Source organism: Passer domesticus, chromosome 13 (assembly GCF_036417665.1).
Source record: "Passer domesticus isolate bPasDom1 chromosome 13, bPasDom1.hap1, whole genome shotgun sequence".
NCBI classification, from domain to species: Eukaryota; Metazoa; Chordata; class Aves; order Passeriformes; family Passeridae; genus Passer; species Passer domesticus.
Genome location: NC_087486.1, coordinates 1,912,046 through 2,022,712, shown reverse-complemented (window position 1 = coordinate 2,022,712; position 110,667 = coordinate 1,912,046). Strand labels below are relative to the sequence as shown.

General features: G+C 53.6%; 2 protein-coding genes across 6 annotated transcripts; one reads left to right on the top strand and one right to left on the bottom strand.

Annotated features, from left to right (window-relative positions):
* The first annotated feature begins 6,854 nt into the window (after positions 1–6,854).
* On the top strand, positions 6,855–41,095 carry NEURL1B (neuralized E3 ubiquitin protein ligase 1B). The gene is made up of 5 exons (XM_064388264.1): positions 6,855–6,987; positions 31,779–32,342; positions 35,038–35,745; positions 36,659–36,784; positions 37,521–41,095. The coding sequence occupies exons 1-5, from the start codon at positions 6,957–6,959 to the stop codon at positions 37,763–37,765; spliced, it is 1,674 nt and encodes a 557-aa protein (XP_064244334.1). The 5' UTR covers positions 6,855–6,956; the 3' UTR covers positions 37,766–41,095.
* A 573-nt stretch (positions 41,096–41,668) lies between these two features.
* On the bottom strand, positions 41,669–107,015 carry SH3PXD2B (SH3 and PX domains 2B). 5 transcript variants are annotated; one of them, XM_064388258.1, is made up of 15 exons: positions 106,849–107,015; positions 96,744–96,824; positions 79,647–79,722; positions 72,579–72,655; positions 68,819–68,910; positions 61,372–61,397; positions 61,091–61,126; positions 53,626–53,760; positions 52,208–52,312; positions 51,484–51,567; positions 50,226–50,343; positions 48,798–49,024; positions 47,687–47,736; positions 47,399–47,524; positions 41,669–46,581 (listed from the first exon to the last, which is right to left on the bottom strand). In XM_064388258.1, the coding sequence occupies exons 1-15, from the start codon at positions 106,918–106,920 to the stop codon at positions 45,097–45,099; spliced, it is 2,790 nt and encodes a 929-aa protein (XP_064244328.1). In that variant the 5' UTR covers positions 106,921–107,015; the 3' UTR covers positions 41,669–45,096. The 5 variants fall into 5 exon arrangements, with proteins under 5 accessions (XP_064244328.1, XP_064244333.1, XP_064244331.1 ...); XM_064388261.1 differs by lacking the exon at positions 51,484–51,567 and having other exon boundaries at positions 41,670–46,581; positions 106,849–107,014; XM_064388260.1 differs by lacking the exon at positions 61,091–61,126 and having other exon boundaries at positions 41,670–46,581; positions 106,849–107,014.
* Between the last annotated feature and the right edge of the window lie 3,652 nt (positions 107,016–110,667).

The window sequence follows — 110,667 nt, the reverse complement described above, 5'->3', positions numbered from 1 at the left end:
GATTTGGGAATGGTGCAAAGGCAGATCAGGGATTCAGGGATGGATTTGGGAATGGTGCAGAGGCAGATCAGGGATTCAGGGATGGATTTGGGAATGGTGCAAGGCAGATCAGGGATTCAGGGATGGGTTTGGGAATGGTGCAAGGCAGATGTCAGGGATTCAGGGATGGGTTTGGGAATGGTGCAAAGGCAGATCAGGGATTCAGAGATGGGTTTGGGAGTGGTACAAAGGCAGATCAAGGATTCAGGGATGGATTTGGGAATGGTGCAAGGCAGATGTCAGGGATTCAGGGATTCAGGAATGGGATGGATTTGGGAATGGGCACCATCTCTCCTGCCTGCCCCGTGCCCCTTGGCTAACTGTGGGTCAGTTTGTGTTTCCCAGAGCACAGGCAATGGAAGGCCTGGGGGGTCAGGGGTAACCCTGGCAGATGTTGCACTCTGGGTTGGTTGGTTTGGATCCCCAGAGCACGCTCTGATCCCAAGCTTTTCCACTCTGGGTGAGCTGATTCCAGAATTTCAGTGCAGCCTGAAGGGGACAAGTGTCCCCAGCTCCCGGTTCACACACACTTCCACTCCCCCTGTGCTGGCTGCTCATCACCTCGTGGACACTGGGAGCCTCCCGAGGAGAAGGGGAAGGGGAGAGGAGTTTCCCCAGGCATTTCATTTATTTATTTTATCACTATTTGTCAGAAACAATGCTCGTTTTCCAAAGAGTCCCAGTTTGCAAATCTCCGGGTTTCCTGTTAGGAATTCCCACTCACCATCTGAAAATCCTTTTCCCCAGTGAGTTTGGGATTGGTATCCAGAGGCTGCATCCAGCCCTTCCCAAGATCAGCCTGTTGCACTGCAAAGCCCTTCTGCTTTCCTTGCCTTACTGAAACAACAATTTGCTTTTACATAATGTTCTCTAAAACCTCCTGGGTGAGCATTAGCTGACCCTGCTGAGGGCACAGGCGTGTTCCTGCTCTGCAGATGGAGGAAGGGAGCAGGAGGAGGGTACCAAATTTGTGAAGGTCACCCAGCAAAGCAGGAGCAGAGCTCGGCCTGCAATTCCCTCCTGCTCCTTCCCTCCCGCTCCAGGCTCTGGCACACAGCACTGGGAGTCCAAATTAAGAGATTATAATGCATAATCCACACTGGTGTGCCAAGAATTCTCTAAATCATATTACACTGTCACATAAAATGATGACTCATTTGGTAACACAGCCCACAACCAGTTCCTTTATGTTAAAATTACGTGGACAAGACTGGATTTAAAAAGAAGAAGGAGAGCTTGTTGTGTGTGTAGTGAATGCTGAGTTATAGATGCTTTCATGGATGTTATTTTGGCTGATGCTGAAGGAGCATTTGTGAGCCTGTTTGTTGACACTGGTGCTGGGGACCAGAGATGCTGACATCCCACTAACAATAATAGGAACTGCCTCTGTTTGTTTCTAAATTGGAATTTCTTCCTTCCATGGGCCCAGCCCACCCTCCGCCCCCACGGGAGGAAAGGGCACTGCTCTGGGGCTGGCAAGGGAGCATCTCCCAGCAGGGCTGGAGCTCTGGGCTGCAGGGATGTCGTGGCCAGGAGCCCCTCTCCTCCCCACACCCACGGGAAGGTGGAGAGAAAGCACCTTTGTTTATCTAAAGCATGGGGAGTGTGGAATTAGCCCAGTTACGCTTTTCCCAGGAGAAGATGCTGTCACCAAGTCTCCCCCCTTGCTCTCCTCACTCCTCCCTGCATCATCATCATCCTCGCTGCCACCCCAGCTCCTGCCCTTCCTGGCAGCCTCTGTTGCTCTTTGGGGACTGTCATTGTCCTTCCCAAAGCCACCTGGGACGTGGCTGCTGCGAGTGGCACTGAGCTGTGCTGCGCTGTGGTTTCACCATTTCCTTTTCCTCCCTCTGCCTGGGCTTGAATTCCTGCAGCGTGGCAAAATCCCTTTCTGCCAGGAATGCCCACATGCTGCTCAGCTCAGAGCTGCTCTGGCATCTCGTCAGAGGTGGTTTCTGCATCCCCTGCGTGGCTGGCACTCGTCACAGCCTGCACCCTGAGCAGAGGGCCCTGTCAGGGCAGGTGCTCCCTGCTCCTTTGTTTGACCACAAAATCCATCCATCCCTGCAGGCTTCCCTTCCCTGTCTGCAGCACATCCTGTGGGGCAGCTCTGGCCCAGCAGCACTCTGCCCTATATAGCAGAAAGTGTGGTTTAGTGTCCCATTTTGGGGTAAATAAGCCAAATCTCCAGGAGGCTCTGAGGGCAAGGATCAGGAAACAGCTTCAGCCGCTGCGTAGTCAAGGCCAGTTCAAGAAGCTCTGTGCAAGATTTTCCTACTGTTGTGCTGGAAGCTCCTGCTTCCCTTCATTTCTTAGAGGGGAAAAAAACCCTCAGAGGCAGTTTGTGAGTGTGACCTGTGGAGACCCTGAGCATCCTGTGCTGGTGCTGGGAGCAGGGAGGGAAGGAATTGCTGTCAGCAGTCGGGAGGCGTGGGTGGCAGGAGGGCTTTGTGTGGTGCTGGAGGATGCTCTGTACACGCATCCCTCCTAAACAAATACCTCTTTAAATGTGTGTGATGGGAATTCAGCTTTTTTTTTTGCCTTTTTTTTTTTTTTCCACTCGTCTCCAAGTAGGAGAGAGGCTTATTAGTACTCTCCTTCCATAGGCAAGATGCGGAGGCTGGGAAGTTGTGAGACGAGTTACATTTGCTTTTATCAGGCAAATCTGCTCTCTCCTGGACAGTCCCTTCAGCCAGAAGGAGGTGGAAAGAAAGCACAAGGTGCTGGCAGGAGCTCCAGGGGAAGCTCATGAAACCACCCAGCACAGCCAGGGAAATGAACTCGTGTCAGGAGGAAGGAATTGTTTCCATGCTGGATAAGCACCTGTTGAAGAAAATGTGTTGAATGTCACTGATGTGCATTCAGAGGAGCTGCTCTCTCTTGGACATGGTGGTGTTTGCAAGCTGGAAGGGCATTTTAGGCTGGGACAGTCCCCTCATGTCTTTTTAGGGCATTTTCCATCTGCAGCCTCTGAGAATTCCCAGGGAGCTCCTGCTGAGCAGGGGAGGTTTCAAGGTGAGGTGTGATGGAAGGGAAGGCGGTTTGGGCAGCCTCAGAACTCCAGGCAGATGGAGCTGGAAGAGAAATGGATGCTCTGAGCATCTCCTCAGATTTAGTCACAGAGGAAGGGGAGGATCCAGGGCTGAGGGTGCAGGGTGTGAAACGGGAGCGAGAGCTGGCAGCGCCCGGGCTGGGCACAGCTCTGCACGCAGGAATCTGCTCTTTGGGAAGGACACAGAACTCTGGGAGCTCCCCAGGATTTCTCTGTGAACGAGACCGACCTGGCCAGTTTGAGAGTGGAGGAGCAGAGCTGGTGTTGGTGGGAGGCAGCCGGGAGCAGGGGCTCTGCTGGCCAGGCAAGATGATGCCCTGAACTGGGATTTGGGATGGGAGGAGACTCCCCTGGAGGGCAGGAGGGCTCCCTGCCCCGCAGACAGACAGATTTCTCAGGGTTTATCTCGCTGTTGCTGAAGAGCCGAGCCTGTCATTATTTCTGCCATCTGTTAGAGACACGAATGGCAGCTGCTCCCAGTGATACCTTACAGCTCACAGGCTTCCAGCCCCCAAAACTCGAGCCCCCGGGGGATTTACAAAGACAATGAAACCCATCTGATGCTGTCGGGCTGGTAACAATCAGTGGAAATTTAGCTGTCCCTTGCAAGCTATTTGCATCTCTGGGAACATTACATTTATACAAACGTGTTTATGTGATTGCTAATATTTCCCTCTCTGAGAGGCCTGGCCTGTGTGGGTGCTTAGAGGAGGGTTTGTGTCAGATTCCTGTCTGCGACAAACCTCAAGTGGAATTCATCACATTTTTGATTCAGGAAGAAATTTCTCTCTCTTTTCCTTTTTTTTTTTGGTCCATTTTGAAAGGCCTGGGTACACACCCCTGCACAGTGAGATTTAGAAGTGATTACAGCGAGCTGGGAAGCAGCTGTCTGACATCAGTGGGATACAGAAAGCCTCCCAAAGACTTTTTCCTTTGCATAATATTATCCTGATCATACTCCACTGATCCCACTAAGATGAATTTGTTATGGGGAGCAGCAGAAAATGCAGAGGGAGAAGCAACTAAAATGTGTGCAGCTAAAAGTGTCCAAGCTGGTTTTGTGGCTGCTCCAGAGCTCTGCTCCCCAGTTTGCCCACGGCCAACCTGTGACCTTGCACAAATCTCCTGGCTTCTTTGTGGCTTGGTTTCATCCCTGATGAAATAAGGATAATGTCACTCACCTTGTCTGCAAAACGGTTTGAGGTCTAGTGGTAAAAATTGCTGGGAAGGAGCTTAGGGGGATTACAGTTTGATATTTATGGGAGAGCAGATAGCAGAGCAGGTCAGGCTGTGCCTGGTCAGCCAGGGGGACAGGCAAGGGGATTTTTTCAGGGGCACACTGAGGAAATTGCTCAAGTGTGTGTTGATCAGGAGTTATCAAAACTTGCTGGAGCAGAAGGAATCTTAAAATGCTCATGAGGTTTTGTCTGTGGAGCCTTGGTTGGGGCAGTTTCTGCTTTTCCCCAGGCTGGCTTTGCCGTGCTGCTCAGGCCCTGCTCGGGGTCCAGTCCTGCCTCTCTTTTACTCTTTCTGGGGAGGGTGAAAATCCTCCTGCTGAACCCTTTCCCAGAGTGTTGTTTTGCATTGTGAGAAGAAGGTTATTGCAACAAACTCTCCATTTCCACAACAGCAAGAGCAGGAGCTCCGGTTTGGTTCCTGCGGGCAGCTCCGCGCCCCGAGGATGTGCATTTCCATTTCATTGTCCTCTATTTTTACCTCGTTTGGGGCAGGAGGAAGGGCTGGGACACCCTTGGGACGGGCAGTGCGTGGGCTGGCGTGGCCGGGGTGTGGCAGGAGGGACAGGGACAGGCCGGGAGGTGGCACCCAGCCCGCCCTGGCACACGCACCAGCAGCCCCCGGCTGCTGCCGCCGGCTTCTGAGAGCGAATTTAAACCCTAAAATAACAACTGCCACTCCCTGCTGAGGGAAAGCGGCCGCGATTAGCGCAGCCTCCCATTCCCCCGCTATCTGGTGACTCAAGGATTTTCCCTTCTGTGTCAAGAGGGTGACATTGCCACCCTGCCCTTGTCCCCCACGAGGAGCACTGGGCTCCGCTGCCCTCTGACAGCTCCTGCAGCAAAGGGATGGGAGACATGTGCTAACCTAAGGAGACAGCAGATGGGTGCAGGCGCTTTTAAGAACAGCTGCTGGTGTCTCACTCAATAATCCCATTTTTAACAAATCCCTATGATAGCGAAAAAAATGCTGGAAATTAGGTTTTTCTGTCCTCTCTCATCTCTCGAGCCACACTTGACCTGTTCAACATGATCTATGGATTAAAGGCTTGTTATTTTAGCTTCTCTATAATAGATCAGAGGCTGATCTCTGTCAGGCTATTGAGCTACTCTTCCTTGGCTCTCCCCCTCTTCCCACTCTTCCTTTTGCATCCCAGGCTATGTGATAGTCCAGAGATGTGACTCCTGCTGGGGGACACTTCCCCCAGCACTGTGCACCGTGTCACCAGCCCAAGGAGCTGGCTGCAGAACATTTTGGGAGCTCTGAGGCTCCCAGTTCTAATCTGGAAGCTGCCCCAGGGAGGGAAGCTCGGTACCCTCAGCATCCTCGGGCAGCAGGAGTGCGGCCGGGAGGAGGGAGGGGAGGGAGCCTTGCTGTTCTCCGTGGGGCTCCAAAGGTGTTTTTCTGTCTGAGATCCGAAGGAGGGAAGCTGCGGGGCCGATGTTGTCGGTGCTGAGCTGTCGGCGGAGGGCTGAGGTGTCCTTCGTCGTCACCGTGCTCCAAACTAATCACGCCTTTGCCGACACAACACTCCTGCTAATTCCCTCGCTTCCCAGGTGGGGAAGCCGTGTCACCGAGACGCAAAGTGGCTTATCCAAGGTCACCCGCAAGGAAACGGCACCGGGAGGGAGAGAGCTGAGGTTTCTCGGCTCCCAGCGCTCCCCAGTGCAGCTGGTGCCCTTCGGGGAGGTGTTGCTGATGGACAGATGTGCTTGTGCTACGGGAGAAAGAGGATTCTTTATTTTTCCCTTAGGAGGGAGAGGCAAAAGGTCTGTCGGGGGTCTCTGGGGGAGAGCCGGGCCCATGTTTGCCCAGATCCCCGGCTGGCAGCTGCTCCGACAGGTGCCAGTGGGTGCTCCCCGGAGAGCACATCCCCGGAGTGGCACCGGGACAGGGACAGGGAGCAGAGCGGCACGGCCCGGACAGGGACACAGGGACAGGGATGGGGGCAGAGCAGCACATCCCGAGGGACACAGGGACAGGGATGGGGGCAGAGCAGCACATCCTGGAGAGGCACAGGGACAGGAAGAGGGATGGGAAGGAGAGCGGCACATCCCGGGGTGGCACCAGGGCAGGGACAGGGAGCAGAGCAGCACATCCCGGACAGACACCGGGACACCGATGGGGGCAGAGTGGCACATCCCGGACAGACACCGAGCGGGAACAGGGATGAGGGCAGAGCAGCACATCCCGCAGAAGCACAGGGACAGGGACAGGGACAGGCACAGGGACAGGGACAGGGGCAGAGCAGCCCATCCCGGAGGGACACCGGGATGGGGACAGGGACAGGGACAGGGACAGGTTCGGGGGCAGCGCAGCCCATCCCGGACAGACACCGGCACACGTTCGGGGGCAGCGCAGCCCATCCCGGACAGACACCGGCACACGTTCGGGGGCAGCGCAGCCCATCCCGGACAGACACCGGCACACGTTCGGGGGCAGCGCAGCCCATCCCGGACAGACACCGGCACACGTCCGGGGGCAGCGCAGCCCAGCCGTGGCCGGGCGGGGCGCTCGGCGGGGCGGGCCGGGGGCGGGCGCGGAGCGGCGGCGGGAGGCGGGCGCTGTCCATGGCCCTGCGGAGCTCCGGGCGGCCCCGGGCTCCGCCGCGCCGCCGAGCGAGCGAGCGATGGGCAACACGGTGCACAAGACGCTGGCAGGTAGCGGCGGGGCCGCGGGGCTGCGGGCGGGGGGCGCGTCCTGCCCCGGGGATGCTGCGGGCGAGCGGCGGCTCTGCCGCCCCACCCGCGGTGCGGGGCTCCCCGGGAGAAGCCGAGCGTGCCGGCAGTCCGGGAGAAGCCGAGCGTGCCGGCGATGGCCGGAGGAGCCGGGCGTTTCGGGAATTCTTGCGGCGATGCGCGGATGCTGCGCGGCGCGGTGAAGCGGGGCTGATCCCGCAGCTGGAGCGGCGCTGCCCAGCCCTCGCACCCGCTCCTTGCAGGGGCTTTCTGCCCCATTTCGCCTCCTCGGGGTGTTATTTTAATGTAACTTTTTAATGGGAGGAGACGTTAATTGTTCCGAGTGGCCGGAGGAAAATTGCGGCGAGGTCTGAAATGTTGGGTGGGCTGCCCTGGCTTTAAAACTGCCTTTTTAGCCAATTCTGCACTCAGACGGGAGGTGTGCAGATTCTTTTCCTTTGCGAGTTCGTAACTGTGGGGTTCTCTCCCCCCTCGGAGAATCTGTGCATAATAAAAGCAGTTGGTCGCTATAGAATCAACAGTGTTGAATTACTGAGCCCTTGCCAGGCTGTATCTTCAGCTACTTTGCTTTTCTTCTCTTTTCTGCTCTTGCAGAGCTCCTGCATTGCATCCTTTGTACTTCAGGCTCCCATAAATAAAAAGGGTATTATTAAACTTATTTAAAGAAGCAGGAGGACCTATTGAACACATACACGTCTGCCTGTAATCAGCCAGGGAGCTGAATATAGAAATAAAGAGAGGAATAGATTAGCATTTGGATGTGCCATATATTGTCTTTGCAAAGAGAGGGTGCCTGGGACCTTCAGGGCACAAAAGAAAGCTGCTAAGCTCGTGGTTTAGCTATGAAGCAGTGATTAGATTTCTAGTTGCATCTCCTCTCGTTCTCTATTACATTTAAATGGGACATTAGCTCCTCTCACAATAAGGAAGTTTTCATTTTTTTTCAATACTTCACCAACTGGCAAATAAAGGCATCGTGAGGAGTGCATGACCTTGGAGGAAATTTATTTTGCGGGTTGGCTTTTCAGCTGGGGGCACATGCAAAAAACCTGGGAGGGAGAAAAAAAAAAAAAAAAAAAAAAGCCAGGGAAACATCTTTGGGTCAGCAGAGGTTACCCCGGTCAGGCTGGAACTTCCCGAAGAGAAAATATCTGTACCTGCTGGGCCGTGGGATCCTGTGCTCCAGAAGGCTGGGAGTTGTACCAGCCCTTCTGCCTGCTGCTAGAACAGTCTCTCCTGAGCAGCCTCCACATGCTCAGCCCTCCACACGTGAATTTAAAAAAAGGGATGACATCAGCTGCACCGCAGTGATTCAGGACTTCCTCGCGGTGCTTTCGAAAGGAGTTGTTAAAGAGGAAAAGTTTGATGGGGGGAAAAACCGAAGGCTTGATTTATGGAGACCTCCCAGCTCAAGCGTTTGTTCTGGTGGCCTAAAAAAATCTCGGTCGTGTCCCTCCAGGTGGAGGCTGTCTGGGAGGGTCGGGTCCATTTGCAAACATTTGTCAAATTGCGCAAGGCAGGGCTATGCAGGACGCTTGAATGCCTCTGCTGAGGGCTGGATGATGCTGGAAATGTGTCTTTCCCCCAAATTCAGCTCGCTTTTTACAAGAGTGATGACAGCCCCGAGGAGCTGTTAACCTGCGGCTGCGGAGGAGCTTTTGGATGTTTGCAGTTTGGAAGTTTATGAATGTCTTTTGTCGGGTTGGACCCCATTCAGCAATTTTTCACATGAAATTGAATTTTGGATGGATTGTTTGTCTTTCATTATCCAAATGGCATTGCGGAGGGAAGCAGGTTTAGAACTGTTCCTGGAACAGTCCTTTTGAAAATTAGAAAGTTTTTCCGGAAGGCTGAATGGTTGGATGAAGTCCTATTTATAAATGTGAGGGCTGTTTAGAATTACTCAAAGATAATCAGTCAGAATTAAGCCTTTCCTTTTCTTGGTCCAAAATGCACCTCCTTCTTCACCCTGCAGGCTGAGCAAGGCACTTTCACTCTCATTTTGACAACCAGAGGAATTGTTCTCTGTCCCATGGACTGAAGAAACTTCTTAATAAAACCCAAACAATCAAACAGGACGTCTTCAAACTGAAATTTGCTTACTTGTGTTAAATCACTTTGGTCGTTTTGTTCACCGTAAATAGCTTAAGGTAGAAAAAGCCTTTTCAATGCAATCAAATGTAGAGGGAATGTGGAGGGACCTGGCTCCTGGAAAAGCCAAACAAGCAGCAATTCAGGTTTTATACAGAAATGTCAATGCTTTCCTCCAACAGCGGAATTCAATTTTAAATCCTGTTGAAGACAACTCATTTTTATACCCGACTTTGTCCCAATGGGCTTGAACAATCCGTTCTTGCATCTTTAAACCCTCGCCCAGCCCCATCCGCTTCTCGGCACGTTTCCGTGGAGCGATGCGAGAGCACACGGTGCCGGGGGGATCCGTGCGGGGGCTCGGGAAGCTCGTGTTTGCCAAGTACCCCGTGGTTAGCACACGATGTCACATTAACAGCGAGGCTCCGAGCGCAGCGCACCCAAACCACTAATGAGGCTGTGGCTAATGAGAGGCGCTGGGAGGGAAAGGAGCTGGGATGTGTCAGATGCGCTCAGCGACGGGCCTGAGGTGCTGCTGGAAGTCGCTGTTATCTGGGTGACAGCTAAATGACACACGACACACGCGGCTGCTGCCTGCGGGCTGCCCCTGGGATGCTCCCGGAGCCCTGGGGATGCTCCGGAGCAGCTCCCGCATCTCCTGCCCGAGCAGCTCCGGCACAGCCTGGGAAGGGATGCTTCTCTTTCCCTGCTCCCCTGTCCCTGTTCCCTGCTCCCCTGTCCCTGTTCCCTGCTCTCCTGTCCCTCTTCCCCTGCTCCCCTGTCGCTGTTTCCCTGTTTCCCTGTTTTCCTGCTCCCCCATCCCTGTTTCCCTGCTCCCCAGTCCCTGTTTCCCTGTTTCCCTGTTTCCCTGTCCCTGTTCCCCTCCTCCCCTGTCCCTGTTTTCCTGCTCCCCTGTCCCTGTTTCCCTGCTCCCCATCCCTGTTTCCCTTCTCCCCTGTCCCTGTTTCCCTGTTTCCCTGTTTCCCTGCTCCCCTGTCCCTGTTTCCCTGTTTCTCTACTCTCCTGTCCCTGTTTCCCTGCTCCCCATCCCTGTTTCCCTGTTTCCCTGCTCCCCATCCCTGTTCCCTGCTCCCCATCCCTGTTCCCCTGCTCCCCTGCTCCCCTGTCCCCGTTTCCCTGTTTCCCTGTTTCCCTGTTTCCCTATTTCCCTGCTCCCCTGTCCCCGTTTCCCTGTTTCCCTGCTCCCCTGTCCCTGTTTCCCTGCTCCCCTGTCCCTGTTTCCCTGCTTCCCTGTCCCTGCCCAGGGTGATTTGCGGGCAGCTGGGTGAGGCAGGAGGGAATGGTTGGTTCTGGAGCACGGTGCTCTCCTGGCTCCTGCAGGTGATGGGCAGCGCCTGCCTGGCCTGCAGAGCGCCTGGGAGCTGCTGGTTCTGTGGGATCTGTGGCTCTGTGCCTGGTTTTCTGCAGGGAATCGCTTTGGAGAGAGGCGGGGAGCAGCGCAAAGCACCCCGGTGTCACGGATGGGGCTCCTTGCTCCGTGGGGCTCCTTTCTGCAGGCACACACAGGGCTCAGGAAAGGGTTAACAACCAGAGGGAGCAGGAAGATGCCGGGACCTCAGCAGGGCAGGCTTGGGAGAGGGGAAAATTCCTCTGATCCAGGGAAACCCTGGTGAGGAGCAGTGTCTGTGACAGCAGCATGTGCCCGTGGTGACAGGGGAAGGTGGACAGCTGCTGGGACACTGCAGGCACTCACGAGTGAAGGGCTTTCCACTTGGGATCCAGCTGTTGGTCCTGACCCAAATAGGGGCATTGGTATTTAACAAAGGAGCCAAATTCCCTTTTTAGAATCTGGCTGGGATCTGATTGCTGTGCTTCTCCCACAGCCTTCCTCACAACTGCGAGGAATACCAAGTATGAGTGGCATTTGTGTCTGGTAAACACGAGGGAGAATGGGGCTTGTTCTGGCACAAGTGACTTCGGTGCAAGAAATTATTTTGTATTCTTAAGGAAAAGGCTTCTAATCATTAACCCGCCCTCAACAAGGCAGAAATCCCCAGTTTAGACCTTCACCAGGCTGGTGCTCCCAGCTGCCAGGCCAAACAGGGCGGGTTGGAGGGTGCTGGTTAGGGCAGAGCAGCAGGAATTTACAGCATGTTAAAAAAGACATTTCTGTGTATGCTTTTTCAAAATACTCAGTCAGGTCTCCTCTAAGAAATGAGGAGAAAAGTCCATGCAGCAAGAAAAGATCTCTCTGCCTTTTCCAGGGGCTAAAATCTCACTTGAAGGAGCACTTTTGTTTAGATTTGTTTTCTGGTCCCTCCTCCTTCAGCTGCTAGTGATGCACTGTGGGAGGAGTTCTTGTTATTGTCAGGAGTTCAGTAAATTGTTTGATTTGGCTCCAGTCTGACTTCAAGAAAACTACGAAAAAACCACTTCAGGTTGTTCTGGTTTGAGTGAAAAAGGTACAAAGGTTTCTGTCCAGACCAGTTTTTGGTTTGGGTTTGGTTCAGTGCTGATCAACACGGGCTGCAGGTGTTAGTCCAGCCCAATTTTGCCTGTTTTTCTGCATCTTTTAGGCTGGGAGTTGAGGTTCTGAGAGTCTGTCAGTGATTTTGATGACTCCCTGCGTGACCTTTGAGCAAGTGGCTTTATCACAGGATTGCTTTGAATGTCAGGGAGGTGGGAAACCTGGCTCACATGGGGGTACAAGAGTTAATTAATTATGAAGCATCTCCTGGAAGAAGGTCACGGAAGTGAAAAAAAAAAAAAAACGAAGAAGAAAAAAGATTAATTCACTGCTTTCTTAGCAGCCTTCTGCTTTTCCACTCTTCAAAAGGAAACCTGTGAAGCTGCTCAGCCTTCTCTGGGATTTGGGTTGATTGTGCACCGAGGGCTCTCTTTAACCACTGTGCGTGCCCCAAACTGTGCTGCAGCCAGCTGGCACGGTTCATTCAGCCTTTGGCACCTCGGCTCTGGAGGCTGGAGGAACAACTGTGCTCCAGTCCAGGCAGGCATCGCCTCCCGGGCTGGTGTTAAATGGAGCTGTGTCGTGCCCCGTGGCCCACGGGCTGTCACACACACTCAGCCCTGTGCCAAGTGTGTCATTAAAGCCAGAGCTTTCCCTGCTCTCCCCTGGGTAGCGCTGGGCAGGTGCCCTCTCTTTTATTTTATTTTTAATTTAATTCTTTATGCTCCAGAGGGGAATTGCTTTGCTCGGAACTCTGGCAAGCAGCACTCTCCCCGCTTTTATTTCTTTCTATTTCTTCGGATCGTTGCTGCAGGCCAGGAGGACCTGTGTGTGAGCACCCCAGCCTCCTGCAGACGCTGAGAATCCCACCCCAGGGTCTGTCTGTGTAGGCAGAACACTCACAGAGCCCTCCCTGCCGGCAGAGGAAATCGTGGCTTCCATCATCTGACAACCTATGGAAGCGCTTAGGGATGTTTAAGGTGTTTAACAGGTCTGCAGGTGGGGCATTAATGTTTTTTTGGCAGGAGGAGGATGAGTCACTGCCAGGCTCATGCCGGGCTCCTCTCCCGGTCCTGCTGAGCATCCTCACATTGCCTGGCTTTTCAATCAGGATGCAAACCAGCACCTCTGAGCTCCTCGGGGGGATTCTCCTCCCTGAGCTGCGGAGTCGCTCTTGGGGCAGCCGTGTCCTGCAGGGTTTGCCTTGAAAGGAAACATTTTCCTGCTGCCCAGCATCCCGCTGTTTACAGAGCCTATCTGTGCCTTGGCAGCTGAATCAGGAGCAGGCTCTCCTGGCCGTGATGGGTGTGGGGGGCTCGGGAGAGGAGCAGGGAGCAGGGTGGCACAAGCAGAGCCCGTGCTCATCCTCCTGCAAAGTAAAATCAGAACAAAAGTTCACTCCTCTCCCAGCCCAGAGGGGCTCAGGGCTGTGGGTGCTGAGCTGGGTTCCCTCTGGAGCCCCGGGTTTTTGGGGCTGGGCTGGGTGGGTGGCACTGCCTGGGGGCTGGGGTGCCATCCAGGTGGCAGTCTGGGTGACCCCACCAGCAAGGGCTGTCCCCATGGGCCAGGCTGGGTGAGATTCCCTGGAATACGTGTCAGATCCCACCTGGATTTCCCCAGGGGGAAGGTGTGTGAGATCCTCCATCCCTTCTCTCTGCGTTTCTGTGGGGAATGGGTTTGTGCAATGGTGTGAGGTAGAACATCTGTATTGTCTCAGCCTGCTCGTGAGGCTGAAAATAGAACAAAAGTTTTTAAAACGCCTCTCAGTTACCCCATCTCTGAGTCAAAAAAGGGTATAATCCAACACATTTCCACACATTATTATCTCCTGTGCCTGTCTCCCCCTGCCCGGGGCAGTTTTTGGGAGCAGTTTGGAGCCCTGTGCCCTGCACAGCAGCCACTGTTTGTGACTCACGACCTGCACCTTCCCCCTCCTCAGGAGCTCCTGGGCCACTTCTGGGACTCCCTGGCACCTAAATTCTCCAGGTTTATCCAGAGGGCAGGGGTGTGCTCAGCTGCCAGGGGTGGGGAAGGGCTTTGGGAAGGGCCTGGCTCCGTGGCACAGCTCAGGGGAGTTCCTGTGGCTGCAGCAGCTGGAGGAGGATTTCCATACTTTGTTCTGTCCTCTCACTCGGGCAGCTTCTCCACCCTTGTTTGGTGTCCCTGATCTGTGTCCTGGAGGGGACAGAGCCTGGCCCAGTGGATTTTTGGTGTCTTTAGTGAGGTTCTACCACTTCTCCTTCCCATCCCAGCTCTTTGCCCAGAGGCAGCAGCAGGGCCAGACCCTCCCAGGCTCCCTCAGATAACATCTGTGCCCATGGGAGGACTTTTTTGGTGGGAAGGAGATGCTGTTTACTCTGTGTTCTTCCCTGTCTTGGTGATGGCTGTGTTTATTTTCCCTGTGTATGATCAAAAGAATGAATCACTGAGAAAGCTTTATTTCACCTTACCCGTGCCAGCTTTTCCCTTCAGACCTGGATGCCCTGTTGTCTCAATTACTGAGTGCTGGAACATGAATTCCTGGTGTCTGAGCAGTTGCAGTGGGGGCTTTGGAGAGGAGGGAGGGAGGAGAAAGTGATTTCTTGCTTGTTAATTTGTTTTCCCCTCTGTGTCCAGGGAGATCTCCTCCTCTGCTTTGTGTAAGCAGGGCTTGCTTTCCACCCTGGAGGTTTTTTTCTCCCTGGGTTCTTTCAGACCTCTGGCAGTGGAGCAGCTCAGGAATCTCCTGCTGAGAGGATCTGACCCCAATCCTTCCCCCTTTCCAGCAAAACCATGTCTTTTTTCCTTTCTGCACCCTTCTGCTGTGAGGAAACCAAATCAGAAGATAAAAAATGATTTATTGCTTCAATTGCACAGGAAGATTCCTTAAAGACAAAACCATTTAACTGCACTTCAAAGCCTTCCCAGTGCAGCTGGGAAATCACATTTAGGATTTTTTTAAGAGCTGCTGATGCTTTGAGGGGAGAAGGATGGATGGAGTTGTGTTTGTGGTTGTTGGCTGGGTAGTTACATGTAACTGGTTTCATTTTTGAACTTTGCTGGTTTTACTGTGGATTTTTACATAATAATGATAATGCTGTACTTTAGGAATTCTCCTATTTTAACCATTTTCCTGTGATTGCACTCCTGACAGGAAAATGCATAATGGTAATGTGGGAGAAATAAATAGACACATAAAAGCAAAGCTCTGGGTTTTGTTGTCTGTGTGGCAACACCGGGAAAACAACCAGTCAAGAAAAAATTCCCTTGAACAAAAGTTTTCCACCAGGTTTCCAAATGCCAGGGAATAAAGATTTTTGATTTTTGCCCTCCTCCACAACTCAAACACGGAATCCTCCAGGCCCTGCCTGGAGAAGCCAAAGATAAAAGATAGAACATCCCATTTGGCAGCACAAATGAAATCATTTCATTCAAGTTTATCTTGCTCTGCTCAGAGATAACTGGCACTGTGGCACAGCTTTGCTGAGCCTGTTATCTCCTCTGGTCCCACCGGGACACCAGCTGCTCTGCTTGATGTCTGCTGGAATTTATGGAGTGCAGTTCAAAAGTTATCTCCTCAGCTTGAAAGCATAATTCCTAATGAGGGAAAATTGCTGTTTCTTGGGGTCTTAAACTTGACATGCTTGGATGGAGCTTTATTTTTCCTGGGAACACAAAACTCTACTCCAGATCTGCCTGGTGTAGTGTCCTGGGGGTGGTTAAAATTCTGTTAAGGGGAGCAGCTCAGAGGCTGCAGTGAATTTTGGGGAGAAAACAGGACCAGAAATTTTGAACATGTACTCTCAAGCAGGTTAGCACCCGTGCCAAGCCTTGGTGGAATAGTTCTATCACTGGAGAATAAGAATAATAAAAATAAGAACAATAATAAGAATAAGAATAAGAATAAGAATAAGAATAAGAATAAGAATAAGAATTAGAACAATAAGAATAGTTCTATCACTGGAGATCTTAAAAACCAAGTTATTTTTATTTGTTATTCATCAGCTAGGAATGGAATGAGTAGAGCTGGACCACCAAGGCTAAAGGTGGGTTTGGTAATCCTGGCAAAAAGCTGTGTCCCCTTGTGACCCCTTTAGGGGCTGTTCTGTGGTGCTCCTCTCCTCAGGACACCTGCAAAACCTCTTGATTATTTTGTCCTGCCAAGTGAAAGGGTTTCCAAGAATGAAAACTGAAATGATTTTCTAAGTGGCTGTTGCTCGTGGAGATAAAGAACATCTTCCTCTGGCAGGTATTTCAGAATTCCAGGTGTTTTGGTGCTCTCTCCTGGAGGGTGCAAGGCAGATCCTGATTTGTGAGGTTTGAACAGCAATTACCGGGTGATTTGGCAGCAGCTCAAGCTGCCGATGCCATCAAAGGCACAGGGTGAGAAGGACAGGAGCTCCACGAGGCTCAATTTCACGGAAATCCATCTGGGGTCAAGTTTATACAAAGTGATCTCAGCCCCTGTAGCTCTGTGGCTGTGAACACCCCAGCCTGGAGCAGGGATTGTGCCTGGGGATTGTGATCCTGGGGATTGTAATCCTGGGGATTGTGATCCCTGTTATCCAGGGGATTGTAATCCTGGGGATTGTAATCCTGGGGATTGTAATTCCTGTTACCCCTGGGGATTGTACTCCCAGTTATCCTGGGGATTGTAATCCCTGTTATCCTGGGAATTGTGATCCTTGTTATCCTGGGGATTGTAATCCTGGAGATTGTAATCTCTCTTATCCAGGGGATTGTAATCCCTGTTATCCAGGGAATTTTGATCCCTGTTATCCTGGGAATTGTGATCCCTGTTATCCAGGGGTTTGTGATCCCTGTTATCCTGGGTTTGGAAGGGGTGGGAAGAGACACCACAAACCCAAACGCTGTCCAGCGACCAAAATCAACCTCCTGAGCCCCAGTGCTGCTGCCAGGGATGTCAGAGTGGCTCAGGGCAGGCTCTGTCTGACTCCAGGATGCTTTTCCCACCCTTGTGCTGGGCTGGGGGCCTCGGATGGACGCAGGAAAACTTCTCCCTGTTTTCCTCAGAGGTTGGGCTCAATAACCTTAAGGGATCTTCTCCAGCCTGAACTCTGCCTCGTGCCTTCAGACATCTGACAAGTGCTTTATGTAAGACCTCTCAGATCCGTGGAATTGTGCAGGAAGGGGGATTTCATTTTATTTCATTTTTTTCTGGAATAAGAATTGCTTTCTTCCAAATTAGCTTAGTCTGCTGCTGACGTCACCCGCTGTGCCAAGGCCTGGGAGTTTGCCAAATTCCAGGCTCTGCTCTGGGATGTGGCAAGCAGGGATCTGCTGGCCTGGGCACCCTGCCTGCTGCCAGAACTTCCATGTCTAGACAAAGGATGCAGCTCACCTGCAGGGCTCAGCCATCCCCTCTGTTTGTTTTGCTAGAGCACAGTCATTAAGAGATGAATTTATATTAAAGGCTTCCAAGAAATGCCTCTGCAACCCCAATGTTTATGTAAGAGAGACCGAGAAATTCATAATTTATTGAATTTGTGTGTGTTCTGCTTGGGATTATTCATTGGAGGAACATACTAAGTGATTTTTTGTATCCTAGTAACCAACTGCGGTTGCTTTTCCATGAATAATCTTTCTAGTTTAACTTGACCAGTCAAATCTAGAAGGGAAAACTCAAATTAAATTTTCAAGGCTCAGATAGCTTTTGCAGGTGAGAGAGAACACATTTTTTTCTCCCTCATTTAACCACATAATGATCAGATTGACAGATGCTGTCTGGAGAGTTGGATTTTCCCCAGCAGAACAAGAGTGGAAGTTTGACTCGTTATGAACTGAGCTTCAAAGCTTGATTTCTTTAATATTCATAATTAATGAATTGGTTAAAATAGTCCTTTCCTCCCTCAACCTGATGGTTTCCAGGGCAGATTTTTAATAGCAATGCAGATTATTTCCCTTTTGTGGGGAGCACAGCGTGGGGGGTCTCCCATCAGCTCACGAGGACACTCTGATGGTTAATTAATAAAATGATTTGTGAATTATTTCTCCCTGCCTTGCCAGCCCTGTGTGGAACAGCTGCAGTATCACTTAATAGGAGTGTGTTCACATTCTTCTTCAAAATTTATTTTGATTTAAAAGACCCCCTTTTCAAAGTTATGTTTCGAGGGGTTGTGTTTCTTTCAAAATGCCTCTTGCTCTTGGAAATATTAAAAGCTACTTTGAGAAGCCAAACAAAAATAAGAATTTCCTTCCCAGCTCCCTGGGCGAGCTCCTCGTTTCTCCCACCCTCGTGGAGCACTCGGCTGACCATCTCCACAGCAGAGGGCAGGGGACGTTCCTCCCTCAGAGGTCAACACCACTTCTCATCTTGAACCAAACTCTTTGCAAAGCATCTTTTTGTATGCATTCCTATTTAGTCAATGTTTACAGCCCCGTGCAAATCGACTGCCCTCCTGTAAATACCAGAGTCTGTGGGCACGCTGCAGGAATCCTCTCCAAACCACGTCAAGCAGCCCTTAACCACTGGCTCAGATTTTCCTTTGAGCTGAGATTAATGGTGTGACCTCGTTGCACAACCCCAGAAGGAAGGAGAAGCTTTCCCTGTGTACCTCTGACCATGTTTTCCCCTCCCTGATTTTCACCCTACCTCCTTTTTTTAGGCACGTGGAGCAGTCCTGCCTTCCTCCTTTGCAGGGGGCTAAAGGTGGTGGGCACAAATGTTGGATAGGGCAGTGCTGAGGATGTTTCTGTGTCCATATTCCTGCATTTCCCCTTTCTGTGCCCAATCCTGCATTTCTCCTTTCTGTGCCCATATTCCTGCATTTCCCTTTCTGTTCCCATATTCCTGCATTTCCCTTTTCTGTGCCCATTCCTGCATTTCCCTTTCTGTTCCCACATTCCTGCATTTCCCTTTTCTGTGCCAAATCCTGCGTTTCTCCTTTCTGTGTCCATACTACTGCATTTCCCTTTCTGTTCCCATATTCCTGCATTTCCCTTTTCTGTGCCCATTCCTGCATTTCCCCTTTCTGTGCCCATATTCCTGCATTTCCCTTTCTGTGCCCATTCCTGCATTTCCCCTTTCTGTGCCCATTCCTGCATTTCCCTTTGGATTTGTTGCTGTTGGGCATCTCCAGCTGTCACTCCTCACCACACACTCAACATCTCAGATCTTTGTCCTACCCAGCCAAGGCTCTTCCAAGCTCTCCCTGTCTTTTGGATAATCCTGGGGTTTACAGTGGTGCTGGGAGCACTGTTAAGAATCCTCCAATTCTGGAGGGGAAAATGCTGCTTGAACCTGAATCACCAGCAGAAATGTCCTTCAGACTGGGAACAAATCCTGGCTCTCAGCTCCTCGTAGATCTCAGATCTCATTTTGAGTTCCATGAGGAGCTGCTGAGGGAGCTGGGGAAGGGTCTGGAGTATCCCTGAGGGAGCTGGGAAGGGGCTCAGCCTGGAGCAAAGGAGGCTCAGGGGGCCCTTGTGGCTCTGCACAGCTCCTGCCAGGAGGGGACAGCCGGGGGGTCTGGCTGTGCTCCAGGAACAGGGACAGGAGCAGAGGGAACGGCCTCAGGCTGGGCCAGGGCAGCTCAGGGTGGGCACAGCAGGAATTTCCCCTTGGAAAGGGTGCTCAGGCACTGGAACTGCCCAGGGAGGTTTGGATCCCCATCCTGGAGTGTCCCAGGAAGGGCTGGAGGTGGCACTCGGGGCTCTGGGCTGGGGACAAGGTGGGGATGGGGCACAGCCTGGATTTAATGATTTTTTGATGATCTTTTGCAACCAAAATGATGCTGGGATTCTTTGCTGGTTTTCCTGCAGCTCTGTTCTGATCTGGCATGTCAGAATGCTCCATGAGCAGTGAAAGCCACAACACTGAGTGTCTGATGGGTTTGGGACCAGGGAAATCCCTGCTGTGGCTCTGTTTTGGTCACTTCAGGCTCCCTGAACCTTTGGAATCCCTTTTGCAGCTCAGAATCCCAGGAAGATGATGCAAATGGGAGCTTCTGGGTGTCCTGAATTTCGAAGAACTGGAGGGACAGTGTGGAGTTGTGTTTTATTGTAGCCAGAACCACAGAGGCTGTGAGCTGTCAACACATAATTGTGCATTTTGTGTTTGGTAGTAAAAGTTTGTTCTACCAAAAAAAGAACAAAAAGAACTGCCCAAAGAGGAACAAATTCTTTCTCTCTTTGCAGCTTTTCAGATGTGATTTATAGGTGTGTTTTTCCAAGTAAGTCCAAACAAGGCCAATGAACGGCTCTGAATTAGTTTGATTCTGTTAATTGAAACAAGAAACATATGGGTGGAAATGGGAGGGTTTAGGCAGCTGCTTTTTTTTTGTTTCATGTAGGATTTCTAATATTCCCAATTCCACAGTTACCAAAGAGTGCTCTTGGACTGTGCACTGGGGTTTAGAGGTGGAAATGATCAATGAAAAACACAAAAAACCCCCCAAAATACAGCTGTAAAAATGACAACAACTGGCAGCTCTGCAGTGAACTGCTTGGAAGGTATTGACCAAAGGAGTTCTGCTGAACAACAGCCCAAGGTCCACATTAAAAAAGTGAGAAAACAAGGTTTAAATTAGGGCTTGGTAGTGCCTGGACCTGGCCATTGCAGTGCTGTTTGCTCCATAATTCACACCTTCACCCCAAGGATTCTTTCCTCTGGGGCAGGGAGCAAAAAAAAATTGTTTTCGTAATTTTCTGGCTTTTCAACAACGCAAGGAATTGTTCTCATCTCCAGATTGTTTTTGCTTCACCTGTCTCTATCATACTTTGGCTGTGATACCACAAAGACAGAAAGAATAAAGGGAGAAAAATGCTGATGTTGATTTAGGTGTGCTGGGTTCAAACCCCACTGGAATTAAGGTTGACACAGAGGCTTAAAAATAAACCTCTCTTGCTCAAATCCCTCTTGTGTTGAAATAATTGAAGACATTTGAGATGAAGGAAGGGGGCTGAGGTCATGGTGTGTCCAGTAATGGTATGACTGTATTTGTTTGGGTTTTTTTTGTTTGGACAGTTTAATGTCTTGAAGTGGGTCTTGTTTCCTCCTATTAATTCCTGCAAATATCATGGAAAAGGATCTCAGAGCTGAGCCATGCAGCAGCCAAGTGTTGCACAACCACCTGCCTCTCAGAATGCCTTCACAGCTTAGCAGAGAAATCTGCATTTTTAAAAACCTCAGCTAAGGAAAAGAGGGATGCATCTTTTTTTTAGTGGGATGTTTTCCTGTCTTTCTGGACCAGAATGTTACTCTTTTATTTTTTCTCCCTTGCTTTTTTCTTTTTCCCTTTAATTTTTTTTTACTTGTTTCTGAAGTATTTAGAAGAAAAAAACACCCTAGCTTGTTTGTCTGAATATTTACTAAAACAGCCAACGAAATATGTGATGTTATTGTACAGGTTGGACTCCACACGAGTTGAGTGAGGTCATCAGAAAGAGAGTTTGGCCAGATGAAATTTCCTTGAAATCTCCCTGCTGGGACAGTGCTGGCTTGAGGCAGCAGCCCACCAGTGCAGCCCCAGGAGAGCCCCCAGCCCCACCAGCCCCACCAGTGCCACCAGTCCCTCTGTCCCTCAGCCATTCCTCCAGGGAAACGAGCCTGGCAGAGGAGCAGAGCTGTGCTGTGCCCCTGATTTAATTATAACCAGTTATTACCGTTGTTTTGCCCGTTGTTTTGGATTCTTTACATATTGTTTTGGAAAAGCTTAGTGGAATCGCAGCCTTTGTATATATAAAATATAGGGTGATTGAAGAGCTGGCCACTGCTTTATTTAGCTTCCTCAGCCATGCGTTCCTCCCCAGGCATTTTCCCCTCCTGCTGCCAGATCACTGTTTAAATTGTGTGTAAATAGAAAAGGAACTGTGGACACAGTTAAAACATGCTGGAAGTGGGGTTTATTGGGAAGAACACCCTCCTAGAGGCCTTTCCCCCCTTTTCCTGGGATTTTTGGCTCTTTGGGCAGATCTAAAGCCCTTGATGGGTGGCACTGTTAAATCTGATGGCTCTCTGGTTATCCATCCCTGTTTGGACTGGAATAGCTCCACTGTTTTTTTTCTTTTCATCTGAATTCTTTGGAGTTTAGAGAAGTTGTAATTAGGAGGGGAAAAAAAAAAGGACTCTTAGAACCACTGTGAAGAGAGATAAAGACAAAAGAGGCTCCTGTAAAATTAAGAAAGCAAAGAAAAAGAGCAGGTTTGTTCCCGTTATCTTGAGGGGTTTTTAGGAAAAGTTGAAGGTGGAATGAATGGCCAGGATCTCCTTGCTGCACCTGCAGCATCGCTCCAAGTGCTGATCTCACCCTTCATAGAATCCCAGAGTGGTTTGGGTTGGAAGAGACTTAAAGATCATTCCACCCCCCTGGCATGGAAGGGACACCTCCACTAGCCCAGGTGCTCATCCTCTGCAGCTTTTCTTCCTCCCCAGCCCTGGAGCTGGAGGATTCCTGTGCTCAGGGGGAAGTTTTCTGGTGTTTTCAGGGAGTGTGGAAATCACACTCCTGGCTGGAGCCTCGCACGCCCCACCTGAGTCATCCACCGAGGCTCCCAGCACAGCTCACGGCCTGGCCTGGCTCCAAACATGCTTTTGGGAGGTGGGGAAGGCGTGTGGACTGTGTACAGCCCAACTCCAGAGGGATGGAGATAAGGTAAACACAGCTTTTCGGGGCTTTTCAGAGAACAATGCATGGAAAGTGAAGCTCAATTGCCGCTATCGCTCTTCAAATCTTAGTTTTTTAAAATTTTCCCTGTGTCACAAGCTGCCCTCGTGGTGCAGTGCCTGTCTGTAGGGGATGGGTGGGTTTCCTGCATCAGGGAGACAACAAAATGATTTCCCTCTCTGTGTTCCTGTCCAAAGCACCACATGGATGGGCTGTGGGAAGGATGTGCTGAGTCCCAGCGCTGCACTGAAACCATGGCATGGAGTGGAGCTGCAGCTCCGAGGCTGGTCAAAGGGAATGCATGCCATCCTTCCATTTCTTTAAAAGCCATTAACATTGGAATGACATGGTCACTATTTATAAATCCCCGGCGCAGAGGACTTGGTGCAGCTGGCCAGGAGAAAAGGCTCAATGGAAACAGGGAGTTTATTTGCATTAATGGTCCTTACGTGCTGCTCTGGCAGTAGGAGGAGGCTGAGGGCATGGACCGTTTCAATGTCAGTGATTGTGGCAGGCACAAGTTTTTGTAACTCTTCAACAAATCCTAATCCTGACTGGAGAACACCAGAATGAAGCTTTTGAACCAATGTGTTGCTCTGAAAACCTGAGCTGTTTATCCTTTGTGGGGCAAGAGCTGCCTTGGAAGTGAGAAATGAATGGGGAGGAACTTGGGGGCAAGGAGACCAAGCCAGGTTTTTTAAGCTGTGAGGAATTCTCTGTGATCTTTGCTGTGCAGAGGGGTCACCAGGAGCAGGGGATGGTCTCACACAGAGGGAGCCATGGGGTGGTCTCCAGGGGCCAGCAGCACTCCCTGACACTGGAGGTTTTTGGGGTCTCTTGGGTTGCTCTTAGGCTGGGTCTGTGCTCTCACCTTGGACCCTATTTCTGTATGAATTTGGTAAATCTAAGCAGAGCCCAGCCACCCCAGAGAACATGAGGGTTTTGTTCACATCTCTGCTCCTCTCTTCCCATCCTGGGGTCTCCAGCTGTGATCATTCCTCCCAGACCAGTCTTTCCAGCCTCGAGTGTTGCATATTTTAACTCCCTCTCTGCTTTCTGCTGCACACTGCCTGCTTCTGGAAAACAACAAAAACAATCAATCACAGAAATAAATGTTTTAATCCCTGACTGACAATCACCAAGCATTTAGATTCGGAAAATATTCAGTCTTCCAACCTAGTGATGATCATTTCCAACCCGGCATTCCTCAGAAACCATTTGTGGAGTTGCTTTAAGAGCTGTCAGCTGCTCACTTCTCGCTGCTTTTGGTCACCTCCCAAAACTCCGTGATGGACTCGGAGAAGACAAAGTGAGCTCTCCTCAAGCCAAGCTCCACTTTCTAAAGAAGGTAACAATTTCGCAGACCCATCATACATCAAGTCAGGGGCAGGGGTTTGCTTGGCTGCTGCAGGAACTCCTGTGTGTTGCACATGCAGCTGATTAGCGAGATCACAACGCAAAAAAACCCAGAGCTACAGTGAGAGTGGCTGACTGATCGTTTCTGACGTGATGTTTTTATCTTTAGCCAGTAGCCAAAAGTTGCAGCGAGTTTTGCACAATGGCTCTCAAATCCCTGCCATCCCTCAGCCCAGTCTGGCTTTGGGAGAGCCAGGAGCTGGGTGTGGAGCCCGTGGAGCAGCTCGGGAGGAGCTGTGCCACTTCCAGGGCTCCTCATCCATCACGCTGCTTCTTTCATCGCTTGCACTGAAGGAATTAAGCAGGGATTATGGCATGAACCCTGCCTTTCCTCCATCCTGCTCGCTCTGTCTCTCATTAACCAGCTCGAAGAGTTTCTTACTCCAGTTGCAGACTCATTGACCCAGATTCCCTAATAATACAGGGAAGAGGAGATTTTTTTTTCCCGTGCTTAATCGCTGGCTTCTGTGTATACTTAGTGCTATTTATATGCAGCAGGACTAAAAGCCTGTAATAAAGATGGGGCCAACTTCGCAGCAAAATTCCTGCGTGCCCAGAGCAGGAAGCACAACAGGAGAGAGGCAGAGGTGAGTGTGGGCGGATGCTGCCATCCTTGCAGACCCAGCAGGAGGTTTTTTTGGGGAGCAGCTCCTGCTTTTACAGCCTGATCCACCAATATTGGTTTAGCTCAGGGCTCCCCACTTTGCTCTGGAAATGCCTCTCCATTGAAGTCATGCACTGGCTTTCCTTGTGGCATATTTGATTTCTTGGACCACCAAAAGCAAAGCCAAGCAGAAGAATATTATATTAAATATATTTTATTATATATTATATTACATTACATTACATTATATTATATTATATTATATTATATTATATTATATTATATTATATTATATTATATTATATTATATTATATTATATTATATTATATTATATTATATTATATATAGCATTATATATTTATATAATTTCTATATATAGTATAATATATATAATATACTATATATTATAATATTATATATACTATTATACAATATATTATTAAAGTAATATATAGTGTTATATTATATATAGTATAATATTATATATAATATGATATATAATATGTATTTTATATATAATATAATAGGATATATAATATTATACTATAATATACTATAATATAATTAATAGAATAGAATAGAATAGAATAGATATAATAGAATGAATATAATAGAATATATTATAATATAATAAATATAATATAAATTTTTATATGTATTTATATATATAATCCCATGTAGATATTTTTATATATATATATCAGAATGAAAGGATTTTGCCTAATGCTGTTGGCAAATACCTCTCTGTTTTCATGAAGGTACACCCAGAAGTCCAGAATAAATACATCATTAGCTCCTGCCTCTATAAAAAAAATGGATTTTAGCATTTTAGAAAAAAATCCCCCATAAAATGTTTGATTTGAAGCATTAGAGGGTTTTCTTGTGGAGACAGGCACAGCTTGATTTTGTGAGCTAAAGTCAATCCCCGTTCTCTGCCAGAGATTTTTCTGACCTGTTCTGCCATGAGAAATGATGTATGTCTATGAGATATCTGCATTGAGAGTTACCACAGTGCCACAACACAGCTTCTTTTAGTGAAAAAGTGACTTTTATCTGTCTTTTCTCCTCCCCTCCTTCACAAGTGTTTCTTCAAGAGTTTCACATTTCCTGTAATTCATCACAGGCTCTTCAGTGACATCTTACCACCTCAATTTCTGTCACTCTCTTGCAAGTGAACCTTTTCTGAATTCTCTGGAAGTTGGTTTCAGGTTAGAAGACCAGGCAAGGAGACATTACATCAGAACAGGCCTCCAGACTGGTCGTGCAAACCATAGGAATTGACACAGGGGGGGTTTATTAATTGAATTTTCCAGTGTTTGAGGCAGCAGGACATTCAGAAATGAGGCAGATTCTTTTTTTTTTTGTTGGATTTGGTAGCCCAGCTTTCCAAATCCACAGCATTGGATAGGCCACCCCAGTGCTTCCCACAGAGCTCCCTGACACATTTTCTGTATTCAAAAAAAAAAAAAGAGAAAGAAATGTCTAGACAGCTCACTAAATTTATATGTGAGCAGATTTGTATCTCTTGTCCTCAGAAGATAAGATCGTGTCGGAGCAGAATCCTGCTTCGTGCTGCTGGGGATGTTTGGTGTCTGCAGTAACAGCCTCCCCTGCCTCTTCCAGCCTCCCAGGGGCTCCAGCAGCAGGGATGCTGTGGTGATGCCTCAGGTTTTAGCTTTTATATTTTCAGATTCTGTGCTGCTTTAATGTGTGAGTCTGAGCTTTGTATCAGGGGATGGTGAGCTCTCTGCACAGAGCAGGGAGACAAAACAATTCCTGCTCCAGCTGGACACCAAGGACAAATGATCCCAATCCCAGCCCAGGAGCACAAACCCCGTGGGCTGGAGAGAGAAAAACAAGGATGGGACTGCAGGGGCTGCAGCTGGGATTGGACACTGAACTGCAATGTGCACATGGAGCAGAGCTGAGCCCAGGGAGAGACCCCGGCAGCGCTCGTGCATTTTGGGGCCATTTGGGTTCATCCTGGGTGCATTTTGGGGCCATTTGGGTTCATCCTGGGTGCATTTTGAGACCATTTGGGTTCATCTTGGGTTCATTTTGGGACCATTTGGGTTCATCTTGGGTTCATTTTGGGACCATTTGGGTTCATCCTGGGTGCATTTTGAGACCATTTGGGTTCATCTTGGGTTCATTTTGGGACCATTTGGGTTCATCCTGGGTGCATTTTGAGACCATTTGGGTTCATCTTGGGTGTATTTTGGGACCATTTGGGTTCATCTTGGGTGCATTTTGGGACCATTTGGGTTCATCTTGGGTGCAGCCCTGGCAGGGCTCTGCTGCTGCCCAAGGTGGGTTCATTGAGGAGATCCTTTGAATAAATCCCTGCTTTATTCTTTAGCTCTGTCCAGCCTCTGTTCTAGCACAGCCTTCGTCACTGGGATGAGGACTCTGAGGATGTGCTTTGACTGGAGCACACTGGGACTGACTGGGATTTTTTCCACAAGCTCGCTGTCAGACCCTTCTTGTCCCCACTGTTGGGGTTTTCCTGTCACAAAGCAAACTCCACCTGCCCCTGTACACCTTGTTCAGTGTGCAGCAGCAGCAGCAGCAGCCACCTGAGGATCTGCTGGGATAGGAAGAGGTTCAGTGCTGCAGATAAAGCAGAGCCCATAAAGATAAGCCGTGGGTGTGTTTGGTGGATTCCCTTTCACTGGGCACGAGGCCGCAGAGGTGGATTTCAGGCTGCATGCTGCTGCCTCTCAGGAGGTTTTCTGCCTCTCCTTGAACCTTTCAGCCTTTCTCTGAATCCTTCAGTCTGTATCTGACCATTTCAGCCTTTCTCTGACCCTTTCAGCCTTTCTCTGACCAGGGGCAGACCATGCTCCTGCAGCATGAGCCATGCCTGCTGCCAGCCATGGATGGTCCCCGTCATTTTCCCTCTCTGTGTCCACTGCACAGCCCTGTTTGGTACCAAGCTGCTCCTTGGGATCCTGTGGGTCTTTTGTCATGGATTTACTTGGGAGAGGCCCTCAGGAGCAGGCTGTGGGAGCCAGGGAATGTCTCTGGTGCAGACCATGGATTTACCGGTGACGCATGAGGACGCAGCGCTCTCCTCCTCCTCCTCTCCTCCTGTCAGGCTGCTCTCGCTGTAGCTCAGCTCTCCTTCAACATGATTCCTTTCTCCCCCATTTTAGGGGTATTATTCCTGCCTGGCTTGTCAGGGCAAGTGAAGGCAGGATGGATCTGGCTCGAGGTCACTCCCCAGCTGAGCAGCCTCCTCCATCCCACGCCCCAGGGAGAGCAGCAGCCTCAGACAGGGCTCTGGAGCTGAATTTTGTCTGCTGCTGTCAGTGGGATTACAGTGCCACTGCAAACAAATGGGTGAAAAAAAAAATGTTTATTTTTAGAACTGGAACCATGATAAATATGTGGAATTTGTCCAGGGTCTGCCTGCTGTACCTTTTTGAAATGCAAAGTGCATGTCTGTTAAAATACCTCTCCAAAGGTCAGCATAACCTCCAGAATGAGCGTGCTGGCCTTTTGGAAAGCAGGTGAAGCTTCAGATGAGAGCATGGCCCCAGAACCCAAATCTGCCTCAGTGTCATCTGACACCACAAGGATGGAAATGCTGCCTTGCCAAAAGGGTTCATCCTTCAGGTTTCAGTGAGGAGCCTCAGACCATTCCTCACCCTTCAGCTTTTTATATTTGCTGGTGCGTTTGAGGGACGTGCTGTGAGTGTCATGTTTGAAACTGGTGAGAATGGGGATGAAAAATGGAAAACTGGAATAAAAAGAGGGATGGAAGCTCAAGGCATCCCTCAGTGGGTTTGTGTCCCCCGTGGTGATGCAGCCAGGCTCGCAGGGCTCAGGGGTTGAAGTCTTTGAGAACCTTATGTTTTTCCATCCTTCCAGCTGCCCATGATGTGGAGGAATGGTGTCACTGTCTTTTAGACAGGGAAGTGAGGCAGAAAGAGAAGAAATGACTTGCTCCCAAGAGTTGTAGGAATCTCACAGCTGAAAAAAAAAACAAAAAAAAACCAAAAAAAGAGTTGGCGTAGCTCTTCACTGCCTGTCAGGCACCCTGGGTAGGGTGGCACTTGTGCCACGAGCTTGGCTGTCGTCATCCCACTTTTTGGGTGGGAATGCACAGCCGGGAGAGGAGAGGCTCTGGAGCAATAGCAGAGGGAATAAACTCGAGGAGCCAAAGTGTGGAAGCCGAGCTGCAAATCAGGGCAATTCAAAGGCACAATTGAAAGGCACAAACATCCTGTTGAGCTTGGAGTCCCAGTCAGCACCTAATGAGCAAAGAACATGGCCCAGCTCAACCCCAGGCGTGTTTCAGTGGGAAAACTCTGCCTCTCTGCCTCGGGTTGTGACAGGCTTTATTCCACAGGTGTTTATGTGAAGGGGGGAACAGCGTTATAAATAAATTATCCGTTCATTTCCGTCCCAACGTTTCCTATTGTTTAGCCACAATATGCTTTCCTGTTTTTTTAAACAAAACAAAAAACAAAACAAAACAAAAAGCGCCCGACCCCGAGTCCTCCTCTGTCAGGGTGGACCCAGAGCTGTGTTTGAAGTGGGTGCCAGTGTCACTCGTGCTGGTGGCACTGGCACTGCCACCTCGTTCTTCTGTGCCTTCTGAGAGTGCGCAGTGCCAGGGGCATCGCATCCCTGGCAGGAGCCTTTTCTCCATCAGGGGGCTGTGGGAGGAAGGCTGGTGCTGCACTGGCATTGGGAACGAGGGCATTTTGGGGATAGCAGTGAGGAGAACAAAATCTGTTTTCCTTCCTTTCTCCTCTGGGCCAATGTGGGCATTGAGGCCACGGCACTTGCAACAACAGGGGGGTTGGTTTTAGTCATTTTACAAACAAAAAGCAGCTCAGTTGGTTATAAAATGAGGGTTTCTCTGCCTGGGGAGGCGGCTGCCCAGCCAGGCAGGGTGTGAGGTGGCACCGAGTCCCTCAGGAGCCCCTTGGGATCCATCCCAGCTCTGCTGGACCCAGGTCCCACCTGGAGGGCACAGAGGCTGTGTGAATGCACATGGAAAAAGGGGTGCTGCGTGGGGAGACAAGGCCAGGAGAGGCTTCACCCTGCCCTGTGCTGGCTGGGTCCCTGCCTGGAGCCCCCAGACCCTGCTCCCTTTGCAGCAGCTCCTTTGTCAGGAGCTCTGGCAGACACACACAGAGCAGCACCCACATGAGCACGGGTGGGCTGTGCTGGGAGCAGCCATTTCTGCATTTTAGCTCTTCAGCTGACAAGGAGTGAGATTTCTCCTGGAAATGCTCAAAGAAATGTCCCTTCCTGGGGAGCCCTCCTGTGCTGGGGCCTGGCGTGCAGTGCTGCTGGGAGCAGAGGTGCTGTGCTGGGCAGGAGGATTGAGCATCTGGGGAGGATTTTCCCTTCCTCATCTGCTCCAGAGCTCTTTTCCACAGCCCTAGCATGGAACTGGCACCCTCCCCTCACTGGCTGAGAGCAAGGATGTATGAATTTCCACTGGTGTTTGACAGGATTAACCATTGCACAGCGACTGTCATGTGCAGGACAAACCAAGAGACAGAACACCTTTTGATTGTTATTTATATCTTGCTGCAAACAGCAGCTTTTTGCCTTCATAGGCCTTTGACTCCCATTCCAGATGCCTGATTTGAAGGGCTAATCCTGTGCTCAGATCTTGCTGCAACCTCTCTTCTCTTTGCTCAGTGCCTTAGTGCAGGTCCCAGCCTCTCTCTGCCCTGTCTGCTCTGGTTTTGCTTCCAAAAAAAAGCTGCCACCACTGCAGCCCTCCTGCCAGCTCACCAGCTGAGCTCCCAGGATCTTCTGGTGGGTTTTTTCCAACAGAGAGAAATGACAGAAAATCCTTCCCTTGTCACGAAGCAAAGCCTGGGGTTACACACAGGGAGGGAGCAGCTTGAAGGAAGGGCCTGGCAGGTGGCTGCTAAAGCTCCAAGCATGGCAAAAGTGCTCAGAATAATTGTGAGCATGTGATGGGGTTTTATATTTAACAGGATGGCTTTGGGCATTCAGGATGTGTTCCATTTTTGCTTTAAACATCTACAAAGGCAGGTGCAGAGACAGGAGGAGAGGCGGAGTGGGTGGGGAACGGGGAGACCAAATTCCCTGGAACACCGTGGTGGTGGTGGGAGCCCAGGACCTGGAGCAAGTCCCCATGTGCTCAGGGATATGCAAAAGATATCATCTCCACCTCAGGGAGCTTCTAGCTAAGGTTTAAGATTCAAAGTTGAGCTTTTTTCATTTCTGTTTCATGCCTGTGTGAAGCTCGCTTTAGGTCCCAGATCTGCTTTTCTTGAAATCAGTCTCAGAATTGCTATTGACTTTAAATGCTGCAAGATCTCACCCATCAATTCTCCTTCTCCCATCTGTAAAACGAGGATGGCAGGATTTCTGTGCCATCTGCGGTGCTGTGAAGCTGAAAACAATCATCATTTATAAAGTGCTTTGAGCTCAAATGGGAGGTTCTGGGTAAAGGCAAGGATGAAACGTTCCTGAATGTGCCAGTTGCATCTGATATCTGAGCCAAGGGCTGGGTTGAAGGTTTAGGAGGAACAGTCTGGTGCTGCAGAGGTGCTCCAGCTGCTGAATGTCTTGTAGTATTTGTGTTGGTCAAAAGTTCCTGTTCATAATTACAAAATCAGGGCACGGAGGAGCTGGTGGTGCATGTCCCACAAAAATCTTCTGAAACCCATGCTCACCTCGAGCATCTGTGGTTTTTAACAGCCACAATCCTCAGAGCTCCTGTCTCTGGCCACCATGTGAGTTAACAGCACGTGCACTGCAAGGAGGAAACTTGGAGCTGCAGATGTTGAGTTTTTCCGAGGGCAATAGGAAGCATCTGATGGGAACAAAGGACGTTCCTTCCTCTCTAGCTTTGCAGGGAAACTGCCTAACCTTGCTTGACACGTTTTTGCAGAAAACTGAGGCCAAACTGGGACAGCAAAGAGCAGGTTGTGGCTAAGCATGCTGTGTTAAGGTGAAATATTGAGGGGTTGGGAATGCAAGCCCTATGAGGAATGACTGAGGGAGCTGGGGGTGTTTAGCCTGGAGAAAAGGAGAATCACTGGTGACCTTATCACTCTGCACAGCTCCTGAAAGGTGGCTGTGCCCAGGTGGGGGTTGTCTCTTTCTTCAGGCAGCACTGACACAACCAGAGGACACAGTCTCAAGCTGTGCCAAGGGAAATACACGTTGGATATTAAAAAAAAGTGTTTTACAGAAAGGGTGATAAAGTTCTGGAATGGCTGCCCGGGGAGGTGGTGCAGTCACCATCCCTGGGTGTGTTTAACAAAGCCTGGATGTGGCACTGGGTGCCAGGGTTGAGTTGAGGGTGTTGGGGCTGGGTTGGAGTCGATGACCTTGAAGGTCTCATCCAGCTTGGTGATTCTGTGAATTCTGTGTGATTCTGGGTGTGATTCTATGAATTCTGTGATTCTGTGTGATTCTGTGTGTGATTCTGTATGATTCTGCATGATTCTGTGATGCTATGCAATTCTGTGTGATTCTGTGATTGCGTGTGATTGCATGAGATTCTGTGAGATTCTGTGACATTTCAGGTCTCGGCAGAGCGGTGCAAATCACACCCAGCTGAGCGCCAAGCCCTGCTGACAGATGTGCTTTGTCCTTCTGCAGACACGAGCCACCAGACGCGCTCCGTGTCCAGCCGGCCCTACTACAGCTTGCCCAACAGCAGCAGCCATGAGCGCCGCTCGGTGCTGGCCATCACGGAGCCGCCGCGCTTCCACTCGCAGGCCAAGGGCAAGAACGTGCGGCTGGACGCGCACTCGCGCAAGGCCACGCGCAGGAACAGCTTCTGCAACGGCGTCACCTTCACCAACAGGCCCATCCACCTCTACGAGAAGGTGCGCCTCAAGCTGGTGGCCGTGCACCACGGCTGGAGCGGCGCCCTGCGCTTCGGCTTCACCATCCACGACCCCTCGCAGATGAGCTCCGAGGAGATACCAAAGTACGCCTGCCCCGACCTCGTCACCCGCCCCGGCTACTGGGCCAAGGCTCTGCCGGAGAGGTTTGCGGTCAGGGACAATATTTTGGCCTTCTGGGTGGACCGGCACGGCAGAGTCTTCTACAGTATTAATGATGAGGAGCCAATCTTGTTTCACTGTGGTATTAAAGTTTCCGGGCCTCTTTGGGCGCTCATAGACGTCTATGGAATTACCCACGAAGTGCAAATTCTAGGTAAGTGTGTGTCTTTGTGGCCTTTGTGGGCTGCTCTTCTGCTTGCTCTTTGTGAAGCTGTAGGGAAAATTCATGATCTTTGTGAGTGTTTCTATGGGACACTTAAGAAAATTAATTCGCTGTTGGTTTTCTACCTCTAATTAATCATTTTTCTTCTGCCAGCAGTAGGGATGCAGAAAGCAATATATTCCAGAGATGGCAGTGATGGAAAGTCCTAAGGCTGCACATTATGGGAGGGGATAAATGGAAATCTTTATCTGTAATTCCACTCAGCTTTCTCTGAGCTGGATGTGCTGCTTTGGCAGGGAAAAACATGGAGCAAGGTCCCAGGACTGAGGAGACAAAAAGGACCAGTTGTGACTTTGTTTTTTCCCAGCTACCAGTTACTGCCAGTCCATTGTGAAACTACCAGTAATTGCCCAAGAGTTCCCCGGAGCCCTTCCCCAGCCCCTCTCTCAGCTCTTGGCCGTGGTCCCACCCAGGCTGGCAGTCTGAGGGGCTGTGTTGGCACTGTGACCCTTCCCTGGCACAGGGACAACGCTCAGACCTGGGATCAGGTGGAGCCTGGCTGGTTTACAGCCTCTTCCATAGGGAGGGCTGCAGAAGGGGATCAATCTGTTCCCATTAGCAAGCCCAGCTGATGGCCATGGAATGATTTTCCTTTAGTGGCTTTTACAGCATTGAAGTTTCTAATTAATTCAGCGTTAGATGGAGTGTTTGAACTGGGCTGCACCACAGGGAACACTTTTAAAATCCAAGAGAGTTGCCCTTTCCCGGAGGCTCCTTGGAGCTGATGGAGTTTTAACAGCCAGAGCCAGCTGCACCTGCCCCAGGGGATGGTGCTGCCAGCCTGGCATGGAGCAGGCACCAGGGATAAGCTGTGGAATGGTGAGTCCAGAGGGCAGGCAGCTCCATCACACATCCTTCTGAACAGCGCCAATTATTTTACAGGCGAGAAGGCCACACATAAACAACGCTTTTCCCTGTCTGCTGTGCCTCAAATGTGTAATTAAACCTCACCAGCAGCTTGTTCTGTAATTGCAGTTGTGACACACTCCAGCCTCTGGTGCTCGTCACAGAGGAGAAGGAGTGTTTGCTGAATTGGCCGAGGCAGCTGCTTCACCAGACCTCTCCTTTCTCCTCATTAAATTGGAGTTTGAAAAATAAAATGCAGCTTCTTTCTGCTCCTCACCTCCAGTCCTGCCTGCAGCATCCAAGAGCTCCCAGTGAAAGACTCAGGCTGAGAGCACCTGTACTCTTCTGGGAGGTTTTTTAATTAAAATACCAAACCCCTCACACTGCCCCAGGAATCAGGGCCATGCTCAGCCACATGGGGCACCAGGGGACCTGAATTCCTTGCTTGAGGATGTGCTTGTCTCTGTCTCGTCCCTCCAAAATGTTTTTAGTTGAGAAAATGGTGAAATACAGCTCCGGTTCTGAGGCACAAAATGCATCTTTCAGGATCATGAATCACAGAATAGTTTGGGCTGCAAGGGATCTTAGAGATTCCATCCCCCTACCATGGTCAGGGACACTTTCCACTATCCCAGGCTGCTCCAAGCCCTGTCCAGCCTGGCCTTGGACACTTCCAGGGGTGGGACATCCATCACGAAGCTGGGATGTGTCTGACCCCTCTGTGGGAGCATTTCCTGCCACACAAGCTGTGCTGGCTGAGAAGGAGCTGCTCCAGCCATCAGCCCACCCCAGTGGCCTCTCCTTCCTGGGCTTCTGAGTGAGGCAGGTTCTGCTTTGCAGCTGCTGGGTGGATTTGGGTGTTTTTCCTTCTTTGCCAAGAGCCTGGAGGTTCTCTCCTCCAAGGAGCAGGCAGTGTTGGTGCTGGGCTCTTTCACCCTTCTCCATCTCTGGGAAGACCAGGAGTCATTGACACAGACTCTTAAATTCCACGTGCTCTGACTTTGCTCAGTGTGTTAAACCTTTCAGAGTAAAGTGTCCAGGCTGCCCCAGGCAGGGCTGGAGGTAGAAGGAGAACACTCCCAAACTTTCCCACACCTTTACATCACCCCCAAGCCTGGCATGGCTCAAGTGTAAACCTGGGAAATTAATTAAGGATCAACATCCTGACTTTCCCTTTGCTGTGAAAAGGGAAAACAACCTTCTGCTGTAAAAGCTTTCTAACACCTGCAGGAAGTAGCTTTTGTGACAAGATCTCCATTCAAAACCTCTGCTCTGCAGGGCTGTGAACACCCCTGAGATATGAGGCTTGAATGACCTCTCTGGGACACACCTGTGCCTGGACACAGGTGTAAGGCACAAGGAGTGTGGAAAGAATATCCATTCATCCTTGAGTTCATCACTTGTGGACCTGTCTTGCACAAGACCTTGGGACAAAAAAATATTGAGATTTTTTTTTTTTTAATAGTGTAACCTCAGAGCTATGAGATCCTTCTCCTCAGAAAGCTGTAGGACCACACTGGTTTGCAGCTTTTCCCCATTTCCCAGTGCAGGGAGCTCCCAGATCACATGAGTACTTTGGAACAGTTGTGTTTCCTTGGCTGGTGCCATGCAGCCGCTCTCTGCCTGCTCCACGCGTGACTCCGCACCAGGAGCTGTTCATTAGTGGTTGACCCATGGCTGATTTTTCCTTATGGAGTCTGTAGGCTGCAATAACAACTGTAGGCATAAAAGCAGGCAGTTTTCTCCTGACTAAAGCCTCTGTCCTGGGTTTCTCTCACAGACAGCATGTTTGCAGAGACCATGACCACTGCCCGGCTCAGCACCGCCCGGCTCAGCACCTGCCTTCCCCAGAGCAACCACGACTCGGCCAACTTCAACAACAACGAGCTCGAGAACAACCAAGTGGTGGCCAAAATTGCAAACCTAAACCTAAGCCGGGTACCAGGACTTGGGACTGACAACCACATCATCCCCTGCTGCCCCGGCCGGCGGCAGCACGCCCAGGGAGTGCCGGCGTTCCTGGACACCGACCTGCGGTTCCACCCCACGCGCGGCCCCGACGTCACCTTCTCCCAGGACAGGATGGTGGCCTGCACCAACTGGCAGGAGAGCAATAGGACTTTGGTGTTTTCTGACCGGCCTTTGCACATCGGGGAGAGCCTCTTTGTGGAAGTAGGACACCTGGGGCTGCCCTACTACGGGGCCCTCTCGTTCGGCATCACCTCTTGTGATCCGAGCACTTTGCGGACAAACGAGCTCCCGGCGGATCCGGATTTCCTCCTGGACCGTAAGGAGTACTGGGTGGTTTACCGGGCCTTCCCAGTGCTCAACAGCGGCGACATCCTCAGCTTCATGGTCCTGCCCAATGGAGAGGTGCACCACGGGGTCAACGGGGCCAGCCGGGGGATGCTCATGTGCGTGGACACCTCGCAGTCCCTCTGGGTGTTTTTTACCATCCACGGCGTGATCAACCAGCTCAAAATCCTGGGTAAGTGCAGCCAACGGAGCACCTGGCTGGAGAAGGTTCCTGGGTCAAAGCAGAGCTCTGGGTTTGCGCTCACAGTGGTCACTGATGTGAGGATGCAGCTCCTCGTGTTTGCAAACAGGAGTGACAAAGCATGGTGCCTGTCACAGAGATGTGTGCAGCCTCTATGGTTCCCCCAGGAAAGGATGAGAGATAAAACAAGCAGCAGGCAGGGAGGCAGGGATGGCTGTGGGGGGCAGCTTCTTTTTCGGTGGGTTTGTTTTTAGAAGCTATTCTTTATAAAGAGGGATGGTTGTGGGGGGCAGCCATTTTTCAGTGGGTTTGTTTTAGAAGGGATTCTTTATAAACTCCCTGTTCCAGCCCACAGGTATTAAACTTCTACCTTGGTAAGGATGGTAATTTTTATGGGCACAGCTCTGGTTTAAGCATGGGCAGTAATTGCTTCTGAAGCACTGCCACAGCTCGGGCATCAGCTGGCACTTCTAATCCATTGCTGGTGACCAGTTCCAGCCTTTCTCCTTTCCTCCTGTTAAGGATTCCATCAGAAAAGTAGATGTTAATGACTTTGTAAAGCAGGTTTTCCTCATCCAAAGCAGTGGCTTTTCCCAGCTGACAGTGGGAAAACAGCCACAGCTGGAGCCCAGTGCTGCTGGGTAGAGTGGGACCGTGGGGAAGTGGAAAGGCAGATATTGCATAAGCTGGTGCTTGCTTCTCTGAAGCTGAACAGGCATCACACAAAGGCATAACGAGGTCCAGACCCTGGGCTCACATCCAGAATCTTGCCCTGTGTCATTACCAAGGGGCAGCGTTAACTGCACAGTCTGTGCAGGTGGGGTGGGAGCAGCTCAGCAGGCTGAGGGGTTTGGCCAGGCTTGGGGTGTCCCTCTGCGAGCTCAGCTCTCTCCTGTGTTCCCAGGCACGGTGCAGTCCAGCCCAGGGACGGTGTCTCCCTCAGGATCCCCCGGTGGCTCCCAGTATGACAGCGACTCGGACATGGCCTTCAGCGTCAACAGGTCCTCATCAGCCTCCGAGTCCTCGCTGGGTAAGGACAGCCTCAGCCCCGGGGGTCACCTCTCCTGCCAGGCCAGCAGAAGGAATGGGAAGAAAACACAGTGCTGGGAAGGTTTCCATGGCCTGGAGAAGGGGTGTGCATTGGTTGTATCAGCCCCAGTGTGGCCAGGAGGAGCAGGGCAGGGACTGTCCCCTGTGCTGAGCACTGCTGGGGCTGCACCTTGAATTGTGTCCAGTTCTGAGAAAGAATATGGAGGGGCTGGAGCATGCCCAGGGAAGGGAATAGAGCTGGGAAGGGGCTCTGCCTGGAGAAAAGGAGGCTCAGGGGGGATCTTGTGGCTTTGCACAGCTCCCTGACAGGAGGGGACAGCCAGGGGGTCGGGGTCTGATTCCAGGGAACAGGGACACAATGGGAGGAAACAGCATCTAGTTGCACCAGGAGTGGTTTAATTAGAATATAAGGAATTATTTCTTTATGGAAAGGGTGGTCAGGTACCGAACAAGCAGCCCAGGGAAGTGGTGGAATCAGCATCCCTAGAAGTGTTCAGAAAATGTGTGGATGTGGCACCTGCCCCTTGTGTAGAAAAGGGATAACAGGCTCTGCCCAGAGCTGTGACTGCTGCAGGTCAGAATACACTGGGATCCATTTGGCCAAAGAACCAGGCAACAACTAAGACAGCCTTAAAAACTCCCTTAAATGTTTATAGTGTCAGCTTTGCCCCATCCCAGTTGACTAAAGGCCCTGCTTTCCCCCTTTTCTTTCGCAGTGACTGCCCCCAGCTCCCCTTTGAGCCCCCCCATCTCTCCTGTCTTCTCCCCTCCGGAGCCATCGAGCAGCAAGAACGGGGAGTGCACCGTGTGCTTTGACAGCGAGGTGGACACGGTCATCTACACCTGCGGACACATGTGCCTCTGCAACACCTGTGGTCTTAAGCTGAAGAAGCAGCTCAACGCCTGCTGCCCCATTTGCCGACGGGTCATCAAAGATGTGATTAAAATCTACCGCCCGTAGTGCCCGTGGGGGGCTGCAGGAAGGGGGAACGCCGCTAGCAAACCACGCCTTTCCGTCCCTGCTTATGGGTTATCGTGCTGGTCAGTCGTTATCCAGTGGCTCGTTATCTGTGTTTCCTTATTTGACTGCTAGGGCACAATTCAGGGAGCAAAGCTGAGGATCGTGCGGGGCCCGCAGGCCTCGCCGGGACACCCGAGCCAGCTGCAAATGAGAAATTTCCCGTGCAAAGGCTCCTTTTTCCCTCCTCCTGCTGCGGGGGAGGCTTGCCGTGCTGCGGGTCTGGATGGGAGGTTGCCACTTGGGCAGTGCCAGGTGCCACTGGGCTTCCCGAGCCTAAAACCCGACAGCTCTGCGCTGCTGCCAGGGGCTTGTGCTGTGGTGGAGCAAAGCTGGGACGAGGCCCAGCAGGAGGGTTCAAAGTGGACAGAAGTGATCTGGAAATGTCATGTAAGGAGAAGCAGCTCAGGCCAAATAGTGGCACAGCCAGGTTGTCACTTACTGGGGTTCCGTCCCCATGAACAGGCTCACGGGGACACGGAGGAGCTGGTCTGGGTTAGATAATGCAGATTTTTCTTTCTGTGGCAGAACAGGGACTTGTGGCCATGGAGGCTGAGAGCCAGGGAGCTGCCCTGGGGTAGCAGTGAGGAGCACGAGCCCACGCAGAGCCCCTGCAGTGGTGGAGCTGCAGGGAGCTGTGAGGGGCAGCTCGGGCACTGCCCTGCTGCCTTCTGAAGCCATAAACTGCAGCCCGTGGGTGACAGGGGTGTGTGGATGGGCACGCTGCAATCCTGGCTCGGGACACTGCAGTGGTGGGGTTTGTCACCTGCAGGCACACACCCCTGCGCTTTGCCCTGCCCTCCTGGCAGGTGGCACAGCTGCATGCCACCCTGTCCTGACTGTCACCTGTGCTAGACCTTCCCCTGCTGGTGCCATGGCAGGGCTCAGCCTTCCTCCCGCCCCACCACGGGGATTTTTTGGAGGCTCTGGTGAGAACTTAATTTCTGACCCAGTCCCATCAGGCTCACCTTTATTTCTGGGGACTGTATATGCTGATTTTACCTGCTCTTTGTCCAGCCTTTGCAGATTTCCCAGCACAGCTCCCAGCTGCCTGCACGCTGGGTCTCAACTCTACCTGAGACCTTGTTGAGAAAAACAGGGACAATCTCACTTGGCTTTACTGAGGAGGAAAGGAAAAGCTCTGAGGCTGAATTAGATGGTGGGAATGAAAAGGTAAATGGGTTTTGGGTGTAATGTCAGCTGCAGGCAGCACCTGATTGTTCAGCATTGGGGCTGGTGTGAGGAGCTCAGCATCCTCCTCTCCTCCCTGCTGCTCCAGCAGGAGCTGCTCTCCAGTCTCCATCCTTTGCCGTTGCACAGCTCCTGTCCTGTCCTTCAGCCCCAGCCTGGCCAGTTTCCAGCTGCTTCAGGCTCATAAAGAGGGAAAAAAAGATGGAAATGGGAGGATGAGAGGAGCTGTGTCCCTGCAGCTCGGTGAAAATGTGCTACCAAGTGCATAACAACAGCTTTTCAGAAAGGTGCAATTACCACATTTTAGTCTGGAAAAGGGGAAAAATTGAATAATAACTGTACATTTTTAAAGCTTCTGGGCACAGAGGGAGCCTGAGGGATGTCTGGCTATTCCCTCTCTCCTCCAAGGATGTGGGTGCTTGGTGCTGCTGCCCAGGTGGGGGTTTGGCTGTGCCAGGAGAGCTGGGTTTGTCCACTGGCCTGTGCCAGACCTGTGCCACACTGCCACTGGTGAGGGCACACCCAAGGAGCTCATCCTCCTCCTGCAGCGGGCTGTGCTCACAGGGCACCCAGAAACCTTTTGTTTTTTTCCTTGGAGAGCCGATGAACATTTTTATTGAGTGTATCAGTGCTGTGACCTCTCAGCCATGGCCCTGCACGAGGGCCCAACAGCTTTGCAGAGCCCTTTTTGGAGACCTTTTTGGTGCCACTGGCTGTGCCACCGCCCTCAGCAGAGCCACTGCACCTTTCCACCTTTCCCCACGGAGGAGCCAGGGCACATTCCCTGCCTCTGGAGCTTTTCTGGAGCTCCCAGCTGTCCTCCACCCCAGGGACCAGAGGCTTTGCACTCCCAGGGATGTCCCAGCCTCACATTGGCAGATCCAGGTCCAGCAGTGGGCACAGCACCAAGGGCACAGCAGTGCCAAGGTGTGCCAGTGCCTGCCTGGGCACTGCCAGCCGTGGGAAGCCTTTCCCTGGGGAGGAATTCAAGGAAAGCTGTGGGAATGCCCGGCCTGGATCAGGTCTGGGCCACCCCAGGGTGCTCCAGGGGTGCCCTTGGGTCGCTGCTCGGTGCCACCTCAGGGCCTCCATCAGCAGGGTGGGTGCAGCCTGGGGGGGGATTTTTTGGTGTAGCTCTGTTTTGTATTTTTAAGCCAGCAAGGAGAAACACCGAATCCACCCCAGGAGCCGTTCAGGACACTTTGCAGAGGCTGAATTTTTGCTGTAGCAGCCAAAACCAGTTTTGCAAGAAGGGGCAGCACCCAGTGAGGCCAGCAAGGATCCAAGTGGGATGGGAGAGCAGTGGACCTGTGGCCCTGCCTATCCAAAAGCAACAGGAATTTTCCAAAATAGGCCTCAAAAAAAAAAAAAGAATAAAAAAATATTTCCAGGAAAAGGTAGCCTCTTACAGATTTCATTGTTAGTATTCGTATTGCTATTTTTTTTAAACAGTCCAATGATATATGATTTGTACAGAAGATCTGTTTGTGCCTTATAAGGGTGTCTGTGCACTTTTTATCCTTTTTAAAGCAACTTTTAAAAAGAAAAAAAAAAGATGGGGGGAGAAAACCAACACAGATCAATGGTAGTTTTATAGAATTTTGTGTTCACTGAGAATCCTGCTTTATATATATATATATATATATGTATGTATATACATATATATATATGTATAAAAGAGTGAAAAAGTGTTTATTTCCATGGGTTTTCCCCTCCTCTCCTCCTTAACCTTTGTTTGAAAATTTAAGGAAAAAAGGAAGACAGGAAAGAGATGGGGGAACTCTTTTACCTCTCCCCCTTTCTGAGGCAGTTCCTCTCTTGTCGTTACCTTTATGATTCAATACTGTGACCTGTATTACCTTGTTGAAGCTGAATCAGATTTTTGGACCTCTGTATTAGGCTTTTCAAGCAAAATTTTGGGGGGCCTGGGGAGGGAGGGCATCGCACGAGGGAGGGAGCTGCACCTCTACATGTCAGTGCTCTATAGTGTTCAGTGCTGTGTGTTTTCCTTTTGTCCATTTACCTGTTTTCCATGAATATAATTTTGACTCGTTTATGAAACAAATAAACCTTTGGCTTGTACAGATTGCTCTGGAGTGCTTCAAGGAGTTTGAGCTGAGGGGTGAGACAGCCTTGATTTGCAAAGTGAGGAAAGGCTGATCCAGAGGGACAGAGGCTTCCAAAACAATAAAAAAAAGGTGCTTTACAAACCTTTCCTGAGCTTTGCTTTGCTCCTGGGAGTCACTGCCCACTCCCTCCGTGGGCTGGGAGGCTTTGCTGGCTCATTTAACCCTGCAAATCCTTGGAAGTTTGGGGGACAAGGGTGTATTGCAGGGCTACAGAGGTGGAAGGGTTTGGTGGCCCTCACCAAGAGCCCCAAATTTCTTATTCAATCTCCAGCCTGGCCTCCCACTGTGCCCTGCTGGGGCTGAGGCAGCCAGGGGTGATACAGACGCAGCAGGAGGGCTGCTTTTAATTTTAATTTTTTCCTTTTCTCCTTTTTCCTTTTCTATTTCCTGTTTCCTTCCCCTTTTCCCTCTTCCCTTTCCTTTCCCCCTTCTCTTTTCCCTTTCTTCTTTCCTTTTCCCTTTCCCTGTATGCTTTTCTTCTTGTCTTTTCCCTTCCCTTTGCCTGTTTCCTTTCCCCTTTTCCTCTTTCCCTTTACTGTTTCCTTTTCCCTTTTCTTTTTCTTTTCATGTGGAGTGGAAAAATTCATCCACAACTCTGCCGTGCCAGAGCTGAGTGTTCACACAAACCCCTCGCTCGCTCTGGGTGCTGAAGGAGCTGACAATTTATGCCAAAATGCCTTTTTAGACACTCTGCTGCCTCAGTTTACCCCCAGAACTGATCCCTGGCCACTCAGAACCCCCAAAGCCCCTCAGCACTGGCAATGCCTCCTTCTCTCTCTGCACTTTCTCAAAATCACTGAACTCTGCTGGTTTGAGCCCACAGTAAAAACTTCCACACTCCAATGGCCCCTTTGGTGGGATATAAAGGAAGACACAAGGAGCTGTCAGGGTCCCCATGAGCCTCCCTGCCACAGCTGCCAGGATGGATGGACAGACAGACCCCAAACCAGCCCTGGACACGAGAGCAGCACCCCACAATTCCACCAGCCATACACATGGGTTCACCAGGGTGCTTGAAACCAGTCAAGCAGTTTATTTTTGTTTCTTAAAAAAAAAAAAAGAAAACAAAAGAAAAAAAACCCAAACCCAGGAAATAAAAAAAAAAAAAATCCATCCCTTAAAGGTGAAGGTATAGACAGGGCATGGACACAGCTACATCTACCTTCTGCTGCCCCCCACCCACCCACAGTAATGGAGATTTATACACATTACATAATATAGAGACACATGGACAAACAAAGGGGCTTTGGGAGCCTGGCAGAGCTGGGCACTGCAGGGCTGATGCCCACCCAGGATGTCCCCAAATCCCAGCTCCTGGCCCCCAAGCCACGGCAGTGCCCCCCTGGCACAGCCCCTGGTCTCAGGGCTGCTCTGGAGGCTGGGCTGTGGCTGCTGGGGGGCTGCCCCCGACTTTGGGGTGCTTTTGGCCACCCTCCTCCTCCTCACGAGGTAGACAGGGAGGAGAGGCAGCCTGGCTTGGGGCACAGGTGGCTGCAGGACTGGGGGCACAAATCAGAGGGGCACAAAGCCCTGCCAGCCCAGTGGCTCCTGGCATCTGGAGCTCAGGCAGCCCACGGCCCCTTGGCAGCCAGGAGAGTGGGAAAGGGGTAAGGCTGCAGGTGTGGGCACCTCCTGAGGGAAATCCCAGCGGGGCACTCCCTCTTGGAAGCTCTTTGGGAAGCAGGGAGCCATCCTGCCCCGCGCTCAGCCAGCCAAATACAGTACTTGTGTCAGGGGAATGGAGCACGAGAAGTTCCAGGCTCAGGCTGGGAGGGGAGAGGGGACAGCCCTCCTTCAGAGGCGAGACCACACAAAGAGCACAGCCCTCTCTGAGGACAGCCAGGCCACAGAGGTCTCTGAGACAGAGCTGAGATGAAAAGGCCATTCAGCAAAGGCAGGGCAAGGACACACAGCCTGGGAAAAGGACACACAGCCTGTGTCAAGAGCAGGGATGCAGGTCCAGCCCTTCCCACATACTGTGGAGCTGGATCTGGCCGTGGAGCAGCTCTGCTTTCACTCACCCTGTCCCCACTCCTTTCCAAAGCAGAAGGGATTGAGTGGAGCCAGGCAGAGCCAAGGCAGAGCTGTCCCATCCCACCCTGCAGCTCTCCCGGGAGCACATCAACACCTCCCGACGTGCCAGCAAGCAGCTTTGTTATTGCACTGGCTTGCAAATGCGGTGCTTTTTGCCAGCTCAGGTGAGTCAGCCCCATCAGGGGCTGATGTGCCACCGGAGAAAACCGCAGGTGGGAGGGAGAGCAATCAGCCACACACCGGGGTGCGTGAATCCCCATGGCTAAAAATGAATTTTGGGGCTTTGGATATGAGGATGGTCAGGATTTCTCTATCAGATCAAACTGCCCCATGGCCCTCCCAGAATGATCCTGGGACCACTGTTCTCTTCTGTATGCAGACAGAGGGATCTTCACATTCCCAGGGTGGAAAATATGGACAGAGAAGGAAGCAAGCATCTGGGGGAGTGGAGAATGCTCCTTCAATTCAGGCAGCCTCAAATGAGAGGGAAAACTGTCATTATTTTCAGCAGCAAAACAATGTGGCTGCATTGCTCACACTTGCAATTAGACCAGAGAGGGCAACAGGGCTTGGTCAACACCAAACCTGCCCCTGCCTTGGCAGGGGTGCTGGACTGGATGTTCTCCAGAGGTCCCTTCCAGCCCCAACAACTCTGTGACTCTGTGAAACCCACAGATATCCGGGCTTAAAGCTCTTCTGGAGAGAAATGTGGCCCTGAAGCTGCAAATAGCCAAGGACAGAAAGGAAGAAAACAGCGCTGGGGAACAACAGCTCATCCTCCTGCTGGGATAAGCAGCACTGAGGGCAAGGCAGGAATGTCAGCATGGAAAAACCCCAGGCTCTGCTTGCCCAGAAGCCCCTCCAAGCCAACCTGGCCCACAGGGTGAAATGCAAGTACCTGGAGGGCAGGCAGGTGGGGTGACAAACAAGGCAGGCAGCCCCTGAGCACCAGACACACCTCAGAAGTGGTGGTGATGAGGAGCTGAGCTCCCACATTCTGGATTGCACTTGGTAATATCAGCACCGAGGGAAGGACCCAGCTCCTGGCTGCTGCCCGCCAGCCCGGGGAGCTCAGTGGGTCCTGGCAAGGGGTGGTCCCCTCCTAGTCCATCAGGCAGGGCAGTCTGTGTGGGGACGAGAGCAAAGCATCCCTTTTCCAGGGTTTTTGGGGTCGTTCTGGTCCTCTGTGCCTTGCATAGAATTCCTCAGCTCCGGAAGCAAAACCCCTCTGATGTTTGGTTGCAGTACTGCAGGGGAGAAGCCTGAGAGCTGTTCTGGACCAGCACAGCAGGACCTGTTAAATGAAGGTGTATTTTTCCCTATTTTTTTCCACCAGGAGGATGTTGAAGTTAACACTTGTCATTGTTGAGCAGGGAAGGACCAAGGGATGATCTTCGTGCAGAGGGAGCATGGCACACCAGAGACAGAGCTACAGGAACCTGTTCTCAGCAATCATTTCCTCTTTTTTGCCACATTTCTCGTGGCTCTGCTACGCCACTGGACTAAGCAACATGACCTGCAACTCTTGGCCGTGACCCTGAGCTTCAGGGAAAGGCAAATCCTTCTGTGATTTCCACCACTGGTACCACTGCACCTGGCTGCTGCTGGATTTCTCTCCAGTTCACCACAGAGGTGGCAAAATGTCACTCCAGGTCCATCTCCCGAGCACAGAGAACCACGGGAGCCAAGTCCTTCGGGGAATGTGAGGAGGAGGGTGGGTACAGGGAGCACAGGGATGAGGAGGGGAGGCCGAGCTGCCTCCTCCAGCTGCTGCCAAGGGGCTCCAGCTGGGAGGCCTGGGATCTCCAATTATTATCTTTTCTTTTAAAGCCAGCCTTACAGAAAACTATAAATTAATCTGCTCATTAAATACTCAGGTGAGAGACCAGGGAGCCTCCAGCCGTGCAGGCCGAGGAGCAGCTATGGCTTCTTCCTCAGGTAATTGGAAGGGATCCAGCCCTCCCAGCACGGCCCCCCTGCCAGGACCCTGCAGAACCACCAGCCACTGCTGTTCCTCTCACGAACTTCAAACAAAGTCCCTTCTCTGAAGCTGTTGGTCTCCTCGTCACCTTCAAAATCCGCCACTGCCACGTAGAGAGCTTCCCTGGAGATGTCCGGCCCGGAGCCGGGGCCTGAGGGCCTCTCCTTGGCCTCCCCTCTCTCCATGGGCTTGGAGATGACCTTTGGGTTTATGCTGCTCCTGGCTTTGGCTTCGTCTTGCATGCAGGCAGAGAGGAAGGGCTTGGCTTTGGGAGGGACCAGCATGGGCCTCCCTGGCACCGCCGAGGGCCTGAGCTCGGCAGCTTCCCGTGCCGGGGCCCGGGGCTCGGCGGGGACCGAGAGAGGAGCCCCCATCTTCTTGGGAGGGGGTGGCCTGCGAGGTGGCACCACAGGCCGCTGCGGAGGGGCGTCCCTGGCACACGGGGGGCTTGCCGGGCCCAGGGGAGATTTGGGCAGCGCCTCTTTGGGGGCAACGTCCAGCTTGGGCAGGGCTTTGCTCTCCGTGCCCGGCCGCTCCGGAAACCGCGCGCAAGGCTCCGAGGAGATCACGGCATTGCTGAAGGAGCTTTCCCCAGCAGCAGGGTCCTGCTCCGAGGGCTTCTCTGGGCACTTGGCAGGTCTCAGCTTGCTCCGCAGGCTGCAAATGTCCAGTTTGTCATCGGCTGGGGGTGGCTCAGTCCGGGGGGACGCGGCGGGTTTTGGCCTGATCTGAGGTCTTGACTTCAAGAACGGGTTCTGGGTGATGGGCTCAGGTTTGTCCTCCACAGGCTCAGCTTTTAGCTTGGTTGGCTTGACAATGGGCCGGAGGTTTGGCTTCTTCACCTCCTTGGCTGACACCTTGTGTCCACATTCCAGCCCCATTTCGTTTTTCAGCTGGAAGAGTTTGCCCTTCTCCCCTTTGAGCTCTGGCTTCTTGTTGTCCTTTGGGGCTGCCGATTGCTTGGGTGGGATCATGGGCAAAATCATGCCTGGGGGCTTGGGGGGAGGCCTCTGCCTCTCTAGTAACTCTCCTTCTGATTTGATGATGGACTCCTTCCTGGGTGGGAGGCTGGGCTTCTCCTCCGTGTCGCGGTCCGAGATCTCCTCGTAGCCCCCAGCAAAGGACAGGTCCCCGCTGTCAGAAGCCTCCTTCCCCTTCCAGTCCTTTCCCCACCTCCCAGTGCAGTCCATGCCGTTGGGAGGAGCCTCTGGCAGGGGTCGGCAGGGCCCTGTCACCTCCTCGCTGGCACTGCCATCGGTGTCACCGAGCCGCAGCTGCGCCATCTCGTTGGGAAGGGGGGCCAGGAAATTGGGCCTGGAGGCGTTGCTGGTTTTCTTGTACTTATCAATGAAGGTGGCAGGGGCCCAGCCCTCCTTCTCCTCGATCTGGATGTACCACCAGCCACTCAGGTTCTTCTCAATAACCTGCCGGGGGGAAAGGAGACCTCAGACAGCCACTCTGTGCTCAAGGGTCTCAAAAATGATGGCAGGGTGACACATGGCCGTGTGCTGCTCCAGCCAAAAGCCATGGAATCCCAGGAATGGCATCCTAAGGGGAGGGACACCTGGTCCTGGCTGCCAGGGAAGGAAGAGGACAGAGGAAGGGCTGCTGAGCTGTCTCTGTCCCTCCTGGAGCAGGGTGCCAGGAGCTGGCGGTGGCCACAGCGTGGCACTGTTGGAGCAATGAAGCAGCAGCAGCAGCGATCCCGTGTGGATCCCACACCGCCCAGCCTGTCTGCAGCTCCAGGAACGGGGCTGGGGCCTGGCAGGGGCTGAGTGGGGCAGCCCTGAAGGAAAAATCCTCTTAGAGAGGTGTAAATCACATCCGCACACGGAGAAAGCAAAATCCCATCTGCAGGAGGGGTTCTGCCAGCAAAAAGGGTGTGCCAGGAATTTTGGAAGGGCTTTTAAGTTTACACCTGGCCTAACTAAGAGGAAAAACTCCCATCTCCAATGCCATTTGTGGTGTGGGTTTATTTTCCACTTGCTCTAACAGAGCACTCACACCTGGGGGACAGGAGGGCCCCAAGAATGGCGTGGGGTCAGAGTCCCTTGAGCTCCTACAGGTTTTTATGCCACTCTCACAGTATGGAATGTTCACAGAGACAAAACCATGCCTGGTTTGCACCCAGAGCACCATGGGGAGCAGATCTCCCTGGCCTGGAAGGGGAGCTCCTGCCTGAGAGGAGCCAGGAGCACTGCCCTGAAGTGGCAGGGTGTGAAGGGAAGGTGACAGCCTCACCTCTACTTTCATTCCTGCCTGGAAGCTGATGCCATCAGGGATGGTGGTCTGGAAGTCAGCAATGGTGTAATATTCCTCTTCCACTTGAGGGGGCACAGGAGGCTTAGGCAGGTTCAGACCACGGGGCTGGGACAGGAAAACAGAAAAGCCATTGGTGTGTTTGTAGAGCAGGTGTGACACCGCATCCAGGCACGGGGACAAGATCCCAACCAGCGACCAGAGCTCCTGGCAGTGCTCCCCTCCCTCCCCCTGTGCCACTGCTGCCCTCCCACACCAGCTGGCACTTACTATGGTGAGGTCTCGGCGGGGAGGTGGCCTCTGCCTCATCTTTGGTGACTCTGTGGAGGAAGAATTCCAGATGCTGTTGAGTTTCTGGCTTTTGAGCATGTGTTCAGGAAAGACAAGTGAGAGACAGAACAGAAAGACAAGGACTAAACCTGTCCCAGGGAAAAGAACCTGAAGGAGGAACCCATCATCCCAGAACCCATCATCCCAGAACCCATCATGCCAGAACCCATCATGCCAGAACCCATCATGCCAGAACCCATCATCCCAGAACCCATCAGCTCAGAACGCATCAGAACAGAACCCTGAGTGGCACAGGTGACCCAGGTCTCAAGGGTATCCCAGCTTTCAGGTTCTGCTGGGAAATGCAGCTGAGGTGACCACGTGAAATTACTTTTGCATTGCAGGACTGACCCAGAGGACCTGGCTGCAGAGGGGTTATGATCACAGAATCCCAAAATCACGGGACTGCCTGGGTTTGAAAAGACCTCAAAGCCCGTCTTATTCCACCCCCTGTCATGGCAGGGACACCTTCCACTGTCCCAGGTGCTCCAAGCCCCAATGTCCAACCTGGCCTTTGGCACTGCCAGAGATCCAGGGGCAGCCACAGCTGCTCTGGGCACCTGTGCCAGGGCCTGCCCACCCTCACAGGGAAGGATTTCTTCCCAATATCCCATCTAACCTCACTTTGTCAGTGTGAAGCCGTTCTCCCTTGTCCTGTAAAACATCCTCTCAATCTTCCTGGCAGGCTCCCTTTAGGAGCCCCAGTTTCTGAGAGGAGAACATCTCCAGCTGACCCTGGAGCCTGGGAGGGGATCCCCAGCCTGGCAGGGGATCCCCATGCCATGTGCTGACCCTCAGCAGGTCTCTGGGCAGCGCTGTCCCTGTGCCCCTCCGTGTGCCCTGACCCCGCTGCAGAACCCACAGGCCTTGCCAGGCTCTGTCAGCTCACAGCCTCTTACTGTGCTCAAAATCTGGGGGGAAGACTCTGTTTGGAGCCCACCTGAGGCTGTGTTTGAAGCCCACTCAAGGACGTGTTTGGAGCCCACTCAAGGCCATATTTGAAGCCCACCTGAGGCCATGTTTGAGCCCACCTGCCCTGCCCAGCACTCACTGCGGCGGATGTCGGCGCTGGGCAGGGGCCGGCTCTCCAGCCTGCTGTCCCTCTGTCCCCCCGGCCCGTCCTTGTCCCTGCTGGCCAGCAGCTGCTGCCTGGAGATGCCATCCAGATCCAGGGCACTGGAGTGAGCCGAGGAGCCCGAGCCCAGCTTCGGTGGGAACACATCTCCATTCCCCTTCCTGAGGTAGGAGGCAGGGGCCCAGCCCTCCTGGCCCTGGTACCTGTGGGGACAAGGACAGCAGGGTCACTGCACAGAGCCCCTGGGACAGGCCAGGGACTGAGCCCAGAGCTCAGCACACACCCTGGCTGAAGGCACTGCCAGCTCTGGGCAACAGGAGCTCGCCAGGTTCTCCATGGCACCAGCAGAGCTCCCTCATGGCTAATGCTCCCACAGCAGCTGGCCCCAACCAGGGCCAAGGGCTGGGAATGCTGTGAAGGCTGGGAGTGCTGGGAATGTGTGTTTTCACCTCAGCAATGGCACCACTTCAGGAGTGAAGAGCTCTGGCAGGGAAAGCAGAGGGAAAAACAAGAGGGCTGCTGCTGGGATTGATGTACCTGGTCTTTGGAGAGAGCACAAGCCCTCTCCCTGCTGGCAGCCTGGATCCCTTCCCTGTTCTAAATCTGTTTAGGAGAGAAATAAGCCCAGTGACCTGATTGAAAAACCACATCCATGTGCCCCTGCCATGCCAGACCCTCCCTGCTGTAGGGCTGCAGCCACCTCGTTCAGATGGCACCAGCTACTGAGGCTGTAATTGCCTTTGGAGCTCCTGTGGCAGCTCTCCTGTGCCTCAAACGTCAGTGGATGTGATTGTGGGGCTGTGCTGCTGCCAGGAGCACAGGTTCACTGTGAGGTTATGAAAATTGCAGCGTGTGCTCCCACCCTGAGCAAGCCCGGCCGTTTGCTCGACCGCAGAGAAGAGAAAATGAGCTCCCAGCAGAAAACAAGCTGGGGATGGGCTGGAGCCTTTGGCTCAGCACACCCTGCACACAGCAGAGCTGGCCCAGAGCTGGCCATTCCCTGCAGGAGCCTCCAAGAGAGCCAGGGGATGCAGCCTGCCCTGGGACATTCCTGGGTTTTCCCATCAGCAGGATGTGACACCCCACTAAAGCTCTGACACCCTGGCACTGCAGGAGGACACAGCCACCTCCCAGCACAGGAAAGCTGGGCAGTTCAAGGATTTTCAACCAAAGCTGTGCTTGAACATCAAATCTGTCAGGATGGAGAGAAATGAGTTCTGGAACTCTGCCCTCCCCAGCTCACAGACCTGCCTTGGGGCTGGCACCCCACGGCCCCAGCTGCAGTGCCTGGCACAGTACCTGATGGCAGTGCCATGCAGTGCCTGGGACAGTACCTGATGGCAGTGCCATGCAGTGCCTGGGACAGTACCTGATGGCAGTGCCATGCAGTGCCTGGGACAGTACCTGATTTTCCACCAGCCCTCCAGGTTCTTCTGGATCACCACCACCACGGCCCCTTTGTCCAGGTTCATCTCATCCTGGTCTCTTGCAGTGTAGGGGTAAATCACCGTGTACTTCTCCTCTGTTGGAAAGAAAGAGAAGCTTCACTGAGGAGCTGTTTGATGGGAACCTGGCCTCAGCTGACAAATGGCTATGAAGTGCTTTATACAAATGATAATTCTTGTAATTTAGGTGCAAACACAGAGATACATGACCATTCAAAGGGAAATGACAGTGAAATGTATTTGGAAATGTAAATTTTGGTGAGCTGCTCTGGCCCAAGAAGTTCTCTAAAATAGTTTCTCCTCTCCCTTAAAGACTTTTCACAACTCATCAGAGAAGCTCTTCCATGCATCCATTTCAGCTCAAATTTCATTCTCAGAGTCTTTAAAGAGCAACTGTCCTCTGTAAGGGGACAGAAACCCCACATGAGGGGGCAGTCCCATGCACACAGAGATGCCCTCAAACTGCTCCAGAGCAGCAGATCTGCAGGAACATCACCATTTAACCCTCAGATCATTGGTCAAAGCCATGAGGGGAGCCTGGAGAAGAACTTGATGTCCTGTCCACCAGAACAAGGGATGTTAAGCAGGAATATGGATGTTCTTCCCTTCAGGAGGAAGGAGAAACATCCTAAAAGCCATGCAGCCATGTCAGACAAATGGGTCCATCCATCCTCCCCTCTCCCTCAGCTTCCTCTCTGGAAGAAACACAGGGAAATAACTGCCTGTGCTTAAGCAGTGCCTTTACAACAAGGTGAAGGCCATTTGGGGGAAAATCTGCCTCCAAAATCCACCCCTCCGGACATCCCTACATCCCCACCATGCAGGTTTCCTGGATTTATCTTCTGGGAGTGGCACAGCTCTGGAAGGGTCTGAATTCCCACCCCCTCCATGCAGAGGAGACCAAGCAGGGAATGTCCTGTCACATCCAGCAGGACCTTCTCCTCCTGACCCCACCTTGAGGCACCAACCCAGGTCACTGCAGGAACTAAGGCAGCAGCTGCAAGAATTCTGCACGTGTGTGCTGGGGGAAAGCAGGAGCTGCAGTTCCTGAGCCCAAACCAAGACATGAGAAGGAAGAGCTGAGAGAGGAGAGGGATGTGCACAGGAGGAGCAGGGGTGGCACGCTCTGAGGGCTGACACATGCACAGCAAACCAACATGCACACAAGGCTGCAAGCACAACACAGGGGCAGCCAAGAAAGGCTCTGTGTGCTCCACCTTGACCCCATCCAGGGGTGTACAAGTCCCCAAGAGTCCGGCGGCGGCCAAGGTGCCTGGGCAGGGACCAGTATCTCCATGGCACTGGGAGCAGCACGGTGGGGAAGCAGGAGAAGGACAAGAGAGGACGTAAGGAGGTGGCACTTCAGGTCCAGGAGGAGACAGGGCTGGCACAGAGAGTGGTACAGAGACTCTGCTCACCTGGAGCCCTCCCCAGGCTGAGCCCCCCTCCATCTCCAGCTGCCCAGAGCAGGGGCTGAGCCAGCTACTGCTCTGCCTCGGGCACACGGAGGCACTGGGAAGGATGTGTTATCCAGGGGCACTTGGGATTTGCTCCAAGGACAGGCTGGAACCTTGCCTTCCCCACACTGTGTGCTCTTTGTTCTCTGCACATGCATTGTCCAAGGAGCTGGGCTTTGCTCCTCCTCCTCCAGGGCAGGTAAAACAGCTCCCTGGGCTGAAAGGAGGCACTGGCTGAGCATTCCTGGGAGGTGGCACCTCTGTGGAGGAGCAGAAAGGCCAGTGGACTCACCAGCAGTGTCCAGCTGCCCCAGTCCTGAAGCAGCACTGGGCAGGCAGGACCATTCCTGGGGTTTTTTCCCTTTTCCCAGGTTTTGTTCCTGGGTTTTGTCTCCCCCAGGCTCGTGCCCTGCCCCACTCAGGGAGGGTGATGCAGTGCCTCCAGCAGAGGAAGCTGGGGCAGATGCCTCCAGCAGCTCCTTACCTTCATCAGGCTGCATTGAGAACTCATCCTGGACTCCATCCTGGGCCTCCAGGCAGGTGGCTGGCACCCAGCCTTGCTCCTCCAACGTGCTCACGAACCACCAGCCTGAGGAGAAAACAGCAGGAGGTTCAGCCAAGGGCTCACACCAGCCAAAAAACTCCCTCCCTCCCTCCAAACCACGTGCCTGGGGGGCTGTGACCCCTTTCCTGCATCTCCACGGGAAGCTGGGGTGACCCCAAAGCAACAGAGCCAAGCACAGGAGAACTGCAGCTGAGTGACATCTAAAAGTACAATTCCCTCCCCAGGAAAAGCTCTGAGAGCTGAATGGCTCCTGCCACTGCATTTGCTTTCGGTTTTTTCTGCCCCTTCATGGTTCATTTTCCCTCAGTGTGGGTCAGCAAGGCTGGGCTAATTAGCAGAGATGAATACCCTGCGTGTGAATCGATAGCCGAGTCCTGCTGCGCTCGCCTTCTCCACATTTGTGGAAACAGCAGAACTCAAAAGCCACGAGCAAATGCAGGATTTAAAACATCAGCTCTCCCAGTGGAAGCCCAGCCAGCCCCAGGGAGGCCACAAGCAATTCTGGGCCCCCTGTGTGTCCAATCAAACCAACGCTTGCTGCTCGTTATTAAAAGCACAATTTGTGTCTTTAGGGGGCAAAAATAAAGACTGAGTATTACCCTCAGAACCCTTCCAGTGAACCATTTAGAGAGACAACCAGATTGTCAGGGAGGGAATCAGCTACCTGCATGGGAGGGACAAGCAGGCTGACCTTTGATAAATAAATGATTTTCCACAGCTTTGGAGCTGGCTGTGCTAATCGTTTCATTTGCTTCAGGGTTGAAACAGAGCTGCTGGTGCAACTGATCCTCTGGCAACCAGCTCTCCAGAGCTGCTAAAATCTATTTTCATTTAATTCCCCCCAAGAAGCAACTTCTGTAAGCTTCAGGGAATACATTCTCCACAAGCTGGGTCCACGACAAGGCTCAGTCCCTTTGCAGAGGTGAAGAGTGAGTTTAAGTTTTGAAGCAAGCGAAGAGCTCGGCAACTGCCCGCAGGAATTGGGAATGCACCAAGGTGGCTTTCATGGCCACCACGAGAATGTCCCCCTGTGTCACTCACTAAACCCAGCCTGCCAAGCCCAGGGATGGCTTTTGTCCTCAGGACACATCAGCCAAGTTCTCCAGCACCAAGAAGCAGAGAGTGACGAAGGGGGACAGCGCCGGGCGCTGGGCACGGGGGGAAATCAGCCCTGAGAGAGCCTCATCCACACTCACAGACTCACATCCTGCACACCCCAGCTCAGCTCTCCATGCCCGTGGCATGCCTGGGGGCTGCTCTGCTTCAGGAGAACCCTGGCAGCCCTGTGCTGCTCGTGTGCAGCCCCAGAGCCCTGCGCAGAGCCCGGCTCCCTGTACCTGATTCGTTCTTCTCAATGATCTCCACCACCTGGCCCACGCACAGGCTGATCTCCGAGCTCTCCTGCTTCTGGTAGTCGGCCACCACGACATACTGCTCCAGCACCAGGGGCTCAGCCGAGGCACAGTCAGCTCCTGCACAGCGAGGGGGACAAAACCGACCCGTGTGCCAGGTCAGCACTGTCCCCAGGGCACGGCCACCGCCACACCCAGCAGCTCCAGGACACCCCGGGGACCCCAGCGTGACACGGGTGAGCCAGAGGTTTGGGCAGAGTGAGGGGGACAGAGACCAAACCAGCAGCCAGGTGAGGTGGGGACAGCCAGGTGAGACCTGCTGCTGCCCACCAGAGCCATCCAAGCAACCTCCACCAGCCACCACCAGCACGGGAGCTCACAGCAGCCTGGACTGCCTGGGGTTTGGGGACCCTCCTGTGCACACCGGCTGCCCCAAAACACAGAGCCTGCAGCGGGTTCTGCTGGGTTGAGGAGCCCCAGACCCCGCTGGGAGGGGTGTGTGGGACAGGGCAGCATCCCCTGAGTGTTTGTAGGACAGGGCAGCATCCCCTGAGTGTTTGTAGGACAGGGCACCATCCCCTGAGGTGTTTGTGGGATGGGGCAGCATCCCTAGAGGTGTTTGTGGGACGGGGCAGCATCCCCTGAGGTGTTTGTGGGACAGGGCAGCATCCCCTGAGTGTTTGTGGGATGGGGCAGCATCCCCTGAGTGTTTGTGAGACAGGGCAGCATCCCCTGAGTGTTTGTGGGATGGGGCAGCATCCCCTGAGTGTCTGTAGGACTGGGAAGCATCCTCTGTCCTCCAGCCCCGCTGTGCTCAGCCCCTCCGTGTGCTCTGCTCCCTGCCTAGCTGCACATCCCGCTCTCCTGGCAAAAAAAGGGGGAAAATCCCCCGAGGAGGGGCAGAGGGGGCAGAACCCAGCGGGAACGAAGCGCTCCCGTGGCCGGCAAGAGAGAGCCGGGAGCGGCCGGGGAACGGAGCTGGACCGGCGGCAGGTGGCACTGCGGGATAAGCCGGGATAACCGGGACAACCGGGACAGCTGAGAGATAACCGGGACACCGGGATAACTGTGGGATAACCGGGACAACTGCGAGATAACCGGGACACTGGGAAAACTGCGAGGTAATCGGGACACCGGGAGAACCGTGGGATAACCGGGACACTGGGAAAACTGCGGGACAACTGGAACACCGGGAGAACTTCTGGATCACCAGGACAACTGTGGGATCACTGGGGCACCAGGAGCACTGTGGGATCACTGGGAGCACAGTGGGATCACTTGGACACCGGGAACATTGCAATAGGGCCAGGACACCAGGATGCACCACACACATCCCGGACACTCAGGACACACGAGAGCACAGTAGGATCACCGGGACACTGGGAGAACTGTAGGATCACTGGGAGCACTGTGGGATCACCAGGAGCACTGTGGGATCACCGAGAGCACTGTGGGATCACTGGGAGAACAGTGGGATTACCAGGAGCACTGTAGGATCACCGGGACACCAGGAGAACTGCAATAGGGCCGGGACACCGGGATGCACCACACACATCCCAGACCCTCGGGACACACGGGAGCACAGTGGCATCACCAGGAGCACAGTGGAATAACCGGGACACACGGGTGCACAGTGGCATCACCAGGAGCACAGTGGGATAACCGGGACACTGGGAGCACTGTAGGATAACTGGGAGCACTGTGGGATCACCGGGAGCACTGTGGGATCACTGGGAGCACTGTGGGATCACTGGGACACCAGGAGCACTGCAATGGGGCCGGGACACCAGGATGCACCACACACATCCCAGACCCTCGGGGCACACGGGAGCACAGTGGGATAACCGGGACACGGGGAGCACTGTAGGATCACCGGGAGCACTGTAGGATCACCGGGACACTGGGAGCACTGCAATGGGGCCGGGACACCAGGATGCTCCACACACATCCCGGAGCCTCGGGGCACACGGGAGGGGGCACTGCCAGCCCTGCTGCCCCGCCGGGGAGCGGGGCCAGCCCGCTGCCCGGTTCGTGCTCTGCAGCACGTTTTCCTTCAGGGCAGAGCTCTGGATGTGGATCCCCCCGGCAGCCTGACACTGCCCGCTGCGGCACAGCTCCCCATCACATCTGCCACCACCCCACAGACGGAGTGTCCCCCACGCAGAGCACAGCTCCCCTTTCCTCCTTTCCCACACACCAGGAGCCCACGGAGCACCAGGGCTTGGCAGGACACTGCCAGTGCCCAGTGTCCAGCTGGGCATTCCCTGCTGACATCCCCCATGAACCAGGCACAGGCACTCAGGGACCCAGAGCACCACTGCACCTCCCTCTCTGCCTCCAAAAACCTCCAAGAAACACAAAAGTCTCAAAAAAAATCTCCCAGGACTCCCCTGCACTGGGATAAGAAAAGTTAAGGTACAGGCAAGGATCGTGGCACAGTTTTTACAGCCCTTGACGGGATGAAGTGCAGGGAGCAAAGAGAAGGGGGAGGCCACCAGGACAGTGACAGGGAAGGAATGATTGTGCCATTTGTGAAAAAAAAAACCACCCCAAAAAAAAAAAAAAAACCAAAAAACCAAAAAAAACCCCAAAAAACAAAAACAACAACAAAAAAACCAACCAACCAAACAAAAAAAACCCACCAAAACCAAAACAAAACGAAAAAAAACCAAAAACAAACAAAAAACCCACCACAAACAAACAAACAAAACAAAACAAAAAAACCCAAAAAAACCCAAAAACTTTAGAAAGGGATTGTTCAGGGTATCAGGATCTGCTGCTGTACCTGGAGCCCCTGCTGGACCCAGAATTGTGTTTCCTAGCAGACACTTCTCTTCTGAGCTGAATTTTATGCCAAAGGGGGAACAATTGTTCAAATGTTCTTTTGCTGAGTGGGAAAGATGAGCAGGTGCATTTTATTCAACCAGTATTGCAGAATATGTGTGTGAGGTCATGGCTCACTTAAGGTCATTTGGGGTTCCTTAAGGTCATTTGGGGTTCCTTGAGGCCACTGGAATCCCTGAGAGGTGTTGTTTCAGTTCATTTGGGATTACTAGAGGTCACTGGAGTATTTTTTAATTGATCCAGAGGTTACTTGAGGTCATTTGAGGCCCTGATTGGGGTTACTTGAGGTCACAGGGGTTACTTGAGGTTATTGGAGTATTTTTTAATTGATCTTTTGAATTGATCTCTAATGCCCCAGAGATCTGGACTCCCCATCAGGAAGAAAAGGACGGGAGGCCTTGGCTACCAGGAGCCATCTGCAAGGATTTCTGGCCTAATATGAACTCTCATTGTCTACTTTATTCTCTGTATTTACTTGCCACACCTGGTGCACAGACCAGGAAAAGTCAGGAGGGGGTGTTTCAAATGTTCCAGGTTGTTCAAAAGTAGTTTGTAAAGACAAATTGAGAGATAAGAGGAGGGATTGAGAGGAAAGATGTGTGCTAGGGTTCCATCCTCATCCTGAAGGACAAGATCTAGCAGGTCCTCAGGACTCCAGGATGTTCTGCTGCCTCCTGGAGAAGTTCTCCTGTTCACAAGGTCACAACCTCCCCCAGCTGCCTCTGAGAACGCCACACCACAACCAAGATTTAAATGAACCACGTGCCTGCAGGGCAGTGTTATTTCAAGGAAAAGAAGGAAATTGTCTGTGGCCATAAACAGCACTCTGCAGAGCCCCAGGTGCTCCTGCTCAGGAAAGCTTCCACCACACCAAAACCCAAAGGTGGGGCAGCAGACAGAGTTAAAAATACCCCTCCAGAGGGAATGGTGGATGCTGGGACTATCTCTTGTAGCAGCTCAATTAAAGGTTTGTGCTTGAAGGGATCTGAGGACCTACCCAGCCCCTGAGAGAAGAATAACTGCAGGGAGAGGTAAGTACTCCCCTTTCTGCCTCCCTCCTGTAATTACACCCGTGCCTCTGAGGCTATTTGGAGTTTCAGCAGCCAATTCTGGATCCTAAAATGTACCCATTAAACCAGCAAGAGAAGTGGTAAACCGAGCTTGGAGGAAGAGGTGGGCGTTAATTTTGGGAGCATTTCACCTGGCCTAATCACCCTCAGCCACAAAAACACACCCTGGAGTGAGCACAGCATCCTGAGCATGGCCAGACCTGGCTCCCCAAAATAGTGTAAGGCTGCCCAGGGAGGTGGGAGACAGCACCAAGGCTCTGAGCTGGGGAGGCGAGGAGGAATTTGTGCCCCAGGAGAGGTCTGCAGCCTCAGCTGGGACAGTGACACAAATGTGGCCTAGAGAAGGGGAACCCATCGAGTCAAGGGACCACTGAGGCCTGGGGCTGGGCTTGCAGAGTGATGCTTGCCCTGGATGCAGGAGAGGCACTCAGCACATCCCAGAGCTGACCCAGGGCTGCTCAGAGCAGTGACCTCACCCTCAGCCAGCCCAAAAATCCTTGCAGGTTTTGTTTGGCCAGAAACTTGGCCTTGACCCAAGGGTTGAGATGTACAAACCCAGCAGGAAATCTCACAGATATGGGGTTGCTCGTGATCTTTCCTCTTCCCCTTTCCTTTCCTTTCCTTTCCTTTCCTTTCCTTTCCTTTCCTTTCCTTTCCTTTCCTTTCCTTTCCTTTCCTTTCCTTTCCTTTCCTTTCCTTTCCTTTCCTTTCCTTTCCTTTCCTTTCCTTTCCTTTCCTTTCCTTTCCTTTCCTTTCCTTTCCTTTCCTTTCCTTTCCTTTCCTTTCCTTTCCTTTCCTTTCCTTTCCTTTCCTTTCCTTTCCTTTCCTTTCCTTTCCTTTCCTTTCCTTTCCTTTCCTTTCCTTTCCTTTCCTTTCCTTTCCTTTCCTTTCCTTTCCTTTCCTTTCCTTTCCTTTCCTTTCCTTTCCTTTCCTTTCCTCTCCCCACAAGTGAGGAACTTCTGACAGATCTTGTCCATTGGTGCTCCCAGAGGGACACAAAGAGCTCAGCACTGAGTTAGGGGCACAGGTATTTGGCTTTGAAGCCTGTTGCACACTCCAGCCTTTGCCTAACCCATCTTCCAAAAATGTAATTTTTTGCATAAAGTCCCTTCCTGCTCTGTCTGTGTGGATCAGACCCAGAGCTCTCAGGACAGCTCTTCTCCCAGACCTGAGGGGTTTGGGATGATCAAGGGGATGGACCTTCCTCCTCCTCTCACTGAAGGCTCTGCTGAATTCTTTGCAAACTCTCTCATCTCTCCAGGGATCTTTCCAGAATGTGGAAAACAATCCCATGGAAATGCCATCCCCAGAGGGGTTTCAGACAGCTCCCCTGTGGCTGCTGTGCTTTCACTGCCTCTCGTCAGACCAAACTCTGCAGTCTGGGGTCTCCCTGCCACTGCAGGGACATTCCTCAGCACAGCACAAGGGACGTGGGCACACAAGAAAGCAGCTAAAATCAAACTGGCAAAGGGGCATTTGAGGTCTCTGCCAGCCTCTTTGGGCAGCTCCACCCAAATATAAACTCTGGAGGCAGCTCCAGGCTCGCCTGCACCAACCCATGGCTCTCCATCTGTGCTTTCTGTGCAACTGGGAGAGGCAGAGAGAACAGAAACGCTCCAACAGCCAGGGATGACTGCTTTTAGACAAACCTACATCAGTGGCCAAGGCAGAGCCCCAAAGTCTGGGGATAATCCACCCCCTGCAAGCTGTGCAGAGCCCACGCCTCAGGCTCAGCCAGGTGGGATCACAAATGCTGGGGAAAAAAGCTAAGCAAAGAAAGCAGATTTTATTTCCAGTGCTCACACACAGCGGGCCCTCCTTGAAACCCCAAATGTCCTCTGAGTCTCGTGGTCACCACAGGAGCAGCACTTTTACCCACTCTGCATCCCAGTGTTTGCTCAAATCCCATTTCCAAACCCGGCTTGCTGCTGCCAGCACCTCAGAGCTCTTTCCAACACTACTCAAGAGCAGTTCACCCCCTCTCTGGTAATTGGGAAATTGCTTTTTGGACAATCCTCGTGATTTTTGTTTGTTAGCAGCTGTTGCATGACCCCTCCTCAGGGACATCCTGGATTGAAGGAGTGGTTTTTGTGCCTTGCTGCACATTTTCTACCTCAAAGCAGGCCTGGCCTGAAGACCCAATGAACCACCAGGGATTTCCTCAAGGTATAGAAGGAGTTGGGCTGACAGCAGCTGAAAATTCTGTTTCTGCTGCCAGGAAATGCAAGACAGTGAGATGAATCTCTGAACATGTCTGGCACGAGGCATCAACCCTATGTGAGGTTACTGAGAGCAAACACCTTTCCCTGGTGGGAAAGAACAGCACATCCTGCCCTGCCAGAGCAGGCTCTGCCTTGGGTGTTATCCAAACTCTTCCTTCTCAGTGGAGAACTCCTGCTTCTCTAACAGGCAGCATCCTTAAATTGAATTTTGCCCTCATTGAACTGAGTTACGCACCAGAAATTTTCTTTCCTAGAGAGGCCTCCCCTTCTCTTGTGCCCAGCACTTCAGAACAGAGCCAGGCTGTGCTGGCAAATGGCTCATGAGAGTTTAAAATGCCCATCCCAATGTCCTGCTTGGACAGGGAGCAGTCAGACACTGAGCAGAAAATGTTGTCCAAAGGTTTTAACAGGTTAAAAACCCCGTGAGTCCCACAGGAGAGCACTCAGCCCATGAGAGCAGATCAAAACCAGGAGCCACCAACAACTCCAGAGCTTCCCACCTGCATCCTACCACCAACCTCAGTGTCCAGTGGGACACCATCAGCTCCTGAGGAGGGATGACCTGCAGCTCCACTGGAAAAGGAACTGGAGCCTTTGAGTCCCCCCTGTGCCTCTCCTCCCTCCTGCAAGAGGAGCCCACCACCCACAAGTCAGTTTGCTCACACAGGCGATGGCAGTGCCAGTTCTCTGGCCAAAATCCTCTCCACCACTGATTCCAGCAGGATCTCCATGCAGCCAAAGCTCAGGCCTTCCTTCCCAAAGAATTTCACATCATTTTTATACCTTCTGCAGCTCCAGGAGCTGAAAGATGCCTCCTTAACCCACGGAGCAAAGGCTCTTCCACTCCTCCCTCCTGCTCTTTTTGGGAAGCTCAAATAACCCTAAACCACACCAAAAAGGGGGTCTTTCAGAGATGTCCCCCTCTCTTGAGGAGCAAGGCTAGAGCACCCCAGACCCAACCACCTTCCCAAGGCTCCCAGCTGAGAGGAATTCTCACTTTTCATGGGTGAAGGAGAACATCCAGGTGACTTTCAGCCCCACACTGCCCCCCAGGCAGCTCAGACATTCCTCTGCACCCCTGAAACATTTCACCCCCACCCCTGCAGACCTTCAGCAGCACCTGGGGCACGTCCCCTGCCCGTGGAGCCAAGCCCCAGCCCCTGGGCCACCACCCCGTGCCCACCAGCCACCACAGAAAGCCACAGGGCACGTGACAGCTTCTGGCGAGGGTGACAAGCTTCTTGCCCCCCCCAGCTGAGCAGGTGTCCCCCCAGAAAGGCAGAGCAGAGCAGGGGCAGCAGCAGATGTTAGTACCTCTCTGCAGGAAAGAGGCCGTTCTCTGGACAATCCCTGATGAGGAACAAAAGGATGGGAGACAAGGCATGAGGCAGGGAGGGCACGGCCTGGGGGGGCCAGCAGGGCTTCCAGCACCTCCAGGGCAGTGCTGAGAGCTGTGGGCATCTGACCCACCCTGGGGAGCCCCACAAGGCTCGGGGGATTGGGATGGGGGCCTGGGACCTCGCCCCACAGCAGGAGCTGGCCTGGGGGTGGGAGGAGGAGTTGGGGTGAGCAGCAGAGAGGAAAGGAGTCCTTACCAGACCTCTTCTTTCCAATGGGCTCCCTGAAAAAGAGAAGGAAGAGTGTCAGCAGAGCGAGGGGACAGTTGGGGAGTTGGCCGAGTGACAAACCCACCCAGGGCTGGCTCTGGTGGGGACACTGACCCTGCTCAACCAGCCACTGTCCCCATGGGCATCACGCACCTGCAAACAGCCCCTGCCCCCCTCCTTTCATTTCACAATTTAATGTTTTGTCCTTCCCAGGCTGAGCTTGGCTCGGGCACTCATCCACGGGAGTATCAATAAAATGCAACAAAATGCAGCCAAGATGGAGTGGAAACAAACAGGACATTGTTTCAGAAACTGCAGCCTGGTGAGGTCAGAGCCCACAGACTGTGCAGAGACCTGAACAGCACGTCCCAGGTGCAGACACCAACAGGGAATTTGGGACAGAGCATCCCAAAGACTTCCCAACAGAGGCAGCGTTGCAGAGCTAAATCAGAGTTAATTAATAATCCCCATTAAAACTGCCCCAGTTCAGAGGTACCACAGGGAGGGGAGGCAAAGCAAGGCCAGATGAGCAGGGTGGAGACCAGCAGGTGGGAATGGCACCCTGGTGCTGATGGGAATAACTGGAGTTTCTGCCCTGCCTCCTGCTAAAGCCATCACTGTAACTCATCCCTGCCTCCCTTCCCTGGCTGCTCCCTCTGGCTGAGGGGAAGGAGCTGCAATTCCACTTTGCTGCTGGGATGTTCTGGCAGGCACACAAAGAGCTGCAGGTCTGAAGAGCAGCAGCCCTGGCCCAAGCACCTCAGAGGGGACAGGAGCTCAGACAAGACAGGAAACAGCAATAAACCCCTGGCAGCATCTCCTCCTCCTCCTCCTCAGATCTCTGTGGAGCAGAGAAGGGCAGAGCAGAGCTCACGTGCTCCCTGGAAACTCAAGGCCCCAGCAGAAGGGAAAGAAAAACCACTCTGCCTTCCACTGTGAATCTCATTGAGCTGCAGCCACAGCACAGCTGGGACAGGGGGACACCAACCAGCCCCACAGAGGTGGAAAAAGCAGGAATGCTTCTCCAGCTGCTTCCCAGAAGGCTGAAGGCAAAGGCTGCTGTGTGACTGGAGCCTCACTCAGAGCTCTGAGCCAACACCACAGCCTCAGTGGGCTCAGCTCAGTGTCCTTCAAGAACCTCATAATCCCCTGAAAGGAAACTCTGACACATGGAGAACTCTTAGCACATTCAATGCCACATTTTTTTAGGAAAAGAGTCAGGTTTCTCAAGCATCTTCTCTAGGCAGCATCCCTGAGGATCCAGGGGTGGGAAGGAGTGAGATGGGGAGCACAGAGGTTGAGCAAAGTGAGCAGACTTTAAAAATAAATTAAAAACAAATACAAAGAGGCTGCTTTTCCACAACCTGTAAGACAAGTGTTAAACTGCTCACTGCAGGATGCTGGGGACACTGAAATTCTTCATGGACTTACAGGGTCATAATTCAGGCAAGAAATGTTATTTAAAAGTCATTCATTATAAAGCCAGGTCTAAAGAAGAGCTGTTACAAGCTGGCTTGAATTTACAAACTTTTTTCTAAGGTAAATTTGGGCCAGGCAGGTCCAAGAGCTGCAGGGGAAAACCCACCTTGCAGCAGGACTCACAGAAGAAAAGTGTCCCCAAATGTGGCTTTGGGGACCTCAGCACTGCCCCTGCTGCCACAGCCAACTGCTGGAATAGGTGAAGGACTGGAGCACCAACAGAAGGAAAACAACTGCAGCTGCTGCAAACCCACACAGCAGCCACATCAAACAGGACGGATCTGAGGTCAGCATTCCAAGAAAACATCTCCCTCATATAAAAAAAAACAATAAAAAAACCCTCTCTTGTAAAAAAAGTCCTGCTGTAACTCAGTAATGCCACCAAAATAGCTGTCAGGAGGGGCTTCATCTCCTAAGCATTCAGCAAGCTTGGAGATGTTGCAAGATTTCTGGAGGCAAGGAAGGGGCACAAGAGAGCCCTTGTTTGGGAGAAGGGATGTTTAGAAATGCTCCAGCAGCACTGAAAGGAGCCCTGTCCCCACACTCCAGGGCCACTGCAGAGTTGGCCAAGCTGAGCCCTCAGGCTCAGAAAAGGCAGTGCTCTGTCCAGGGAGCTGGCACACAGCAGGGCTCTGCAGAAATGTGTGTTTCTGTCTGCTGGCACCCAGCACAGCCAGCTCTCAGCAGAGAGGGAGGCAGGAGGCTGATCTGGAGCTGGGATCCAGCCTGAGCTCCTGGTGAGTGTGCACGTGGGGAGCAGCAGAAATGCACAACAAACAGCTTTGTGTACAAGCTGTGGTCTGTCTGGAGAGCAGGACATGACCCCAAAGCTACAAGCCAGCAAGAATCCTTATCCAAACCAACTCATGGGTCTCTGGTCCACCAGCAAAAGCTCCTGGAGTGGCTTCCTGCAGCCCCTAGAGCAGGGACAAAGCTCAAAGCAACAGCTTTTATAAGTGTTTTATACATGATGGGCTGCTCAGCTCCCCAAAAACCCCAGTGAAAGATGCTTTTAACTGAAGAGGTTTCTCATGGCCAGGGGTGCATCCCATCCCCAGGTGGGGAACAGCACCACGACAGCCCCTTCCCCACCACACCCCCTTGTAACTGTGGGCAGTGAATAAATAACTGCTTGGTGAGATTAATAACCAGTTAGCCATGAATATTAATAATTTATTCATAACTATTAGGGCCTTGCTTCTCTACAGAGTTAACCTGGGCTCCCTCATGTCCCAGAGCTGAAATTCAGCTGCAGGAGAGAGCAGCTGAATGCCTTGACTCAGCAGTGGCTCCGTGCCCAGCCCCTCAGACCTCCCCAGCCTTATTCCAGCCCCTCTGCTGTGGTTAAACCAGCGCTGAGCTGAGAGGGCTGGGTGGGAGTGAGGGGTGCCCACAGCAACCTCCCACCTCAGCATCCTGTGCTGGTCAGACCTGCTGAGACGTGGGGAGCAGGAATTTGATGACTTGTGTTCTTTGAAGCTGCAGGGCTTCCATCCAACACTGAGGAGAAAAATCCCACATCCCCCAGATTGCTAACTTTCCAGAGGTTTCTTTTTCCAGAACTATTTCTCTTCTCCTCCTTCCCTCTTCATTAATTCCTCTGGATTCAGCCTCATTCTGCCCCACACTGGGCAACCCTGGGAGTTGGAAGCAGGGGGGTAATTCCAGTCCAGAGCTGGCTGGACAGGGATCCACATCACAAAAGCCACCAGCTGTCACTGCCAGGAGACACCCTGCCACCTCCCCCTGCTCTCCTGTCTGATGTGCTCTCTCCAGGACACAGGAAAGTTTGGGATGAGGAAAGAGGGGATGGAGGGAGGGCTTCACCTCCCTCTTCCACCCACCAAATTCTGGAGATTCCTGTCTCAACTCCACTCCTGGCTGTGACATCCTGCCCAGCTGGGAGCAGGGGTGGAAGGAGGAGGAATAAAGTCAGAGTTTGACCCTTTTCCTCTCCCTGGGACAGGCTGGGCTTGGAGAGCAAGGGGGAGCTTGGGGAGGCTGAGGACTGCTCGTGTTCCTGCTGAAGGGAGCAGGAAAAGCTGGAGAGCCCTGGCCGGGGGAGAGCTCCAGCTCTGGGGAAAACAACACCACAGGGGCCTGGAGAGAAATGCTTGGGCTGTCCAGCCTCCTCTTTCCATTCCCAAACACTGCCAGAACCAAGGACTGAATTCACCCTTTGCAGTTAAACCAGAGCTCCATAAACTGCAGTTAAACCAGAGCTCCACAAACTAAAGTTAAATCAGAATTCCATGACTTACAGTTAAAGCAGAGCTCCAAGAACTGCAGTTAAACCAGAGCTCCAAGAACTGCAGTTAAACCAGAATTCCATGAATTGCAGTTAAACCAGAATTCCATGACTTACAGTTAAAGCAGAGCTCCAAGAACTGCAGTTAAACCAGAGCTCCATGAATTTCAGTTAAACCAGAATTCCACAAACTGCAGTTAAACCAGAGCTCCATGAACTTCAGTTAAACCAGAATTCCATGAATTGCAGTTAAACCAGAATTCCATAACTTACAGTTAAAGCAGAGCTCCAAGAACTGCAGTTAAACCAGAGCTCCATGAACTTCAATTAAACGAGAATTCCACAAACTGCAGTTAAAACCAGAATTCCAAGGACTGCAGTTAAATCAGAATTCCATGACTTGCAGCTAAAGCAGAATTCCATGAACTGCAGTTAAACCAGAGCTCCACAAACTGCAATTAAAGCAGGATTCCAAGGACTGCAATTAAAGCAGAATTGCATGAACTGCAGCTCAAGCAGAGCCCCAAGGGCTGCCGCCAGCTGTGGCCCTGGCAGGGTTTGACACCCTGGGGTGCAGTGAATTGGGTGAGCCTCACCTGCCCCCAGACAGAACAAGCACAGGGCGGATCCAGCAGCACTCACAGGCACATCCTCTCCACTGCCACCAGCTGCCACCCTCGTGGGCAGGGGTGAGCAGAGGTGCCAGCCAGGGAAGCCAAGGGAAGGGACAGGGAGCAGGAAGGTTCCTGTGAGAGTGGCTGACTGTCCCCACCTTTCAGCCACCCAGCATAAAAATATTCTCCTTTTATTTTTTCCTTTTTTTTTTTTCCTTTCCCCCACTCTGCTCATGGCCTGGCTCCCTTTCAGATTCCCAGAGCAGAGTATTTGTGTGCTGGATGAAGGATGACATCCAGCCCAGCCCCAGACACGCCATCACGTCTGATCCAGCCCTGCGTCTATCACAGCTCCCATCTCCTTAGTGCTGAGCTGGCAGCACTCCAGGCCTTGGGAATGGGCTCCCAGTCCCTCCAGAGGAGACAGTCAAGGACTTGGATTAATTAGCATTTTGAATTGTAGCTAATAAATACCCCTCTGGCATCCGGAATGGGATGGGGGACACGACGGGGATGTCCTTGAGATGCTGCTGTAGGGTTTGGCTGCTGGAGGCAAAAGGACAAGGGGCACCCTCTGGGTCCCTCTGTGTGCTGCAAGCTTGGATCTCCTCCTGGAGAGCAGGAGAAAGGAAAGGAGCACATTCCCCATGGAGAGGGGGAGAAAGGGAAGCAGCACAACCACCACTGGATTCAGCATCACCTGCTCACCCTGCAGTGGTCAAAACTCACCAACTCACAGAATTCTGCACCCAGGACCCTGTGGATTGTCCCACCATAAAAAAAAATGTTTGGGATTGGGCTCCAGGCAGTCCCCTGTGTCTCAGACCCAAAGCAGGGAGGTGACAGGGGACTGGCACTGATGGCTGCAAGGACAGAGGGCTGGGAGCTGCAGCTGCAAGCACAGCAGCTCACAGGGCTCCCCACTCAGCACCCAAAGGTCTCCCCCCACACCTGAATGCTCTGACCACAGTGCCCACCCTGCCTCATTTCTGTCTCAGCCCAAAAAACAAAACAAAGGTGAGGAGAGCAGGTGTGAGGCTGAAGCTGCCCTTCCATCCCCCGTGCTGAAGGTCCCTCACTGCAGGCGGGTCCAGGACCTGACTCCTACTGCAGAGCAGCTCCTCCTCCTCCTGCAGGGCTCCAGGATCCCTGCACAGACAGTGCCTGACATCCCAAACCAGCCCCACCCTGTGATACCCCCCCTCTGATGTCCTTGCAAGCTCATCTTGTCCTGGTGTCCCTTGCTTGCCCCTGAGCTGAGCCTTCCCTGAGGGATGACCCTCCTTGAGAAATGACCCTCCCCTGAGGGATGACCTTCCCTAAATGATGACCTTCCCTAAAATGACCTTCCCTGGGGGATGACCTTCCCTGAGGGATGACCCATGGAGCAGCAGGTTAAGTGGTGAGCAATAGCTGGGCAGGACAGATGACAGCGTCAGCGACAGCAAGCAATTAGTTAATGGGCTCTGGGGCTCTCAGACCAATCTCATCAGTGACCACGAGCTGCAGGAGAAATGATGACAGGCCAAGCCAACAGAAACAGGAGCCAAAGGAGGGAAGCAGGGATGGGGGAAGGGGGAATTAAGAGAGGGAATGAAAATAATCAAAAAGCCAGCGAGAAGATGCTGTCCACACAAGAAGCATACTGAGCTGACAGGCTCAGCTGCTGCTCAGGGGAGAAAAACAAAATCCCTTTATCTACCTCCACACCCTTCCAATAGAGAGTGGTGTCAGATCGATTTATTGCCTTTCCCCTGACAATCAATCAGGCCTCCTCCAGTGCTCAGAGCCGTGTCACATGCAGCAGGGAAAGGGAGAGCAGCAGAGCAAGACACGGCGCGGCTGCTCAGAGCTCTGCTGCTCCTGATTAGCAGGAGATGGGTGGCTCCAGGCCAGAGCAGCTCACAGTCACAAGACTTAGAACCACACTGAGTTGTGGAAGGCGTGCAAGATTCCCTGCAAGCCTTGCTGGGATTGCATGGAGAGGCTCTGGAGCGTGGTTGTGGATGGGGCTCGTGGATATGGGGAGGGAAAGTGCCCTTCCAGGGAGACAAATGTGTGAAGTGAGGCTCTTCAGGCTGATCATGCTCCTGAGACTGGTATTTGCAAGTAGAAAGAGGCTCAGGAAGAGACCAGCACTTCATGGAGTCCCAGAGAAGTGTTTCCACTTCCCCACTGGAGAAAAGTGTCCACACTGAGCTGCAGAGCCTCTCCACCAAAGCCTCCAAATCCCAGATCTGTCACTCACAAGGGAACTGCTCATGAACACCACAGTCCTGGATATCAGCGAGCCCAAGGCAGTTTGTGTCTCATCACATCCCAGTTTGTGTCTCATCACATCCCAGTTTGTGTCTCATCACATCCCAGTTTGTGTCTCATCACATCCCAGTTTGTGTCTCAACACAATCCCAGTTTGCCTCTCCCCAGCTCAGTTTGTCTTTCCCCATCCCAGTCTGTCTCTCCCCACCCCAGTTTGCCTCTCCCCACCCCAGTTTGCCTCTCCCCATCCCAGTTTGCCTCTCCCCATCCCAGTTTGCCTCTCCCCATCCCAGTTTGCCTCTCCCATCCCAGTCTGTGTCTCATCACATCCCAGTTTGTGTCTCACCACCATCCCAGTTTGTGTCTCACCACCATCCCAGTTTGTGTCTCACCACCATCCCAGTTTGTGTCTCACCACCATCCCAGTTTGTGTCTCACCACCATCCCAGTTTGCCTCTCCCCAGCCCAGTTTGTGTCTCACCACCATCCCAGTTTGCCTCTCCCCATCCCAGTTTGCCTCTCCCCATCCCAGTTTGCCTCTCCCCATCCCAGTTTGCCTCTCCCCATCCCAGTTTCCCTCTCCCCAGCCCAGTTTGCCTCTCCCCATCCCAGTTTGCCTCTCCCCATCCCAGTTTCCCTCTCCCCAGCCCAGTTTGCCTCTCCCCATCCCAGTTTCCCTCTCCCCATCCCAGTTTGCCTCTCCCCATCCCAGTTTGCCTCTCCCCAGCCCAGTTTGCCTCTCCCCAGCCCAGTTTGCCTCTCCCCAGCCCAGTTTGCCTCTCCCCATCCCATCTGCCTCTCCCCCTCCCAGCAGTGGCACACCCACCCAACTCACTCTTTGGGGGGGGTCAGGTCGTCGGGCCGTGTCTCGAAGAACTGCAGCACCTCCTCACACTGGGAGATGTAGGGGGGCAGCTGGATCAGAGCCTGGGGAGCAAACACACACACTGCTGATGGCAGCACCCAAACTGTGCCAGCAGCCCGGCGAGGGACTGCAGGGACCTGGGACACCCGTGGCACCCACAGCAAACCAGAGAGCCCCACTTCCACCCACCACCCCACCCTGCTGCAGTTAGAACTAAAGGGAAGTAAGCACAGACTGCCCAGGCCCTGCTTAGGCAGCTCCAGCCTTTTGTGCCAGAGGCTGAGAGCCCCAGGGTGTCCATCCAGCCTCCCAGCTCCGTTCCCAGCCTGGAGCAGCCATCCCTGGGAAAGGCTGGGCACTTCACACGTGGCAGACTCTCAGTGCCAGCCCAGCCTAAAAATGCTCCCCTGGGCAGTGGCAGCTTGGGAAGGGGCAGGGAGAGAAGCAAGGGAGGCAAGAGCACAGACACCAGGGCTGGGAGGCTGCTCTGCTGCTGTGAATGGCAGGAGATGGAAAATTCCCTCTGCTTCTTTCCCTTCAAGGAATCTATTGTAAAAAGTCTTCAGCAGTGGGACCTGCAGGGTGAGAGTGCCTGGCTGGGAGGGCAGTGGAGAAAGGGAGTATTTACAGTCAGGGAGCAGAGCTGCAGCCTGACCTGGAGCAGATTTATAACCAGTTTTCTGTACAATTCCCCCTCCCCTCTGTTTGCTGTCCCAGCAGTCCCGTGACAGCAGCGTGGGCAAAGCAAACCTCCCCTCATTTCTCTCCTGGACACAAAACCACAGCTGCAGAGCCCAGGGTGACCACAGAGATCAGATGTGGCTCCTCACTGCCCCAAGTGCTGGCCCCCAAAGCCCTTCCAGCCACTGAGCAGCAGTGCCAGCACAGCAGACTGACAGACCACTAATCACAGGCCAGACTGAACAGCATCATGTGAGACACAGCAGAGACAAAACCCTCCCTCCACGGCTTCTGGGCCCAGGCAAGGGCTATTCAGATATCAGGTTTTGCAAGGATGCCATTCCCATGTGGTACCACTCCCCAGCTCCAGCATCCCATGATCTAAGTGATTCCCCCATGCCAAAATCCCTGGGATTTTGTGGCCTGGAGAGGGCTGTGTGCCCTCTGAAAGCAGGGGATGATCCCAGAGTGACCCCTGTGCTGGAAGGAGGAGACACAGCTCATTTCCCAGCACGTTTGGAAGGAAGCCCACCCAGAGCTGACTGTGCTGAGCCAAGCAGGTCACCCTGCAGAACAGAAACAGAGGCACAGGCAGCCTGATGTCTGTCCCACCTCTGCAGCCAAAGCAGGGCCAGCAGGACACAGCTCTGGTGCTGGAGCCACAGCAAAGTCACCTTCCCATCCTGAGGAGAAAGGGCCAGACAGAGGATCCTTGTTGGATTAAAATCCATTTTGCAGGCAGTGAGAGAGGATTTTCTCAGTGTTCTCAGTGGGCCACCCAGGCTCTTTGGGGTAGAGCATCACCACTCCTCCATCAACCCCCCTCTGACACTTTCCCAAAATCCCTCAGACAGGAGGAAGGCACGAGAAAGGCCAAAGAGAATAAACTGGAGAAATGGGAAGACATTTCAGGCCTCAGCTCCCTCTCCTTGCCAATCCCATGGCTGTCTGAAGTCTCATTTAGCAACTCATTGCTCTTACCACTTTGCTCTGATTCCTTCACTGCTTTTCCTGCACTTTATCTTAAATTGCCACATTTTCCAGTACAACAGAAGCTCTTCAGCAGGAACACTGCCCTGTGAAGGCAGTGGTTTCCCCCCCTGCTCCTCCTCCCTGCTTCCACCCCAAATCTCACCCAGAGAACCGAGACACCCAAATTCCCCCAGAGGAGACAGCAGCAAAGCAGAAACTTCCTCACACAGCTTCCTCCTGCTAATCCCTTGCTCATTTCCCATCTCTGCAGCCCCTGGTCGGTCCCACAGCCAGCTCAGCTCAGCTGCTTTCCGGGTAAGCAGCAGCAGCTCAAGGCCAGGAGGGAGAGCTGGGAACCCCTGGGTGATGCATTAACGGGAGGGAGAGCACAGCTCCCTAAGTGGGCCATAGAACATCAGCCATTACCTTCCTCTGGTTAAGTCAAATGGGTTCATTAGATTTTATGCCACTAATGGCATGGCTGTGAAAGAGGCAGCAGCAGCATTTCATCACTGAGGGATGTTTTCTTCCCCAAAATGGAATTTACGGCCGTGTCTGTCTGTGCAGCTGACACGGGGGACAAGCACCAGCAGCCTCCCCCAGGACAGCTCAGAGCACACCTTCCCACACCTCCAGCACTCCGCCCTCATCTGCTCTCCTGGCCCGCAGTGATTCTCATCTGCAGCCCCTCTGCAGGGCTGTCAGGATGCATTTCCCAATCCATCTCCATCCCTGGAGTTGTTATTCCAGCCACGGCCTCCCTGCCAGGGGCTTGGCTGAGCCCCAAAGCCCACAGCCTCTCCCAGCACGCAGAGGCACTGCCACACCTCCCTCACCTAAGGGATGCCATGGATATTTTACCATTTCCCCACCTCCTCCCATGGGTTTTGCAGTCTTTGCATGTATTTCCAACAACATTCAGACTGGATTTTGGAGGTACCAGTCCTACCATGGCTGCTGCAAGTACTAAAGCATGTTTTTGACATGATGAGATGTGACACACTGGATTTGTGTGAAAATAGTTTGTCATGGACTTCAGTATTTTTTTTCCCCTGCTAAAAAAAATCTGCCCTAAAATCATAATTTCCCTTCCACTTCAGCCCAGCTTTATATCCTTCAAGAGTATGGAGCAAATTGTCTCAGCCTTCTCTCTGTTCCAATAACTTTCTGAGGTACAACTCATCTTTACCCTGCTTTTGTAACCAGTAACTGGAGTCTGCATCCCAGTTTGGAGCCACCCCACCATCTTTGCACTGCCCGAAGTGTGTCCTGTGAAGGGCTTTGAATAAATCCCTGTTTTATCCCTGAACTCTGCCCAGCCTCTGCTCCAGGCAGCCTCTGAAGGCATCAGGGCAGCACTGGCACAGCACGAGGTGCTGTCAGCCCATCAGGAGGGAGCTGGGCCAAGCTGGGATTGTCCTTGGTGGGTGTCCAAGGATAGGGAGCTGGGGGTGCTCAGCCTGGAGAAAAGGAGACTCAGGGGTGCCCTCCTCACTCTGCACAGCTCCTGGAAGGTGCCTGTGCTCAGCTGGGGCTGGGCTCTGTCTGCAGGAACTGACACAACCGGAGCACACAGCCTCCAGCTGCACCAAGGGAAATTTAAGTTGGATATCAGGAAGTTTTTTACAGAAAGGTGATAAAGTTCTGGAATGGCTGCCCGGGGAGGTGGTGCAGTCACCATCCCTGGGGGTGTTTAACAAAGCCTGGTTGTGGCACTGGGTGCCAGGGTTTAGCTGAGCTGTTGGGGCTGGGTTGGACTTGATGATCCTGAAGGTCTCATCCAACCCAGTGATTCTGGGATTCTGTGTGATTGTGTGTGATTCTGTGAATTCTATGTGATTCTGTGTGTGATTCTGTGTGATTCCGTGTGTGATTCTGTGATTCTGTGTGATTCTCTGTGTGATTCTGTGATTCTCTGTGTGATTCTGTGGTTCTGTGTGATTCTCTGTGTGATTCTGTCTGATTCTGTGATTCTGTCTGATTCTCTGTGTGATTCTGTGATTCTGTGTGATTCTCTGTGTGATTCTGTGTGATTCTGTGGTTCTGTGGGTGATTCTGTGGTCTGGAAGCCCCTCACCTTGCAGTACTCATCAATGGGGATCAGCCGTTTGACCGCGACGTCGCGGATGTGGCTCCGGCGGAAGAGGATCTTCCCTGAAACACAGAGGACACACGGACAGGTCAGCCCAGCACTCTGGGATCACTCTGTCAGGAGCTTTTCCCTGCACCCCCTCTTCTTCCCAAAAGCACCATACCCAAAAGAGCCCATTCCACACACAGAATACCTCATGAGAATGAGGCACAGTCCAAGTGGCAAGGACACTCCAGGAGAGAGAGGAGGAAACAGCTCCCAGCAAACTGCATCCCCTGGTCTCCCACCAGTGATGAGGAGCAGCCCCCACCAAAGCACACCTCTTGGTGTGCAGGTCTGGGGTGGACAAAATCCCTGGCAAACGCTGCAGGACATCCCTTGTCCCATTGTCCAGGGTGTCCAGCGTGGGCAGCAGCCAAGCCAGAGGGTTTTTCCCTGTGCAGCTCCTGGAAGCCACCGTGTCTGCAGCTCTGAGTCAGACCTATAGAATTTTCCTTCCTGTCTGGGGTTTATTTTTGTTCTCCATTAATGGGATCCTCTTGCCACTCCGTTTCCTCCCCTCTGGCTTATGGTACAGGCCTCTTGCCTTTGAAGCCTAATGAGTCCTAAATGCTTCAAGCTGCTCTCTCAGAGAACAGCTTCTCTGGTTTAAGCAGACAAAAGCCATTAGCAGACAGTGAAACAGATCCCTGATCAAAAGGGGTGGTGCTGGCAGGATTTCAGACCACTTCCCAAAGCTCCAGGAACTGGCACTGCTCTGCAGCACCATCACCTGGAAAAGTGTGCTTTGGGGGGTGGCTGGCAGTGAAGTGCCCTCAAGCTCCTCCTGGCAGCTCCAATACCACAGGAAAGGCTTTTTTTGTGCCTGCTTGGGTTTCCAGTCCCATCCCTGAACCCAAGGAGAGCAAGAAGCCCTTCATTTATCAAAGGGGACAAGCCAGAAGCCAAACTCCCCTCACTCCACCCTTGCAAACCACATGAGAGCAGGGAAAAAGCACTTGGGCAGTCACAGCATGGCTTTGTCCCTTTGTCCCTTTCCCTCTGGAATTACTGAAACCAGGGGCTGGATGCTACTAAGAACAAGACACAGGAAAATGATCACATGATTCTGACAATTATAAATCCAGGGCTGAGTCACTGATCAGGATTTGACATCCAGGGCTGGGTGATTTATCCCAGAGTGAAATCCAGGGCTGGGTCACCCCCCGTGCCTCTCCCTGACTTGGCCAGGAGCTGGGTCACGGGTGGCTTGTGCAATCTGCCAATGCATTTTTTGAAGCAGAGATGAACTAAAGCCAAGCCAAGTTCAGCTTGCAAAGAGCACGAGCAAGAACCTTCTGGAGGAGCCAAATCTCCTGCCAGGCCAAGTTAAAGCTTTGGAACAGGACTGAATCCACTCAGAGGCAGCTCCATCCTTGCCCTGCAGTGAAGGGAGGGGGTCAGGCAGCTCAGGCCAGGATTGCTCCTCATTTCTGGGCCCCTGGCAGCAGGGCTGGGACACTCTCAAGGGCATTCCCTCTCAAGGCGTGCCAAGAAGAGCCAAATCTGGCAGCCTTTGTGACAGAGTGAGAACAAAATCCCCCTCTATTCAATCTTTTCCAATTTTGAGGGTGAAGAGCCTGGGAACAGGGGATTTGTCTGGGAAAACTGGGACCAGCACCCAGGCTGGAGCTCCATTCCTTGTCCTGAGCAATTCTTTGCCATCTGACAAGAGAATGATCAAGTTTTGCCTTTGCATCAGCAATCCCAGCGTGTTTGCTGCCCAGGATTCTGTTTGATGATTGCTAAAAAGATGAATGGATCACACCAGCTCTGCTGGCAGTGGAGGGAATGGCTGATCTGGTTCTAGGTCTGCCAAAATGAAATCACTGCTGGGTGGGTAGGTTATAAATGGCTGAAATAATAAGCTCTGGGTGTGGGAATATTGAAATGTTTAACAAACATATGCTAGTGAGTAATAATAAAAAGAATACAGTTTGGGGGAATAAATTCATCACAAGTGATCTTAAATTAGCCCAGGCATGGAGCATGTGAAGCAGCAGGAAATCCAGCTCCTCTCTCTGTTTGCTCTAGATCTGGTATTTTTCAACAAGGAAGTTTATTTTCTAACAAAAAGCTGACTTTAATCAAAAAGCCTAATTAACATAATTGCAGCCCCTTCAGTGCTGCCAAATCCAGCAATAGAAACCCTTGAGCTGCCAGGCAGGAGAGAGCAGGAAACCCCTCCTGGAAGGGAGAGCTGGGCAGCTTGCAGGGTCAGGGAGATGCAGCATTTCCCTGGGCAGGTTTTCCTTGGCCCTGACCTAAACCTGGGAATCTGGGGAGGAATTTCAGCAGAGCTGTGCAGGGGGGCTTTTCCCATGGCCAAGCACAACACGAGGGGAGCACAGGAGACTGAGGGGTGCAGAGAGCACCTGAATGATGCTGCAGCTCCTGGGGAGGGCTCCACCACCTCATTCCCTCCCTGGGGCTGTTCTGGCTGCTTCCAGAAGCTGTAAGGATCCTCAGCCAGGTGCTGGAAGTGTCCCAGGCCAGGCTGGCCAGGGCTGGGAGCACCCTGGGAGAGTGGAGGTGCCCTGCCCACGGCAGGGGTGGATGAGGTGACCTTTAAGGTCCCTTCCAACCCAAACCATTCCATGGCTCCACGATTCCAAACTCATTTTCCCCCTCCCAGCACTGCTCCTGCCTCAGGATGAGGAGCACCAAGGACAAGGGGGCAGCTCTGCTGGTAAAGGGGTTTTCCATCAGCTGCAGAGGCCAGTGCTGCTGCAGGCTCCATTTGCTCAGCTTCTCTCTCTTGTCACCATGCCAGGACTCAGAAATAATTGGATTTTCTTATTTACATAGATAATGTGATGCATGAGCAATGGGAGCAGCGAGGCTCCATCCCTGCTGGCACCAGGAATTCCCTCCAGCAGGAAGTGTGGTCAAATACACTGTAAAAATACCCTGTAAAACACACTGTCCTCTACACAAACAAAGCTGAGACAGCACTGAACATTTATCAGCCAGGAATGTGTCAAACAAGTTGATTTTGGAAAAAGAGGACTGAGATAAGGCTCTAACACACAATGGCTGCCCTGGCTGTGCAAGCACCCACGCTGCAGGACCTGCTGCCTGCTTTTTCTGGGCTTCAAAAACCTGTTAATCCCTACAAAGGAAAAGAGAAGCTCTGCTGAAGGGATTCTGTCTGGCCATGAAAATTCCTCTGGTGCCAGAAAGGATCTGTTCCCCAGGAGTGGAAGAACCAAACTCTGTGGGTAATCAAGGCTGATTTGCTTTATCTGATTGACCCAGAGCAAAAATTGATGGAGCAGCTACCAAGGAGGGGGCTGGAAAAAAATGCAGCCTGGTCCCCACTGCCTGAGGCCTTCACTGGGACTGGGAAGGGTCAGGAGACCTTGGGGACAAGGCTGATGAGGAATTTGGGTCTCCAGCAGTGCCAGCCAGGGCAGGCAGGCCACAGGAGGGGTTAATCTCTCCAAACAAACAAAACCAGGGGAAACAGGGCTCTGCAAATTGTTCCCTCCTGGGGGAATTCTCCAGGTAGAGCTGGAGTTGTACTGGGAGCAAGGAGCTGGGAAAAAAAAAATTAAAAAACCAAAAAACCAGGCAGAGGGACCTTAAGTAGCAAAACTGTGGAGCCAAAGGCTGGATCTGCAGCAAGCTGAGAACCCCAAACACATCCCCCTGGGCAGCCCTGCTGTGAACCAAGCCAGGGGTTCCAGGAGTGGAAAAGCAGCTGTGCCTCCTGCTTTGCCCTGGAGGAGTCCCCCCCTCCCTGCCCCTCCCCACGGCCTCGGAAAGAATTCACTCCTCTGCACCTTTCAAATCACATCCAGACCTTCCCCAGCACGGGTTCCAAGCTCACTTCAGAGAAAAGGCAGCCCTGAATGCACACGTAATTAATCCCAGCCCCTGGAGCAGCCAGCTTTTGCTGGGCTGGGGGATCAGGCGTGGGAGGTGGTGCTGCCAGGAGTCCTGCACTCAGCATCTGCCCTGTGCAGGGGTGCAGCCTGCCCTCCCCAGCTGCCACAGCAGAGATCCCAGCTCATCAGAGCACAAAACAGCAACGAGGACCCTGCCCCATCTCCAGCCCACAGGAAGATGGAACAGGGCTCAGCAAAGTCAGGTACCACAGCTGGAAAATGGATGAGTTTTCCCCCACTCCACAGAGGTTTTGTGGGGAGCTAAAGCACCCTCACAGTTATCCTGGGAGAAAATCCCCAAATTTGTGGGTGGCATTGATGCCCACACCCAGCAGGCTGGTGGGCTGGCAAGGGGGCAGAAAGCAGGGCTAATTCTGCTTTTAAAAACCTCCCCAAGCCCCTTTCTCCTCCTCCCTTTTCAGGACTTCACTGCTAAATCTTCCTCAAAAGCAATTTTACAGCCAAAGTGAGCTCAGCCTCAGGCAAGCCCTCCTTGCTGAGGCTCACGTTTCCAGCGAGGCAGGGCTGGCCAGGAGCTGCTCCAGGCCACTGGGGCTGCAGGCAGCTTGGAAAGCTCCACGCTCCTTAGAAAAGCTGTTTCCTGCAGGATCTGGCACAGCCCTCCCCAGCTGAGCTCATCTGTTTGCTCTGCTCTTTCTTTCTTTCTTTCTTTCTTTCTTTCTTTCTTTCTTTCTTTCTTTCTTTCTTTCTTTCTTTCTTTCTTTCTTTCTTTCTTTCTTTCTTTCTTTCTTTCGTGTGGATGGGCACCAGCAGGGCTCTGCTCCTCTGCAGCTGCTCCAGACCATGCCAGGGGCACAGCTGGTGCCAGCCAGGGGCTGGGTGCTGCCACAGCTGCTCCAGCACCACAAAAAAAGCTCTGCCAGGGGCTCAAAGCCAGCTGAGAGAGCTCAAAAAGCACTTCAAATTCCCCTCGGAGCTTTCCAGGCACAGAGCAGGAGCACTGCCAGGAAAATCCAAAGCCCACCAGGCTCTGCTGTGGGATGGAGCTGGTGCCAGCACCCAGAAAGGGACAAGCCCTGGCCCCACAGCTCAAGAGAGCTGCTGAGCTTTGCAGGACCCAGCTCTGTGGCTCCACAAGGGGTGAAGGACTTCTGCACTTCCAAATGCCCCTCCTGATAGCATCAAAGACCTGCTCAGAGAGGCCAAAGTCTCCAGAAATTTCCCATAAAAAGTCAAATCCTCAAAGGCAGGCACTCACAAAATGAGGCCACGCCAAGCCAGGAGGGTTGCTGTGGGCTGGTGTTGGAATGTGGGGCAATCCTGGAGCTCCTCTCCATGCCAGGGAACCAGCCTGACACACAAAGCCCTGGCACCTGCTCAGGTGGAGGTGCTGACCCCGAGCTTGGGGCACTTTGGGGTTTGCTGAGGAAGCCAGAGCTGCAGGAGGCATTTTGGAGAGCTGCAGTGGTGCTGCTAGGCAGGGGCTTCCCAGAAAGCAGAGGGCTTGCAGGAAACCACAGCGGCCAAATCTCCCCTGCTAATGAAATTCAGATGCTCCAAATGGCATTGGGAACAAACTCCAGTATTCCCAGAAGCTGGACAACACCAAAACCCAGCAAGTTTAGGGAGACAGAACCACATTTGTGCAGAAAACCAGTCCCAGGCTCACCTGGGCTGGGAGAGACAGAGCTGGGGGTCACTGCGACAAAACTTGTTGTCACCCCAAGCTGGGCAGGCAAAGAACTGCTCCAGACAGGAATCAGGCAGCCAGCAAATACTGAAGGAGCTTTCAGGTGAAATCCTCTGTCAGAAGCAGGGCTTGGCCACGCTGTCACAGCTCCAGGGACAGCCACAGCTCCAGGGACAGCCACAGCTCCAGGGACAGCCACAGCTCCTGCCTGCCCCAGGAGCTGAGGACAAAGGCAGCACGGTGGTTCCCAGCCCCAGCCACACACCTTCCCCGAAGCACTGGCCTCCAGGGGCTGGCCCGGGTTTATTTTCCAGCAATTTCCACCCCCTTTTTTCCCACAGTGGAAATCCCAGTGACACGTTTCCGAGCAAAGGGGAACCATTCCAGCACCAGGGAGAAACAAGTACTGGTGAGTGCGAGCAGCAGGGCTCGGACCAGGCTTCCCTCCCAAAAACAGCAGAGTTTTGGTGGGAATTTTCTGCAAGTGCAGCAGGGCCAAAGCACAAATGCAATTTTTCCAAGTGATGCCCTTTGCCAGTTTGGCTCCCATCCCTCCCTGCTGGCAGGAGCACTTGTACAGCAAGAGCTTTTGTGCTCTAACACCAGCTGAGCTTTGCTTTTGCTGATGTTACAAAGCCAGGACAAGCCAGAATCAGAAACCCAGACCAGATTCTCTTGCTCAGAAAGGGGTGGAAATTATTTAATTTTTTTTTCCACAGCACTCAGAGCAAAGCAAAGCCCACAAAGGCCTTTGTGTTCCTAGAAGAGCCAGGAGGCAGAGCACAGCACAAAGGCTGCACTAAACAGACCTGACAGCCACTGGAAGTGATTATGGTGCCCTGACATTCCTAAATATCCTCATTAGCTGCTGGGGGTGGGGGTAAAGACAACTCTGTGGTCAAAGGGACTCCCCACAGGCTGCTCATTTTCCCAAGACACATTTGGGCTCTTTTCCCCCCACAGCTGCAGCCACCAGCAATCCCCACACCACAAAGTGCCAGGGATTATCACATCTGTGCTCTGGGCATGAAACCACTGGTGCTGGGCACGGCACAGCAAGGCTGGTTTTGAGCAGTGCCTCCCAAACAGGAGGCCAGGGCTGTCCATCAGCCTGAGTTCCATTGTCCTTCCCCTCCCTCTGGTGTCCCCTGCAGCTGCACAGGACAGGGAAAGCAGCATGGCAGCAGCTTTGGGGAGCCTCACACCACCCTCAGCCTTGTGCATGTGGGGCTCTTGGTCTTCCACTCAACAATTCTGGAGGTCCAGAGAAATCCTGGGGGGTTTAACACCCACTGGGCACACTGCTGGCAAACCCAGAGGTGTTAAAGACCTCAGTGATGCCCAGGTGGTGCAGCAGGTAAGAGCTGAATTCTGTGTGTGCTCCCACGTGTGTGTTTGCTCCCAGTCCCACAGAGTGGGAAAAAGCTCCTGCAGTGCCACAACCAGCCTGGACCCTGCTGAGCCATGTCCTACCTGGCAGAAAGGGGATGATCCTTTGCTTGGGGTCCTTCTGGCCTCCTTCCATGGGGAACTTGTCCAGCATCTGCATCTAGGAAAGGAAATGCAAGAGAGGTGAGGAAAGTCAGGGATTCACTGGCAGGACACAAAGGAGAGACAGAACACACCCAGAGGCATCCAACACTCCCTCCTTTGGGAGGAAGATCCAAACCCCCCTTTGGTTTCCCCAGGCCATGGATATGAAGTGTCTCCCGACATTTCTGCAGCTCCCAGGGTGCTGAAATGGGTCTGGCTGTGTCTGCTGGAGCTCCGTGCCCAAAGAATTCACATTTTTGGAAGCACTGGAGTGTCCTGAGCACCTGGAAAGTCCAACCAGCCCTCTGCAGCCCTGCACAGGCAGTAGTTACACTTTTTTTCCTTGGATCTCAAACCCTGGGATAAATGACTGAGGTTTGGTAGAGGGGACAGATGGAAGGAGGGGTTTTCCCCTGCACTTTGAGAAGAGATAAAAACTCCCCCAGGACTCCCAGAGACAACAGGGGAAGCAGAAGGAGCTGTCAGAGTGAACTCAGAGCCTGGGTGGCACTGAGCACAGCGGGGCTGTGCTCACAGGAAACAGCTGGGGGGAAAATGTCCCCAGCCAGGGACTGTGGTGACATTCCAGCAGCCCCAGGGAGGACTTGGCTGCCCAGGCAGGCCAAGATCTCTTCCCTGAATGCACACAGAACAGAGAGGGAAAAGAGTGCTCCAGAGGCAGGGGAAGGAACAGAGGAAAAGAGAGATCCAGAGGTGGGAGAAAGAGCAGAGGAAAAGAGAGATCCAGAGCCAGAGGAAAAGAGAACTCCATAGTCAGGAGAAGGAGCAGAGGAAAAGAGAGATCCAGAGGCAGGGGAAAGAGCAGAGGAAAAGAAAAGAGAGCTCCAGAGCCAGGAGAAAGAGCAGAGGAAAAGAAAGATCCAGAGGCAGGAGAAAGAGCAGAGGAAAAGAAAAGAGGGCTCCAGAGGCAGGGGAAGGAGCAGAGGAAAAGAAAAGAGAGCTCCAGAGGCAGGGGATGCCCCCAGGGACAAGGGAGAGGCAGCTGGCAGAGCTCCAGGCCCGGGGGCTCCCTGAGTGCTCCCTGTCCTGCTGGCTCTGCAGGATGGGGATGCAGCAGAGGTTGTCACACTGCTCCAGCCAAGGGAAGCAGCTCCACGTCTGGAAAAGGGATGGGAAAAGGGTAAAAGTGCAGCAACCCCACAAACCCTGGGGGAGGAACACAGGGACAGGCACCAGAGGCTGGTGTGCAGGCTCCAGTGCCAGATTTTCCATTTGGAGCACCCTTGCCCTGGCGTGCCCAGCAGAGCTGTGCCAGGGACAGGGCTGGCATGGGGACATCCCACAAAGGTTCCCTCCAAGCCCCAAAGAGGGCTGCTCACAGGCCATGCCCGAGGGGCCAGCCAGGCTCCTGGGGAGAGGAGACAGACACAACCCACAGGGGAGCACAGAGGGGCCAAGTCCTGCTCTCAGCAATGCACCCAGCCAGCTCCGGGAGAAAAATCAAGGGAAAAAAACCAACCCAGCAACAATTAATCTATTGTTTCTGCTCTTCCAAGATTATTTTTAAGTATTTTTGACAGAGAAGGAGAAAGAAAAAGGCAGGAGTGGATGAAGTTTGAAGAATTTTGGTGTCTGTTATGACATGGGGAACATGTGTCCCATTTTTTCCTGACCCCTTTGCAGCAGGGAGAGGGATCCCAGGACTGGGGCACAGAAACCCCAGTGGGGTACCCAGCCCAGGCTTCCCACACCAGCACAGGGCACATTTATCCACATTTATCTCCACCACCAACTAATCTTATCAGTTAGCTGTTTTCCTTACCCAGGAATGTCTGGGCAGCGAGTCTGGAGTGAGGCAGAGTGTGAGAACTCCCTGTCCCCACCCCCAGCTGTCCATTACCAGGGAAATACAGGAAAAACAAAGCAGGAGAACACCCCCAGGGAGGGCAGCCTTGGAAAGGCAGCTCTGTACCAGCAGCCTGAGCTGGAAACAGGAAACCCAGAAGATAAAATCCTAATTAGTGCAATTAAGAGTGCTGCAGGGGATCCTGGGGAGAGGGGATGGCCCTGCTCAGCAGGATTGCTGGCAAGCAAAGCCCCAAAAGGAGCTGTGGGGCAGTGCCAGAGGGTTTTACACCCCGGTGTCCCAGGCTGCAGGCAGGACATGGCATTCCCAGCTGGAGACAGCCCTGAGAACTCACTGCCAAAAATGCACAGCCTCGGGCCAAGGGCCAGCAGGTGACAAGGTGTGCCATGCTCTGCTGCTCCTGTGTGTCCACACTGCAGAGCTTTTCCTCATCAGGAGGATTTTTAATGAGACAAGAGGAAGGAATGCCCAGGAAGCTCCACCTGGACAAAGGGAAGAACTTCCCTGCTCAGTGAACAGAGACCACAGAGGGGATTTGGGATATTCCCTGGGGATACTGCAGAGCTGTCCCTGTGCCCTGGGCTCTGGGATGGCCCTGCTGGAGCAGGGAGGTGGCACAGTGACCTCTGTGGTCACAACCCATCCTGGGATGTCGGGATGTGCTCTGCTTGGCTGGCAGAGCTTCAGCCCAAAGCCACACTGCTGCTCTGTGCTCCAGCAGGACAGAGCTGCCCCCAGCCTTCAGAGAACACAGCAGCCAGCAGGGAAAAGGGGAAAAAAGGAGCTCAACAAAAGGCTTCCCAGGCTGGTGGCAGAATCACAAGAGGCTCTGTGACAAGGACAGCAGCAGCAACTTCTGTGGAGGAGGGATGAGCTGGGCCAAGGCTGCTCTCATCCACTCATCCAGCTTGAAATCCATGCCCAGTTTGAAATCCATGCCCAGTTTTAAATTCGTGCCCAGTTTTAAATTCGTGCCCAGTTTGAAATTCACGCCCAGTTTTAAATCCGTGCCCAGTTTTAAATTTGTGCCCAGTTTTAAATTCATGCCCAGTTTTAAATTCATGCCCAGTTTGAAATCTGTGCCCAGTTTGAAATTCACGCCCAGTTTGAAATCCGTGCCCAGTTTGAAATTCGTGCCCGGTTTCAAATTTATGCCCAGTTTGAAATTCACGCCCAGTTTTACATTCCTGCTCAGTTTAAACCTGTGGCAGGCCCAGACACGGCGAGGCAGAGGAGGAGGCAGGGCTGAGCTGAGCAGAAGCTCAGGGCAGGAGCAGCAGCCTCATGAGCCCCCCAGCTCCCCACAGCCCGTCCCTGGAGGGCAGGGAGTGCCCCAGGCAGCCAGGGTGAGCCCCAGAGGGGACACCCCTGACCCCCAGCCAGGGGAGCAGGGTCCTGCTCCAAGCTGGGCCACCAGAGTACCACTGGGGAGGTGGGAAAGGGACACAGGTCCTGCCAGGGGGGACAGGATGGGGGACACAGCCCAGGCTGGGAACCAGGGAATTCTCAAAGTGTCCCTGCAGATCAAAGCACTGGAATCAGCCAGTTTGGGAAACCTCTGCCAAGAAATAGTCTGGGAAGAGACATCTGGCAGCAGCTCACAGGCCCTGGTGTTTAGTCTCCTTGAGATCCTTCCCTGCATCCTCAAGGGCTGTCTGAGCAAACAGGGGTGAAACAAACCCCACAGCAGCCCAGAGGACAGAGGGGTGAACGAGCAGCACGCTCAGATCCCAAATGTGCTGGATGGGACAGGAGAAACGGGCAGGAACTGATGCCCAGGAAGTTCCAGTGAACACAGGGAAGAGCTTCTGCCCTGGGCTGGCACGGATGCCAGGCCTGGGCAAGGGCTCCAGGGGTGCCACATCATTCCCATGCCATGCCAAGGGGAGCTGCGTGCCCACAGCAGCAGGAGCTGCCCCAGATGAGCAGAGCGAGGAGCCCAGAGCCTTTAATTTCATTTCTCACAGCAGGAACTGCCCCAGCTGAGCAGCATGAGGAGCCCCAGAGCATTTAATTTCATTTCTCACAGCAACAGGAGCTGCCCCAGATGAGCAGAGTGCCCCAGTGCATTTCATTTCACATAGCAGCAAGAGGAACTGTCCCAGATGTGCAGCATTAAGAGCCCCAGAGCATTTAATTTCATTTCACACAGCAGCAGCAGCAGGAACTGCCCCAGCTGAGCAGCATGAGGAGCCCCAGAGCATTTCATTTAATTTCATTTCTCACAGCAGGAACTGCCCCAACTGGGCAGAGTGAGGAGCCCCAGTGCATTTCATTTAATTTTTCACAGCAGGAACTGCCCCAGCTGGGCAGCATGAGGAGCCCCAGTGCATTTAATTTCATTCCACACAGCAGGAACTGCCCCAGCTGAGCAGCATGAGGAGCCCCAGTGCATTTAATTTCATTTCTCACAGCAGCAGGAGGGCCAAGCCCAACCTCCCCAGTGCTGGGAAATGGCATCACACAGCTGGATTGTGAAAAACCTCATGGAAAGCTTGAAGCATCGCTCAGGAATCGACATAAAAAAAAAGAATTAACTGAGGTCAGAGGGGATAAAAAAAGGGCCACACAAGCTGCCAGCAGCTGGCAGTGCAGGAGGGTTTCCTGTGAAGGCACACAGCATTGGGCACACGCTGGTGCCCGGGGACAGCTCCTGGCATGGGGAGCACTGGGGTGGGCAGGACACTCCCTGCACCCTGGGAGCCAGCACTGAGCCACCCCCAGCTCTGGGTCACCCCAGAAAGCACAAGGGACAAAGCCAGGGGGCTGGGGGGGCTCCCAGGGGCAGAGCTGCTGGGGACAGAGCAGCAATGTCCCCTCCAAGTGCCCCAGGGCTCACAGGGAGGGCTGGATGTTCGGAATTGCACAAAAGTCCAAGGGAAATGCCATCCTGTATCAAGGATATTCAGAATTCCATAAAGGAAACACAGCAAAATTCCAAGGGAAATGCCTCCTGTCTCAGGGATATTTGGAATTGTACAAAATTCCAAGGGAAATGCCATCCTGTATCAGGGATATTCAGAATTGTACAAAATTCCAAGGGAAATGCCATCCTGTATCAGGGATATTCAGAACTGCACAAAATTCCAAGGGAAATGCCATCCTGTATCAGGGACATTCCCCCTGGGCCAGCAAACACAGAGGAGCTCCCAGGAGCAGCAAACCCTGCAGTTTCTGGGCTTTGGAAAATGCAGATTCAGCACAGAACTCAGCCCAAAGTGCACCTGGCCCTTTTAGGACCCAAGCAGGACAAGCAAAACCTCTCAGGAGCACAAAGCCCGGATCTGAGAGCTGCCCCCACAGGGACACAAAGAGAGAAAATCCCAAAGCCTCTGGCCAAATTCAAAAGCCCAGCACAATTCTGGGGCTGATGCAGCCACCTGTGGGCAGGTGAAAGCTGTCACCCCCAAATGGAAACCTCAGAGCTCCTGAGACCTTTCCAAGGGGATTTCTTCATTTCCTGGAGGTGGGAGGGGAGCTGGAAAATGCTGATTTGCCAAGAAGAAAGATCAGCAGGTGAGGATTCATTACAATTAACGTTTCAATGTAAGCTGCACAAATTAAAAGGCTTTTTTTTTAATGTTTTAAGTGACTCATCAAGGGGAAAGCTTTTCTTAAGAATATTAATAGTGAAAAAAACCCCAAGATAACGTTTTACACAGGCTGAACCGAGCTTCTCTCCTTGCTTTCCACTTCCTCTTCCCCATCCCAGGCATGGGAACATCCCTGCAGCACAGCTGGGGCTGTGTCACACAGGATGTGCCCCCTGGCAAGAGCCAAAACCCACAGAGCCACCACCAGAACCGTCAGAAAAGCTGCACAGGCGAGTCCTGCCCAGCCACATCCCCCTCTCCAGCAGCCCCAAACACCTCAAACCAGCACCTCCCAAAGGATGGGAGACTGGGAATGCCTCAGGTTGGAGTTCCTGCTGTGGAGGAACACCAAAACCTGCCCTGTTTCACTGTGCTCACACCTGCAGCCAGCTCAGTTCCACACCTCACACGCTGCTCCACACCCCCAGCCAACCCCATGAAGGTTCCGGGGTCACAGAGACCCCAAACCTCATCCTGAGCCATTCCCAGCTGCCCCCAGGCAGCTCCAGGTCTGGCTTCTCCCTTCCCTCCCAGCCCAGGATGGGGAGCAGCAGAGCTGTGTGCATTCCTGCCCTGAAATTCGTGCCCAGTTTGCAATTCCTGCCCAGTCTGAGCCCGGGGCAGGCCCCGGCATGGCGAGGCAGAGGAGGAGGCAGGGGCTGAGCTGAGCAGAGCTCAGGGCAGGAGCAGCAGCCTCACGAGCTCTTCTTGCTCCACACTTCTTGCTAACCACCTCAACCATCCACCTCCCCTGCTGTTCCTTCCCCAGACACAGCCCCAGGCTCCAAGGCAGCAGAAAAGCCAATATTGGAGAATGTTTGTCCCCACACAAGGAAGGATTTCATCCCTTGGGTTCACAGAGGAGTCACCAAGAGCAGCTCCAGGGAAAAAGGGGCAGTGCAGACCCTGAGGGGCTCAGCTGCCAGAGCCAGGGGTCCATACAGAACCAACCTCAGCCCCTGGCATGGCCATGCTCCTTCCTGCCCTCTCCCAGCTGGAAACAAAACTCTGGCAGAGAAGGAGGTGCTGGAGGCCCCAGGGACCAGCCCAGCATCCCCACAGCTCCCCCTGCACCTTGTGAGCTGAGCAAAGCTCAGGGCAGGAGCAGCAGCCCACGAGCCTCTCCTTGCATCACACAGCAGCTCCAAATGCTGATCTGCCCAGGAGAAAGAGCAGCAGGTGAGGATTCATTACAATTAACATTTCAATGTGAGCTGCTCCAATTAAAAGGCTTTTTTTTTTTTTTTTAATGTTTTAAGTGACTCATCAAGGGGAAAGCTTTTCTTAGGAGTATTAATAGTGAAAAAAAACAAACCAAGAGAATGTTTTACACAGGCTGAACTGAGCTTCTTCCCTTGCTGGAATTCAAACACCAACCCTCCTCCCCTCCTGAAGAACTTCCCAGCTGGTTTAGCTCTTCGTGTGGCTGAGCACAGGAACTTCTTTGGGGCAGTAAAAATATGGGATTGCAAAGCTCTGCTGACTGAGATGGGGTGAGAAGCCCAAGATCTGGGATCCCCTGCAGTTTCCCAGCCCAGCAGAGGGGCAATGCCTGCTGCCAGCAGTGCCTCCATGGGCGGAAATCCTCACACAGGGAGGGAGAACCACAATTTCACCTTCTAAAAACAATTCCCTTCATTCTCCAGCAATATCATCCCCTAAAAAAGCCCCAAATCAAGCTGGCAGCTGCACTCTGCAAGGCTGAGCACCTCAGCATCACTGGGATGCTCTGCAGAGCACAGAGGATTGAAGTTGCACAAAAAGCAAGAATGAGGTTGCACAGAAGAGTTGAAGCAGCTGGACTTGAGCCTTCAGCCCAAGGCAGGGAGAGATCTCACCTCCACCCACCTCCTTCTCCTCTCCAGGAGTTCCAAGCTGTTTTTCTGCCACTTTGGGGTGGGGGATCAGCCCCAGCAGGGTCTCAAATCCTCTTTTTAACACCCAAACTCCTCACTGAGGAAGGTATTCCTCAAAACCTGCTACAACAGCTCATTTTCTTCCTCTCCAGGAATGCCCAGTACCAGCCCATGGTTGAGGTAAAGGATCAGAGGAAAGTGGGAGCACAAGGAATTCTCCACAAGTTGCACAGCAGCACCCTGTGTATTGAAAAATACCTGGTTTGGCTAATTTAACGTGGTGAAAAACGACATCCAGGTGAAACCCTAAATGTTCAGTCAAAGGCAGTGTGAAAACAATAATTCACCTCCCTTAATTACACCTCCAGGATCTGATTTCCACGCTGCCAGGTGCAGACAGCCACAAACCTCATTTAAAATTCACTCCTCAGTGACTCACTGCTCCTGCAAGGGCCTCAAAGTGAGGTCCCAGCGTGGCAGAAAGGCTCAGGGAGGTGGAATTGCCCCAGGGAAGGTGCTGGCTGTCCTCATGCCACCAGAGACCATTTTGTATTCAGGTTATTGCTCACTCTGCAGCCCCAGGAAAGAGCAGAACGTGGAAGTCACCACAACAGGGGCAGAGCAGCACCCTGGGGTGGGAAGGTGAGCAGAAGGAAAACCCTGGAGCCAGCCTGGCTCCACAGAGCCCTGCAGCATCCTCCCACCTGGCACCAGCTCTCTTTTCCCCTCTCCATTTGCTGGCTGGAAGGTGCCCTGAGCTCCTCCCTGCCCCTCGAGGGCTCCCCTGACCCAGCTGGGGGACCCAGCCCCTCCTCACACCCAGGAAAGGCCTGAGCAGCACCCAGAGATGGGAATGAGGAGACAGGCAAGCCCCAGGCCATGCTGGATAATGGAAAAACATGGAAGGGAAGTGAGGAGAAAGGAGCAGCACGTCTGGGATGGAGCAAAAGAAGGGGTTCAATTGTTCCCCTGTGCCCAGGCCCCCCAGGAGATCCCTGCAGAGGTTCACAGCCCTTTGCCAGGGGACCCCAAAGTGCCAGAAATCCCTCACCAAAAGCACAGGAGCAGTGATTTCCAGCAGCCTGGCAGCCCTGTGAGAGCCTGCAAGGGATGGCAGAGGAGTGAGGAGCCAGGAATGTGGGGAAACACCTCGTCCCTTCATCTTCACCACCTCCCCTGCAAGGGCAGCACAAGCCCAGCTCTCATTTCTGTCTCCCACTCCCCAGATCCACTTCTTGGCTGCCCAGGGTGTGTGGGTGGTGCTCAGAGCAGTCTGTGCTGTACCAGGAGGATTTAACAATAGAAACAGGTCCTGGCCATTTCAGTAAAACTCCCCCACTCTGAGACACAGCACTCCTTCACGCTGATTTATGCTCCCCGTCCTCAGCCTCTCCCCAGGCAGCATCCATCAGCTTGAAACTGGTTCATTTTGGATCCAGGGCTGCTGCCACATGATATAAATTGCAGGTCCTTCCAGCAGCAAAGTGCCTGTGTTGGATTGATTAAAAGCACACGCAGACGCTGGGTCTCACGTCAGCCCAGACCCACAAAGCCCCACCAAACCCCAGGGCACAGGCAGGCACCTCCCCAGGGACAGGGGCAGGGGCAGAGAGGGGCCCCGGGGCCCTGGCAGCAAGGAGGAGATGAATTTCCAGAGCTTTTCCAATAATACATAGCTGGGGAGTGGAAGGGTATCAGCTCATCCTGGCTCAGGGAGAGGAACCAGGAAAAGCTTTAAGCATTGCATTATCCAAATGCTCCCCCCAAAAATCCACGCTGGACTGTCAGCACCAGCCCTCAGCTCCATCCCAGAGGGATGGAACTTTTACCCCTCCCATCTTTGTGGCTCCCTCCTGGATCAGACCCTGCCATGCTTCCCCTGGGATGTGCTTCCCGCAGGGCTGGGAGTGCTGTCCCTGCAGCTGCTCTGCCAAGCTCCCAGAGGGAAGGAGACACGGGGAGCCAGCAGGGATGAATGAGCAGGGAACAGGCCCTGGAGCCAGCCCTCCTGTGCCTTGGGTGCACTGGGAGCCAGGCAGCATCCCGAGGGAACAGGCAGAGATGGACTCAGCAAAGCCCTGGGACAGGGAGATGGGCTGGGAACCAGCCAAGAGCCAAGGAGAGCTGTTCCTAACCTGGAATAAACCAAGAGCCAAGGAGAGCTGTTCTAGTCTGGAATAAACCATAGAGTGCTATTCCTAACCTGGAAAAAATCAGGGGTCATGGAGTGCCCTTCCCAGCCTGGAATAAGCCATGGAGTGCTGCCCCCAACCTGGAATAAACCAAAAGCCATGAAATGCTGTTCCCAGCCTGGAATGAGCCATAGAGTACTATTCCCAGTCTGGAATAAATCAGGAACCATGGAGAGCTGTTCCTAGCCTGGAATCAACCATGGAAAACTGTTCCCAGCCTGGAATAAGTCAGGAACCATAGAGTGCCCTTCCCAGCCTGGAATGAGCCATGGAGAGCTGTTCCCAACCCGGAATAAACCAAGAGCCATGGAGAGCTGCTCCCAGTCTGGAATAAATCAGGGATCATGGAGAGCTGTTCCCAGCCTGGAATGAGCCATGGAGAGCTGCTCCCAGCCTGGAATAAACCATGGGAAACTGTTTCCAGCCTGGAATAAGTCAAGAACCATAGAGTGCCCTTCCCAGTCTGGAATGAGCCATGGAGAGCTGTTTCCAGTCTGGGATGAGCCATGGAGAGCTGCTCCCAGCCTGGAATAAATCAGGGGTCATGGAGAGCTGTTCCCAGCCTGGAATCAACCATGGAGAGCTGCTCCCAGCCTGGGATGAGCCACGGAGCTCCCAGCCCTGCTCCAGCAGGCTCTGGCTCTGGGATTGCAGATGTTCCCCCTGCCCAGCCCTGCTGCCTGTCCTGGCTGTGTGCTGGGCTGGGAATGCTCCCCCAGGCTGCTGCTCCCAGGGCAGCCCCAGCTTGGTGTGCCAGGCACAGGAGGTGCCAGCCCAGCCCCGCTGAGTCCCTGAGCTGCCCCGGCGCTGGCACGCTCGGGAATGTGCTGGCTGCTGCTGCCAAGGGCTGGAACGCTATAAATGGGAGACACTTGGAGAGAGAAAACACGAAGGAGCCAACTTTTAACTAGGCTGGAGTGCATTGGACTGTGCGTGCTCTTTGTGCAGGGGGAGAGGAGGAGAGTGATGAAGGTTTTTGATGCACTGCTGGAAAAATACCGGCTGCTCCTCCTGCAAACAGAGGAGTTTGTTGTCCTTATTCAATGGAGAGTGTTTTCTCCTGAGTTCAGGGATGGGAATTCACTATTCCTACACTTCTGCAGGTGGTGTTGAGGCCGTGGCCCTGGCTGCAGCCTGGGCACAGAGCACAAAGCAGTTGCTGGTGCTCTGCAGCAGGACCTGGCTGGAGGAAGCTGTGGGTTTTTCCCTGTGCTCAGTCACGCAGGGCCTGCCTTTCCTGATCCAACTGCCTGACAGCGAGATCCTGATGATTTATTTTTGTGGGAGGGTGAAACCACAAAGTTCACTGCACGCACAACTGCTCAGAATTTTGCTGAACTCCATAAACCCTGGAGGGGAAAAAAAAAAAAAAAAGAAATCCCCAAAGTGTTGAAATAAGATTCCTGTTACGAAAGAACTGTTGAGAGAGCCCTGTTTACCATCCCTGGACACACAAAACCCTGCAGCTCCTGCAGCCACAGCCTGGCTGAGTGCCTCAGGGCTTTGCCATCAAAGAGGCCGCCCAGACCAGGCATGACCCAGGAGAGGGCAAATCCAGGCTGGCATTGCCTCCTCCATGACCCAGGGAGGGTAAATCCCTACTGCATGACCCAGGAGAGGGGCATCCAGGCTGGCATTCCCACCTTCATGACCCAGGAGAGGGTGAATCCAGGCTGGCATTGCCTCCTGCATGACCCAGGAGAGGGCAAATCCAGGCTGGAATTCCCTCCTGCATGACCCAGGAGAGGGGGCATCCAGGCTGGCATTGCCTCCTGCATGACCCAGGAGAGGGCAAATCCAGGCTGGCATTGCCACCTGCATGACCCAGGGAGGGTAAATCCCTACTGCATGACCCAGGAGAGGGGCATCCAGGCTGGCATTGCCACCTGCATGACCCAGGAGAGAGAGATCCAGGCTGGCATTGCCTCCTGCATGACCCAGGAGAGAGAGATCCAGGCTGGCATTGCCTCCTGCATGACCCAGGAGAGGGCAAATCCAGGCTGGCATTCCCTCCTGCATGACCCAGGAGAGGGGGCATCCAGGCTGGCATTGCCTCCTGCATGACCCAGGAGAGGGCAAATCCAGGCTGGCATTGCCTCCTGCATGACCCAGGAGAGGGCAAATCCAGGCTGGCACTCCCTGCTGCTGGAGCCCTGTGCTGCTCAGGGCACACTGCTCAGCACGGCTGCTCTTTGCTCTCCACATCAGGAGGATTAAGATAACACCCACTTCACCTCTGAGCACTCCTGCCAGCAGCCTGGGCTAAATCATGGAGGAGGAGGAGACAAAAGTGGAGGAGGAAGGGAAGGAGACAGAGGAAGGCCAGCTCTGAGCTCACACTAATGGAAGCAAGAGGCTCATTTTAATTTTTCAAGCCTCCAACTGCCTGAAACAAGCTGATGAGAACAATTCCTCTTTGTGTGCCAGCTCCAGCCTTCAGAGCCCATTCACTGTGGTGGATTATTCAGAACCTCCCTGACTCCCTGAGACTCAGACTTTCCCCTCTCCCTGCCTCTGCCTGGCGCCTGTGTGCACACAACAGGTGAGGAACCCCCTCCAGAAGGAGCAGGCTCTGCTCCACGTGGAGATGGCAGGCACAGGCCACTGCCTGCTGCCAATTTTCTCATGGAAGTAGGCACCACTTCAACAGACTATTTATTTTTCGGTGTTCCACACAAAGCTGCTGGCCCCAGGGCTGCAGGACTCTCTCCAAGATGACACAGCTCCAGGTGGGTCAAAGCTGAGAGTTTCCAGCAAAGAACCTGAAGGAGTTCTTAAACATAAGGACAAACAAGGGACCTGGGAAACACACACTGGATGCACAGACAGACAGGAGGGGCAGGGAGAGCCAGAGCCAACTTGAATGCTGCCTCAAATTCCCAGTTGTTCTGTCCCTGAATTGTGCAGTGAGCGCGTTCAGCCCAGCCTGTGTGGTGTCTCCAGCCCTGGCCTCAAAATGAAAGCTCTGTGCAGGGGAGCAGGCACAGAGCATCACCCTCTGCTGCAGCTCAGGGACAGGGACTGCAGGAGCTGGCTGCAGGGGGAAAAGCCTTGGGACAACCTGTCCCAAACAGGGGCACCCCTGAAACACGCCAGGGGACAGCCAGGGGGGTCAGGCTCTGCTCAGGGAACAGGGACAGGAGGAGAGGGAACCTGAGAGGGGCTCAGGGTGGGCACAGCAGGAATTTCCCCATGGAAAGGGGGCTCAGGCACTGGAACTGCCCAGGGAGGGTTGGATCCCCATCCCTGGAGTGTCCCAGGAAGGGCTGGAGGTGGCACTCGGGGCTCTGGGGACAAGGTGGGGACAGGCACAGCTTGGATTTGATGGTCTCAGAGATTTTTCCAACCTCAATAATCCTGGGATTCTGAGAATGTGGCTGCAGCCAAAAGGCAGAAGGTGCTGAGGACATGGAGGTGGGCTCCAAGGGACAGCACAGGGGGTGGCAATAGCAGGAAAGCTGTAAAAGGGTTGGGTTTGGGGTGTTTTAGGAGAGCAGCAAGACAACAGTGGCCCTCGGTCACATGAAGAGCTGAAGTGACTGCCAGCCGTGCCTGCTGAACTCAGAATGACAAAGGGGGGAAAAAATGTTCCTTTCTGGGGGTTTCCACAAGAAACCACAAGAGACCAGCCAGAATCTGTTCTCCAAGCAGCAGTGCCACTCCTTGCAGGCAGTGGTTTCACGAGGATCCTTCCAAGGAACTCATCAGGCTCCTCCCACGGGGAGCACCCCACGAGGCACTGCACAGCTTCTCCACCTCTGGCAGGGCTGGCAGCACCTCCCAGGCAGGACCAGACCCTGATCCTCTCCCTCTGCCCACCACTCCTGTGCCTGGTCACCTTCCATGGCAGCCGACATTGCCAGCATCCCTGCAAGCATCCATCCCATTCCCTTGGTTTCTCAGGAACAGCATCCATCTGCTGCCAGCAGCTCACATCTGGAATTGTGAGTGCAGTGAAAGAGCCCCAGTCCTGCTGGAAGGAAATTATTCCTCCAGCCAAGGGGTTTATGGAGCACCGAGTTTAGCATTTGGAGTTACACATTTACTACAAATCCTACAGTTACACCAGGTTTTAAACCTCAGAATTACAGTTTTATCTTCCTTCATTCCTAAAAAGCTGCCCTCACGTAAATTGCCACCTGAGAGAAGATATTCATGGAGAAAACGAGGAGAGGCAGAGGCTCTGCAGAGCAGAACCCCTCCTGAGCTCCTGCACAGAGCACGAGGTGGAGCTGACCCTCAGCCCCACCATTCTCACCCTGACTTCAGGGTGACCCCAGGGCAGGAAAAGGCACGAGCTGAGCCCTTCCCCAGGGATGAGAGCCACTCTGCATCTGCCTGACCTGCTGGCCTGGCTCCAGGAGGAAGCAGCAGAGCCTCGTGCTGAGCTCAGCCGAGGGGTGAGCAGGGGTCACCAGCCCTTGCAGAGAGGTGACAGCCTCCTGGGGGACACTGGATGGCCCTGCTGGGGCACAAGGACTGGAAACAGGCAAGCAGGCATGAAGAGGAGGTCCTGCCACCCTTGGGAGAGAAAGGCAGGGTGGTGGTGCTTGGAAAGGCTGCTGCAGCACGAGCTGGGAACCTGGAATTCTGCAGGACAGGGCCAGGCTTGGGAGCCAAGGACAGGAGAGGGGAGAGCTCTGCAAGGCCACAGCACTCAGGCAAAGCCTCAAATGCTCCTGGCTGGGAGCTGTGGCATCACTGTGAGCAGCAAGGTGGCTTCTGACATCCCAGCATGGGGAATGCTCTGGTGGCTCCAAGGCAAGGGAATTTCCCCATGGATGGGGTGCCCAGGCACTGGAATTGCCCAGGGGGCTTTGGAGAGGTGTCCCCTGCAGGTGGCTGGGGACAGGGTGGGCATGGGCACAGCTGGACTCTGATCCTGGGGCTCTTTTCCATCCTCAGGGATTCTGTGGAGCCTGCAGCAGCCTCCAGGCCTCCCTCCTGGTTCAGCTGCTGTTTGGAGTGTCCCTCCTGGGGAGGGGAGGACACTGCCCCTGGCTCTGCTGTCAGCACTCATCCTGCTCCTGTTTCCCTTGGCCCTGCTCCTGAAATCATTGCTCAGCCACGACGGAAGGTGACAAATGACTCAGCTGTGGCTCCCCTGGGAGTACCAGGAGAAGCTCCCCAGGCACTCCCAGGGAGCTGCAGCATCTCCCCAGCCCCTCCAAGCTCCTCTCTCCCACTTGGATCCAGAAGTTTCCAAGTCCCTGCCAGGGAGCAGCCACTGACAGCCAAGGAGGGTGCACCAACCTTTCCCCTGCTCCTGACAAAAACCAACCCTGCTCAGCCTCTGACAGGAGCATGGGAAGTGCAGCCAGAGCCACAGGGAGCACTGATATCAAATGAACCAACATCCCAACCCAAACATGCATGTACTGGGACTGCTCAAGGCTCTGAGCACGGATAAATCTGGATGGATTTTCCCTGGATAACATGAAAGGCAGATTCTTGACACAGAGCTCACCTGCAACTCAAATTTCCAATTCTTCCTCCAGCACATCAAAAAGATCATCAGAACTGGACCTAGGAAAAATATTTTCCCCTCCTGCTGTTTTCAGAAGCAGCTGAACCGTTTCAGTCCCACACTTATTTTGTGGGGGGCTGTGTGGAATTTTCCCTTTTTTTTTTTCTTTTTAATAACCAGAGGCATGAATAATTTCCAGCATGGAAAACTTCTGCTTGAAGAGCTAAAACTGGCACAGAATCATCCAAGAGTCACACAAGCAATGGCAGAGGCAGTGCTACCAAGCCTACCTAGAGCATTTTTTTCCACTGTGCTCACAGGATCTGTTTCACTCCTGGCCTCTCAATCCAATTTCCACTGTCCTGCACCACGAGTTTAAAATAAGGACACCAGGAAGCATGTGTGATAAGGGGGAAGGAAGGGGAAAACCACAGCTTCTTTCATTCTTTCAACAGAGCCAACAAGGAGTGGTTGTTATAATTTTTTTTTCTTTTTTTTTTTAAGAAAAAGCTGCAGGAACAGCGAAGGGTGGAGATGTTTGCTTTAAACTTTCCCACCTCCACCACGACACATGTCTGGATGCATTTATAAAGCATCTCTGCTTCTAAAGGTGTTTTGCAGAGTGCCTGACTCCAGTGATGGCATTTTCCACCCCAGGAGCTCCAGCCAGGATGGAGGGGAGGGAGCACAGCCACAGCCCTTCCCCAGCACAGCTGGGGGCACAGACACCCCAAAATCTGTGCCCCCCTCCCAGCAGGCAGAGGAATGAGCTTGGCAGCACCTTGGAGCACCACGAAGACGAGATGCTGCAGAGAAGGAAGCACGAGTTCCATTTCCTTCCAGCCCTGGCTGCTGCCCAACAGCTGTTCCTTATTTATTTACTTTAATATTTCCTTGGTTACACAAGCAGCTGCTCACAGCTTAACCCCAGCACTGCCTGGGCCACCCTGCCCAGGGCAGGGACAGCCAGGGCTGCCACCTCAGCGTGCCCATGTCCTGCTGGGCAGGGGACAGGGGACAGAGGACAGGGCAGCACTGCTGTGAGCAGCATCTGCCCCATCCCAGGCCTTGCAGGAGCCAGCTGAAGCTGGGAAAGCCATCTGCAGTCCCAGGGGCTGGCTGTGCTGGGCAGGCTGGAATTTCAGCAGGGTGTTTGTGTCTGGAGGGCTCAGCAGAGGAATCCAGCCCACGGTGATGCTCAGCCCCATGGCAGGGGGTGCCCAGCTCCTCCCTGTGCCACAAACAGCCCAGCCAGGGCATCCCAGTGGCCCCTCTGGCAGATGCTGCCAGCCCAGATATCCCTTGGTGCATTTTTTCTGTTCTCCTCTGCACAGAGCCTGTTCCAGCAGCTCAGTTTGTGTTTTGGCTCATAAAGCCCAGCCAGACCCCTTGGCTGATCTCCACCAAGGAGGAGGTGGAAAACACCCTTTGCCTGCTCACCCAGAGCTCTGCTTTGGGTTTTCTGCAGCCCAGCCTGTCCCAATTGCCTTTCCAGCCTCTTCTCTCCCATTTTCCTCCTGGCTCCCCCTGTACCAGGAGGGAATTAAATCAGAATAATGGCACGGCCTGGCTGGGAAGGGACCTCACAGATCATTTAGTTCCAACCCCCTGCCACGGGCAGGGACATCTTCTACCACAGCAGCTTGCCCAGAGCTCCACCCAGCCTCTCCCTGGGCATTTCCAGGGATCCACAGCTTCTCTGGGCACCCTGTGCCAGCGCCTGCCCACCCTCACAGGGAGGATTTTTCCTGATATCTGCTCTTAACCCACTCTCTCAGTCTGAAGCCATTCCCCCTTGTCCTGTCACTTCAAAGTCCCTCTCCCTTTCCTCTTGGCTCCCTTCAGGTGCCTCTGGGCTGCCAGGGGAGTGGGCACTGCCCAGGGAACCCAACTCTTTCCCAGTGTCAGCCCTGCCGTGCTGGGACAGCAGCTGGGAAAGCCACAGGAACGGAATTTGGACCTAACTGGGACAAAACCCTCCCCAAAAGCAAACAAACCCCCCCTCAACAACAACCCCGGTGGCACAGACGCAGCAGAACCAGCAGCTGGAGTGAGCTCAGCCTCTCTGCCCCCAGGGCTGGAGCAGTCCCAGCTTTCCCACCTGCAGGTCGAAGAACTTGCTGTAGCGGCGGTAGATGACCTCGGTGGCTCCATTGGACCAGCTGACCCTGATGATGTACACCTGCAGGGAACAGAGCAGCAATCAGAGTCAGGGACCCAAAAAACCCCACCATAACCCAAAAGGTGCCAGTGCAGCCCCAACAGCTGGGTGACAACCAGGGGAAGGCTTCAGGTCACTTCAGCAAGACCACAGCAGAGGTGAGGCTAAATTATTGAACCTCACTGCTGCAGCTCAACCATTTTTTATTTCTGGTGGTGAACTGAGCTCTGTGGCCCTGGAGAGGGGCACACATTGGATGTGAAGTGACACTTCTGTGTAAAAACACAGCAGAAATCCCTGCAGACACAGGAGTGAATAACTAAACCCTGGCCACCCCGTTTGCAGCTGCAGCACCAAAGCTGATGCTGAGCTCCAAGGGCAGCACCTGCACCAGCCTGGCTGCTGCATCTGGGACTGCAGCAGCTCAAACCCCCAGAGTCTGAAACTCCACCTGCTTGGGGTTGGGTTTCTTACACTTGCTGGGGATCAGGAAATCAGCATCCCGATCCTTAAAATGCCACAGGATCAGCCCCAGTCACTGCAGGGCATTCACAGACCCCGTGACCAGGCTTTAACTGGTGATGAATGCAAAACAAAACACCAAACCCAGCCCATTTCGTCACTAATTCTTCTCTGAAGGACAACAAGCACATCACAGAATGAGGCAATCACTGATCTAATGTCCTCTCTGTGTTTCACAGAAAGCAGAGATAACCCTTGGTTAGGGGCCAGTGTAACACCCAAGTGATACAAATCTCAAATTGACAACAGATTCACTGAGCAGAACCCAGGGTATTTTTTTTCCTCCTAACTCAAGTCCTATTTCCACCAGAAATTCAAGTATCAGTTCCTTGAAGAAGGACCAAAGAAGCCCAGGTGAAGGGACCTGCTGGAACTTCTGCTGGCAAAATCAAGCATCAAGACTCTTAAAAGCTGATGTTTTGGTATTTAAAAGATAATCCCTCAGGAACTTCACAAGGTTTTTCCCACTGAGATGCCCATTTTTCCAGATTCTGGAAGGTGACCAACCTCCTCAACCAGTATCCAAACTCAAACACCAGGACAGCACAACAGTCAGTTATTTGAGTTTATCAAAGCTACTCAAATCCTGTACTGAAAATCTCCCTCAAATCCCACTCTGCTGCTCAGAGGGCTGACACAGCCTGAGCCACCAAGGTGAGGACACTCCCGAGGGGTGACAAACTCTTCCCAGTGCAACCACCTCCAAATTAATACAGAAAACGAGGCAGGAAGAGGGATCAAGTTCTTATTGCTGAAATAAAGAACTTCCCTACTTTCAAACCAGCAATTCAAGGTCCACTTTTGTGGAATTTGGGTTGGATGGGACCTTAAAGCTCATCCATTGCCACCCCTGCCATGGCAGGGACACCTCCCACTGTCCCAGGGTGATCAAACACCCGGCCTTGGGCTCTGCCAGGGATCCAGGGGCAGCCACAGCCAGGGCCTCAGCACCCAGTATCCCCCCTAAACCCAGCCCCTCAGTCTGGAGCCATTCCCCAACTCTTATTTTAAGATGAAGGACCCGCATTTCCTCCCTATGAACACAGATGGATTCCCCAACACAACATCTGCTCCAGCTGTGGAGGCCTGGAAGGACCAGGCTGTGCTCCAGGGGGGCAAACCAAGGGTTAACCTGGTGTTACCACGGGTTCCAACTCCTTTACCCTCTCCCCAGGAGCTGCTGCTGGGCCAGCATGAGCTCATGTGGGCTGGAAGCTCAGCTGATATCCCAGTTTTCTTACAGTCCCCAGCACTGCTCGGGTTATATCACCACTGGCTGCCTGCCTGGAGAGAGCCTTCCACTGGGGCAGCAGGAGGAGCCAACTTCTCCTCATTGTTTATTCCTATCCTGCCTTTATTTGGAGTCAACAGCTTATTAGACTGGGATTTTAATCAGGATGTGGACAGCCTCGGGCCAGGGTAATTCAGAGCTCTTCAGGGTAATGAAGGCACGAGGTCTGAGGGCACACCAGGCTTCTGCAGCGAGGGAAGCAGCACTGCTGCTCAGTGATGAGCTCACTGCTGTTTTGCTGAAATGCTGATCTCCCAGGGGTCAGGAGAAGAGTTTCCTGCACATCCCTTTCCAGCAGCACAAAGGTCTCCAGGGGTTTCTCCTCAGCCTACTTATGGAAAGCAGAGAAGGTGGGGGAGCCCACCTCAGTACTGATAAAACCTGGGGAAAGCCAGCTTGCTCTCTCCTGGTGGGTATTCCTCATCTTTCCAACAGCCCCATCCCAGATCTTGGTCTCTCCCAATATCTAATCCAGTCCCTGCTGTGCCAGAAATAAAAAAATCCACCAGAAAACACAACTCTGGTGCTCCCCTCACCGAACAACCAGTGCAGGTTTGGAAAGGTTTGAACAGTGCACTCACCCAGTGAGCCTTTCCAGAGAACTGCACATGAGGCACTGAGCTCCCACAGACCCCAAATTCCCTTCCTCAGCTGCTTTTGGAAGGCACTTCCAACGACCAAGACAGCTCTAAAACCACTGCACTTGGTCTGAAGTTTCCCCTCCTGGCCTGGCACTGCACCATGTCCTGCCAGGAAGAGAAACTTCAGACACCACCACGAAGCAGCAACCCAAATAACCCAAATTCTGAAATAATCCCAGCAGGAGCCACCCCATCAGCTGCTCTAAGAGGCTTTTTCCCAGCCCAGGACATGTGGAAGCAGTTATCCCATGGGTCTTTTTCACTGAGGCACCACCTGCAGGGCTTTTCCCTGGAGAAGAGAGGGGATCCCCCAGGCTGTGCCCCCACAGGGATGGGCCTGGCACTTGGATCCTCTCCAGGGACAACAAGGAGGGGTGGCTTGGGCTGGGCCCCTGGCCAAAACCAACAGCTGAGCTGCCCAAATATCCAAATATCCAAATATCCAAATATTCAAATATTGCAGCCCTTCCCAGCCAGCTGGGGGGTCTGCACCTGGGAAGGGAAGGAGCTGAGTCAGTGAAAGCCAGGAATGGTGGCTGCCCTTCCTCCCTCTGGAAAGGACACCCTGCCCTCCCCCAGCCCTGGGAGCCTCAGTGCTGGCAGGGACAGGAGGCACAGGGACAATTTCTGAGGTGCAGGTGGACCTTGTTTAGTGCCAGGTCAGAGGGGCATTGCTCATCAGCACCAAACCCTCTCCGTGCTCCCACCCCTTGGAGGACAGAGATGGAACAGATCCCTCAGAGAAAATGGAAACTCGCAGATGGAAAAGGCTGAGCACAACAGACTCCACTGGAATTGAGCTCCCAAACTCCTTGGGATCCCCACAGCACAAGGAAATGGTCACAAACCAACCACTTAAAAGTGACTCATCGAGCAGTGTGACATCAGGACCACCAACCACTGCCCAAGGTTCCCCTTGGTGACACAAAATGCCCTAAATGGAAATATAACATGGCAAAAGGTCACATGAAATGCCCTAAATGGAAATACAACATGGCAAAAGGCCCAGGGGATCCTGCAGCCTTCCCAGTGAGCTTGGTCCCTCCATCATCACCCATCTGTCACTGCTATCCCCTCCCCAGCACCTCTCTCAGAGGGAGAACAGACAGTGGAAAATGGGGCTGAAAACCTTGGGAACTGTCAGAAAAATGTCAGCTTGCTGCAAGAAATGCAAACAGCACCTGGCCAAGCGTGCAGAGCTGTCAGAGGAGCCCAGGGGAACACCCTGGCAGAGAGAGCCACAGGGACATCCAGGACACCCCTCCTGGGCAGCCCAGCAGGGAGGGAGCTCCTGGGAGGCTGCAGGAGCCAGCTCAGACACATCCATGGGAGTCACGGGGACAGGGGATGAGAAGCCAGGGAGAATGTGAAAAGGGCAGCCAGAGATTTAAATATTTATTTCTTTCTTTTCCTCTTGAAGAAATGAAGCAGCGAGCCCTGGGAGCAGTCAGCCACCAGAAGTGTTTTTGCAGGGACTGCTGGAAATGCCTGGTGCTGCAGCCAGCAGTGGCTCCTGGTGACTTCCAGGGCCCAGAGGGACCGAGGGCACCGGAGCCATTCCCAAATCCTCCATCCTGCCCTTCCCAAAGAGGCACAAAGTCCCTCACAACAGCACGGGGAGAGAGAGGAGCTGATTCAAACTGCTGACTCGAGGCAAGGAAATTAAGAACAGATACTGCAAAAAAAAATAAAATCAAATAACAGAACCAGTTTCCCGTTCTTAAACACGAGGCCGTGTGACCTCGCAGAAGAATCACTTCTGGACTCCCTGCATAAACACTCCAGGACAAGCTGGGAAGCAGCCTGGACTGCTTAAATGTGAGCAGGAAAAAGGCAGAGTGAAGGTGAGGAAAACCTAGAGCTGCAGTTTCAGCTTTTCTCCCCTCCTACAGGAGTTTTCCAAAGTTTTTCACAATTTGCACGGCATCCTGGCTGGGAGGAGACACATAAGGAAGGATGTGGGAGAGGGGAGCTGCCTGGGAACCCTGCCTGGCACCCAGCTGAACCAGGCAGCAAGTCCAGCCCAAGCTCAGCAGCACCCAGAACCCAGGATGGAGGATTCACCATCCCAGCACCAGCTCTCCTGGCACAGCACAGCCTTCCCTGAAGGATCCAGAGCTTCCCTGGCACCCCTGTGCCCACAGCTCCTCCACACAGACACGGGCAGGGTGGACAGCAACCCCGTGGTCACTTGGGAAGCCATCTCCACGGCAAGGCAGGGACACCAGAGAAGGTGCCCAGCCTCCAGCAGAGCTCCTGCACAGCCCCAGACACAGCAGCCTGCAGCGGGGGCTGAGCTGGCTGCAGAGCTGCTTCCAAAGCCTGGGAGCCTGTGTGGTCTCGGGCCCAGGGAGACTCTGCACAATAAACCTCTCTGTGGAAAACTGCACATATTTAAAGCATCTTTCAGCAGCAAAGAGGAAAAGCACCAGTCAAAAGCATCAGGCTTTTGATTTCACCCACGCTACCCCGACCCTGAAACGAGGGGAGATGTGAGAGCCCCACCCTCCCTTCAGAAACCCAAAGGGGCAGAGAAACCAAAGGAGCTGAGCAATCCAGCCAAGCCAGAGTGGGCTTAACACAGAAAAGGGAGTGGGAAATTGTAAGAGGAAAAGAGAAAAAAAAAAAGAAAAAAAAAAGGAGGGAGGTGGCTGGAAACAAAGAAAGTTCTTGGCACCAAGCTGCTGTGCTTGGCCCCTCTCCATCAGCCCTCGCTGCCTGCAGGGCTGGGAGGGGACCTGGGGCTCCTGTGCCATGGGGAGCAGCACAGGGAGAGCCCCCCAGCTCAGGGGGCAGACAGCTGGTGACCCCCTGACTCCTGCTCTGTGCCTGGGGAACTGGGAGGAGGGCCGTGCTGGCATGAGAAGGGATTCCAGCTGCAGGGCACCAGGGATGCCACCCAAAGGGCAGGCAGAGCAGCCAGGCAGGGCTGGCAGCAGGGCTGGAGGCAGCAGCAGGGCAGGCAGAGCCTCACCAGCAGCCAAGGCAGGCTGAGCACACAGCCAGCACTGCACAGCAGCCACCTCCCCTGCCCCAGCTCATCCCCTGCATTTTTTGATCTGTAGCCTCTCCCCCCACGCTGCTGTACAGCCTGGCAGGGCTGGGGTGGCCAGGGCACACCCAGCAGGCTGGCACCCCTAGGACAGCCCAGCAAAGGCTGCTCAGAGCCCTGAGTCACACAGCACACGCAGGCAGCCTGCCCCAGCCCCACTGAAGGTCACACAGATGGATTCTCCCGTTTCCTGCCCCCCTCTGCAACAGGAAGACAGAGAAACCCTGCAAAGCAAAGCTGGGGGGATCCAGGGCAGAGCTGGGGGCAGCAGAGGCCAGGGGTGGCCCCAGAGCTGCAGCTCACTGCTGGAATCCAGGGTGAGCATCAGCCTCCCCACGGAGCTGCTCCTGCCTCAGCAGCCCAGGGCCAGGCAGGATTTGGCCCTGCCACGTTCAAGCTTTTCAACAGCCATGAGAAACGTGTCTGGGGAAGAAAAACAAAGGAGAGTGAGTCTGAGCGCTGGTTTTCATCCACAAAGATAAGAGTGCTGCATGCTCAGCTCTGCTGAGAGGTGAGGAGGAAAGGCTGGTGAGCTCTGGGGAGCAGAGCAGGGCCAGGCACGAGGACAGGGCAAAATTGCTGCCAAATTCCCTGCCCGTGGCCTGCCTCGCTGGGACAGCATCACCCAGCTGACAGGAAATGGGATGAGACAAGGCACACCACAGGATGCAGCAGCAAACCACCACTGAGGATGCTGAGAAAGCCCTCAAGCCTTCAGAGGCCACCAGGAGTCAGACTGCAGCTTCCCCTGGCTGTCTCCCTCTCCTAGTTTGGTTATCTGGGGACACTGCACTGCATAGATTTCACACTACTCATGCCAACCTCCTCCTTCCTCACTCAGCTCCCAGGGCTGCCCACAGGACATTCCCACATTCCAAGGGCATGGTCACCCTTCCATGAGGCAGCACGGGGAGAAGCCATCCCTGACACCCTTTTGAAGCCAAACAACCAGAACGATCCACAAGGGCAGAAATAACTCCCCAAATCCACGGGAACAGCTCAGCTGCACGTGGTGACAACGTGACAGAGCCACCGGGCTCTGCTCCAGCTGGGACCACAAAACACAGCCCATGGGGCACGTGCTCCTCAGAAATACCTTCAGCCCCACAAATGCAAGGCACTAAAGAAGCAGGGAAGCTGCAGATTGGCAGCTCTGTCCTCCTGCCGTTCCAACACTCCACAATCAGCTCCAGATAAACAGCAGGGCTGGGCCACGCAAGGAATGAAACCACAAACAGCCTCACCAGGAGCAGGAACAGAGAGAGAGGACACCTGCACCACCCCATCGCAAATTCCACATCAAAAATGTAACAGCACCTTCACTTCCTGAACGTGGTTCTCCCCAAATTTGTTTTCAAACACCTGTAGATCCCATCAGCCAGATTCCACCACGCGCTGTTAATTACTTTCACAACCCAGCTGCCACTAATGAGGTCTTCATCTTGTTTCAAGTTTTGCCATCTTGTTCACTGGGGTTGCAAAATAAATGTATGCTGCACACTTTGTTTAAATTCCCCATTTTTCAGGGATACATGGAGGCTGGCAATGGAAGTCCTGCAAGAACATAACCCAGCTTTCCCAAAAATCTAACCCACCCAAACTGTTGAATGGATATATATAATTTTGGATGGTGCTCCAGAACAACTATTTAAACCTCTGTAACTACAGAAATGTTCCTGGTAGGCAGAAATGGAGATGGGATTCAATGGCACTGCTATTAACACACAGAAAACACACACATTGCAGCTGTAACAAAATGAAACATCCTGAAGCTTGCCCAAGGGAAAGAAAACCCAATCTGGATTTAGTAGGAAAAAGCTTTATTTTAGGGCTTCTGCTCGAGAATAACAAACACAACACTATAAAAAGGTCCCACATTAAGTCCTTTAAAGGAAAATCCAGCCTGTTTCTACTATGGCTTTGTTTTGGGTCTTTTCTGAATAAACATTCATTTATCAGAGACTTGGCCAGACCAGAGAAATGACAGTCTGCTCCTCTGTCTCTCCCAATGATTATTTTTAAACTTTCCTCTTGGACTTTGCCTGATTTGCAGGATGGCCCCGGAGCCCTCGCTGGCAGCTCCCCTGAGCTGTGATCACACAGGAGCGTGGGGAAATGGGACTGAAAATGTCACCTGGAGATGGAATCCCCTGTTCACTTGGAAAATGGGGATGAGCCAGAGCATCCTGCATGAGGATCACTCCTCAATGCCCCTGCCAGGCAGTGCCCATGAAGAAAAGCTTAAAAACACATGTTTTTAGGAGTTTGAGGGCACAGGGCTGGGCTTGGGTCCCCAGCTGAGCCCCAACACAGCTCAGCACCTGCCCCCAGCCACCCAAACCCTGCCCAGCACCTTGCTGGGTGCTTGCCCTGCAATTTGGGGAAATATTGGGCATCCTGCTCCATAGCAGAGCTGCAAAACAACCAACTTCTCGTCTCAGGCATTGCAATTCTCGTGGTATCAGTTACCCAGGTGAAAGGCAAAGCACAGCAGCCTGAACAGAGCCAGCCCTCCCCACTGCAGGTGCAACAAGGACTTTGAAACACTGGCTGGATCTCACTTTTCTGGGAAATTCGTAACTTTGTGCTGTGGCCTCATCGTGAGCAGCACAATCACACCTTTGTCCAGCAAAGGGAAAGCTCTGCCTGGTGCAGAGGAGCCCGAGCAGGGCAGGTCATCACAGGGGCACCAGGAGGAAAAGGCAGCGTGGTCCTCCAGCCTCCCCTGGCACAGGGAGTCCTCCAGCCTCCCCAGGGACAGGAGTGCTGCCCCAGGGCTGGGGCAGAGCACATCTGTGTGACGGCAAAAGGCAGAGGGCACAGGTTTTACACGGACACTTGGTGGTTGCTTTGGATTCGTGCTGTGACAGCAGCCACTGTCTAAAATGATTCAGCCATGATTTGCTGCCTCTCTTTCTCTTTGCAGCAGGAAAAAGGGGGTGGGGGGGAAAAAAGGGTTGGTTTCATATAATTAACTGGCTTTGTGAATCCGCCCGGCTCTATTGATTCCTCCAGCAAGGCGAGCGCTCCCATTGACTCCAGGCTGCCTGCGGGCTGCCGGCCCCTCCCTGGGCTCAGCCCTCTCCCTGCGAGCCACGCTGGCTCCCGCTGCTGGATTTCGGTCCGAGCCAAGTGCAGGGAAAGGCTGGAGGCGCAGGGAAAGGCTGGAGGAGCAGGGATGGGCTGGAGGCAGGGATGGGCTGGAGGCAGGGATGGGCTGGGGCGGCCGCCTCTGTCACAGCCGCCTCTCCCACCGCTCCCGGAGCTCCTGCTCCCTTGTCCCCACCCTCTGCCCCGCCATCCAGCTCTCTCCCGGTTCTGCAGCCTCTCAGGGATTATTTGTGCCGTTCCCAACTCCAGCCGGCTCCCCGCGCAAGGCAGCCGGCGTGCGGCACCGGCAGCGCGTCCCTGCCGCGGGGACACCGCTCCCGAGCGGCGCTGAAGGGACCGCAGGGACAGCACAGGAGCTCCCGCAGCCAGCCCAGCCCGGCCTGGAACGGGACACGGCGGCGAGGCCGCGGATCCGCCAGGACAAACAGACAAACAGCAGCGCGGAGCTCCGCACGTACGCGCGGCTCCGGAGCGGGGCAGGCACCGCGCGGTGAGCGGGGCTGAGACGGACAAGCAGCAAAAATCCGCACATCGGAGCGGCGACAGGGCTGCCAAAGCTCCGGGCAGGGCAGCAGGAAGAAGGGGAGATAAGGGGAGGGTGGCAGCGGGCACGCCGCATCGCTGATGCGAGGAGAGACCCCGCTGCCCTCGGCTTTGCTCCAGTTGTTGCTCCATGCCACAAACCAGCCGAGGGGACCTGGAGAAGCCTGAAAGCTCTGAAAGCCTGGCTCTTGTGACAACTGACTGTAGCCAGAGCAAAGAGCACATCTGCACAGCCCCAATGTGGCACGGGTGTCACCGGGTCACCCTGGGCTACAGCAGAACGGGAGAGAAGAACATTTCGGTCTTTGTTTTACGGCTGTTGCCAGGATTCACCCAAAGCTCTCCACGGGTGCCTGGAAACACACCAAAGTTTAAACTATAAAAAAAAAATTAAAAAAATAAAACCACCTTCAAAAATAGACAAACCCACAACAGTTTGGAAGATGCCCCGGAGCACGCAGGAAGGCTGGGCAGGATGCAGGCGGCACGGGGGATCCTTCCTAGCGACCGAGCACCACCCGGGGAGCAGAACGCAGGAGCCGGGTGGTCCCTTTGCCCCGGGACTCTGCGACCAACAGGTCCCAGGGCCCCGGCGCCGAGCTGCAGCCTCACCGCGCTGCCCTGGCCGCTGCCCGGTGCGCGCATCCCCCGCCCGCATCCCCGGGCATCCCCCGCGGGGCCGGGGGCAGCGGCGGGGCATCCCCCGGCTGGCACGGGCACCGCGGGACCCCCTCGGGACCCCCGTGAGAGGCACCCCCGGCTGCGCTGCCGCCCTCTTTCTCTTTCTCCTCCTCCTCCTCCGTCCTCCCTTCCCGGAGCTCCGCGCGGGAGCGGGGCCGGCAGCGCCCGGCCTTTGTTCGCGCAGGGCCGGGCTCGGGCACTCACATAGTGCTTGTTGGGGGTGCGCCGCTTCTGCACGTCCAGCACCTTCACCTCGGCGATGCTCCGCCTGGGCATCGCCGCTGCCGTGCCCCTCGGGGAGCGGGGACGCTGTGGCGCTGCCCGCCGGCACCGGAGGCTGCAGCGCGGCCGAGCCGCCCCGCGCCGCCCGCTCCGGGGGCGGGAGGCGGCCCCGGCCCGGCCCGGCCTATCCCGGCCGGCGGGGCGGCCCCACCGCCGCCCGCTTAAAGGGCCGGCCGGCCGCGAGCCGCCCGCGGTGCCCGCTCCGTGCCCGGTGTGCTCGCTCCGTGCCCGGTGTGCCCGTGCCCGGTGTGCCCGCTCCGTGCCCGCGGTGCCCGCTCCGTGCCCGTGCCCGCTGTGCCCGTGCCCGCTGTGCTCGCTCCGTGCCCGCTCCGTGCCCGCTCCGTGCCCGCTGTGCCCGTGCCCGCTGTGCTCGCTCCGTGCCCGCTCCGTGCCCGCTCCGTGCCCGCTGTGCCCGTGCCCGCTGTGCTCGCTCCGTGCCCGCTCCGTGCCCGCTCCGTGCCCGCTGTGCCCGTGCCCGGTGTGCTCGCTCCGTGCCCGGTCTGTCCGCTGCATGCCCGCTCCGTGCCCAGTGTGCCAGCTCTGTGCCCGGTGTGCCCGCTCCGTGCCCGCTGTGCTCGCTCCGTGCCCAGTCTGTCTGCTGCATGCCCGCTCCGTGCCCGGTGTCCCCCCTCCGTGCCCGTGCCCGGTGTTCCCGCTCTGTGCCCGCTGTGCCAGTTCCGTTCCCGCTCCGTGCCCGTGCCCGCTGTGCCAGCTTAGTGCCCGCTGTGCCCACTCTGTGCCCGCTGTGCTCACTCCGAGCCCGGGGTACCCGCTCCATGCCCGTGCCCAGTGTGCCCGCTCCATGCCCAGTGTGCTCACTCCATGCCCGCAGTGCCCGGGCCGCGGCCCCCGTTTGCTCTCCTTCCCTGAGCGTGGTGAGCCCCTCACCCCGTGCTGGTTGTGCTCCTGTCCCACCGCAGCGGTGCCCGGTGGCAGGCAGGAAATGAGTGGAAAGGTCTGTCCTGGTCAGGCCGGAGCTGCCGTGCCCGGGACACCCTCACACCTGCACGGAGAGGCTGCTGGCAAGGGCGTGCAGGGACAGGACCAGGGCAATGGCTCCCAACTGAGAGCAGGCTGAGATCAGATACCAGGAAGGAATTCTTCACCGTGAGCGTGGTGAGGCCTGGCACAGGCTGTCCAGGGAAGTTCCATCCCTGGCTGCATCCAAGGCCAGGCTGGAGCAACCTGGGATAGTGGAAGGTGTCCCTGCCTATGGAATGGGATGATCTTTAAGGTCCTTTCCAGCCCAAACCAGTCCATGATTCTATCCCTGTGAGCCAGGAGCTGTCCCCCTGCACCCACCTCTCCTCCTGGCAGCCCCCTCTGTGCCAGGAGAGGAGCCAGGGCAGTGCCCAGGCCCTTCTCTGCATCAGCACTTGCCCGTGGCCTCCGTGCTCCCAGCACTCCTCAACACGTGGCATAACCACAGCTCTCTCCCCCGTTGGGCTTTTAATTACATTATAAAGTTACTCAAGGCTTACACTGGCAGGTCATTAGTTTTCATATGAATTTAATTTAATCATAAACAACTCATCTCACTCCTTAGCGGCTCCTTAAATGTGGCTCTTTTTAATGCTGTTAACTTTGCTACAGCCACCCCAGAGAATTAATGGAGGTGCAGGCAGTTTGCCAGGGCTTCATTGCCCCTCCCCAAGGGCTCGTCTTCATCCTCCTCCTCCTCAGCAAAGCCCCAGGTCGCAGTGTCCCCGCAGGAGGCTTGCTGGGCTGTCTGAAGGGGACATCAGGCACTGGTGACCTGCTGGGGTGCAGACACAGCTCTGGGTTACTGCACATCACCCCACCCCTGCCCCAGGCACCACTGCTCAGTCAGATGTGTTTTGAAGGCAGGAGGATGTGGAGGTGAGCTGTGAAATGCTCCCTTCCTTCTGTCCTTGTGGCATTCGTGTGGGATGCTGGGGCTGGAATCGTTCATGAAGAGCCTGGGACAGCACCAACATCTGGAACTGCAGCTGCTGGTGCTGTGTGGAGTGTCCAGGCTGGAGCAGAGGACGTTTTACCTGGTTTAAAAGCCCTGAGAGATGCACAAATCCTCCAGAGGAGGGTGAGGAAAACGCCCAAAGCAGCTGGTAAGAGAGGGAGTGTACACTGAGATGTGGAGCAATGGAGAAAGCTGACTGAGAGAGGAATGAAACCATTCCTGGTCTTCACATGCTGAAAAGGAGAGTTAAGCTAGAGAAGCGTTTAAGCATCAGCATTGTCTTCTCCCCGTGCCTGCTGAGGGGATTCCATCACTCCTGGGCCCTGGCAGCCTCACAGCTAACGAGCACCCAGGAGCCAGCAGGGCTTGGAGACAGCTCAGGCTGCAAAATGGCTCCAGAGCTTAATTAACAAGTCTAATGAGGGCTGTAGAGAGGAGTGAGAGTGGCTTTGCATGCTGACCAGATCACCTCCCCGGGGAGACGCTCTGGGAAGCGACTGTGGAGAGGCAGAGCCTGCCTCGGGCTCTGCTGTGCCCCGGCCATTCCTCAGGGAATCTGCCCAGGGTTTGTCAGGGAGCCCAAAGGAGGGGTTGTGAGTGGCCTGGGGGTCCTCTGCTCACCCCACACCTGCTGCAGGACAGCAGGGATGTGGCAGCAGCACGTCCCACAAAAAGGGTGCTGCAGGTGCAGCTGAAGGGAGTTTCAGGATAAACATTCATCCCCTGCTGCCCTAACCACAGGCTGGAGCTTCATGAAGCCAAATAAAATAAAATAACTGTGATAAAATAGCTACACAGCAGAGGTCACGACCTACACGAGAGTCAGGCTTGTTGCACTCTCCCTCGTGCCTGTCAGGATCAGCTGAGCAATTTAAAACAAGAGGGCAAACGACTTGTGAAAAAGCATCCCTCAGCTCGGATGGACAAATGGGTTTCTGCACAGCTGTAAGTGCACTCCAGCTGTTTGGGCACAGCTGGGCAGTCCCTGAGGTCTGCCTGGTGTCAGGGAGGGGGTGGAGTGAGAGAACAGTGCCCCAGCATCAGCCTGACTGCAGAGGAACGCTGGCTGCAGCCATCCTGGCACGGAGAGCCCAATGCTGCTGCTGCTGCTCACTCGTCCATTTCGGAATGGGAGATTGTGCCAGGTGCCTGAATGTCCTGGTCCTCCCTGGGTACAGAACAAATGCATCCATCCTCCCTGAGCCACCTCCCAAAAATCAGTCCAAAGTCATCAGTCCTGCCCCCGCAGAGGACACGTCCCTGCAGCTGCAGCCAGCCCAGCACAGATTTCCCATTTCACACCAGGGCTGGATCTCTCTGGTGCTCAGCTGTCAGCAGGAATGGTTTTGCACTGCTGTGACCCCTGAACTGCAGGGTTGAGGTGTCACCCATGAGAGCCGGGCTGGCAGCAGGCAGCACCCACCCTGCCCAGGGAGAGCAGAACCCACACAGGGGGTGCTGAGCCCTCACATGGGGGAGCCCAGGGAAACCCCTGAGAACAACTGGAAAAGTACTGAAACCTCAAGGAGAAGCAGAGATCTGGTGGAAGGGATGGCACAGAGAGCCAAATGCAGGGAAAAGAGCCAGAGAGCCCTTCAGGAGTCCAGCGTTGTGCCACCTAGTGAGCGAGAGGAAGAGCAGCTCCTGCCAGCCTGGAGTCGCGTCCGGAGCAGTGCAGGATGGGCAAAGTGCCCCCAAAACCCAGCCCCACCCCGGGCAGGAGAGCAAACACCAGCAGCCAGGCAGGGCCAGCACCTCCAGGGGGGTTTGGATTGCTCGAGCCATGGGGAGTGTGGTGTTGG

Bases quoted from the DNA above. Each gene is read 5' to 3' on its own strand.
- SH3PXD2B (XM_064388258.1), bottom strand. From the start codon at position 106,920: ATGCCCAGGCGGAGCATCGCCGAGGTGAAGGTGCTGGACGTGCAGAAG. The intron at 49,025-50,225 runs GTACTGTCCCAG...TTGTCCCCACAG, and splicing joins GAGGGCTGGTGGAAAATCAG to GTACCAGGGCCAGGAGGGCT. The intron at 47,737-48,797 runs GTGAGTGCTGGG...CTTCCTCCACAG, and splicing joins CAGCGCCGACATCCGCCGCA to AGTCACCAAAGATGAGGCAG.
- NEURL1B (XM_064388264.1), top strand. From the start codon at position 6,957: ATGGGCAACACGGTGCACAAGACGCTGGCAG. The intron at 6,988-31,778 runs GTAGCGGCGGGG...GTCCTTCTGCAG, and splicing joins GGTGCACAAGACGCTGGCAG to ACACGAGCCACCAGACGCGC. The intron at 36,785-37,520 runs GTAAGGACAGCC...TTTCTTTCGCAG, and splicing joins AGCCTCCGAGTCCTCGCTGG to TGACTGCCCCCAGCTCCCCT.